Source organism: Amia ocellicauda, chromosome 16 (genome assembly GCF_036373705.1).
Source record: "Amia ocellicauda isolate fAmiCal2 chromosome 16, fAmiCal2.hap1, whole genome shotgun sequence".
In the NCBI taxonomy this organism is placed as follows: domain Eukaryota; kingdom Metazoa; phylum Chordata; class Actinopteri; order Amiiformes; family Amiidae; genus Amia; species Amia ocellicauda.
This window is the reverse complement of record NC_089865.1, coordinates 26,633,111-26,755,006: the sequence shown is the minus strand read 5'-3', so window position 1 is coordinate 26,755,006 and position 121,896 is coordinate 26,633,111. Positions and strand designations below refer to the sequence as shown.

The 121,896-nt window shown below is 42.8% G+C and overlaps 22 protein-coding genes and 1 pseudogene across 22 annotated transcripts; 9 read left to right on the top strand and 14 right to left on the bottom strand.

Annotated features, from left to right (window-relative positions):
- Positions 1-2,677: 2,677 nt before the first annotated feature.
- On the top strand, positions 2,678-3,140 carry LOC136711571 (histone H2A-like). The gene has a single exon (XM_066687905.1). The coding sequence runs from the start codon at positions 2,704-2,706 to the stop codon at positions 3,085-3,087; it is 384 nt and encodes a 127-aa protein (XP_066544002.1). The 5' UTR covers positions 2,678-2,703; the 3' UTR covers positions 3,088-3,140.
- A 713-nt stretch (positions 3,141-3,853) lies between these two features.
- Positions 3,854-4,302, bottom strand: LOC136711572 (histone H2B). Its single transcript, XM_066687906.1, has one exon. It carries the CDS (start codon positions 4,273-4,275, stop codon positions 3,901-3,903), a length of 375 nt encoding a protein of 124 aa, XP_066544003.1. The 5' UTR covers positions 4,276-4,302; the 3' UTR covers positions 3,854-3,900.
- A 969-nt stretch (positions 4,303-5,271) lies between these two features.
- On the bottom strand, positions 5,272-5,661 carry LOC136711676 (histone H4). Its single transcript, XM_066688066.1, has one exon. It carries the CDS (start codon positions 5,634-5,636, stop codon positions 5,325-5,327), a length of 312 nt encoding a protein of 103 aa, XP_066544163.1. The 5' UTR covers positions 5,637-5,661; the 3' UTR covers positions 5,272-5,324.
- A 2,912-nt stretch (positions 5,662-8,573) lies between these two features.
- On the top strand, positions 8,574-8,963 carry LOC136711675 (histone H4). The gene has a single exon (XM_066688065.1). It carries the CDS (start codon positions 8,599-8,601, stop codon positions 8,908-8,910), a length of 312 nt encoding a protein of 103 aa, XP_066544162.1. The 5' UTR covers positions 8,574-8,598; the 3' UTR covers positions 8,911-8,963.
- A 1,604-nt stretch (positions 8,964-10,567) lies between these two features.
- On the bottom strand, positions 10,568-11,081 carry LOC136711311 (histone H3). The gene has a single exon (XM_066687477.1). It carries the CDS (start codon positions 11,021-11,023, stop codon positions 10,613-10,615), a length of 411 nt encoding a protein of 136 aa, XP_066543574.1. The 5' UTR covers positions 11,024-11,081; the 3' UTR covers positions 10,568-10,612.
- A 1,404-nt stretch (positions 11,082-12,485) lies between these two features.
- LOC136711388 (histone H2AX-like) lies at positions 12,486-21,936 on the bottom strand. Its single transcript, XM_066687618.1, has 3 exons — positions 21,531-21,936; positions 14,977-14,984; positions 12,486-12,931 (listed from the first exon to the last, which is right to left on the bottom strand). Exons 1-3 carry the CDS (start codon positions 21,908-21,910, stop codon positions 12,534-12,536), a joined length of 786 nt encoding a protein of 261 aa, XP_066543715.1. The 5' UTR covers positions 21,911-21,936; the 3' UTR covers positions 12,486-12,533.
- On the bottom strand, positions 17,393-18,448 carry LOC136711690 (histone H1-like). Its single transcript, XM_066688108.1, has one exon. It carries the CDS (start codon positions 18,407-18,409, stop codon positions 17,765-17,767), a length of 645 nt encoding a protein of 214 aa, XP_066544205.1. The 5' UTR covers positions 18,410-18,448; the 3' UTR covers positions 17,393-17,764.
- A 209-nt stretch (positions 21,937-22,145) lies between the features above and the next one.
- On the bottom strand, positions 22,146-23,493 carry LOC136711387 (histone H1-like). The gene has a single exon (XM_066687617.1). The coding sequence runs from the start codon at positions 23,452-23,454 to the stop codon at positions 22,810-22,812; it is 645 nt and encodes a 214-aa protein (XP_066543714.1). The 5' UTR covers positions 23,455-23,493; the 3' UTR covers positions 22,146-22,809.
- Positions 23,494-36,807: 13,314 nt separating this feature from the next.
- Positions 36,808-37,211, top strand: LOC136711476 (histone H2A-like). The gene has a single exon (XM_066687774.1). The coding sequence runs from the start codon at positions 36,812-36,814 to the stop codon at positions 37,193-37,195; it is 384 nt and encodes a 127-aa protein (XP_066543871.1). The 5' UTR covers positions 36,808-36,811; the 3' UTR covers positions 37,196-37,211.
- Positions 37,212-38,153: 942 nt separating this feature from the next.
- Positions 38,154-38,602, bottom strand: LOC136711479 (histone H2B). Its single transcript, XM_066687778.1, has one exon. The coding sequence runs from the start codon at positions 38,573-38,575 to the stop codon at positions 38,201-38,203; it is 375 nt and encodes a 124-aa protein (XP_066543875.1). The 5' UTR covers positions 38,576-38,602; the 3' UTR covers positions 38,154-38,200.
- Positions 38,603-40,081: 1,479 nt separating this feature from the next.
- On the bottom strand, positions 40,082-40,446 carry LOC136711693 (histone H4). The gene has a single exon (XM_066688111.1). It carries the CDS (start codon positions 40,444-40,446, stop codon positions 40,135-40,137), a length of 312 nt encoding a protein of 103 aa, XP_066544208.1. The 3' UTR covers positions 40,082-40,134.
- Positions 40,447-43,599: 3,153 nt separating this feature from the next.
- LOC136711692 (histone H4) lies at positions 43,600-43,986 on the top strand. The gene has a single exon (XM_066688110.1). It carries the CDS (start codon positions 43,622-43,624, stop codon positions 43,931-43,933), a length of 312 nt encoding a protein of 103 aa, XP_066544207.1. The 5' UTR covers positions 43,600-43,621; the 3' UTR covers positions 43,934-43,986.
- A 987-nt stretch (positions 43,987-44,973) lies between these two features.
- On the top strand, positions 44,974-45,422 carry LOC136711478 (histone H2B). Its single transcript, XM_066687777.1, has one exon. It carries the CDS (start codon positions 45,001-45,003, stop codon positions 45,373-45,375), a length of 375 nt encoding a protein of 124 aa, XP_066543874.1. The 5' UTR covers positions 44,974-45,000; the 3' UTR covers positions 45,376-45,422.
- Positions 45,423-46,365: 943 nt separating this feature from the next.
- On the bottom strand, positions 46,366-46,768 carry LOC136711477 (histone H2A-like). The gene has a single exon (XM_066687776.1). The coding sequence runs from the start codon at positions 46,762-46,764 to the stop codon at positions 46,381-46,383; it is 384 nt and encodes a 127-aa protein (XP_066543873.1). The 5' UTR covers positions 46,765-46,768; the 3' UTR covers positions 46,366-46,380.
- Positions 46,769-62,093: 15,325 nt separating this feature from the next.
- On the top strand, positions 62,094-63,449 carry LOC136711470 (histone H1). The gene has a single exon (XM_066687768.1). It carries the CDS (start codon positions 62,133-62,135, stop codon positions 62,775-62,777), a length of 645 nt encoding a protein of 214 aa, XP_066543865.1. The 5' UTR covers positions 62,094-62,132; the 3' UTR covers positions 62,778-63,449.
- Positions 63,450-63,650: 201 nt separating this feature from the next.
- On the top strand, positions 63,651-64,106 carry LOC136711475 (histone H2A-like). Its single transcript, XM_066687773.1, has one exon. It carries the CDS (start codon positions 63,675-63,677, stop codon positions 64,056-64,058), a length of 384 nt encoding a protein of 127 aa, XP_066543870.1. The 5' UTR covers positions 63,651-63,674; the 3' UTR covers positions 64,059-64,106.
- An 892-nt stretch (positions 64,107-64,998) lies between these two features.
- Positions 64,999-65,511, top strand: LOC136711472 (histone H3). The gene has a single exon (XM_066687770.1). It carries the CDS (start codon positions 65,054-65,056, stop codon positions 65,462-65,464), a length of 411 nt encoding a protein of 136 aa, XP_066543867.1. The 5' UTR covers positions 64,999-65,053; the 3' UTR covers positions 65,465-65,511.
- A 1,618-nt stretch (positions 65,512-67,129) lies between these two features.
- LOC136711480 (histone H4) lies at positions 67,130-67,516 on the bottom strand. The gene has a single exon (XM_066687779.1). The coding sequence runs from the start codon at positions 67,492-67,494 to the stop codon at positions 67,183-67,185; it is 312 nt and encodes a 103-aa protein (XP_066543876.1). The 5' UTR covers positions 67,495-67,516; the 3' UTR covers positions 67,130-67,182.
- A 3,137-nt stretch (positions 67,517-70,653) lies between these two features.
- LOC136711481 (histone H4) lies at positions 70,654-71,036 on the top strand. Its single transcript, XM_066687780.1, has one exon. The coding sequence runs from the start codon at positions 70,672-70,674 to the stop codon at positions 70,981-70,983; it is 312 nt and encodes a 103-aa protein (XP_066543877.1). The 5' UTR covers positions 70,654-70,671; the 3' UTR covers positions 70,984-71,036.
- Positions 71,037-72,654: 1,618 nt separating this feature from the next.
- Positions 72,655-73,147, bottom strand: LOC136711471 (histone H3). The gene has a single exon (XM_066687769.1). The coding sequence runs from the start codon at positions 73,110-73,112 to the stop codon at positions 72,702-72,704; it is 411 nt and encodes a 136-aa protein (XP_066543866.1). The 5' UTR covers positions 73,113-73,147; the 3' UTR covers positions 72,655-72,701.
- Positions 73,148-74,061: 914 nt separating this feature from the next.
- LOC136711474 (histone H2A-like) lies at positions 74,062-74,525 on the bottom strand. The gene has a single exon (XM_066687772.1). The coding sequence runs from the start codon at positions 74,491-74,493 to the stop codon at positions 74,110-74,112; it is 384 nt and encodes a 127-aa protein (XP_066543869.1). The 5' UTR covers positions 74,494-74,525; the 3' UTR covers positions 74,062-74,109.
- Positions 74,526-75,302: 777 nt separating this feature from the next.
- On the bottom strand, positions 75,303-76,041 carry LOC136711729 (histone H1-like). The gene has a single exon (XM_066688174.1). The coding sequence runs from the start codon at positions 76,000-76,002 to the stop codon at positions 75,358-75,360; it is 645 nt and encodes a 214-aa protein (XP_066544271.1). The 5' UTR covers positions 76,003-76,041; the 3' UTR covers positions 75,303-75,357.
- Positions 76,042-81,128: 5,087 nt separating this feature from the next.
- Positions 81,129-83,350, bottom strand: LOC136711322 (uncharacterized; annotated as a pseudogene).
- Positions 83,351-121,896: the final 38,546 nt, after the last annotated feature.

The following is a 121,896-nucleotide window of genomic DNA, read 5'->3' as shown; positions in this document are numbered from 1 at the left end:
CAGCGGACATTCTCTCCAGGGGAGGTCCGGACAGTGGAGACTGAATCCTCAGGTGGTGGAGCAGATCTGGAGGGAGCTGGGACAAGCTCCACAGCTCTTTGCTTCACAGGCAATGGCCCACTGTCCTTTGTGGTTCTCCCTGGAGATGGGAGGCAGACCCCGGTGTGGATGCTTTTGCTCACCCATGGCCGCAGGAACTGCTATATGCCTTTCCCCCACTGCTACTTCTCCCACTGACACTGGATAGGATTCGCCAGGTAAGAGCTCAAGTTCTCCTGATCGCCCCCAGTGACAATTGTGGTTCGCAATACTGGCACAGATGATCAGCATGGATCCGTGACAGCTTCTGCTTCGACAGGACTTGCTGAATCAAGCATTGTGACTGTTATGGCATCCCAACTCAGCACAGCTGCAGTTATGGGTTTAGCCCCTGAAAGGCATGTCTCTGGGGCTGCGTGTTAATGTTGTGGAAATGCTACAATCGGCCAGGGCCCCCTCCACCAGGGCCCAATACACTTTACAAGTGGTCAGCTTTCTAGAACTGGTGTCTAGAGTGACATGTGGATCCGGTGTCATGCCCTATATCGACAATCCTGTACTTCCTACAACAGCTGCTTGAAGACGGGAAATCTGCATCAACGCTGAAAGTTTATCTGGCTGCAGTCTCAGCCTTTCCATAATAAAATTGATAATGTCTAACCAGGAGCCCATTTCCTGGCAATCCAGTTTTTGAAGGGTGCGAGCCACTTGAGACCACCAATACAGGACACAATTCCAGTCTGGGACTTGGAATTAGTGCTGAAAGGACTGAGCAGTGCTCCCATTTCCACAACGGACTCCGCTTCCTCTAACTCAAGGTAGCTTTCCTGGTAGTAATAACGACAGTAAGGAGAATTGGTGAAATTCATGCCTTGTCTGTGGATAAAGCCTGTCTGATCTTCTCGGGAAACAACAACAGAGTCAACCTATTGTCCTGGAGTCTTTCCATCCCCCTCCACATACATCGAATGAGGATCGCACACTACACACACTTTGCCCTGTCCAGGCTATGAGGTGCTATATGCGGAGGATTGTGCAGAGCCGCAAATCCGACCAGCTGTGTGTCTGCTATGGTTCCACCACCAGAGGGAGAGCGGTTTCAAAACAACGACTGGTGCATTGGGTGGTGGATGTGATCCGGCTCACCTATGAGACTGCTAATGCTTGAACACATCTCAGCACACTCAACGACGGGACAAGCCACGTCATGGGCTCTTTTTCACGGTGCCATACTTGAAGAACAGTGCAATGCTGTGACCTGGTCCGGTCAACAGACCTTCACAAGGTTCTATGGCCTCAATGTGGCGGACCAGCTGCGCCCAAGCTTGGGCTCCCAGATACTTAAAACTGCTATCCCTCAGACGCTGTGAGGCTCTGCTATCCTTGTCATTGTGGGTTAAGGCTGATTCAGGTGTCAGGACTCGTGACAGCTCTGGTATAGTCTTTTGATTTGAAAGGGAATGATATTATCATAACCCTGGTTCCCTGAAAAAGAAAGACAGCCATTACCCAAGAAACCCGCCACTGCCAACAAATCCGCTGCGGCTACAAAGTCTTGAAAGTTCACAGCTAAGAAGCCGGTGGCCGCCAAGAAGTCTCCCAAGAAAGCCAAGAAACCCACAGTGGCTAAGAAGGCGACCAAGAGCCCAAAGAAAGCTGCAAGAAAGTGAAGGAATTGATTTCTGTTTTTGTATCTTCTTTCTGATATATTTTTATTTGTATACTCTTTTAAATCGTGTAAATACTGCCTTTTACCATAAGTTGTTATTTCCCCCTCCTGCAAATTGTATATTTCCTATACACTCGTGTAAATTACAATTTTTAAATTGTATTATGCTTTAAACTGTACAGTATTATTGCACTTTCTATTGCTCTTATATTTTGTAAGTCGCCCTGGATAAGAGCATCTGCTAAGAAATAAATAATAACATTAATAATAATAATAATAATAATAATAATAATAATAATAAAGCAATGATTGGTTGTTTGCATTGTATTGAATATACAACGGCACTTTTAAGAGTTTGTATCAGTTTTAAGGAGGTGAGTAAAATTATACAATTGTATTGGTTTCACTCAGGATGTTAGATCAATAGTGAGATTAAATGTAATATAGTCACACAGACGTTAACACTAAGTCGTCATTCTAAATGTATTGTAACAGTTTTGGTACTGCTAAAACACTTGTGGGTCCAAAACAACGAGTCAGACACCAGATAGAGGTAAACGTGCTCTTTATTTCTTCACAGACGCTTACGCTCCGCCTTAAGAAAGGCAGATCAGCCAGTGGAAAGAACTCAACTTAATGCAACAGAAAGGCTATCCGGAGCCGGATTATCTAAACACAGGGAGGAATAACCAAACATGAAACAGGCATACAGAATAGGGGGGAATAAACAACACAAGTCCATAACGGTACATTGAAGTCAGTTTCACCATACAGCACATAAGACCCGCTCCCGCCTCTCACTTCGTTTCAAAAACAGACACCTCCATTCCGATTGGTGAAAACTGCCCTACAGCGCCAATCACTGCAGTCTTTTGATAGGACAGAGAGCTGAGGAGGTTTCAACCAATCATATGCAGACAGATTTCCTTAAAAAGAATTGACCCAGTTAGTTGAATTTCATTATAGATATTTCAATTCTACAAATTGTTGCAAACATGAGCGGAAGAGGCAAAACCGGCGGAAAGCAGAGAGCGAAGGCCAAGACTCGCTCCTCCAGGGCTGGACTACAGTTCCCAGTCGGCCGTGTCCACAGGCTGCTGCGGAAGGGAAACTATGCCCAGCGCGTCGGTGCTGGAGCCCCGGTCTATCTGGCCGCTGTGCTGGAGTATCTGACCGCCGAGATCCTGGAGCTGGCTGGCAACGCCGCCCGGGACAACAAGAAGACCCGCATCATCCCCCGGCACCTGCAGCTCGCCGTCCGCAACGACGAGGAGCTGAACAAGCTGCTGGGCGGCGTGACCATCGCCCAGGGCGGCGTGCTGCCCAACATCCAGGCCGTGCTGCTGCCCAAGAAGACCGAGAAGCCCGCCAAGAAGTAAAGATCCGACCATATAAACACGGATAGACCACAAAGGCTCTTCTAAGAGCCACCCACCCGTTTCATTAAAGCAAAGATTTCTGTTTTTCCATTCTTATAGCTCAAGTTTGTTTTAATCACTACGTAAATTGTATACAATCATTAAAGCATTTCATAAATTTAATTGTTTTAAGATTAGGGCAAACCACTTTCAAACCCAGTACTGTGAAGCAGATATTTTGAGTATACTTGCCTAGAATGTCTAGTGTTTTACTACAGCATAGATACCAACGATATAAGAAACGCATGTTATATTCAACCAGTTATTCTACAGGCGAGCATCCCTGCAGGAATCTATCCACATTTTACCCTGTATAACGTAAAGGCATATTTACACCATAAACGCATGTTAATAGAAAAAGCAGATAGCTTAATCATAATGTATTTCAAACGTTCACATGCTCTACGTTGTTGTTATATATATATATATGTTTTTTTCTTTATTAAAGTATACAAGTAGGAATTTGAATTCCCTTAAGGAGATGTAAACGGTTTCGTTAAACGTATTTACCCTTTGAGCTTTTGTGAAATATGGCAGTCATTAGCAAATTAATATCAATTAAATCTTCAAGGCTTCTTGAATTCATGGTTGATAAATTGCGATTGACCAAAAGCATTGACCAGTAAGGCTTATCGGTGTAGCCTTTAAACTACTTACACCTGTGTGTATTTTTATATATCAATAACTTATAACTTGAATGAATGGATTCTCTTTCACAGACCGAGTGCGTGGCTCTTAAAAGAGCCTTTGGGTTCGTTCAGCTTCCGATCGGGTTTACTTGGAGCTGGTGTACTTGGTGACGGCCTTAGTGCCCTCAGACACGGCGTGCTTGGCCAGCTCTCCGGGCAGCAGCAGCCGCACGGCGGTCTGGATCTCCCGGGAGGTGATGGTGGAGCGCTTGTTGTAGTGCGCCAGGCGGGAGGCCTCGCCGGCGATGCGCTCGAAGATGTCGTTGACGAAGGAGTTCATGATGCCCATGGCCTTGGAAGAGATGCCGGTGTCCGGGTGCACCTGCTTCAGCACTTTGTACACGTAGATGGCGTAGCTCTCCTTCCTGGACTTTCTGCGCTTCTTGCCGCCCTTCACCGCCGTCTTGGTCACGGCTTTCTTGGAGCCCTTCTTGGGAGCAGACTTCGCTGGTTCAGGCATCGTTTCGGCTTGTTAGAAAATCTAAAAGACGAATGACAGGCTCGTCTCACAACGCCTCTATTTATAGCAGCTCTATGCAAATAAGATAGTTAAACCCAAGAAGACCGTTCATTGGTTCGTATCGCTTATTTTATGACGTTCACTTTTCTCTGCCTCGCTCTATGAGAATTACAGGGTGGACAGAACTAGTTTAGACTGGTTTTCCAAACCCCCTTTCTAGCACATTACGACTGAATTTACGATATGTATATACATTTGCAGAACATCCAACATTTAAATACATGTAAACGTTTGTCTTTATTTTTAATTACATTATACCTACGATATTACGATTCATATCAGATTAAAAGGCGAATAAATAAACCTGCATTAGACACATATTCCCGCCTTGCATTCCAAAAATGTTCGCTTTAAAAATAATACAAGAAAAGTGATTACAAGTTTCGATATGGTCTTGCTAGAACTTTTTTACATTTAAATCATTACGTATAATATGACGAATTATTTGTTAGTACTCTGGTGAAGCCTTTGTATCTGATTATGGGTTTAAAGTAGACACCAATATGCGGACGTAAACACAGCCGAAGAAATTATAATTACGTATAAGTAAATATAAAGAATTAAAATTAGGCACTAAATCTGTGGTGGGTAGCGGGAGTTCTTTACAGGTATCCCCAAACACTAAATGTGTATCTATATATTGAATATTATATATAGCAGCCTATATTGTAACCAAAACAGCTCAACCCAAACAATAATTATTACGTAGTTTTGTGCTAGAACGTCAAAGCACACCCAAAACAAAACACCTCTGAAAAGTAGCACATCATACTGCGTATTACAGCAATGCCAGACAACATGCACAAGACCGTATGGATGATAGATAAAATACCAAGCAGTGGAGTGTCTGTGTTTAGGGGAACAGATAGAAGTACACTTATACATGAGGTTTCTTCAAACAAAAAGTTAAATGCAAGCCCTTCAAGTGAAAGTGTGGGCGGCCCTTAAAAGGACCTTTGGGTTGTGAGCGGGTCGGGTCAGGCAGTGGTTTATCCTCCGAAGCCGTACAGAGTGCGACCCTGGCGCTTCAGCGCGTACACCACATCCATGGCGGTGACGGTCTTCCTCTTGGCGTGCTCGGTGTAGGTGACGGCATCACGGATCACATTCTCCAGGAACACCTTCAGCACTCCACGGGTCTCCTCGTAGATCAGGCCGGAGATGCGCTTGACTCCACCACGCCGAGCCAGGCGGCGAATAGCGGGCTTGGTGATTCCCTGGATGTTATCACGGAGCACTTTACGATGGCGCTTAGCGCCTCCTTTACCGAGTCCCTTTCCACCCTTACCTCTTCCAGACATACTTGCTTCTTCTAATGTCCACTAAACAAGTCCTACATAGTTGAAAATGCTCCCTAGTTATAGTCGTGTAGCGGACCTGATTGAGGCTATGAAGTAGCGGCAGGCAGGAATCGCCCACCTTCTCTCAGTGGAACGTGTGTAACAGCATATGAATTAAGCTTTTCACCACCAAACTCAAATCTATGTCAATTCATCATGTATGTATTCTTGTTTAAGTTTACCATATCTGAACTTCCAAAAAAAGAGCACTCGGAGGGGTGGGTGCTTGGAGAAACAAAACGCGATTATTTGTGAAGAGTCGCAGAAATCCAGAGAGACTTGCAACTGTAATTAAAAGGCTTTTATTACAAGCAGCTGCATGGAAGAGGTTCAAGGGGCAATCTCAAGAACAGTCTTAGCAAAGTTACAAACTACTTGTATGCAAACCAGACAGGAGAGAAAGGTAACAGGGCCCACATGTCTGTCCCGTGATGAGTGGGAACTCAGTTTCTGCCTGACAACTGCCCAGAAAGAACCATATATGGCTAAACCTGGGGAAATTAAGGCATACGTAATGTTTAATATAAGGGCGGTTTGTATGATGTATCGAGCCCAAATTGCTGGTGGAAACTGGTTCTTATCAGACCCTGTTCTTCTAGGCATCAGGGTTGAAGTATAGCACAGTGCCGTACCACAATAAGACCGTGAGAAAGTGACCTTGTTCACAGAGACAGACAGACAGACAGACAGACAGAGAGGGAAACACACGCAGTTCTTCATATGAAAAAATAAAACTACGAAGAAACAGTAACATCAACCAAACACTAGTGATTTGAGAGGGTTTGAGAATATGTTCCGTCTGCTGGTAGTAAACATGGATGCAAGGAATGATGTACAGGAAACACATGGGAACCCCCCCAAACTGGATACGTTTATTATTTATTTTCTGAAGTTATAATTAAGATTAAACTTAAATTATTACATTGTGTGCACCAGTGATTCCTAAGGAGAGGGACAAAGCAAACCAGAACACATCTGCGCTTCCGCCTCTCAGTCCCAACAGGTTTCACTGGATTTCCACATATTGATTCAACATTATGCAACATTTCTGTTTTGGTGCAATATTTTTCAAGTTCGATTGTAATACACGAAAGTGAACGCTAATAGAAAAGTGAACTATTATATTATAAAAGTTTTAACTTCGAGTTAAAGACTTACAAATATGGATATTAGGATTTTGTTTTGCGAAAGTTACTTCATGCTCGGGAATGATTTAATGCAGGATTTACATTGCATTATGGTAATTACAGTATGTATATATTAAGACGATGTTGATGTATGTGTAACAAAGGGGAGACATGATTCAAGAATGTATTTACAAATTGATTGTTATGCTAATGTAGGTCAGGTACTGGTAAATATGTCAAATCAATTTAATAAAAAATATATAACAGTAATTAAGTAATGAACGTAAACAATATTGTGATTTCAAGAACTCTCTAACTCTGAACACTGTAACTATATAACTAACAAGCTGTCAATTCCCCTGCCATGCGCCTGGTCAGGCGAAGTGTGAGCATAGTTCTTTTAATATGTATTTTTTGTAAAGTAGGATGACACTGGATGTGGAGAGGACTTCACAGATTCGAACTGAGCTATGTGGTTTCTTGTTGCTTTGTCAATTTATTGTAGGCTTATCAAATCATATCATCAACAGGTGAATCCCATTGCTGTGAACAGCCAAGTGTCCCTGTGTCTCATATGAAGGCATGTTCAAATAATAAGTGTAATTGTATTTCCATTGCATCTTAAAGAAAAACAGTCTGTTTTTGTTTTTTTAAAGCCATAATCTGTGATTATTAAAGCTCATTTGCTTGTATAAATTTATGATATACCCCTTCATTCTTGAAACATGTAAAGTAGTAGTTTAATTATTTTGACATTATAATTAGAGAATCCTGTGTTAGCTGTTTAATATTTAGTTATGTTTTTGAGAAAATCGTGGGCTGTATTTTGCTGAGACATCATTGCTACTGACTTCTATATATTTTAAAAATATCTATAAAACACATTAGAAACAATCTTAACCAACTATTCTTCAATTGTAACTCCATTCTGATTGTCTTGACTGCCATACATTTTGGTTGCTTTAAAGTGTTTCTTAGGAGTCTCACATTTTCAGAATCAGCAGAAGTCATTGACAATGAAGACACAGTAAAATATAGCTGCCAATTCACACAATAATATAACTACAATAAAGGCTTCATGTGTCAAAACTGAGGCATTTAAAATGGCAGCCAATTTTACACAGCCATTTCATGACTTCTATAGGTATCTGCACATGATGAGATTGTTGTGTAAGATAAATAGCTTTGATACATACAAGAAACACAAAACGTTTGAAGCACTGCAGCCCGAGGCATGGACACAGCCAACCACTGCCCTGTTTGCATACAAATTGCATTTTTCCTTCAAAACATGGAGTGCTCTAAAGTCACATTTCTTCAGAAAACACAACCCACAGACCCTCTAGACTTCAGAACTGGAATTCTACAAAAGTATGAAAAGGCAAAAGCCCCAAATGATGTAGAATGTGTAGCCTTATAGGTCTGAGTCGATTATATGTTGTGCCATTGTTGCAGCTTGTAGAAAATTGAATTCCAATGTGTAAAAATGGACAGGAAAGAGCAGATGTTGTGAGCTGTCCAATTAAGCAAACTCCCGTTCTGGATTGAAATTATTCTAACGCTTCGCAGAAGAAAGTATGTCAGAAAGAGGCAAGGGTGTAAAGAGACTCGGTTCTCCATTTATGAATGTACATAGATCAAGTTTGGTGGTGAAACGTTTCTAGCTCCCCATAGAAATGGCGGGCGATTCTGCCTGCCGCTATTCCATGGCCTCAATCAGGTCCGCTACACGACTATAACTAGGGAGCATTTTCAACTATGTAGGACTTGTTTAGTGGACATTAGAAGAAGCAAGTATGTCTGGAAGAGGTAAGGGTGGAAAGGGACTCGGTAAAGGAGGCGCTAAGCGCCATCGTAAAGTGCTCCGTGATAACATCCAGGGAATCACCAAGCCCGCTATTCGCCGCCTGGCTCGGCGTGGTGGAGTCAAGCGCATCTCCGGCCTGATCTACGAGGAGACCCGTGGAGTGCTGAAGGTGTTCCTGGAGAATGTGATCCGTGATGCCGTCACCTACACCGAGCACGCCAAGAGGAAGACCGTCACCGCCATGGATGTGGTGTACGCGCTGAAGCGCCAGGGTCGCACTCTGTACGGCTTCGGAGGATAAACCACTGCCTGACCCGACCCGCTCACAACCCAAAGGTCCTTTTAAGGGCCGCCCACACTTTCACTTGAAGGGCTTGCATTTAACTTTTTGTTTGAAGAAACCTCATGTATAAGTGTACTTCTATCTGTTCCCCTAAACACAGACACTCCACTGCTTGGTATTTTATCTATCATCCATACGGTCTTGTGCATGTTGTCTGGCATTGCTGTAATACGCAGTATGATGTGCTACTTTTCAGAGGTGTTTTGTTTTGGGTGTGCTTTGACTTTCTAGCCCAAAACTACGTAATAATTATTGTTTGGGTTGAGCTGTTTTGGTTACAATATAGGCTGCTATATATAATATTCAATATATAGATACACATTTAGTGTTTGGGGATACCTGTAAAGCACTCCCGCTACCCACCACAGATTTAGTGCCTAATTTTAATTCTTTATATTTACTTATACGTAATTATAATTTCTTCGGCTGTGTTTACGTCCGCATATTGTTGTCTACTTTAAACCCATAATCAGATACAAAGGCTTCACCAGAGTACTAACAAATAATTCGTCATATTATACGTAATGATTTAAATGTAAAAAAGTTCTAGCAAGACCATATCGAAACTTGTAATCACTTTTCTTGTATTATTTTTAAAGCGAACATTTTTGGAATGCAAGGCGGGAATATGTGTCTAATTCAGGTTTATTTATTCGCCTTTTAACCTGATATTAATCGCAATATCGGAGGTATAATGTAATTATTTGTAATGATTGATGCCTTGTACTTGCCGACCCGCTCAAAACCCAAAGGTCCTTTTAAGGGATATGTATTTTTTTTTTTTTTTAAATGTTGACATTCATAGACGTTCAATTCCCCTTTATACATCTATGAGGATGTATACTGCTGATTCTCTTTTGATTCGTATTTCACCGTAAAATGAGTTGGGTTTGGGATGAAATGAAACAAGGATTCTACTGAAAATTCAGATATGATTCCTAGTTGGAAAGGTCTTCATTAAATGCGCATTGATATATGGTTTTAAGTTATCTGAAAGTTGATTTTGACACACTGCAATATAAATAATTGTATTTTAAAATGAATACACTATTTAATACGGAATATCGCTATACCAAGTGTGAGGGAACACTGGCAAGCCAGGCAGCTCGTCTACAATTTTTTTTATCATCACGGATTTGAACTCTTGTGTCCCATTAAGTACAGATTAAGTCATTAAGTCATCGTCGTTGTTTATTTCTCGGCTGTTTATCTTTCATGTATCCGTGGCTATTTTAACTACTATAATACATGTATTTTGCTTAAGACAATGAACCTTGAAGATTGTGTATATGTATAAAGCATGAATTAAATACATTGGTGTTAATTACGTCTTTGGAAAATGACATTCATCTTAAAGTGATAAAAAATTATATTGAAAGTCTTGGACGAAAACGTACCAATATTCGCATGCGAGAAGTGCAATTGTTCACAATCATAAATTTACGGTCACTGCAGTGAAATACAACTCCAACTTAAAAAAATAAGCAATCTGGATGACCTAGTGCCCCAAGGCATAAGACAACTTTGCAAATACGGGAACCAAACAAGAACAGGACTTCAAAATGGAATTAAAACAAAAGCCAACAAAATGAACTCGCTCTGTTCAGGAGATGTGTGTGGCTCTGAAAAGAGCCGTTGTGTCGTTCTCTGGGGTCAGTGTCTAGGCTCGCTCTCCCCGGATGCGGCGGGCCAGCTGGATGTCTTTGGGCATGATGGTGACTCTCTTGGCGTGGATGGCGCACAGGTTGGTGTCCTCGAACAGGCCGACCAAGTACGCCTCGCTGGCCTCCTGCAGAGCCATGACGGCGGAGCTCTGGAAGCGCAGGTCGGTCTTGAAGTCCTGGGCGATCTCTCGGACCAGGCGCTGGAAGGGCAGCTTGCGGATCAGCAGCTCGGTGGACTTCTGGTAGCGGCGGATCTCCCGGAGAGCCACAGTGCCGGGCCTGTAGCGGTGAGGCTTCTTCACTCCGCCGGTGGCCGGGGCGCTCTTGCGAGCAGCTTTGGTTGCCAGCTGTTTTCTAGGCGCCTTTCCGCCGGTGGATTTGCGAGCAGTCTGCTTTGTCCTGGCCATTCTCACAACCTCAAAATCTAAGCGTAGATTCAGAAATAAAGTGACGACCAGCAGGAACCCTTTTTAAAGCAGACCTTGCCTGAAGCCATTGGCTGAGATTTCATCCGAATGATGATTGGATAACATGTGAATCCTAACCAGTGATTGGCCGTATTTAAATTCGGGCGCCAGTTAGTGCGTTGTATCTGTACCGCCCAGCTTCTAACCGAACGAGCTGCTTCATTGTTCTCCTCGCCCTCTGCCTCCCGCCGTTTTAAACACACGTCCACCTCCGGGGACGGTCATCTCCCCCTGCTGGAGCCCGAGTCCAAGATCTTTTACGAATGATTGCGTTTTAAAATGATTTTTAAAAATAAATTCTAACTGTTTTTAAAGATTTAGTTGTTTTTAAAGCACTAATTGTTTGGGTTCTTTTGGTTTAGTTTTGTGAAATACATTGACCGTTTGGATTTAATTTTAAATGCATTGGACCGTTTTGGTTTGTTTTTTTATTTTTACCATTTTAATTGTTTTTTTATTTGTCCGGTGCATTTTCAGTTCATTACAATGTATTTGACTCTTTTGTTGTAGCATTTTTGCTTTAATCACTAGTTTGTTTTATTGTTTTGTGCACACGTTTATTTGAAGTTCAGTATTTTGTTTACGGTAATCACTAAGATTTTAAAAATTTTAAGTGATTTTAAGAATTGATTTAAAGTATTAAAGTATTAAGTATTAAAATTTGTATTGATTGTTTTTATTATCGATATGTAAAATACTTACACCAACAAAACAGTAGTTTTAAACACACTGCAGTAAATGGACTATTTACACTTTAGATAAGACCTATGGATTGTCATTTGTTTAATACTCGTACTAAGATTAACGAAGAATGGATACAAATCATTGCATTGAGAGAGACACATTAAATGCCCTCTCTCTAAGAGCTTTAAACGAATTTGTTCCTCTCTTTAAGTTCCAGTCTCTACTACAGACTAACAGACTGGATTTTTCTTCACAGTGACATGCACTAGCCCAGTGGTAGCCAACTGTGTTCCTGGAAAGCCGCGATCCTGAAAGTTTTCCAGGTCTCTAAATCACCAATCATTGGATACCTTGAAAACAGGGATATTGTGTCTAATTAAGATCCACAATTGGTTCTTGATAGAGCACAAGCTTGTAGACCCTGCGGTTCTCCTGGACCAGGGTTAGCCACCTTTGTACTTGTCAATGTACAGTACTCGAAGGTTTAGTGGTTGAAATGCATTGTAGGTTTGTATAAATGCACCGGTGAAACGCTTAATGTAATATTAAACATGTTCTGTAGTTATATATTGGGACCTAAATTATAACGTTTTGTTAACTGTATAGGACTGTATCAACGGTTAACGACATTGATCTAAACCCAAATGTAATATCGCAGCTACCAATACAACAGTACTCGTAATAACACTAAATTGAAATCCGTGCTTTTATGAGAAGATTGGGTGGCTCTTAAAAGAGCCGTTTTTGCCAGTCAGTTAATCAGTCTTTACTTCTTGGCGGGCTTCTCGGTCTTCTTGGGCAGCAGCACGGCCTGGATGTTGGGCAGCACGCCGCCCTGGGCGATGGTCACGCCGCCCAGCAGCTTGTTCAGCTCCTCGTCGTTGCGGACGGCGAGCTGCAGGTGCCGGGGGATGATGCGGGTCTTCTTGTTGTCCCGGGCGGCGTTGCCAGCCAGCTCCAGGATCTCGGCGGTCAGATACTCCAGCACAGCGGCCAGATAGACCGGGGCTCCAGCACCGACGCGCTGGGCATAGTTTCCCTTCCGCAGCAGCCTGTGGACACGGCCGACTGGGAACTGTAGTCCAGCCCTGGAGGAGCGAGTCTTGGCCTTCGCTCTCTGCTTTCCGCCGGTTTTGCCTCTTCCGCTCATGTTTGCAACAATTTGTAGAATTGAAATATCTGTAATGAAATTCAACTAACTGGGTCAATTCTTTTTAAGGAAATCTGTCTGCATATGATTGGTTGAAACTTCCTCATCTCTCTGTCTTACCAAGGGACTGCAGTGATTGGCGCTGTAGGGCAGTTTTCACCAATCGAAATGGAGGTGTCAGATGGTCTGTTTTTCAAGTGTAAGGCGGGAGCGGTTCTTCTGCGCTGTATGGTGAAACTGACTTTAATGTAAAGACCACTACAGGACCAACGAGATTTGGTTAAAAACAAGGTATTAGTTTCTATTTTAACTATACACAAACTTGTAATTGTTTATTTTGACGCATTATTTCAATAGTCATTCGCATCGATAGAAAACATGAATAATCAATGTAAAAATACATTTTAGAATGACGACTTACTGTGAACATGTGTGACTGTATTACATTTAATCTCACTATTGATCTAATATCCTGAGTGAAACCAATACACTCTTAGAAGAAATGGTTCTATATAGATCCCCAAAAGGTTCTATGCGATGATACATATATGGCTCCCTAAATGTATCTATATAGAACCCTTTTTAGGGGTTCTTTCAAAAGAACCATAAGGGGTTCTTTCTACTGATCCCAAATCGTTCTGAATGGAACCTTTTAGGGTGCCATTTCTGTATCATGGCATATAACTATTGGGGGATCTATATCCTTATGATCCCTTTGACATTTCTGGGGTAATAAGAAACACTTTACTATACCTCATATTAAACCTTAGTGGAACTTATTTATAGAAGTGTTTATATAAGACATGCATAAGTGTTGCCCTGATGTCCTGCCCAGTCAGCTTATTTTCTCCAGCTCACTGTGATCCTGTATTGGATGAAGGGGTTATTGAAATGGATGGTTCACCAGACTTACATAAACATTCAACATTGTTTATATTTGTTAAATAGTGGGAAACATATATTAAAATAATTACAAATAAGTACATTTACTAATACATTTCATTACATTAAATAATTATATATATATCTACTTATTTGTATTATTTTAATATATATATTAAAATAATACAAATAAGTAGATTTATTAAAACTATGCTTGAAACAATTTAATTACATACAAAAAAACTCTTCATATATTAAAAAACTGTTCTTATATATCAATAAATATTTGGTATTTCATATTGTTAAAAAGTGAACTACTAGCAAACAATGATTTAGTACATAAATATACACACACAAAAAATAAGATTGATAAAACAATGCTGACATTTATATTTAATTACATACAACCAAAAACAAAAAGGTTGTAACAATTAGTTGTTCATATGTAACACTCAACATGCCTTAAAAGTGTATAGAACCTGGATTTTCTTAGGACAACATATTGCACATCCTTAGTACTGGTATTGACATTTTCTTTTGGTCCTAATTTAATTTGAACAACAATGTGTCCATACAATGTAGGGTATGTTGAGCCATCAAACAGCCCATGGCTATGGATTCATCCATGTGTGCTGAGGGCTGAATGATGGTTACTACTTCCATTTTGATGCTAACCATCCCAGCTTGGAGGGGGTTGTTCCTTTTTGACTGAAATGTAATTGTTGGCGTCGCTGCTTCTTGATCTGTTGTTGTATTTCAGGAACATGTATTGCAATATTATGCATGGAAAGTCTCATTTTTAATTATATTATAATTGTTGATTGGGGTGGGGGGGTGATGTATCGTCGGCTAGTATAAACACAGCGGGATCCGGCGAGGGGTGGGGCAAGCTCTTGACCACTGTCCCACCCCCCCTTTCTGCATGTCCCTGTTCATTTCCTATATGCACTGTGTGGAAACAAACTCCTCAATTTGTTACACGGTAAATGCTCACACAAAATTAATTCCAGATACTTAAGTAAAAAAGTATATGGTAAATATATGTTCATATGACTGTCTTTTAATTTATCAATTGAGGAAATGCATGTAATTAATCCACAGACAATGACTTTTGAATATGATAGAATCAGGAATGTATTTATTAACTCAAGTTACTCACCTCATTTACAAAGAATATTTAGTTTTCTCTCTAAATATTGAAGGAGGGAACAACTGCTGCATTGGCTGCATTGGCTTCTAAAATAATTCTAAAAAGACAAAAATAAATCAGATTACTGATTTAACAACAAACACTTCCACAGTGACTGTATCTTCACTGTAAGTGTAGGGGATGAAAATTAAAACCTGCAATCAAACAAAAGGGAACAGTGTTTCTCTTAAAGAAACACAACAGCATAGTGCTTTAAAGCAATCTTGTGGTTCTCTCTGTATAGTTGAACACTAGTCAACATCTCAGGCCATCCAGGGAGTGAGTCGAGTGAGCTCTGTATAAGAACAAGTGTAGTGAAACAACTTGAATACAGAATACAAAATATTGTATGCAAAACTATTGAAATCTAAATACATTTTCCTTTGTTCATTATATTTTACAATTATCATACCTCTCCTTTTGAACTCCTCTACATTTTCATGGATATATCCTTTCAGGAGTTTTTCAAATGCCCAACACTTTGCATTTGTTAGGATTGGGAGCAGTGAAATGGAGTCCAATTTTTATATTGCTGTTCAGATCTTCTCCAAATCTTTCCATCACCTGATACAGCAGCTTAAAAGGAAATGCAAGGGTCATGTTAGATACATATAACATTTTATATAACAATCCTATAAATCAACGGCGTACTCTTCTCATTAAAACTCATTGAAAAGGAAGGATAGAAATTAACTTACCAGTTGAGTAATTTGAAGAAATGGAAACTACTGTGACTTCTGCAGTAGACCTTTGCATCAATTCTGTCCTTCCATGTACAGTGTGGTGCATTCTGTCTTTGACAGATTCCAGATCTGGCCTACATTTCTAGGTGCATTACTTTAATGTGCTCATTGAAGCTATGGGCATCCTCTCCAAAGTCCTCCAACTTTAGCACAGTCTGCAGGAAATTACATATGCAGATGTAAACAAAATTCCTATAAATGCAAATACAACCTTACTTTACTAGAATTGCACACATTTGCTGTAAATTGTGGTTAGAACATAGGTTGAAGTTTACAACATAAAAGTGCTCTCATCAATAATAAGACCTGCTGTTGTGATGTTTCAGAATCTTTTGATGCTATATTTTGCCTTCATCTCATTAATGGGTGTTGAGGTGTAGTAATGGCTCTCATTTTTAAATTAATTTCTGAGGCATGCTAGTAAATGATAACAGAATAAAAAGTAACAATTAAGTGAAACATAGCATTTGGATTTAAGGAAATTGTAACATAACCAGAGTGGCTTCCATCGCCTTGAAATTGAAATTTGGTATGACACTGCCCTGGACATTTAAATACATTTTGTGAATTGGATACCTGAAATAAATATTAATATAATCATTACTAAAATTGAATTATCAATGATGACACGTAGTTCCATTATTTCATAGGTATTAAATAGGTGTGTAGAATAAATAATGTTTGTTAAAGTAATGTAATATGCCTCTGCATTGTTCTGATGTCATATACATTAATATATTGAAATGAATACTGGCCAACCTGTATCACCATGCCTGTTCCAATAGAGAATATTAAATGTAGGTTACTTATACATTGGTGTATGTTACCCTGTGTGGTTTGCAATGTCATCAAAAAGCACTTGAATTAATGTTTAAAGCAAGTGAGACTTCTTTCCTTTTTAAATTATTGATCCTTCCTCTGTAAAGCATCAAGTACTTTTGTTGGGAATACTGGAAGAGTGTACAAAGATTTCGAGAGCGAATTAAACTATTCTTCAAAATAGTCGTCACAAAACTATAACTGAATAGTTTTCAATACCTGCCCAGGATCAACACGATATAAAAAGATTTAATGATAAGCCGGTTTCCAAGAAAAATCTCATTCTGGTAACATCACGTGCCGTATTTTTGCTGGGAAATAGAGTGTATCCATTTTCTGAATAATGGTTGGTTACATAATTACGCATGTAAAATAAATTTCACCAACATCTTGTAACTTTGTATTAACTTAAAGTCAGGCCGTATATGATCACTTTTCATTTTAATACGTTATCCATAGATAGATAAACACGATATTGACGTAATGTGTATTGAAAGGGAGTTTACATAGTCGATATTCTATCTAATTAAGTGACTTAATTTAACCATGTTAATACAAATTATAACATTAAAAATAACGCTGTTCATACTTACCTCTTCACTCGCTGGCAGCCTCGCGCAAATTCTGTTGACAGCTCTTGTCCATCCGCAGCGAAACCCATCTGGACCAATGAGAGCGCGGCACGGTGCGCAATTCTGCACACGGGTTCTATATATCGCCTCTCACAGCCAATGGTTCTATAAATATGGGCAAAACACCCTTCGGTGCCATATAGAAACCAAATAACCATTTTTTATAAGAGTGATACAATTGTATAGTTTTACACACCACCATAAAACTGATACTCTTAAAAGTACCCTTTTGTATTGAATACAATGCAAACAGCCAAGCATTGTATTACTAATATTTATGTCTTAACAGACGCTGTTATCCAGGGCGACTTACTAAATGTAAGAGCCATACAAGTGCAATAATACAGTGCAGTTCAAACCATGCCATTTAAAAATTCAAATTTACACGAGCGTATAGAAAATATACAATTCACAGGAGGGGAAAATAACAGCTTATGGCTACAGGCAATGTGTACACAATTTAAAAAAGTATACAAATAAGTGTATCAGAAAATACAAAAACGGAAATTGCGCATTTAAAAAGATGTGGCGGCTCTTAGAAGAGCCGTTGTGGGTCGAGGCGGGGAGCCGGAGTCAATTCCTTCACTTTTTCTTCGGAGCCGCCTTCTTGGCTTTCGGCTTGACGGTTTTGGGTTTGGCCACTTTGGGCTTGGCCGCCTTGGCTTTCTTGGGGCTCTTGGTGGCCTTCTTGGGCGCCGCCGGCTTCTTAGCAACTTTTTTGGGGCTCTTGGTCGCCTTTTTGGCCGCCGCGGGCTTCTTGGCCTTCTTGGGAGACTTCTTGGCGGCCGCTGGCTTCTTCGCTGCGGGCTTTTTGGACTTTGCAGCCGCAGCGGGTTTCTTGGCGGCGGCGGGTTTCTTGGCCGCTGGCTTCTTGGGCTTAGCAGCGGTCTTCGTGGCGGGCTTCTTCTTGGCCTCCGCCTGCTGCTTGTTCAGCTTGAAGGAGCCCGAAGCGCCGGTGCCCTTAACCTGCACCAGAGCGCCCTTGGTCACCAGGCTCTTGACTGCAACCTTGACGCGGGAGTTGTTCTTCTCCACGTCGTAGCCGCTGGCCGCCAAGGATTTCTTCAGAGCGGCCAGCGAGACGCCGCTCCTCTCCTTGGAAGCGGACACAGCTTTAACGATCAGATCGCTCACGCTGGGTCCTGCCTTCTTGGGCTTGGCGGCGGCTTTCTTCTTGGGCGCCTTGGCCGGAGCGGCGGCGGGAGCTGGAGCGACTTCTTCCGCCATTTCTCTGTCTCTGTGTAAATGCGATTCACACCGTGTGGAGACTGCGGCTCTGAGGGGCGGATCTTATACACTATATGAGAACCGTATAGACTCAACCTCAGGCTCGGCACTTCTCTTGCGCACACCGCCTCTCGGATTTGTGTTTTCTCTCCACAGAAAATCAGAGAGAAGTAGAAGAAAAAGACCACAAAACAAAAAGAAAACACACGAGGTGCAAGCAGAATCCCCCATTCGTCAATATTAATCAGGCCTTTAGTAATGACCGCGGCGTGTTTTTCACCGAGAAGCCGAAAACCTACCAAAACAGCTTCCAAACGCAGCCACCTCGATCTTACGTCCTCATATCTTTCCGAAATAAAGTCACTATAATCCTCTTAAAAGATTGAAAATCCCCCTTCGATCTGAAGCCACGGCCCTTCTGAACCTATGAAATGCAGTATAATGTCTGACAAGAGTATAACCCAGTATCAATCTCTCTTTTGGTGTAGTGCAGATAACACACGCACACTCAGGTTAATGTGATTTGCAAGATGAACACCTTCGTACTATCTTTTGAAGATACTGTACAATTTGTTAATTTATTAAATCTAATATAAAATCAAGATTGAAATAGACTGACGTTATTTTTAAAGTTACTGCCATTCGTATATTATTAATCATTTTAAATGTCATATATAATTTTCTGCACTGCCATTAATTGTGAGTCACCTTACGGTTTAAGTCGCAAAGGAAGAACTCTCTTATTGCAGGTATTAGTGGGAATTACCTAATTCATATTAATATTACTACTACTACTACTACTACTACTACTACTACTACTACTACTACTAATAATAATAATAATGGTGATGATGATGGGAGACGCGCCGTCTTAATGCCATACATTTTATTATTATTATTATTATTATTATTATTATTATTATTATTATTATTATTATTATTATTTATATTATTATTATTATTATTATGTTTAAGTTGGCAAATTGACAGCACTCTCAGTATCTAGAGTAACGTGTGATGACTGTAAATGTCAAATTCTGACCATTCCTTGTTGAAAACATTGAAAAACCATTGTGCTGTTTTGAACCTAATGATTCTCAATTTGCCTGTGTGTCCAAGATGTGCCTGTTTGTGTCTGACTGCAGTGTCAGTTGGGAATAAGGTGTTCTGCCTGTGTGTCACACAGACACAAACACATAAGGAAATGCACACACAAATATACATACATCACTCACACACAGAGACTCAGGAAACACGGTATAATACAGTACCCTTATTATAGTTTATTTACAATGTAATTGCACAGTAACAGGAGTTAATTGACCATGTATTTTACGTCTAAAGATGAAATTCTAGTAACGACAATGTAATTACAGCACAAGCTTACATACACTTAAGACTGTGTATTGCTCTAATATTTTAAGTCGCCCTGGAGAAATGCGTCTGCTAATAAATAAATGAATAAATGAGAAAATGATAATAATAATAATAATAATAATAATAATAATAATAATAATAATAATAACGATTCACCCATTTTCCCGATTTGCCTGGGCCATCCCAGTAAGGGACTAGACAGACCAGACCACAATAAAGGCCCTATAGAAGGCAGCCATTCAACTTTTGGCTGTCCGGAACGTATCCACAGCGATAGAGGGGTGAGCTTAGAGTCGCAGTTAATGTCTGACCTGGTCAGCATGTATGGCATTTTCACAGACGTGACGGAGGCTCATTTATATACATGATTATGAGTTTAAATTATTATCACTAATTTTTTGATTTGTTACTAATTATCTGTTTTATGTTGTTTTGTGTTATCATGGGTGATAATATCATGGGTAGCGCATGGCGCAGGTCGCAGGGCTGTTTTGCCTTTCAATATAGCGACAAACCGTGATGCGGGAGTCATTACTGCAGGAAGTGTGATGGAAATTGAGCCCGTTCACCCGGGGCTGACAGTGATTTCTCCGGTGCGAGCGGCGGGGGGGGGGGGGGGGGAGGCGGGGTGCTGACAGTGATCTCTCCGGTAAAACCGGGGGGGCTGACAGTGTTTTCGTATTATGTTTTCGCACGTCAGTATAATATAATCGACAAGAAATGTCGTTATAGGAAATAATCTGAATTGGATCAAAAGACCCGGAGCTATTAGTAACAGAGACCCGGGGCTTAAGCCCCGAAAGCCCGGGTCTAACGACGCCGATGGTTTGGACTAGTTTTCCTTTCTCTTCTTTTTTCTTTATTGTGTGTCATTAGGTAGGAGCTCTCTGGCATAGGCACAGATAGTTAGTTAATTCTTTTTATTAGTTTTTGGATAGTTTACAGCCCTGGTTATTAAAGGCATTTTATTTAGTTTTTACCTGTATTTTTTAGTAATTTACCGTGCCGCCTGAAGTGCAAACCTGACATTAAAAAAAATAAAAAATAAGAGGACTTGAAAAACAAATCCTAGGACCTAAAAAACAAATTCCATGACATGAAAAAACAAATCTGAGGACACATTAAATGCCCTCTCTCTAAGAGCTTTAAACGAATTTGTTCCTCTCTTTAAGTTCCAGTCTCTACTACAGACTAACAGACTGGATTTTTCTTCACAGTGACATGCACTAGCCCAGTGGTAGCCAACTGTGTTCCTGGAAAGCCGCGATCCTGAAAGTTTTCCAGGTCTCTAAATCACCAATCATTGGATACTTTGAACACAGGGATATTGTGTCTAATTAAGATCCACAATTGGTTCAATTCAACGATCTTGATAGAGCACAAGCTTGTAGACCCTGCGGTTCTCCTGAACCAGGGTTAGACACCTTTGTACTTGTCAATGTACAGTACTCGAAGGTTTAGTGGTTGAAATGCATTGTAGGTTTGTATAAATGCACCGGTGAAACGCTTAATGTAATATTAAACATGTTCTGTAGTTATATATTGGGACCTAAATTATAACGTTTTGTTAACTGTATAGGACTGTATCAACGGTTAACGACATTGATCTAAACCCAAAATGTAATATCGCAGCTACCAATACAACAGTACTCGTAATAACACTAAATTGAAATCCGTGCTTTTATGAGAAGATTGGGTGGCTCTTAAAAGAGCTGTTTTTGCCAGTCAGTTAATCAGTCTTTACTTCTTGGCGGGCTTCTCGGTCTTCTTGGGCAGCAGCACGGCCTGGATGTTGGGCAGCACGCCGCCCTGGGCGATGGTCACGCCGCCCAGCAGCTTGTTCAGCTCCTCGTCGTTGCGGACGGCGAGCTGCAGGTGCCGGGGGATGATGCGGGTCTTCTTGTTGTCCCGGGCGGCGTTGCCAGCCAGCTCCAGGATCTCGGCGGTCAGATACTCCAGCACAGCGGCCAGATAGACCGGGGCTCCAGCACCGACGCGCTGGGCATAGTTTCCCTTCCGCAGCAGCCTGTGGACACGGCCGACTGGGAACTGTAGTCCAGCCCTGGAGGAGCGAGTCTTGGCCTTCGCTCTCTGCTTTCCGCCGGTTTTGCCTCTTCCGCTCATGTTTGCAACAATTTGTAGAATTGAAATATCTATAATGAAATTCAACTAACTGGGTCAATTCTTTTTAAGGAAATCTGTCTGCATATGATTGGTTGAAACTTCCTCATCTCTCTGTCTTACCAAGGGACTGCAGTGATTGGCGCTGTAGGGCAGTTTTCACCAATCGAAATGGAGGTGTCAGATGGTCTGTTTTTCAAGTGTAAGGCGGGAGCGGTTCTTCTGCGCTGTATGGTGAAACTGACTTTAATGTAAAGACCACTACAGGACCAACGAGATTTAGTTAAAAACAAGGTATTAGTTTCTATTTTAACTATACACAAACTTGTTATTGTTTATTTTGACGCATTATTTCAATAGTCATTCGCATCGATAGAAAACATGAATAATCAATGTAAAAATACATTTTAGAATGACGACTTACTGTGAACATGTGTGACTATATTACATTTAATCTCACTATTGATCTAACATCCTGAGTGAAACAAAAACAAATGTATAATTTTACACACCACCATAAAACTGATACAAACTCTTTAAAGTACCTTTGTGTATTGAATACAGTGCAAACAGCCATTGTATTATTATGTATTTCTTAGCAGACCCTGTTATCCACGGCGACTTACAAAATAGAAGAGCAATGCAGTGCCAATAATACAGTACAGTTCAAACCATAATGCAATTTTAAAATTAAAATGTACACGTGTACAGGAAATATACAATTCACAAGAAGGGAAAATAACAGCTTATGTTTAAAGGCAATATTTATACAATTTTATAGAGTATACAAATAAAAATACATCAGAAAAAAGATACAAGAACGGAAATTGCGCATTTAAAAAGATGTGGCGGCTCTTAGAAGAGCCGTTGTGGGTCGAGGCGGGGAGCCGGAGTCAATTCCTTCACTTTTTCTTCGGAGCCGCCTTCTTGGCTTTCGGCTTGACGGTTTTGGGTTTGGCCACTTTGGGCTTGGCCGCCTTGGCTTTCTTGGGGCTCTTGGTGGCCTTCTTGGGCGCCGCCGGCTTCTTAGCAACTTTTTTGGGGCTCTTGGTCGCCTTTTTGGCCGCCGCGGGCTTCTTGGCCTTCTTGGGAGACTTCTTGGCGGCCGCTGGCTTCTTCGCTGCGGGCTTTTTGGACTTTGCAGCCGCAGCGGGTTTCTTGGCGGCGGCGGGTTTCTTGGCCGCTGGCTTCTTGGGCTTAGCAGCGGTCTTCGTGGCGGGCTTCTTCTTGGCCTCCGCCTGCTGCTTGTTCAGCTTGAAGGAGCCCGAAGCGCCGGTGCCCTTAACCTGCACCAGAGCGCCCTTGGTCACCAGGCTCTTGACTGCAACCTTGACGCGGGAGTTGTTCTTCTCCACGTCGTAGCCGCTGGCCGCCAAGGATTTCTTCAGAGCGGCCAGCGAGACGCCGCTCCTCTCCTTGGAAGCGGACACAGCTTTAACGATCAGATCGCTCACGCTGGGTCCTGCCTTCTTGGGCTTGGCGGCGGCTTTCTTCTTGGGCGCCTTGGCCGGAGCGGCGGCGGGAGCTGGAGCGACTTCTTCCGCCATTTCTCTGTCTCTGTGTAAATGCGATTCACACCGTGTGGAGACTGCGGCTCTGAGGGGCGGATCTTATACACTATATGAGAACCGTATAGACTCAACCTCAGGCTCGGCACTTCTCTTGCGCACACCGCCTCTCGGATTTGTGTTTTCTCTCCACAGAAAATCAGAGAGAAGTAGAAGAAAAAGACCACAAAACAAAAAGAAAACACACGAGGTGCAAGCAGAATCCCCCATTCGTCAATATTAATCAGGCCTTTAGTAATGACCGCGGCGTGTTTTTCACCGAGAAGCCGAAAACCTACCAAAACAGTTTCCAAACGCAGCCACCTCGATCTTACGTCCTCATATCTTTCCGAAATAAAGTCACTGAAATCCTCTTAAAAGATTGAAAATCCCCCGTCGATCTGAAGCCACGGCCCTTCTGAACCTATGAAATGCAGTATAATGTCTGACAAGAGTATAACCCAGTATCAATCTCTCTTTTGGTGTAGTGCAGATAACACACAGGTTAATGTGATTTGCAAGATGAACACCTTCGTACTATCTTTTGAAGATACTGTACAATTTGTTAATTTGTTCAATCTAATATAAAATCAAGATTGTAATAGACTTACGTTATTTTTAAAGTTACTGCCATTCGTACATTATTAATCATTTTAAATGTCATATATAATTTTCTGCACTGCCATTAATTGTGAGTCACCTTACGGTTTAAGTCGCAAAGGAAGAATTCTCTTATTGCAGGTATTAGTGGGAATTACCTAATTCATATTAATATTAATACTACTACTACTACTACTACTACTACTACTACTACTACTACTACTAATAATAATAATAATAATAATAATAATAATAATAATAATGGTGATGATGATGGGAGACGAGCCGTCTTAATGCCATACATATTATTATTATTATTATTATTATTATTATTATTATTATTATTATGTTTAAGTTGGCAAATTGACAGCACTCTCAGTATCTAGAGTAACGTGTGATGACTGTAAATGTCAAACTCTGATCATTCCTTGTTGAAAACATTGAAAAACCATCGTCTAAACGTCTAAACGTCTAAAGATGAAATTCTAGTAACGACAATGTAATTACAGCACAAGCTTACATACACTTAAGACTGTGTATTGCTCTAATATTTTAAGTCGCCCTGGACAAATGCGTCTGCTAATAAATAAATGAATAAATGAGTAAATGATAATGATAATAATAATAATAATAATAATAATAATAATAACGATTCACCCATTTTCCCGATTTGCCTGGGCCATCCCAGTAAGGGACTAGACAGACCAGACCACAATAAAGGCCCTATAGAAGGCAGCCATTCAACTTTTGGCTGTCCGGAACGTATCCACAGCGATAGAGGGGTGAGCTTAGAGTCGCAGTTAATGTCTGACCTGGTCAGCATGTATGGCATTGTCACAGACATTTATTCGAGGCTCTTTTATATTCATGATTATGAGTTTAAATTATTATCACTAACTTTTTGATTTGTTACTAATTATCTTTTTTATGATGTTTTGTGTTATCATGGGTGATAATATCATGGGTTGGGCAGGGCGCAGGGCTGTTTTGCCTTTCAACCGTGACCGTGATGCGGGAGTCATTGCTGCAGGAAGTGCGATGGAAATTGAGCCCTTTCACCCGGGGCTGACAGTGATTTCTCCGGTACGAGCGCCGGGGGGGGGGGGGGGGGGGGGGGGGGGGTGTGACAGTGATCTCTCCGGTAAAACCGGGGGGGCTGACGGTGTTTTCCTTTCTCTTCTTTTTTTCTTTATTGAGTGTCATTCGGTAAGAGCTCTCTGGCATAGGCACAGACAGTTAGTTAAATTTTGTTAGTTTTTATTAGTTTTAGGATAGTTTATAGCCCTGGTTATTAAAGGCATTTTAATTAGTTTTTACCTGTATTTTTTAGCAATTTACCGTGCCGCCTGAACCTGACATTAAAAAAATAGAAAAGGACCTGAAAAACAAATCCGAGGACCTAAAAAACAAATTCAAAGTCATGAAAAAACTAATCTGAGGACTTGAAGAAATAAATACTGGGACCTGAGAAACAAATCCGAGGACGTGAACAATTCAGACGCAATTACGGAAAGGGAGGGTACATAGTCAAACAGATTGGACTTCAGCGATTGGACGAAACAGTCTGTCAATTACTGTAACACACCATTCACCGAGTAGTAACTGTAAAGTGCGTTGCTGCTTTTCAAATCTGTTCGTAAAGTATTGACTGAATGAGAAATATGTGTTAATGTAGTCGTTACTTATTCATATTTCTTTTTTCATTATTTAAGCCATTGGAGATACAAGTGAGGGCAAGTACACCAGTTCAGACTACAACATCAAACGAAGCAGAAAATCATAAGTGAAAGGATATCAGAGTGAAAGGATGAGGGCGTCTGCCAAGAAATAATAATAATAATAATAGTAATAATAATAATAATAATAATAATAATAATAATAATAATATAAAATAAAATGATCTAAACTGTGTTGCATTGCTGTATGTACTGTCCCAGCAGACACTCGATATAATTTAAACGTTGTTTTGTATTTCAGATTAAGTTGTGACGTTGAACAACTACACAAAGTCTATTGCATATGCCTCGTACACACACACTGCGGTTAGCTCGACAACTTTACTTTACTCACCGAGATTTTTTGTTACACACACCTTTCGTTACTGAAGTGAGTGGGGTCGGTAGCCATGATTATGATCCCGATTTAACATTGAAGTTTGACTTTCTTATTCTTTATAAGAAAAGCCACGAATGTAACTTAATGGCTACAGGACAGAAGGGAACTTTCACATAACTATTTAAGAAGTGGTCAAAACTGACAAATAAATATACAGTTATAAGAATGAATAAGGGTTATTGAATGCATTGTAGTTTAGCTATTTTGGTTTATCTGTTTATCTCGAATTAAGCCAGACATATCCAGAGGATTCAAGAACTCGATCACTGAGAAGCGAGATCAGACGTTTGTCGTTTATTCTTTTAAATGTTTAATCTACTATTTGTGAATAAAGTTGGTGCTTGTTATTACTTAATGCCTCTGCTGAGTGATTTGAATATACGATCTTACATGTCTTTCTGTTGTGTTTTGATCTGGGTATCTGCAATTCTCCAAGTGGCTACTGCACATTATATTGCATTCATTATTTAATTAGGCTTGGTTATGTTGAGCATGTATAAGACGTCAGCTTTTTAAATAACTGTGTGTATTGGATAATACAATTTTAGAAATACTCAGTCAAGCTTCCCCCATTCGTACTTCAGGGAGAGAGAAAACGAAGTGTGACTGTAGTTCTGCTCTTCTGCAATATATTTCTACAAGATCAAGAACGGGCTCTGAAAACACTGTGGGTTACAGGATGAGGACAGCGAAGCAACGAGCAACACTGGATACAGGATAAGAGTAAAGGATACTTTTGGGAAATTAACATTTGCAGGTCCAAACATGGATGGACAGACCGACGTCCTTATTTTGAACATCAGTCTTTCAACGTCGGTCTGACCACTCATGATCCGTCGGCCCGACGTTGGCCAAACGCTGCTGTGCTATCTGGGTTCAGTTGTGCAGATAACAAGTGCAGATAACAGTCTCATTACCTCTGAGCGTTTAACATTTAACTTATATTTTTGTTTTAATACCTGCCACATTGTGCGATAACCAAAGAGCTGTCCCGGTCCTTGCAACTCACACACAATGGCATTTCTCACATCCCTTAATGAAGAATAGTTACTTCTTCAGGATAACCCTAGGTGCTTTAACCTGTTCTTTAATGTCCGCAAGCTGTACTGAATTCCATGAACAGTGGAAAGTAAATCCAGTATAACATTGTATGGATGGCCTTCAAAAAAATACTGTTTAATTAAATCCACTGGCAAAGATGGAGCACTGTGTGAAGTGTTTTCATCTTGGTGAGGTTGTTGAGCAGTTTCAGCATCTCGTTGATTTCTTCCACAACATGCACAGTATTCTCCATTATCACCTAACTGTTCACCACAAAAGATACAATACATGATATCTGCAATAAAGATACAATTGTTAAGTTAATAGCAATAGTACATTTGCTTGTTTGCTAAGTAAGGTGTGTAAGAGAACAATATAGAAATCTCAGTAGCTCACATTCCTTTCTTGCAACGTATTAACTGCAAAGTACCTTCTAATGCAATTGGCAATGTAGAGATTAATGATTATTATTCATGAGTATTCATTATAATATTGATAAGATGGGAAGGCGTAGTTTAGAATGCTAATGAGATCACTGCTAGTTATTAGAAATGACCATTCAGACACTGTTTGTAAAATGTTAAGGCCCCTTGAGGGTATGTCCCAGAGCGGGTTTAACAGCATTGTTCTGTCTCAAATATTTTGGGGAACAGTGTCATGCTAGCCTAAAATCCGTTGAGTTCTGTGTTGCTCTGTTCCCCCCATGCACGTAATGAATTCTGACTAGAACTCCCGACTCCAAATCTTTCTTCCACCACAGGTGTCTATTTTGTGTATATAGTGAATAACACTGATCATCTCGTTATCATGGCACCTGTCAGTGGGTGGGATATATTAGGCGGCAAGTGAACATTTTGTCTTTTGTCGCCATTGTGTGAGATTGGGAGTGACGCCTCCAAAGGTGCACCAATTTCGTGAAAACCCACACTCTTCGGGTTCTGCCACTGTCAGCCGCTGCAGGTTCATGCATACATATCCAACATTATGACACATTTAATACTTGTCCATATGCTGCAGTGATCTGTTGGAATTCGTTCCATTCGTCCTGTTAACTCTGTCTTTCATGCAGAGCATCTGGGGAAGATGTGCTGTTGAAAAGGAAGTGATTATAGGCTTTGAGGTTTCATACGTCTCTATATAACCCCCCCCCCCCCCTCCTCGGCCGTCCACACAGACAAGGCTGTAGTGCGACAGCGAGAGGGCCTGAATAAGAATAAGAAGAAAGAGAGGATTCTAGTCACAAACACATAGTAGGTCCCGAGAAAGGGAAGAGAGAGAGAACGGGGCGTCGGTAGGGCCCCAAAGATCTGCTGGAAGTCACATCCCATGGCTCGTAATGAGCTCATAAGGAGAGAGCCGAGTCTGACGTGCAAGGAGGCACACAGTGTATAAAGGAAAGCGGGGAGATCGACAGTGCAGCCCTTCCCAGTGGAATGGAGTGGTCAGGACTACACAGGGCAGGCTTTCCGTAAAAGTGAGTGCGCCACCATGCCGCTACACTGAGGATTGTAAGGAATGTGAAAACCCTGCATCCCACCCAGAAGAAGACCGGAGAGTTTCATGATCGTGCCCGTAAAATGCGTGCCCTGGGCGTGTAGACGACATTCCCAGGGCAACCTCAGAAGCCCCAGAAGCAAAGATGCAGGCAGTCGAGGTGGCAGAACATCCTCACTGTCAGGGAAGGCGGGCAAAGGAAGTCAGGCAAGTGGTCAATGATGACCAGACAGCCAGAGATGTATAAGGTGAGGAAGAAGGCCGGTGAACGCGATGTGAAATAGGTCTTTCACACTATTTCCACAGCAATAATACAATATACAATACACCATAGTAGCATGTTTTATGTGCACCCACTCACAGTTACATCGAAACATTACACATAGTTTCACATTTCAGTCATTCAGTCATACAATTATTTAAATCCAGTAGTCAATCTATAAAACTATGGAATGGATAGTTAACACAATTCCCACAGTCCCACCAGACTCTGTATGCGTCAGTTGCGCTTAGATGTAAAAGAAGTTGGAGTTGTTTGAGTATGCATGATTCCTTTCTAATCTATATCCATAATTATTTGTTTGCATACACAGCAAGTCCATTTTCAATGTGTTGTCTTTTCTGGTGAGTTCTTCAGGCCTTTCTTCAATTTTTCTGAAAGATAAAATTATGTTTTTGTTTCATCACCTGTGGAGAAAATTAATCGTTAATGCTCAGTCTGCCTATTCCTGGGCATCGCCACCCTCCTGTTGCAATCAGCAGAGGTGTAGCAACCTGTAGTCAGTGTTGCTGACTCCTGTGAAGACAGATAATAGTAGTCAATTTCCTATCCATCAGTACTGGCATCAATATTTTTAGCATTAGTAATGTAACTATTCCTTATATCCCAGGACACCACAGTGTAAAGACACTGTAGCACCTGTTTGCAGTAGAACACACACAGTGTGTCATAAGGCAGCTCCCTCATCTCAGTGCCTTACTGTTTTATTGTTTGAAGTATTTTACATTACAATAAAAACATTCATTCAAATTTTAATACTTGTGAATAATTTTTTTTTAAATCAATTCTTAAAATCACTTAAAAAAAATTAAAATCTCAAAGTGATTAAATTCAAAATAACTGAACATGTGCATAAAAAGAAAAACAAATGTGCTAAAAGCAAACCTGCTAACCAACAAAAAATGTCAAATACATTGAAAATAACTGAAAATGAATCGGACAAATCAAAAAAATAAAATAAAACAAGAAAATAAAAAACAAACCAAAACAGTCCAATTCATTTAAAATTAAAACCAAACGGCCAATACATTTGACAAAGAAATATAACAAAAACAACCCAAAAAACCAAACAAACTAGTGTTTTTAAAAACAACTAAATCTTTAAAAACAATTAATATTCATTTTTAAAATTCATTTTAAAATATAATCATTCCTAAAATAGTTAAAAGATCTTGGACTCAGGCTCCAGCAGGGGGAGATGATCGTCCCCGGAGGTGGGTCCCATCAAGGGATCCTAAGCTCCCCCATATCTCTTATGTGCCAGATCTTGTAGGCTTCCTCCTTGCCCCTCTGATGGACCTCCAGATTGACATACTCACGAATGAGTACCATGCCCCTCCGCGCGGTGACAATCGGGTCCAGCTCCTGCTTATTAAAAAGAGAGATGTTCCGTCCCTCCCACAGGGCCTGCTTCACTGCGCAGACGACACGCCACCAGCACCTCAGGGAGGGTGATGTTATTCCCTTGGCAGGGCCATAAAGGATCCGCGGGGCGGTCGTCCGCACAGGAACGGCAAACCTGCGGAGGAACGGGAAAAACAGGAGCCAGACCCTGCAGGCGGAGGGGCAATCCCTAAAGATATGAGCCTCCATCTCCTTCCCCAGGCAACCCTTATAGGGGCAGGTGTCATAAGGAGCTATGCCCCTTCTGTGCATGAACACTCGGGTGGGGAGACACCGACTCACAGCCATCCAGGAGACATCTTTCTGTGTTTTCGTGAGGCAAACGTGCGTAGCGTTAGCCCAGATAAACCAGCAGGTTTCAGTAGGGAAATCATCTATCCGGCTGGTCTCCTGGGTAGATCTCATCTGGCTACAGATGGTCTTATAATCCCAGGAGGCCAGCACGACTTTATGGAGGCCTACTTCGAGAGCAATTGCTCGGAGCGACCTGTAGAACGGCGGGGGATCCCACGAGTGCGGCCTGGTGTTATCCATGGCGCAGAGGCCGAATGGTCTCAGGCTGCTGGCAAAATAAAAGCGGTTCATAAAACTCACTTTCTTGCCAGCAGCCTGGATGTTCTTGACCACATAAGCCAGCCCCTGCGCCTTTATCAGCCGCACAACGTCCGGGACGCCCCTGCCTCCATCCAGGGTACCATTCACCATCTGCACTCTTTTCAGCCTCTCCATTTTGCTCCCCCAGACAAACCGAAATATAATTCGGGTCACTAGTTTTGCGATGACCTTGTCTGGGGGGAAGATCATTCCTTCGTAGAGGAGTATCGGGAAGAGGATGGCCTTTACGACCAGCACCTTACCAACCATCATCAAGGTCCTTGTGCTCCAGCCGTGGATCTTCTTTTGGACCTTAGATATGGCCTCCTCCCAGCTCCGGGTGCCCGTGTTGGTCCCGTCGAACGTGATCCCCAGAACCTTGATAAACGGCTTCACAGGGAACACGGTCGGCGGGCCCCGGCCGACAGGCCATGCCCTGGAAAGGTAGACCTCGCTCTTGGCCTTGTTGATAGCGGCCCCCGTCGCCCTGCAGAAGCCGTCCAGCAGTTCCTCGACCCTGGCCACGGACGGAGCGTCCGTGCAAACCACGGCCACGTCGTCCATATAGGCCAGGGCCTTCAGTTGCTCTCCGCCGGAACCCGGGAGATGGAAAAGTGTCACCCGGACGTCCCGGCGGATCGCCTGCATGAACGGCTCCAAGCAGAGGACGTACAGCAGGGCCGACAGGGGACAACCCTGCCGGACCCCCGACCTGACCGGAAATGGTTCGGTCAGGTGGCGGTTCACAAGGACCCTGCTGCTTAAACCGCTGTAAATGATCTTAACCCACTTCCTCAGGCCAAGAGCGAGACCCATCCTCTCCATGACGAGCTGCAGGTATTCGTGGCCCACTATGTCGAAGGCCTTCTCCTGGTCCAAGCTGATTAGGACCAGGGGAAGCCCTCTCTCGTTCGAGTAGGCCACGACATCCCTGAGCACCACAGACCTGGTCGGGACCCACGACTTGAGGGAGTGGCCGCTGCAGCCGGAGCGTCAGTGCTTTGGCCAGTATCTTGTAGTCGGTGCACAGGAGGCTGACCGGCCGCCAGTTCCTCAGATCTTTTTGGTCTCCCTTCTTGTGAAGAAGGGAGAGGATACTCTTCTTCATAGAAGGGGCCAATCTGCCCTCTCTGTACATCGACCCCAAGACCTGGGCCGGATCTTCTTTAAGCACCTCCCAAAAGATCTTATAGAACTCAGCAGGGATCCCGTCGGGACCCGGTGTCCTTCCAGAGTTAAGACTCTTTATCACCTGGGAGAGTTCAGTGGTGGTGATCTCTGGATCCTCCTCCTCCTCCTCGTCCCCCTCATTGCGGGACTCCAACAGGGACAGAAAGTGATGGATCAGATTTTGATCCACCACCTTCTGATCGTACAACTCCCTGTAGAAATCCCGCACCACTGTCTCAACAGCCTCTCTGCCCTCCACCTCTTGCCCCGAGGAGTCGATCATGGAGGACATTGCAGGCCGCCTCTCCTTCGTTTTCTTGAAGAAGAAGCGGCTGCATTTCTCATCGTCCTCCATGATGCGGACCCTGGAAAGGACCTTGATCTTCTCTTGCTCCTCCCGATAGAGGGCGGAGAGACTCAGTTTGACCAGAGCCACCTCCTCAGCTAGGTCGAAGCCTCTGAGCTGTAAAAGACTCAGGCGCTGGAGGCGGGCGTTTAGATGGGAATATCTCGCCCGCCTCTCACGAGCTTTCCGTTTCCCCAGCTGAATGAAGTAGCCCTTGGTTCTTTTCTTCACCATCTCCCACCACTCTATGGGAGAATCAAAAAGGTCCTTCAGGGTCCTCCACTCCTCGAGGCGTCTGCTAAAGGTCTTAATAACACGAGGGTCATCGAGCAGGGAGGTGTTGAGCTTCCAGACCCCAGGCCCCGACTCCCGTGTGCTCGGGATGAGCACCTCTGTCGTCAGGAGCCTGTGGTCTGAAAAGAAGACCGCCTCCGAAGACATGGCGGTCCTCTCCAGTGGCTTACTGAGGAGGACGAGATCTATCCTGGAGAAGGAGGAGCCAGAAGAACTCACCCAGGTGAACAAGGGGACCAGGTCCCGACCTGCGTCGCAGAGTTCAAAGTCCTCCACGAACGCAGCAAGGTCCCTGCTGGATCTATCGTTGCGGGGCTTACTCCGGTCTACATCCCTCAGAGCACAGTTGAAATCACCTGAAATGATAACTGGCAAGGTGCCGATCAGGAGCGGGCGTAGCTGAGGGAGAAAGAGGACTCTCTCTCTCTGGCTGGTGGGGGCATAGACATTGACCAGCCTCAATACAGCCCCCTTGTATTTAAAATCGAGGCTGGCCAGTCTGCCCGCCTCTATAATCTTAAATGTTTTTACTGTTATGAAGGGGTTTTTCAGGAGTACGGCAATCCCGTCCGCTCGGGACACATTGGACCCCGACCAGAAGGATTCTCCTAGGGTCCAAGTGTCCCGGAGATCTTTATATTCTTTTTGGAACGGGATGCCGCACTCCTGCAAACAAATAATGTCCGCCTTCATTCCAGCCAGAGAGTTTAAAACATCGGTCCTCTTTTTCACCTCAGCAATGCTCCTCACATTTATTGAAATAATAATTAATGCCATGATGGCTGTGAGGGCAATTACCCGCTCCGTAACAATCATGTAAAGAAACCTTTCTCTTCCCCACTCCTCTCTTCTCCCTCACCTAGCTTAGCGCTAGCACCCATCATTTCAATCATTTGCCTCACCGCTTGATCCTCTAGGAAGACTATGGGGGGGGCTCGGCTCCCGCCACCCGGTAAGGCTGGCGAAACTCCACTGGGCTCAGGGCCCGTGGTGCTGGAGGTTCTCCCTGGTTCCTTTGTGGCCGAGGCCCGACGAGCAGATGGCAGGGCAGAGGCTTTATGTACAACTGGGGAGAAAACTGTGTAGACCCCGCTAGTTGTTCTTTTGACAAATGGTGGGGGAGGGGGTGGTCTCTCCCTTCCCGGCTGTCTGCCGCCGCAGGCCTCCTCCCCCAGCGCCAGTGACTTTGCCATTACGTCCCTGATGTCTTTATGGGAAAGGACACTGGCGCCGACTCTCGTCTCTTGAGGACCTGCGGCTTTCCCACTACTGCCGGGAGGGCATACCTGACCCCTCCCCTGGGAGAGTCTCAGTTGTGGGGCAGGAGGAATGTTATTTCTAGGGGGCCTCTCATCCACCAGGCTGCCCACTCGGGGCAGTAGAGAAGGCCCACTGCTCTCCTCTCCGGAGTCAGAGTGGGGCGTGTAGAAATTAGAGGGAGAGGTCTCTGCAGCGGGGGAGGAGCTGGCAGCGGGGGGAGAATCTGCAGAGTGGATCCTTTTATTCATCACACCCCCCCTACCCATGCTCCTCTTTTCTGCTCTCCTCCTCTTCCCCGCTACCACTGTCCACTCCCCCTCTGCCTCCACTTCTGACCCAGAGTCAGAGAGGGAACCTATGAGACTCCTGAGGACTGTTTCCTCTCTACCCCCATCTTGGCGTATCACCTTTGGAGGAGCCTCCACCTGATTCTCTCTCTCTCCACCACCCCCGAGGGCCCGCGCCCTATTTGCATAGGAGGAGTGACAATTCCTGAAGAGATGCCCTCCCCCACCGCACAGGTTGCAGGCCGTCTCCAGCTTGCTGGCCCTGGTCAGATGTTCTCCGCCGCAGACCTTGCACTTAACGACAGTGCAGGCTGCGGCTAGATGACCCAGGGCCCCGCAGTTCCTGCATAATTTGGGCATGCCATGGTAGAAGACAAGCCCCCTATTTGCTCCTAATACCACGGTGCTCGGCAGATGGCGTACTCCGCCGATGGCGGCCACTTCCACCTGCAGGCGCACCTGCCACCGCCGAGCACCGGTCCAGACCCCGTCCTCATCATTAACTCTCCTGCTTTCAGACAGGATCTCGCAGTGTCTCCTCAGCCATACCTCTACATCATACTCTGCCACTGCTTCATTATAGAACTGGATAGTTACTATTTTAATCTCTCTATCAGTCAGGGCATCGACCACAAAGTCACTCAGGGGCATACTATCTTTTTTTTCTCTGTATAGATTCCAGAAACTCTCCAGCACTTGAGGGTTCTTAAAACTCACCTCAAACACGTCTCTAGGTCCAGGCAGTTTAACCACCCAGTTCAGCTCAGAAGGGGCAAAGCCCAGGCCCCTCTGCAGCACGGACCTGCTGAACCACATTATGGCGCCTCACACCGGCGGTTCGCTGGGCCATGCTGTGCTTTCCTACCTGGGAGAAGGGTCCAGAGGCTCTCAATCCGGAGGTCGGGGCAAGTCCACTTGGCTGGGGAGCAGCTTCCACCTCCGGGGCTCTTGCAGGGAGCGGGCCTTGCGGGGAGAAGTCCGGGCCCTGGCTGCAGGAGGCCTCCCTCAGGGACGTTGCCGATCGGCCTGGTCGGTCCCTGGGATCCGAGGCCTCTCCTGGATCCTGGCTGGTGACGTCAGCAGGGAGCAGTCCTGGTCAGGCCGGGCTCCGGGTAGATGGTCGGCCGGGCTTCTGGATGGGACCCACTCCGTGAGGAGTCGGCCGACTCCTCTGGCTAGGTCCCCTGTCACTCCCGGTCCGTCCCAATCTCCACTCGCCTCGGCCTCCAGACCGCTCCAAGGACCCAGGACTCTGCAGCTCTGTCAACCGGCACCTCCCCGTCTCGTCTGGTCTGGCCTGATGGATCAGCTCCCTGCAAGGAAAAAAAAGAGACTGTCAAATACAGTTTGATGCCCCCTGATGGACAAAGGTTTCTCTCACTATTGGAGGGAAACCCGAGTCCCATCAGCAGTACGCTACCACTTGCTGCTCTGGATTCACGCCACTCCCGTCTCCGGTCACCCAGGCGTCTACCGCACCATCGCCTTGGTCTGGAGAAAATTCTGGTGGCCCGGTTAAGTGCATGATGTCACCAGGTTCATCGGTGCCTGCTCCACCTACAGTAGGTGGACAATAACTTTGTACCTTTACTTTTCGCCTCGGCTTGCCAGCTGGTAGTGACTGATACCGGAGTTAAGCGGCCAGAGTCACTCTTGTCTGTCGTAGTACACATCGAACCTGGATTGACAAACGACCGCATATGCTTAACTCATGATTGCACACTCACTACTCTAACAAAATATGAATTTGTCTAGGCGGTGTAGATTCAGGAGCAGCGTATCGCAGAATAGAGTTGCAGGAACCACTGGTGTAAATTTGGTAGGGACTCTCAAAAAAGACTCGCAGCTGTCATTGCTTCCATAGGTGTTTCTATCAAATTTTGTGTTGAGGAGTCTGAATAATTATGTAGTCATTATATTTCTCTTTAGGTTTTCCTTATACTTATCGTGCACTTATCTTACCTTCAAACTGCTTCAGATTGAGTATTCAAGATTTTAATAAAATATTGATTATTATTACGTATATAATTACGTATAAGCTCGTCGTTACAAAAATGTGTATAATTTTGTAATTTCACAAAATGGGACAACAGACAACGGTCTGAATACTTTTGAAAGGCACAGTATAATTATATATAATTAACATTTAAATAATTAATTATATGATGATTGCTACCGCACTGTGATTATACAGACCAAATTAATAGCTTCTATAATTCCGCCCGAGACAAAGAGCCAACATTGCCGGTTAAAGAATAATCATAAACCCCGCTCCAGACTTTTCACTGAAAGCAAACTGACACCGATGTTGTGATTAGTTAAAACTGTCTTATAGCGCTTCTGATAAGTGCTATTTTTTGATTGGTTAGCTGTAAGGAAACATTTAAACCAATCATGAGGAGACACGTGTCTTTAAATAGGTGTTCCGGATTTCATTTTATTATTATAGATTTCAACGAAGTTTTAGTAGTAATGAGTGGAAGAGGCAAAACCGGCGGAAAGCAGAGAGCGAAGGCCAAGACTCGCTCCTCCAGGGCTGGACTACAGTTCCCAGTCGGCCGTGTCCACAGGCTGCTGCGGAAGGGAAACTATGCCCAGCGCGTCGGTGCTGGAGCCCCGGTCTATCTGGCCGCTGTGCTGGAGTATCTGACCGCCGAGATCCTGGAGCTGGCTGGCAACGCCGCCCGGGACAACAAGAAGACCCGCATCATCCCCCGGCACCTGCAGCTCGCCGTCCGCAACGACGAGGAGCTGAACAAGCTGCTGGGCGGCGTGACCATCGCCCAGGGCGGCGTGCTGCCCAACATCCAGGCCGTGCTGCTGCCCAAGAAGACCGAGAAGCCCGCCAAGAAATAAAGATCCGACCATATAAACACGGATAGACCACAAAGGCTCTTCTAAGAGCCACCCACCCGTTTCACAGACGTACAAAATTCTGTTTTCCTTTTTTCTAGCTCGATTATTTTAAACATTACGTAAATCATGTACAATCACAGACGCTACATCACTTCATTTTTGTTACTACGATTAGGGAGAAACTATCTTAATCCTAGTACTGTGGATTGGGGATATTGTGTATTTTAACTTACTTGTCTATCTTGTCCAGAATGTTTCAGCACGATATAACAAACCTTTCATATGCAATCAGTAATTCTAGACCTTTTTATTCGAATATATTTCCATAGATTTATTCACATTTTCGCATAACTGGTAAACGTTTGCACACAATTAGGACTGAGACAATGTTAAAGTGTGTTTGTCCTGTGTAAAGTTATCATCTGTATTATTGTCCTCAACATTATCCTATTAATAGTCAACACCAAACTTGTGCGCCATCCACGCCAAGAGTCACCATCATGTCCATACGTGGAGAGCGAGCCTAGATACTGATAAGCGGCCAGAGGCAAGACCGGAGACTCAACTTGTTTTAAGCCACATAAATGCCTCCCCAAAAATGAAGTTGTATTATTGTGATGTTTATTTACAGCTTAAACGCACATTGCAACTGAAAGCACATAACGTAATCGCAATGTGTACAAAACGTTTACCAAATTTAGATTTCTTCATGTACACGTTGACTAATATACTAAAATGTACAAGTTAAAAATTAACTGCCGTGATCATAAAGGAAATGATGTTTTACACGCATTTACCCCTTGAGCTTTACACCTACGGAATTATTTATTACTTGTTCTTCCATTAACCGAAAACATTAAAACGTAATTATCGGTGCAGCTTTAGAACGTATTAAAAACGAATATATGCATCTTGAATTGAAGACTGTATGAATGGATTCTCTTTCACAGACCGAGTGCGTGGCTCTTAAAAGAGCCTTTGGGTTCGTTCAGCTTCCGATCGGGTTTACTTGGAGCTGGTGTACTTGGTGACGGCCTTAGTGCCCTCAGACACGGCGTGCTTGGCCAGCTCTCCGGGCAGCAGCAGCCGCACGGCGGTCTGGATCTCCCGGGAGGTGATGGTGGAGCGCTTGTTGTAGTGCGCCAGGCGGGAGGCCTCGCCGGCGATGCGCTCGAAGATGTCGTTGACGAAGGAGTTCATGATGCCCATGGCCTTGGAAGAGATGCCGGTGTCCGGGTGCACCTGCTTCAGCACTTTGTACACGTAGATGGCGTAGCTCTCCTTCCTGGACTTTCTGCGCTTCTTGCCGCCCTTCACCGCCGTCTTGGTCACGGCTTTCTTGGAGCCCTTCTTGGGAGCAGACTTCGCTGGTTCAGGCATCGTTTCGGCTTGTTAGAAAATCTAAAAGACGAATGACAGGCTCGTCTCACAACGCCTCTATTTATATCAGCTCTATGCAAATAAGATAGTTAAACCCAAGAAGACCGTTCATTGGTTCGTATCGCTTATTTTATGACGTTCACTTTTCTCTGCCTCGCTCTATGAGAATTACAGGGTGGACAGAACTAGTTTAGACTGGTTTTCCAAACCCCCTTTCTAGCACATTACGACTGAATTTACGATATGTGTATACATTTGCAGAACATCCAACATTTAAATACATGTAAACGTTTGTCTTTATTTTTAATTAGATTGTTTTTAAAAGAAGATTTTAAATAATGAATCTTAATTGTTTTTAAAGATTTAGTTGTTTTTAAATCACATTGTTTAGGGTTTTTTAGGTATAGTTTTGTTATATTTTGTTGTCAGATACATTGACCGTTTTGGGTTTAATTTAAAATGCATTGGACTTTTTTTGTTTGTTTTTTATTTTTTCCCTTTTAATTGTTTTTTTAATTTGTTCAATGCATTTTCAGTTATTTTCAATGTATCTGACTCTTTTGTTGGTGTGCAATTTTTTGCTTTTATCACGTTTTGTTTATTTGATTTGAGCACGTTTATTTTAAAGTTAATTGTTTTAGTTTTGTTAAAAATCACAAGATTTTAAAAATTTTAAGTGATTTTAAGGATTGGTATTTTAACGATTTTAATCATAAGTATTAAATATTGAATTGTTTTTATTTCATGCAATGTAAAATACTTCAACCCAATAAACAGTATTTTATTTTATTTTTAATTACATTATACCTACGATATTACGATTCATATCAGATTAAAAGGCGAATAAATAAACCTGCATTAGACACATATTCCCGCCTTGCATTCCAAAAATGTTCGCTTTAAAAATAATACAAGAAAGGTGATTACAAGTTTCGATTTGGTTTTGCTAAAACTTTTTTTTTTTTTTTTTTTACATTTTAATCATTATGACAAATTATTTGTTAATACTCTGATGAAGCCTTTGTATCCGGTTATGGGTTTAAAGTAGACACCAATATGCGGACGTAAACACAGCCGAAGAAATTATAATTTCGTATTAGTAAATATAATGAAAAATAATTCGACACAAAATCTGTGGTGGGTAGCGGGAGTGCTTTACAGGTATCCCAACTTTTGTATCTATATTCATCATTAAATATGTATCTATGTATTGAATATTTAATATAGCAGCCTATATTGTAACCAAAACAGCTCAACCCAAACAATAATTATTACGTAGTTTTGGGCTAGAACGTCAAAGCACACCCAAAACAAAACACCTCTGAAAAGTAGCACATCATACTGCGTATTACAGCAATGCCAGACAACATGCACAAGACCGTATGGATGATAGATAAAATACCAAGCAGTGGAGTGTCTGTGTTTAGGGGAACAGATAGAAGTACACTTATACATGAGGTTTCTTCAAACAAAAAGTTAAATGCAAGCCCTTCAAGTGAAAGTGTGGGCGGCCCTTAAAAGGACCTTTGGGTTGTGAGCGGGTCGGGTCAGGCAGTGGTTTATCCTCCGAAGCCGTACAGAGTGCGACCCTGGCGCTTCAGCGCGTACACCACATCCATGGCGGTGACGGTCTTCCTCTTGGCGTGCTCGGTGTAGGTGACGGCATCACGGATCACATTCTCCAGGAACACCTTCAGCACTCCACGGGTCTCCTCGTAGATCAGGCCGGAGATGCGCTTGACTCCACCACGCCGAGCCAGGCGGCGAATAGCGGGCTTGGTGATTCCCTGGATGTTATCACGGAGCACTTTACGATGACGCTTAGCGCCTCCTTTACCGAGTCCCTTTCCACCCTTACCTCTTCCAGACATGCTTACTTCTTCTGTTTTACGTCTGAATAATTACCGTTTGTTAAGACTCTACTGTTATAGTCATGTAGCGGACCTGATTGAGACCAGGAAATAGCGGAAATCAGGAATCGCCCGCCTACTCTCAGAGGAGCTAGAAACGTCCCCTTGGTGAACCGTTTCACAACCAAACTGTGTTTAATATATGTGCACATTCATAAATGTACCGAGTCCCTTTCCGCCCTTGCCTCTTCCAGACATACTTGCTTCTGCGAAGCGTTGTTAGAATAATTTCAATCCAGGACGGGAGTTTGCTTGATTGGACAGCTCACAACATCTGCTCTTTCCTGTCCATATTTACACATTGGAATTCAATTTACTACAAGCTGCAACAATGGCACAACATATAATCGACTCAGACCTATAAGGCTACACATTCTACATCATTTGGGGCTTTTGCCTTTTCATACTTTTGTAGAATTCCAGTTCTGAAGTCTAGAGAATGTGGGTTGTGTTTTTGGCTTCCATGAGATGCAAAGGTCACAGTAACATTTGAACTTAAGCTGTACTTTTCAAATACACAGATAACACTGGAGTTTCATTTTTTGACAGATGGATTGCAAGATGGTCAAAATAATCATTTTGAGTATGATATTTTCAATTCTGGCAGTCTCTCAACTGGTCAGCTAAAGGTTGTTTGAACAAATGTGATATTCAGAGCACTCCATGCTTTGAAGGAAAAAATGCAATTTGTATGCAAACAGGGCAGTGGTTGGCTGTGTCCATGCCTCAGGCTGCAGTGCTTCAAACGTTTTGTCTTTCTTGTATGTATCAAAGCTATTGATCTTACACAACAATCTCATCATGTGCAGATACCTATAGAAGTCATGAAATGGCTGTGTAAAATTGGCTGCCATTTTAAATGCCTCATTTTTGACACATTGAGCCTTCATTGTAGTTATATTATTGTGTGAATTGGCAGCTATATTTTACTGTGTGTTCATTGTCAATGACTTCTGCTGATTCTGAAAATGTGAGACTCCCAAGAAACACTGTAAACCAACCAAAATGTGTGGCAGTCAAGACAATCAGAATGGAGTTACAATTGAAGAATAGTTGGTTAAGATTGTTTCTAAGGTTTTTAATAGATATTTTCAAATATATACAAGTCAGTAGCAATGATGTCTCAGCAAAATACAGCCCCAAAAACATAACTAAATATTAAACAGATAACACGGGATTCTCTAATTATAATGTCAAAATAATGAAACTACTACTTTACATGTTTCAAGAATGAAGGGGTATATCATAAATGCATATAAGCAAAGGAGCTTCATCAATCAAAGATTGTGGCTTTAAAAAACAAAAACAGACTGCTTTTCTTTCAGATACAATGGAAATACATATACACTTATTATTTGAACATGCCTTCATATGAAACACAGGGACACTTGGCTGTTCACAGCAATGGGATTCACCTGTTGATGATATGATTTGATAAGCCTACAATAAATTGACAAAGCAACAAGAAACCACATAGCTCAGTTCGAATCTGTGAAGTCCTCTCCACAACCAATGTCATCCTACTTTACATCTATTTCATAACATAAAAATGTCATTAAAAAAAAGAAAACATTTTAAAAGAACTATGCTCACACGTCGCCTGGCCAGGTGCATGGCAGGGGAATTGACAGCTTGTTAGTTATATAGTTACAGTGTTCAGAGTTAGAGTTTCTAGAAATCACAATATTGCTTACGTTCATTAATTACTGTTATATATTTCTTTTTAAATTTATTTGACAAATTTACCAGTACCTGACCTACATTAGCATAACAATCTATTTGTAAGTACATTTTTGAATCATGTCTCCCCTTTGATACACATACATCAACATCGTCTTAATATATACATATTGTAATTACCATAATGCAATGTAAATCCTGCATTAAATCATTCCCCAGCGTGAAGTAACTTTCACAAAACAAAATCCTAATATCCATATTTGTAAGCCTTTATCTCAAAGTTAAAACTTTTATAATATAATAGTTCACTTTTCTATTAGCGTTCACTTTCGTGTATTACAATCGAACTTGAAAAATATTGCACCAAAACAGAAATGTTGCATAATGTTGAATCAATATGTGGAAATCCAGTGAAACCTGTTGGGACTGAGAGGCGGAAGCGCAGATGTGTTCTGGTTTGCTTTGTCCCTCTCCTTAGGAATCGCTGGTGCACACAATGTAATAATTTAAGTTTAATCTTAATTATAACTTCAGAAAATAAATAATAAACGTATCCAGTTTGGGGGGGTTCCCATGTGTTTCCTGTACATCATTCCTTGCATCCATGTTTACTACCAGCAGACGGAACATATTCTCAAACCCTCTCAAATCACTAGTGTTTGGTTGATGTTACTGTTTCTTCGTAGTTTTATTTTTTTCATATGAAGAACTGCGTGTGTTTCCCTGTCTGTCTGTCTGTCTGTCTGTCTCTGTGAACAAGGTCACTTTCTCACGGTCTTATTGTGCTACGGCACTGTGCTATACTTCAACCCTGATGCCTAGAAGAACAGGGTCTGATAAGAACCAGTTTCCACCAGCAATTTGGGCTCGATACATCATACAAACCGCCCTTATATTAAACATTACTTATGCCTTAATTTCCCCAGGTTTAGCCATATATGGTTCTTTCTGAGCAGTTGTCAGGCAGAAACTGAGTTCCCACTCATCACGGGACAGACATGTGGGCCCTGTTACCTTTCTCTCCTGTCTGGTTTGCATACAAGTAGTTTGTAACTTTGCTAAGACTGTTCTTGAGATTGCCCCTTGAACCTCTTCCATGCAGCTGCTTGTAATAAAAGCCTTTTAATTACAGTTGCAAGTCTCTCTGGATTTCTGCGACTCTTCACAAATAATCGCGTTTTGTTTCTCCAAGCACCCACCCCTCCGAGTGCTCTTTTTTTGGAAGTTCAGATATGGTAAACTTAAACAAGAATACATACATGATGAATTGACATAGATTTGAGTTTGGTGGTGAAAAGCTTAATTCATATGCTGTTACACACGTTCCACTGAGAGAAGGTGGGCGATTCCTGCCTGCCGCTACTTCATAGCCTCAATCAGGTCCGCTACATGACTATAACTAGGGAGCATTTTCAACTATGTAGGACTTGTTTAGTGAACATTAGAAGAAGCAAGTATGTCTGGAAGAGGTAAGGGTGGGAAGGGACTCGGTAAAGGAGGCGCTAAGCGCCATCGTAAAGTGCTCCGTGATAACATCCAGGGAATCACCAAGCCCGCTATTCGCCGCCTGGCTCGGCGTGGTGGAGTCAAGCGCATCTCCGGCCTGATCTACGAGGAGACCCGTGGAGTGCTGAAGGTGTTCCTGGAGAATGTGATCCGTGATGCCGTCACCTACACCGAGCACGCCAAGAGGAAGACCGTCACCGCCATGGATGTGGTGTACGCGCTGAAGCGCCAGGGTCGCACTCTGTACGGCTTCGGAGGATAAACCACTGCCTGACCCGACCCGCTCACAACCCAAAGGTCCTTTTAAGGGCCGCCCACACTTTCACTTGAAGGGCTTGCATTTAACTTTTTGTTTGAAGAAACCTCATGTATAAGTGTACTTCTATCTGTTCCCCTAAACACAGACACTCCACTGCTTGGTATTTTATCTATCATCCATACGGTCTTGTGCATGTTGTCTGGCATTGCTGTAATACGCAGTATGATGTGCTACTTTTCAGAGGTGTTTTGTTTTGGGTGTGCTTTGACGTTCTAGCCCAAAACTACGTAATAATTATTGTTTGGGTTGAGCTGTTTTGGTTACAATATAGGCTGCTATATTAAATATTCAATACATAGATACATATTTAATGATGAATATAGATACAAAAGTTGGGATACCTGTAAAGCACTCCCGCTACCCACCACAGATTTTGTGTCGAATTATTTTTCATTATATTTACTAATACGAAATTATAATTTCTTCGGCTGTGTTTACGTCCGCATATTGGTGTCTACTTTAAACCCATAACCGGATACAAAGGCTTCATCAGAGTATTAACAAATAATTTGTCATAATGATTAAAATGTAAAAAAAAAAAAAAAAGTTTTAGCAAAACCAAATCGAAACTTGTAATCACCTTTCTTGTATTATTTTTAAAGCGAACATTTTTGGAATGCAAGGCGGGAATATGTGTCTAATGCAGGTTTATTTATTCGCCTTTTAATCTGATATGAATCGTAATATCGTAGGTATAATGTAATTAAAAATAAAGACAAACGTTTACATGTATTTAAATGTTGGATGTTCTGCAAATGTATACACATATCGTAAATTCAGTCGTAATGTGCTAGAAAGGGGGTTTGGAAAACCAGTCTAAACTAGTTCTGTCCACCCTGTAATTCTCATAGAGCGAGGCAGAGAAAAGTGAACGTCATAAAATAAGCGATACGAACCAATGAACGGTCTTCTTGGGTTTAACTATCTTATTTGCATAGAGCTGATATAAATAGAGGCGTTGTGAGACGAGCCTGTCATTCGTCTTTTAGATTTTCTAACAAGCCGAAACGATGCCTGAACCAGCGAAGTCTGCTCCCAAGAAGGGCTCCAAGAAAGCCGTGACCAAGACGGCGGTGAAGGGCGGCAAGAAGCGCAGAAAGTCCAGGAAGGAGAGCTACGCCATCTACGTGTACAAAGTGCTGAAGCAGGTGCACCCGGACACCGGCATCTCTTCCAAGGCCATGGGCATCATGAACTCCTTCGTCAACGACATCTTCGAGCGCATCGCCGGCGAGGCCTCCCGCCTGGCGCACTACAACAAGCGCTCCACCATCACCTCCCGGGAGATCCAGACCGCCGTGCGGCTGCTGCTGCCCGGAGAGCTGGCCAAGCACGCCGTGTCTGAGGGCACTAAGGCCGTCACCAAGTACACCAGCTCCAAGTAAACCCGATCGGAAGCTGAACGAACCCAAAGGCTCTTTTAAGAGCCACGCACTCGGTCTGTGAAAGAGAATCCATTCATACAGTCTTCAATTCAAGATGCATATATTCGTTTTTAATACGTTCTAAAGCTGCACCGATAATTACGTTTTAATGTTTTCGGTTAATGGAAGAACAAGTAATAAATAATTCCGTAGGTGTAAAGCTCAAGGGGTAAATGCGTGTAAAACATCATTTCCTTTATGATCACGGCAGTTAATTTTTAACTTGTACATTTTAGTATATTAGTCAACGTGTACATGAAGAAATCTAAATTTGGTAAACGTTTTGTACACATTGCGATTACGTTATGTGCTTTCAGTTGCAATGTGCGTTTAAGCTGTAAATAAACATCACAATAATACAACTTCATTTTTGGGGAGGCATTTATGTGGCTTAAAACAAGTTGAGTCTCCGGTCTTGCCTCTGGCCGCTTATCAGTATCTAGGCTCGCTCTCCACGTATGGACATGATGGTGACTCTTGGCGTGGATGGCGCACAAGTTTGGTGTTGACTATTAATAGGATAATGTTGAGGACAATAATACAGATGATAACTTTACACAGGACAAACACACTTTAACATTGTCTCAGTCCTAATTGTGTGCAAACGTTTACCAGTTATGCGAAAATGTGAATAAATCTATGGAAATATATTCGAATAAAAAGGTCTAGAATTACTGATTGCATATGAAAGGTTTGTTATATCGTGCTGAAACATTCTGGACAAGATAGACAAGTAAGTTAAAATACACAATATCCCCAATCCACAGTACTAGGATTAAGATAGTTTCTCCCTAATCGTAGTAACAAAAATGAAGTGATGTAGCGTCTGTGATTGTACATGATTTACGTAATGTTTAAAATAATCGAGCTAGAAAAAAGGAAAACAGAATTTTGTACGTCTGTGAAACGGGTGGGTGGCTCTTAGAAGAGCCTTTGTGGTCTATCCGTGTTTATATGGTCGGATCTTTATTTCTTGGCGGGCTTCTCGGTCTTCTTGGGCAGCAGCACGGCCTGGATGTTGGGCAGCACGCCGCCCTGGGCGATGGTCACGCCGCCCAGCAGCTTGTTCAGCTCCTCGTCGTTGCGGACGGCGAGCTGCAGGTGCCGGGGGATGATGCGGGTCTTCTTGTTGTCCCGGGCGGCGTTGCCAGCCAGCTCCAGGATCTCGGCGGTCAGATACTCCAGCACAGCGGCCAGATAGACCGGGGCTCCAGCACCGACGCGCTGGGCATAGTTTCCCTTCCGCAGCAGCCTGTGGACACGGCCGACTGGGAACTGTAGTCCAGCCCTGGAGGAGCGAGTCTTGGCCTTCGCTCTCTGCTTTCCGCCGGTTTTGCCTCTTCCACTCATTACTACTAAAACTTCGTTGAAATCTATAATAATAAAATGAAATCCGGAACACCTATTTAAAGACACGTGTCTCCTCATGATTGGTTTAAATGTTTCCTTACAGCTAACCAATCAAAAAATAGCACTTATCAGAAGCGCTATAAGACAGTTTTAACTAATCACAACATCGGTGTCAGTTTGCTTTCAGTGAAAAGTCTGGAGCGGGGTTTATGATTATTCTTTAACCGGCAATGTTGGCTCTTTGTCTCGGGCGGAATTATAGAAGCTATTAATTTGGTCTGTATAATCACAGTGCGGTAGCAATCATCATATAATTAATTATTTAAATGTTAATTATATATAATTATACTGTGCCTTTCAAAAGTATTCAGACCGTTGTCTGTTGTCCCATTTTGTGAAATTACAAAATTATACACATTTTTGTAACGACGAGCTTATACGTAATTATATACGTAATAATAATCAATATTTTATTAAAATCTTGAATACTCAATCTGAAGCAGTTTGAAGGTAAGATAAGTGCACGATAAGTATAAGGAAAACCTAAAGAGAAATATAATGACTACATAATTATTCAGACTCCTCAACACAAAATTTGATAGAAACACCTATGGAAGCAATTACAGCTGCGAGTCTTTTTTGCGAGTCCCTACCAAATTTACACCAGTGGTTCCTGCAACTCTATTCTGCGATACGCTGCTCCTGAATCTACACCGCCTAGACAAATTCATATTTTGTCAGAGTAGTGAGCGTGCAATCATGAGTTAAACTCTATGTTTTTGATTAAGCATTTTGATTAGGCATATGCGGTCGTTTGTCAATCCAGGTTTGATGTGTACTACGACAGACAAGAATGACTCTTGCCGCTTTACTCTGGTATCAGTCGCTAACATTCTGGCAAGCCGAGGCGAAAAGTAAAGGCACAAGGTAATTGTCCACCTACTGTAGGTGGAGCAGGCACCGATGAACCTGGTGACATCATGCACTTAACCAGGCCACCAGAATTTTCTCCAGACCAAGGCGATGGTGCGGTAGACGCCTGGGTGACCAGAGACGGGAGTGGCGTGAATCCAGAGCAGCAAGTGGGAGCGTACTGCTGACGGGATGTAGGTCCGGTTCACTGGACAGGTTGAAGGAGCCAGATCAGAGGCGTGTCTGTGCTGAATCTGGTCCCAGTTGTCTCATTGAATTGGAGCCAGAATGCAGGAGGGAGACTGGATGGGTTCCGCAGACTGCGGTGCAGGAGAGGAGTCGAACTGTCAAGAGAGAGGGTTCGCCTTGACGTTCTTCGACCCTGGGCGGTAGGTCAGCGTGAAGTGGAACCGGGTGAAGAAGAGCACCCAGCACGCCTGGCAGGTGTTGAGGCGCTTTGCTGACTGGATGTACTCCAGGTTCTGTTGGTCCATCAGAACCAGGAAGGGATGCGCGGCACCCTCCAGCCAGTGTCTCCAGTCCTCGAAAGCCAGCTTCACGGCGAGGAGCTCACAGTTGCTGATGTCGTAAATGTGCTCTGCCGGTGACTGCTTGTGGGAAAAGAAGGCACAGGGGTTGAAGGTTGGGCGGCTGTCCGTGGCGCTGGGTGAGCACAGCCCCCACTCCAGACTCAGAGGCGTCCACCTCCACGACGAACAGCAGAGAGGGGTGTCTGACGATTGGGGGCTGTTGTCTACAGGTTCTTCAGACGGGCGAATGCGGCAGTGGCAGAGTCTGTCCAGGTGAAAGTCCGGGGGGATCCCTTTAACAGAGAGGTTATTGGAGAGGCAACAATGCTGTAATTGCAGATAAACCGGATAACAGTTCGCAAAGCCCAGGAAGCGCTGCAGCTCCTTCACAGTGTGGAGCTGGGGCCAGTCGGTGATGGCGCTCACCTTTTCTACGTCCATGTGCATGCTGTGGGCGTCGATGACATAACCCAGGAACCCAATGCGCTGGCGTTGGAACTCGCACTTCTCTGCCTTGACGTATAGTCCGTTGCACAGCAGACACTGGAGCACCTGGCGCACCTGGGAGACATGCTCGGAGAGGGAGGAGGAGTAGATCAAGATGGCGTCTATGTAGACGATGATGAAGCGAAGGAGGAAAGATCTCAGGGCCTCATTGACGAACGCCTGGAAAACAGAAGGGGCATTGGCGAGACCGAACAGCATGACCAGGTATTCATAATGGCTGGTGTATGTAATGAGTGCCGTCTTCCACTCATCCCCCTCTTTAATGCGGATGAGGTTGTAGGCGCTGCGCAGGTCCAGTTTGGTTAAGTAGCGGGGTCCTCTAATTTGCTCTAGGGCGGTGGGCACTAAGGGTATCACTGCGTTGAGCCCCCTGTAGTCGATGCAGGGTCGAAGACCTCCGTTTGGAGACGAAAAAGAAGCTGGCCGCGGCTGGTGACGTGGATGGATGGATGATTCCCTGGTCCAGAGCCTCCCTGATGTACTCCTCCATTGCCTGAGTCTAAAATAATTTCTCAAATTTTTAATAACTTTTAACGGTAACAGGACTTTCTTTCTCACCACCGGACCGTCGCAGCCGGAGGGAGGGCTGGCTCTTTCCTGCGATACGGTCTTGGCCACACTATCTTTCAACCCGGCTCCCGAGGCTCTGCTCTCCTCTCTCTTACGTCCACCATGGCGGGACCGGATGTTCCGGACTCTGCAACCCCCGTTTTTGCTGGAGGAGGGAGTGGGGCTTCTGCCCTTGCTCAAGGGGGGGGGGGCGGGGGGAGATCGGCTATCTTGGGCTTCCTCCAGAGAGGAGACATTATTCGAGTTCTTGGCAGTATTCTCCTCTCTGTCCACCAGTTTTCTCTTTTTATTGCTCACCTTCACCCAACCCCGCCCCTCCTGATGTTCCCCCTTTCTTTTTGGCGGTTCCTTTGGAGTAGGTGGGGGTTCTGGAGCCAGGGCATATATCTGTTCTTCCTCTGCTTCTCCCTCCTCCTCCCGTGCTGGGCCTCCCTCCTGTTCCAGCTTGGGGTCCGGAATGGAATTGCTAGTTAGTGTGAAGTGAGACCCGGCTCTATTGGCGTATGAGTCGGGGCAATTTTTATAAATATGGCCCCCACAGCCACAGAGGTTGCAGAGTATCTTTTCTCTACAGGCGTGTGTCAGGTGACCTCCCTTACACTTGCCGCAGACCACCGCTGTGCACTGGGCAACAACGTGGTCTCGGCCATGACACCGCCTGCAGAGTTTTGGCATCCCGTCATAGTAGACCAGCCCCCTAGCTTCACCAATCTGTATAGTACTGGGGAGGTGGCAGACCTTCTCTGGGTTCTCCACACTCCGCCTTAACCGGATCCGGCACTGCCATGCTCCCCCCCAAACACCATCCCCATCCAACACCTTTACTATCCTTGTTGAGAGCTCACTGAACCTCGCAAGCCAGATCTCCACATCCTTACCTGAAACCGTCTCGCAGAAGAACTGCACAGTCACTATCCTATAGCGGATGACCGACAGGATTATCATCGTGTAACCTGCCAGATCCCTATACTCCTTCCTATAAACTCTATAGAACTCCTCTAGCAGATCATGATTAGCAAAGCTTACCTCAAAGATGTGTTTGTCTTTGTGCGGCAGCTTCACCAGACAGTTTAGGTCCTTTGGAGCAAAGCCCATACCTTCTTGCATTACTTCCCTGCTAAACTGAAGTCTAGACATGGTCTCCTTCACCTACCCTGGTGAACTGTACCGCATGAACACGGAGGCGGCGACGAGTATGAAACTCCATCGCCGCTTAGCTGTCTCCAGGGGGGCGGGTGAAGTACAGACGGAGTAGCCTCCTCTGCTTCCGACCTCTCCCCTCAAATCCTGAATAGGGAGAGGCGAGATAAAAGCAAAGGACAGGCAAAGAAAGAGAAAATAGTAATTCGAAATATAATATATTTTACAAGTTGCAATTTACAATTTGAAACTAGTATAATGTAACGTACCATGGGGCACAGGAACAGGGGACCCAGTTGCGGTGCGTGGTAGAGGAGGTCAGACAGGTGTGGGTCGGATACCAGCAGGACAGGGTAATCAAGGGCAAGGCAAAGACGTGGTCATGGTCACAGGCAAGGGTTGGGCAATCAGGCAGACAAAGTCAAAGAGGAGGGTCCAAAGTCATGGTTGGGAGGTCAGGCAAGGAATCAAGGAATCAAGGTAAGGGGAGAAATACTCGGAGATGTAAATAAGACCGACAAAACTTCGCAATGGCTGGCAGTTGGTGAGGGGTTTATAAGAGGGGCAGGAGATGGAAGGTAATTGGTGCCGTGGAGTGCTGGGTGAATGAGAGCTGAGTGAGGTGAGAGTGTGTGCACTGGGGATTGAAGAATGTTCTCTCTCTACACTCGCTCCCCTCATCACATCCCATGGTTTCTCCTACCACTTCTATGCTGATGATGCCCAGATCTTCCTATCTTTTCCCTCTTCCAACCCTCTCATCCCCTCACGCATCTCTTCCTGCTTGTCTGCTATTTCCGCCTGGATGCACTCGCACCACCTCAAACTCAACCTCTCCAAATCGGATCTCCTGTTTTTCCCCCACTCTTCCTCTTCCTTCTGCTGACCTCCCCATCTCGATCCCCTTGGAATCCACCACACTCTCTCCTTCTTCTTCTGCTAAAAATCTAGGAGTCACCCTCGATCCTGCGCTCTCCTACACCCAGCACATCACCACGCTGACACGCTCCTGCAGATTCTTCCTGAGCAACATACACCGGATCCGTCCCTTCCTCACCGACTACTTGACTCAGCTGCTCGTCCAGTCACTGGTCCTCTCCCGCATGGACTACTGCAACTCCCTCCTGGCCGGCCTGCCTGCAAACCTCCATGAAGTTGGCACCCCATATAATTAAATAATCACCAAAATTATTCCATTAATTTGTGCTGTGTTTGTGCTGATTGGGCCGCAAAAATGAACATTTGAGCTGGTTTGGTGTTTGCGATATTAAGCATACTTTTTTGGCCTGTGTGACGTCTCTCTCACCCCATCTCTCTCAAATCGCTCCAAACCAGTGTCATTCGTTTGTGTTCGGTTTGTGCCGGTTTGTGCCGTTAAAACAAATGCCGTAACTATTTCCCTTCCTTAGAAATAACAAGTATGATTCGGGGCTGTGACGTCACTCTCCACCCCATGTTGTTCAAATCATTCCAAACCGGTGTCATTCGTTTGTGCTGGATGTGTGCCATTAAAATTAACACTTTATCTATTTCCATTCCTTAGAAATAACAAGTATGATTCGGGGCTGTGACATCACTCTCCACCCCATGTCATCCAAATCGCTCCAAACTGGTGTTATTCGTTTGGTATTCGTTTGTTATTCGGTTTGGACTACTTATTTACTTCACTATTATTTTCTTTTTTATTTGATTGCACGTATTCACGTTTTTAAAAACACGTTATTTTATTTTTATTGTATTTTCTACTTTCATAATTTCTTTTGTTTCTCACGCCGCAACTCAGCCAAGGGCACAGTGAGATGGACGGTAATAGAGATTTCAGGTAGTCCCCTGTGTTCCTTGTGGTGGGAGCCATTGTTTAACCTTTTGTACTTCTTATATTTTTCTGGATCTTCTACATGAAAGCAGCAGAACTTCCAGCCGGGTCTCCAGCACCAGAGGGAGAGCAGAGCAGCAATGGGCTCAGAGGCGCACAGTTGGGAGACTGGAGATCAGTACACCTGTCCCGAGTACCAAGCCACGGAACTGGAGGCTGGTGCTCCGCCGGCTGTGCTGTTGCAATTATTTAGGAGCTCATCTTACTCGACTGGCTGTTTCTTTTTTTCTCTGTTCTCCTTCTTTTGTTCTTGAGGTATTGCAGATGAAGGCAGGATTTCTATCAAGTGGCTAGCCTACCGCTCTAGCGGAAGACGGTCCAGGAGCCCTGGTGGACGAGTCCAGTATTTTATTTGTTGTGTTTTAATTCTTTTTAACCTTTGTATGAAACGTGGGAAGTAATTGAATTACATTATTGAAACCCATCCCTTTGTACTGTTCTGCTGCAACTGGTGTGTGGACCCCTGGATAAAATAATCTTTAGGAAGAGGTATTTCTGTAGTTGGTTGTGGCTGCTCGGGGGTGTTGCAGCCCTAAGAGTCCTGATACTCAACAGCTGAAATTCAGATGGCGTAGTGTGGCTACTTTTATAATTTTGCCTCGTCTTGCGCCCCTCCCCGAGTGACACCTGTTTTAGTTCCTGGCCAAAAGTAATAGTTTGATGAAATAACGCCAACCATATGAAACCAACCTATGCTGGTTTTCTAGACTTGGCTGTTTTAACCTGGTTTCCCAGTCCCTTTAACCCAAACCCCTTTAAAGCCAGCCGAAAGACAAGGCTGGTAGACCAGTTAAGACCAAAAAAACATCTTATGCTGTTGTAAGTTTCTTTTTCTTTTTTTCAGCACAGTATCATCTGAAATAACATTAATGTCAAATAACTTGGTAATTAGTTATGTTTAAATTTCATCATCAATGTTGAAGATTAAGGTATCTCTCTGCCACGATTCGCACACGCTAACCCACTGCTCCGCTCCCTCCACTTGCTCCCGATACCGGCACGCATTCAGTTCAAGATACTGACCCTCACCTACCACTGTCTCGACCAGACTGCACCAAGCTACCTTCAGACACTCGTCTCTCCATACATCCCCTCCAGACCACTGCGTTCCTCCAGTGCCAGAAGACTAACTCTACCTCCTCTCCACTCTCCTTCCTCCAGAGCCTGCTCCTTCTTATCCCTGGCCCCTAAATGGTGGAACGACCTGCTCACCAAAGTCAAAACAGCAGAGTCCTTGACCTCATTCCGGCACTTACTCAAGACGCATCTTTTCCAACAGTACTTCATTCAGTAACAGTGAGTGTCTGGCGCAGATATTTTGTGTTTTGTGCGCTCGGTTTTGGGCAACCCCATGAGCGGGTCTGCGCAGCTTGGATTAGCTGGCGCTGATATTTGTGTTTGGGATAACTGTCTCATACTGGACGATTGATTGACATATTTGTATTGACTTTCCAAATTCAGATAGTGAGAGAAACCTTTGTCCAGCAGGGGGCATCGAACTGTATTTGACAGTCTTTTTCTTTTCCTTGCAGGGAGCTGATCCATCAGGCCAGACCAGACGAGACGGGGAGGTGCCGGTTGACAGAGCTGCAGAGTCCTGGGTCCTTGGAGCGGTCCGGAGGCCGAGGCGAGTGGAGATTGGGACGGACCGGGAGCGACAGGGGACCTAGCCAAAGGAGTCGGCGGACTCCTCACGGAGTGGGTCCCACCCAGAAGCCCGGCCGACCATCTACCCGGAGCCCGGCCTGACCAGGACTGCTCCCTGCTGACGTCACCAGCCAGGATCCAGGAGAGGCCTCGGATTCCAGGGACCGACTAGGCCGATCGGCAACGTCCCTGAGGGAGGCCTCCTGCAGCCAGGGCCCGGACTTCTCCCCGCAAGGCCCGCTCCCTGCAAGAGCCCCGGAGGTGGAAGCTGCTCCCCAGCCAGGTGGACTTGCCCCGACCTCCGGATTGAGAGCCTCTGGACCCTTCTCCCAGGTAGGAAAGCGCAGCATGGCCCAGCGAACTGCCGGTGTGAGGCGCCATAATGCGGTGCGCTTCAGCCGTGAGGCTGGAGCCGAGACCGCGGCCCTCACCCGGCTGGAGTTCAGCAGGTCCGTGCTGCAGAGGGGCCTGGGCTTTGCCCCTTCTGAGCTGAACTGCGTGGTTTTACTGCCTGGACCTAGGGACGTGTTTGAGGTGAATTTAAGAACCCTCAAGTGCTGGAGAGTTTTTGGGATCTGTATAGAGAAAAAAAAGATAGTATGCCTCTGAGTGACTTTGTGGTCGATGCCCTGACAGATAGAGAGATAAAAATAGTAACTATTCAGTTCTATAATGAAGCAGTGGCAGAGTATGATGTAGAGGTATGGCTGAGGAGACACTGCGAGATCCTGTCTGAAAGCAGGAGAGTTAATGATGAGGACGGGGTCTGGACCGGTGCTCGGCGGTGGCAGGTGCGCCTGCAGGTGGAAGTGGCCGCCATCGGCGGAGTACGCCATCTGCCGAGCACCGTAGTATTAGGAGCAAATAGGGGGCTTGTCTTCTACCATGGCATGCCCAAATTATGCAGGAACTGCGGGGCCCTGGGTCATTTAGCCGCAGCCTGCACTGTTGTTAAGTGCAAGGTCTGTGGCGGAGAACATCTGACCAGGGCCTGCAAGCAGGAGAGGGCCTGCAACCTGTGCGGTGGGGGAGGGCATCTCTTCAGGAATTGTCCCTCTTCCTATGCAAATAGGGCGCGGGCCCTCGGGGGTGGTGGAGAGAGAGAGAATCAAGTGGAGGCTCCTCCAAAGGTGATACCCCAAGATGGGGGTAGAGAGGAAACAATCCTCAGGAGCCTCATAGGCTCCCTCTCTGACTCTGGGTCAGAAGTGGAGGCAGAGGGGGAGTGGACAGTGGTAGCGGGGAAGAGGAGGAGAGCAGAGAAGAGGAGCATGGGTAGGGGGGGTATGATGAATAAAAGGATCCACTCTGCAGATTCTCCCCCCCCTGCCAGCTCCTCCCCCGCTGCAGAGACCTCTCCCTCTAATTTCTATACGCCCCACTCTGACTCCGAAGAGGAGAGCAGTGGGCCTTCTCCACTGCCCCAAGTGGGCAGCCTGGTGGATGAGAGCCCCCTAGAAATAACATTCCTCCTGCCCCACAACTGAGACTCTCCCAGGGGAGGGGTCAGGTATGCCCTCCCGGCAGTAGTGGGAGAGCCGCAGGTCCTCAAGAGACGAGAGTCGGCGCCAGTGTCCTTTCCCATAAAGACCTTAGGGACGTAATGGCAAGGCCCTCCCCCACCATTAGTTAAAAGAACAACTAGCGGGGTCTACACAGTTTTCTCCCCAGTTGTACACAAAGCCTCTGCTCTGCCATCTGCTCGTCGGGCCTCGGCCACAAAGGAACCAGGGAGAACCTCCAGCACCACGGGCCCTGAGCCCAGTGGAGTTTCGCCAGCCTTACCGGGTGGCGGGAGCCGAGCCCCCCCCATAGTCTTCCTAGAGGATCAAGCAGTGAGGCAAATGATTGAAATGATGGGTGCTAGCGCTAAGCTAGGTGAGGGAGAAGAGAGGAGTGGGGAAGAGAAAGGTTTCTTTACATGATTGTTACGGAGCGGGTAATTGCCCTCACAGCCATCATGGCATTAATTATTATATCAATAAATGTGAGGAGCATTGCTGAGGTGAAAAAGAGGACCGATGTTTTAAACTCTCTGGCTGGAATGAAGGCGGATGTCATCTGTTTGCAGGAGTGCGGCATCCCGTTCCAAAAGGAATATAAAGATCTCCGGGACACTTGGACCCTAGGAGAATCTTTCTGGTCGGGGTCCAATGTGTCCCGGGCGGACGGGATTGCCGTACTCCTGAAAAACCCCTTCATAGAGGTTAAAACATTTAAGGTTATAGAGGCGGGCAGACTGGCCAGCCTCGATTTTAAATACAAGGGGGCTGTATTGAGGCTGGTCAATGTCTATGCCCCCACCAGCCAGAGAGAGAGAGTCCTCTTTCTCCCTCAGCTACGCCCGCTCCTGATCGGCACCTTACCAGTTATCATTTCAGGTGATTTCAACTGTGCTCTGAGGGATGTAGACCGGAGTAAGCCCCGCAACGATAGATCCAGCAGGGACCTCGCTGCGTTCGTGGAGGACTTTGAACTCTGCGACACAGGTCGGAACCTGGTCCCCTTGTTCACCTGGGTGAGTTCTTCTGGCTCCTCCTTCTCCAGGATAGATCTCGTCCTCCTCAGTAAGCCACTGGAGAGGACCGCCATGTCTTCGGAGGCGGTCTTCTTTTCAGACCACAGGCTCATCCCGAGCACACGGGAGTCGGGGCCTGGGGTCTGGAAGCTCAACACCTCCCTGCTCGATGACCCTCGTGTTATTAAGACCTTTAGCAGACGCCTCGAGGATTGGAGGACCCTGAAGGACCTTTTTGATTCTCCCATAGAGTGGTGGGAGATGGTGAAGAAAAGGACCAAGGGCTACTTCATTCAGCTAGGGAAACGGAAAGCTCATGAGAGGCGGGCGAGATATTCCCATCTAAACGCCCGCCTCCAGCGCCTGAATCTTTTACAGCTCAGAGGCTTCGACCTAGCTGAGGAGGTGGCTCGGGTCAAACTGAGTCTCTCCGCCCTCTATCGGGAGGAGCAAGAGAAGATCAAGGTCCTTTCCAGGGTCCGCATCATGGAGGACGATGAGAAATGCAGCCGCTTCTTCTTCAAGAAAACGAAGGAGAGGCGGCCTGCAATGTCCTCCATGATCGACTCCTCGGGGCAAGAGGTGGAGGGCAGAGAGGCTGTTGAGACAGTGGTGCGGGATTTCTACAGGGAGTTGTATGATCAGAAGGTGGTCCTGGTCTGGTCATCATTGACCACTTGCCTGACTTCCTTTGCCCGCCTTCCCTGACAGTGAGGATGTTCTGCCACCTCGACTGCCTGCATCTTTGCTTCTGGGGCTTCTGAGGTTGCCCTGGGCATGTGGTCTACACGCCCAGGGCACGCATTTTACGGGCACGATCATGAAACTCTCCGGTCTTCTTCTGGGTGGGACGCAGGGTTTTCACATTCCTTACAATCCTCAGTGTAGCGGCATGGTGGCGCACTCACTTTTAAGGAAAGCCTGCCCTGTGTAGTCCTGACCACCCCTTTCCACTGGGAATTGCTGCACTGTCGATCTCCCCGCTTTCCTTTATACACTGTGTGCCTCCTTGCACGTCAGACTCGGCTCTCTCCTTATGAGCTCATTACGAGCCATGCGATGTGACTTCCAGCAGATTTTTGGGGCCCTACCGACGCCCCGTTCTCTCTCTCTTCCCTTTCTCGGGACCTACTTTGTGTTTGTGACTAGAATCCTCTCTTTCTTCTTATTCTTATTCAGGCCCTCTCGCTGTCGCACTACATGACACTGTTCTCCAAAAGATTTGAGACAGAACAATGCTGTTATACCCGCTATGGGACATACCCTCAAGGGGCCTTGACATTTTACAAACAGTGCCTGAATGGTCATTTCTAATAACTAGCAGTGATCTCATTAGCATTCTAAACTACGCCTTCCCATCTTATCAATATTATAATGAATATTCATGAATAATAATCATTAACCTCTACATTGCCAATTGCATTAGAAGGTACTTTGCAGTTAATACGTTGCAAGAAAGGAATGTGAGCTACTGCTAACCAATTGAGGAGTAACAGCACAACAAGGACAAAGGCAGAATTAGATTTCTATATTTTTCTCTTACACACCTTACTTAGCAAACAAGCAAATGTACTATTGCTATTAACTTAACAATTTTATCTTTATTGCAGATATCATGTATTGTATCTTTTGTGGTGAACAGTTAGGTGATAATGGGGAATACTGTGCATCTTGTGGAAGAAATCAACGAGATGCTGAAACTGCTCAACAACCTCACCAAGATGAAAACACTTCACACAGTGCTCCATCTTTGCCAGTGGATTTAATTAAACAGTATTTTTTTGAAGGCCATCCATACAATGTTATACTGGATTTACTTTCCACTGTTCATGGAATTCAGAACAGCTTGCGGACATTAATGAACAGGTTAAAGCACCTAGGGTTATCCTGAAGAAGTAACTATTCTTCATTAAGGGATGTGAGAAATGCCATTGTGTGTGAGTTGCAAGGACCGGGACAGCTCTTTGGTTATCGCACAATGTGGCAGGTATTAAAACAAAAATATAAGTTAAATGTTAAACGCTCAGAGGTAATGAGACTGTTATCTGCACTTGTTATCTGCACAACTGAACCCAGATAGCACAGCAGCGTTTGGCCAACGTCGGGCCGACGGATCATGAGTGGTCAGACCGACATTGAAAGACTGATGTTCAAAATAAGGACGTCGGTCTGTCCATCCATGTTTGGACCTGCAAATGTTAATTTCCCAAAAGTATCCTTTACTCTTATCCTGTATCCAGTGTTGCTCGTTGCTTCGCTGTCCTCATCCTGTAACCCACAGTGTTTTCAGAGCCCGTTCTTGATCTTGTAGAAATATATTGCAGAAGAGCAGAACTACAGTCACACTTCGTTTTCTCTCTCCCTGAAGTACGAATGGGGGAAGCTTGACTGAGTATTTCTAAAATTGTATTATCCAATACACACAGTTATTTAAAAAGCTGACGTCTTATACATGCTCAACATAACCAAGCCTAATTAAATAATGAATGCAATATAATGTGCAGTAGCCACTTGGAGAATTGCAGATACCCAGATCAAAACACAACAGAAAGACATGTAAGATCGTATATTCAAATCACTCAGCAGAGGCATTAAGTAATAACAAGCACCAACTTTATTCACAAATAGTAGATTAAACATTTAAAAGAATAAACGACAAACGTCTGATCTCGCTTCTCAGTGATCGAGTTCTTGAATCCTCTGGATATGTCTGGCTCAATTCGAGATAAACAGATAAACCAAAATAGCTAAACTACAATGCATTCAATAACCCTTATTCATTCTTATATCTGTATTTTTAATTCTCAGTTTTGACCACTTCTTAAATAGTTATGTGAAAGTTCCCTTCTGTCCTGTAGCCATTAAGTTACATTCGTGGCTTTTCTTATAAAGAATAAGAAAGTCAAACTTCAATGTTAAATCGGGATCATAATCATGGCTACCGACCCCACTCACTTCAGTAACGAAAGGTGTGTGTAACAAAAAATCTCGGTGAGTAAAGTAAAGTTGTCGAGCTAACCGCAGTGTGTGTGTACGAGGCATATGCAATAGACTTTGTGTAGTTGTTCAACGTCACAACTTAATCTGAAATACAAAACAACATTTAAATTATATCGAGTGTCTGCTGGGACAGTACATACAGCAATGCAACACAGTTTAGATCATTTTATTTTATATTATTATTATTATTATTATTATTATTACTATTATTATTATTATTATTATTTCTTGGCAGACGCCCTCATCCTTTCACTCTGATATCCTTTCACTTATGATTTTCTGCTTCGTTTGATGTTGTAGTCTGAACTGGTGTACTTGCCCTCACTTGTATCTCCAATGGCTTAAATAATGAAAAAAGAAATATGAATAAGTAACGACTACATTAACACATATTTCTCATTCAGTCAATACTTTACGAACAGATTTGAAAAGCAGCAACGCACTTTACAGTTACTACACGGTGAATGGTGTGTTACAGTAATTGACAGACTGTTTCGTCCAATCGCTGAAGTCCAATCTGTTTGACTATGTACCCTCCCTTTCCGTAATTGCGTCTGAATTGTTCACGTCCTCGGATTTGTTTCTCAGGTCCCAGTATTTATTTCTTCAAGTCCTCAGATTGGTTTTTTCATGACTTTGAATTTGTTTTTTAGGTCCTCGGATTTGTTTTTCAGGTCCTTTTCTATTTTTTTAATGTCAGGTTCAGGCGGCACGGTAAATTGCTAAAAAATACAGGTAAAAACTAATTAAAATGCCTTTAATAACCAGGGCTATAAACTATCCTAAAACTAATAAAAACTAACAAAATTTAACTAACTATCTGTGCCTATGCCAGAGAGCTCTTACCGAATGACACTCAATAAAGAAAAAAAGAAGAGAAAGGAAAACACCGTCAGCCCCCCCGGTTTTACCGGAGAGATCACTGTCACACCCCCCCCCCCCCCGGCGCTCGTACCGGAGAAATCACTGTCAGCCCCGGGTGAAAGGGCTCAATTTCCATCGCACTTCCTGCAGCAATGACTCCCGCATCACGGTCACGGTTGAAAGGCAAAACAGCCCTGCGCCCTGCCCAACCCATGATATTATCACCCATGATAACACAAAACATCATAAAAAAGATAATTAGTAACAAATCAAAAAGTTAGTGATAATAATTTAAACTCATAATCATGAATATAAAAGAGCCTCGAATAAATGTCTGTGACAATGCCATACATGCTGACCAGGTCAGACATTAACTGCGACTCTAAGCTCACCCCTCTATCGCTGTGGATACGTTCCGGACAGCCAAAAGTTGAATGGCTGCCTTCTATAGGGCCTTTACTGTGGTCTGGTCTGTCTAGTCCCTTACTGGGATGGCCCAGGCAAATCGGGAAAATGGGTGAATCGTTATTATTATTATTATTATTATTATTATTAATTTTATTATTATTATTATTATTATTATTATTATTATTATTATCATTATCATTTACTCATTTATTCATTTATTTATTAGAAGACGCATTTGTCCAGGGCGACTTAAAATATTAGAGCAATACACAGTCTTAAGTGTATGTAAGCTTGTGCTGTAATTACATTGTCGTTACTAGAATTTCATCTTTAGACGTTTAGACGTTTAGACGATGGTTTTTCAATGTTTTCAACAAGGAATGATCAGAGTTTGACATTTACAGTCATCACACGTTACTCTAGATACTGAGAGTGCTGTCAATTTGCCAACTTAAACATAATAATAATAATAATAATAATAATAATATGTATGGCATTAAGACGGCTCGTCTCCCATCATCATCACCATTATTATTATTATTATTATTATTATTATTATTATTATTAGTAGTAGTAGTAGTAGTAGTAGTAGTAGTAGTAGTAGTAGTAGTAGTAGTATTAATATTAATATGAATTAGGTAATTCCCACTAATACCTGCAATAAGAGAATTCTTCCTTTGCGACTTAAACCGTAAGGTGACTCACAATTAATGGCAGTGCAGAAAATTATATATGACATTTAAAATGATTAATAATGTACGAATGGCAGTAACTTTAAAAATAACGTAAGTCTATTACAATCTTGATTTTATATTAGATTGAACAAATTAACAAATTGTACAGTATCTTCAAAAGATAGTACGAAGGTGTTCATCTTGCAAATCACATTAACCTGTGTGTTATCTGCACTACACCAAAAGAGAGATTGATACTGGGTTATACTCTTGTCAGACATTATACTGCATTTCATAGGTTCAGAAGGGCCGTGGCTTCAGATCGACGGGGGATTTTCAATCTTTTAAGAGGATTTCAGTGACTTTATTTCGGAAAGATATGAGGACGTAAGATCGAGGTGGCTGCGTTTGGAAACTGTTTTGGTAGGTTTTCGGCTTCTCGGTGAAAAACACGCCGCGGTCATTACTAAAGGCCTGATTAATATTGACGAATGGGGGATTCTGCTTGCACCTCGTGTGTTTTCTTTTTGTTTTGTGGTCTTTTTCTTCTACTTCTCTCTGATTTTCTGTGGAGAGAAAACACAAATCCGAGAGGCGGTGTGCGCAAGAGAAGTGCCGAGCCTGAGGTTGAGTCTATACGGTTCTCATATAGTGTATAAGATCCGCCCCTCAGAGCCGCAGTCTCCACACGGTGTGAATCGCATTTACACAGAGACAGAGAAATGGCGGAAGAAGTCGCTCCAGCTCCCGCCGCCGCTCCGGCCAAGGCGCCCAAGAAGAAAGCCGCCGCCAAGCCCAAGAAGGCAGGACCCAGCGTGAGCGATCTGATCGTTAAAGCTGTGTCCGCTTCCAAGGAGAGGAGCGGCGTCTCGCTGGCCGCTCTGAAGAAATCCTTGGCGGCCAGCGGCTACGACGTGGAGAAGAACAACTCCCGCGTCAAGGTTGCAGTCAAGAGCCTGGTGACCAAGGGCGCTCTGGTGCAGGTTAAGGGCACCGGCGCTTCGGGCTCCTTCAAGCTGAACAAGCAGCAGGCGGAGGCCAAGAAGAAGCCCGCCACGAAGACCGCTGCTAAGCCCAAGAAGCCAGCGGCCAAGAAACCCGCCGCCGCCAAGAAACCCGCTGCGGCTGCAAAGTCCAAAAAGCCCGCAGCGAAGAAGCCAGCGGCCGCCAAGAAGTCTCCCAAGAAGGCCAAGAAGCCCGCGGCGGCCAAAAAGGCGACCAAGAGCCCCAAAAAAGTTGCTAAGAAGCCGGCGGCGCCCAAGAAGGCCACCAAGAGCCCCAAGAAAGCCAAGGCGGCCAAGCCCAAAGTGGCCAAACCCAAAACCGTCAAGCCGAAAGCCAAGAAGGCGGCTCCGAAGAAAAAGTGAAGGAATTGACTCCGGCTCCCCGCCTCGACCCACAACGGCTCTTCTAAGAGCCGCCACATCTTTTTAAATGCGCAATTTCCGTTTTTGTAGCTTTTTTCTGATGTATTTTTATTTGTATACTCTATAAAATTGTATAAATATTGCCTTTAAATGTAAGCTGTTATTTTCCCTTCCTGTGAATTGTATATTTCCTGTACGCGTGTACATTTTAATTTTTAAATTGCATTATGGTTTGAACTGTACTGTATTATAGGCACTGCATTGCTCTTGTATTTTGTAAGTCGCCGTGGATAACGGTCTGCTAAGAAATACATAATAATACAATGGCTGTTTGCACTGTATTCAATACACAAAGGTACTTTTAAGAGTTTGTATCAGTTTTGTGGTGGTGTGTAAAATTATACATTTGTTTTTGTTTCACTCAGGATGTTAGATCAATAGTGAGATTAAATGTAATATAGTCACACATGTTCACAGTAAGTCGTCATTCTAAAATGTATTTTTACATTGATTATTCATGTTTTCTATCGATGCGAATGACTATTGAAATAATGCGTCAAAATAAACAATTACAAGTTTGTGTATAGTTAAAACAGAAACTAATACCTTGTTTTTAACCAAATCTCGTTGGTCCTGTAGTGGTCTTTACATTAAAGTCAGTTTCACCATACAGCGCAGAAGAACCGCTCCCGCCTTACACTTGAAAAACAGACCATCTGACACCTCCATTTCGATTGGTGAAAACTGCCCTACAGCGCCAATCACTGCAGTCCCTTGGTAAGACAGAGAGATGAGGAAGTTTCAACCAATCATATGCAGACAGATTTCCTTAAAAAGAATTGACCCAGTTAGTTGAATTTCATTACAGATATTTCAATTCTACAAATTGTTGCAAACATGAGCGGAAGAGGCAAAACCGGCGGAAAGCAGAGAGCGAAGGCCAAGACTCGCTCCTCCAGGGCTGGACTACAGTTCCCAGTCGGCCGTGTCCACAGGCTGCTGCGGAAGGGAAACTATGCCCAGCGCGTCGGTGCTGGAGCCCCGGTCTATCTGGCCGCTGTGCTGGAGTATCTGACCGCCGAGATCCTGGAGCTGGCTGGCAACGCCGCCCGGGACAACAAGAAGACCCGCATCATCCCCCGGCACCTGCAGCTCGCCGTCCGCAACGACGAGGAGCTGAACAAGCTGCTGGGCGGCGTGACCATCGCCCAGGGCGGCGTGCTGCCCAACATCCAGGCCGTGCTGCTGCCCAAGAAGACCGAGAAGCCCGCCAAGAAGTAAAGACTGATTAACTGACTGGCAAAAACGGCTCTTTTAAGAGCCACCCAATCTTCTCATAAAAGCACGGATTTCAATTTATTGTTATTACGAGTACTGTTGTATTGGTAGTTGCGATATTACATTTTGGGTTTAAATCAATGTCGTTAACCGTTGATTTTCCTGTATGTGTACAGTCCTATACAGTTAACAAAACTAATTTATGTCCCAAAATATAACTACAGAACAGGTTTTATATTAAAGTAAGCATTCCACCGGTGTACTTATACAAGCTTACAATGCATTTCAACCACTAAACCTTCCAGTACTGTACACTGACAAGTACAGAGGTGGCTAACCCTGGTCCAGGAGAACCGCAGGGTCTACATGCTTGTGCTCTATCAAGAACCAATTGTGGATCTTAATTAGACACAATAGCCCTGTGTTCAAGGTATACAATGATTGGTGATTTAGAGAGACCTGGAAAACTTTCAGGATCGCGGCTTTCCAGGAACAGGGTTGGCTACCACTGGGCTAGTGCATGTCACTGTGAAGAAAAATCCAGTCTGTTAGTCTGTAGTAGAGACTGGGAGTTAAAGAGAGGAACAAATTCGTTTAAAGCTCTTAGAGAGAGGGCATTTAATGTGTCTCTGAATACAATGATCTGCATCCATTCTTCATCAATCTTAGTACGAACATTATAACAAATGACAATCCATAGGTCTTATCTATAGTGTAAAAAGTACATTTACTGCAGTGTGTTTAAAACGGCGGGAGGCAGAGGGCGAGGAGAACAATGAAGCAGCTCGTTCGGTTAGAAGCTGGGCGGTACAGATACAACGCACTAACTGGCGCCCGAATTTAAATACGGCCAATCACTGGTTAGGATTCACATGTTATCCAATCATCATTCGGATGAAATCTCAGCCAATGGCTTCAGGCAAGGTCTGCTTTAAAAAGGGTTCCTGCTGGTCGTCACTTTATTTCTGAATCTACGCTTAGATTTTGAGGTTGTGAGAATGGCCAGGACAAAGCAGACTGCTCGCAAATCCACCGGCGGAAAGGCGCCTAGAAAGCAGCTGGCGACCAAAGCTGCTCGCAAGAGCGCCCCGGCCACCGGCGGAGTGAAGAAGCCTCACCGCTACAGGCCCGGCACTGTGGCTCTCCGGGAGATCCGCCGCTACCAGAAATCCACCGAGCTGCTGATCCGCAAGCTGCCCTTCCAGCGCCTGGTCCGAGAGATCGCCCAGGACTTCAAGACCGACCTGCGCTTCCAGAGCTCCGCCGTCATGGCTCTGCAGGAGGCCAGCGAGGCTTACTTGGTCGGCCTGTTCGAGGACACCAACCTGTGCGCCATTCACGCCAAGAGAGTCACCATCATGCCCAAAGACATCCAGCTGGCCCGCCGCATCCGGGGAGAGCGAGCCTAGACACTGACCCCAGAGAACGAGACACAACGGCTCTTTTCAGAGCCACACACATCTCCTGAACAGAGCGAGTTCATTTTGTTGGCTTTTGTTTTAATTCCATTTTGAAGTCATGTTCTTGTTTGGTTCCAGTATTTGCAAAGTTGTCTTATGCCTCGGGGCACAAGGTCATCCAGATTGTTCATTTTTTTTTAAGTTGGAGTTGTATTTCACTGCAGTGACCGTGAATTACAATCGTGACCAATAGCACCTCTCACATACGAAATTAGAACGTTTTTATCCAAAATTTCCAATGTAGTTTAAGATTAATTTAATTTCTCAAATACATAATTAACATCAATGTATTTAATTCATGCTTTATACATATACACAATCTTCAAGGTTCATTGTCCCAAGCAATATACCTGTATTATAGTAGTTAAAATAGCCACGGATACATGAAAGATAAACAGCCGAGAAATAAACAACGACGATGACTTAATGACTTAATCTGCACTTAATGGGACACAAGAGTTCAAATCCGTGATGATAAAAAAAAAGCTGCCTGGCTTGCCAGTGTTCCCTCACACTTGGTATAGCGATATTCCGTATTAAATAGTGTATTCATTTTAAAATACAATTATTTATATTGCAGTGTGTCAAAATCAACTTTCAGATAACTTAAAACCATATATCAATGTGCATTTAATGAAAACCTTTCCAACTAGGAATCATAATATCTAAATTTTCAGTAGAATCCTAGTTTCATTTCATCCCAAACCCAACTCATTTTACGGTGAAATACGAATCAAAAGAGAATCAGCAGTATACATCCTCATAGATGTATAAAGGGGAATTGAACGTCTATGAATGTCAACATTAAAAAAAAAAAAAAAAACTACATATCCGAGCCCTTCAAGGGAAAGTGTGGGCGGCCCTTAAAATGACTTTTGGGTTGTGAGCGGGTCGGCAAGTACAAGGCATCAATCATTACAAATAATTACATTATACCTCCGATATTGCGATTAATATCAGGTTAAAATGCAAATAAATAAACCTGCATTAGACACATATTCCCGCCTTGCATTCCAAAAATGTTCGCTTTAAAAATAATACAAGAAAAGTGATTACAAGTTTCGATTTGGTCTTGCTAAAACTTTTTTTTTTTTTTTGCATTTAAATCATTATGACAAATTATTTGTTAATACTCTGATGAAGCCTTTGTATCCGGTTATGGGTTTAAAGTAGACACCAATATGCGGACGTAAATACAGCCGAAGAAATTATAATTTCGTATTAGTAAATATAATGAAAAATAATTCGACACAAAATCTGTGGTGGGTAACGGGAGTGCTTTACAGGTATCCCCAAACACTAAATGTGTATCTATATATTGAATATTATATATAGCAGCCTATATTGTAACCAAAACAGCTCAACCCAAACAATAATTATTACGTAGTTTTGGGCTAGAACGTCAAAGCACACCCAAAACAAAACACCTCTGAAAAGTAGCACATCATACTGCGTATTACAGCAATGCCAGACAACATGCACAAGACCGTATGGATGATAGATAAAATACCAAGCAGTGGAGTGTCTGTGTTTAGGGGAACAGATAGAAGTACACTTATACATGAGGTTTCTTCAAACAAAAAGTTAAATGCAAGCCCTTCAAGTGAAAGTGTGGGCGGCCCTTAAAAGGACCTTTGGGTTGTGAGCGGGTCGGGTCAGGCAGTGGTTTATCCTCCGAAGCCGTACAGAGTGCGACCCTGGCGCTTCAGCGCGTACACCACATCCATGGCGGTGACGGTCTTCCTCTTGGCGTGCTCGGTGTAGGTGACGGCATCACGGATCACATTCTCCAGGAACACCTTCAGCACTCCACGGGTCTCCTCGTAGATCAGGCCGGAGATGCGCTTGACTCCACCACGCCGAGCCAGGCGGCGAATAGCGGGCTTGGTGATTCCTTGGATGTTATCACGGAGCACTTTACGATGGCGCTTAGCGCCTCCTTTACCGAGTCCCTTCCCACCCTTACCTCTTCCAGACATACTTGCTTCTTCTAATGTTCACTAAACAAGTCCTACATAGTTGAAAATGCTCCCTAGTTATAGTCATGTAGCGGACCTGATTGAGGCTATGAAGTAGCGGCAGGCAGGAATCGCCCACCTTCTCTCAGTGGAACGTGTGTAACAGCATATGAATTAAGCTTTTCACCACCAAACTCAAATCTATGTCAATTCATCATGTATGTATTCTTGTTTAAGTTTACCATATCTGAACTTCCAAAAAAAGAGCACTCGGAGGGGTGGGTGCTTGGAGAAACAAAACGCGATTATTTGTGAAGAGTCGCAGAAATCCAGAGAGACTTGCAACTGTAATTAAAAGGCTTTTATTACAAGCAGCTGCATGGAAGAGGTTCAAGGGGCAATCTCAAGAACAGTCTTAGCAAAGTTACAAACTACTTGTATGCAAACCAGACATGAGAGAAAGGTAACAGGGCCCACATGTCTGTCCCGTGATGAGTGGGAACTCAGTTTCTGCCTGACAACTGCTCAGAAAGAACCATATATGGCTAAACCTGGGGAAATTAAGGCATACGTAATGTTTAATATAAGGGCGGTTTGTATGATGTATCGAGCCCAAATTGCTGGTGGAAACTGGTTCTTATCAGACCCTGTTCTTCTAGGCATCAGGGTTGAAGTATAGCACAGTGCCGTAGCACAATAAGACCGTGAGAAAGTGACCTTGTTCACAGAGACAGACAGACAGACAGACAGACAGAGAGGGAAACACACGCAGTTCTTCATATGAAAAAATAAAACTACGAAGAAACAGTAACATCAACCAAACACTAGTGATTTGAGAGGGTTTGAGAATATGTTCCGTCTGCTGGTAGTAAACATGGATGCAAGGAATGATGTACAGGAAACACATGGGAACCCCCCAAAATGGATACGTTTATTATTTATTTTAAGAAGTTTATAATTAAGATTAAACTTAAATTATTACATTGTGTGCACCAGTGATTCCTAAGGAGAGGGGCAAAGCAAACCAGAACACATCTGCGCTTCCGCCTCTCAGTCCCAACAGGTTTCACTGGATTTCCACATATTGATTCAACATTATGCAACATTTCTGTTTTGGTGCAATATTTTTCAAGTTCGATTGTAATACACGACAGTGAACGCTAATAGAAAAGTGAACTATTATATTATAAAAGTTTTAACTTCGAGTTAAAGACTTACAAATATGGATATTCGGATTTTGTTTTGTGAAAGTTACTTCACGCTGGGGAATGATTTAATGCAGGATTTACATTGCATTATGGTAATTACAATATGTATATATTAAGACGATGTTGATGTATGTGTAACAAAGGGGAGACATGATTCAAAAATGTATTTACATATTGATTGTTATGAGAATGTAGATCAGGTACTGGTAAATTTGTCAAATAAATTTAAAATGAAATATATAACAGTAATTAATGAACGTAAGCAATATTGTGATTTCTAGAAACTCTAACTCTGAACACTGTAACTATATAACTAACAAGCTGTCAATTCCCCTGCCATTCTCCTGGCCAGGCGACGTGTGAGCATAGTTCTTTTAAAATGTTTTTTTTTTTTAATGACATTTTTATGTTATGAAATAGATGTAAAGTAGGATGACATTGGTTGTGGAGAGGACTTCACAGATTCGAACTGAGCTATGTGGTTTTTTGTTGCTTTGTCAATTTATTGTAGGCTTATCAAATCATATCATCAACAGGTGAATCCCGTTGCTGTGAACAGCCAAGTGTCCCTGTGTTTCATATGAAGGCATGTTCAAATAATAAGTGTATATGTATTTCCATTGTATCTGAAAGAAAAGCAGTCTGTTTTTGTTTTTTAAAGCCACAATCTTTGATTGATGAAGCTCCTTTGCTTATATGCATTTATGATATACCCCTTCATTCGTGAAACATGTAAAGTAGTAGTTTCATTATTTTGACATTATAATTAGAGAATCCCGTGTTATCTGTTTAATATTTAGTTATGTTTTTGGGGCTGTATTTTGCTGAGACATCATTCCTACTGACTTGTATATATTTGAAAATATCTATAAAAAACCGTAGAAACAATCTTAACCAACTATTCTTCAATTGTAACACCATTCTGATTGTCTTGACTGCCACACATTTTGGTTGGTTTACAGTGTTTCTTGGGAGTCTCACATTTTCAGAATCAGCAGAAGTCATTGACAATGAACACACAGTAAAATATAGCTGCCAATTCACACAATAATATAACTACAATGAAGGCTCAATGTGTCATAAATGAGGCATTTAAAATGGCAGCCAATTTTAAACAGCCATTTCATGACTTCTATAGGTATCTGCACATGATGAGATTGTTGTGTAAGATCAATAGCTTTGATACATACAAGAAAGACAAAACGTTTGAAGCACTGCAGCCTGAGGCATGGACACAGCCAACCACTGCCCTGTTTGCATACAAATTGCATTTTTTCCTTCAAAGCATGGAGTGCTCTGAATATCACATTTGTTCAAACAACCTTTAGCTGACCAGTTGAGAGACTGCCAGAATTGAAAATATCATACTCAAAATGATTATTTTGACCATCTTGCAATCCATCTGTCAAAAAATGAAACTCCAGTGTTATCTGTGTATTTGAAAAGTACAGCTTAAGTTCAAATGTTACTGTGACCTTTGCATCTCATGGAAGCCAAAAACACAACCCACATTCTCTAGACTTCAGAACTGGAATTCTACAAAAGTATGAAAAGGCAAAAGCCCCAAATGATGTAGAATGTGTAGCCTTATAGGTCTGAGTCGATTATATGTTGTGCCATTGTTGCAGCTTGTAGTAAATTGAATTCCAATGTGTAAATATGGACAGGAAAGAGCAGATGTTGTGAGCTGTCCAATCAAGCAAACTCCCGTTCTGGATTGAAATTATTCTAACAACGCTTCGCAGAAGCAAGTATGTCTGGAAGAGGCAAGGGCGGAAAGGGACTCGGTACATTAATGAATGTGCACATATATTAAACACAGTTTGGTTGTGAAACGGTTCACCAAGGGGACGTTTCTAGCTCCTCTGAGAGTAGGCGGGCGATTCCTGATTTCCGCTATTTCCTGATCTCAATCAGGTCCGCTACATGACTATAACCGTAGAGTCTTAATAAACGGTAATTATTCAGACGTAAAACAGAAGAAATAAGCATGTCTGGAAGAGGTAAGGGTGGAAAGGGACTCGGTAAAGGAGGCGCTAAGCGTCATCGTAAAGTGCTCCGTGATAACATCCAGGGAATCACCAAGCCCGCTATTCGCCGCCTGGCTCGGCGTGGTGGAGTCAAGCGCATCTCCGGCCTGATCTACGAGGAGACCCGTGGAGTGCTGAAGGTGTTCCTGGAGAATGTGATCCGTGATGCCGTCACCTACACCGAGCACGCCAAGAGGAAGACCGTCACCGCCATGGATGTGGTGTACGCGCTGAAGCGCCAGGGTCGCACTCTGTACGGCTTCGGAGGATAAACCACTGCCTGACCCGACCCGCTCACAACCCAAAGGTCCTTTTAAGGGCCGCCCACACTTTCACTTGAAGGGCTTGCATTTAACTTTTTGTTTGAAGAAACCTCATGTATAAGTGTACTTCTATCTGTTCCCCTAAACACAGACACTCCACTGCTTGGTATTTTATCTATCATCCATACGGTCTTGTGCATGTTGTCTGGCATTGCTGTAATACGCAGTATGATGTGCTACTTTTCAGAGGTGTTTTGTTTTGGGTGTGCTTTGACGTTCTAGCACAAAACTACGTAATAATTATTGTTTGGGTTGAGCTGTTTTGGTTACAATATAGGCTGCTATATATAATATTCAATATATAGATACACATTTAGTGTTTGGGGATACCTGTAAAGCACTCCCGTTACCCACCACAGATTTTGTGTCGAATTATTTTTCATTATATTTACTAATACGAAATTACAATTTCTTCGGCTGTATTTACGTCCGCATATTGGTGTCTACTTTAAACCCATAACCGGATACAAAGGCTTCATCAGAGTATTAACAAATAATTTGTCATAATGATTTAAATGCAAAAAAAAAAAAAAAGTTTTAGCAAGACCAAATCGAAACTTGTAATCACTTTTCTTGTATTATTTTTAAAGCGAACATTTTTGGAATGCAAGGCGGGAATATATGTCTAATGCAGGTTTATTTATTTGCATTTTAACCTGATATTAATCGCAATATCGGAGGTATAATGTAATTATTTGTAATGATTGATGCCTTGTACTTGCCGACCCGCTCACAACCCAAAAGTCATTTTAAGGGCCGCCCACACTTTCCCTTGAAGGGCTCGGATATGTAGTTTTTTTTTTTTTTTTTTTAATGTTGACATTCATAGACGTTCAATTCCCCTTTATACATCTATGAGGATGTATACTGCTGATTCTCTTTTGATTCGTATTTCACCGTAAAATGAGTTGGGTTTGGGATGAAATGAAACTAGGATTCTACTGAAAATTTAGATATTATGATTCCTAGTTGGAAAGGTTTTCATTAAATGCACATTGATATATGGTTTTAAGTTATCTGAAAGTTGATTTTGACACACTGCAATATACATAATTGTATTTTAAAATGAATACACTATTTAATACGGAATATCGCTATACCAAGTGTGAGGGAACACTGGCAAGCCAGGCAGCTTTTTTTATCATCACGGATTTGAACTCTTGTGTCCCATTAAGTGCAGATTAAGTCATTAAGTCATCGTCGTTGTTTATTTCTCGGCTGTTTATCTTTCATGTATCCGTAGCTATTTTAACTACTATAATACAGGTATTTTGCTTGGGACAATGAACCTTGAAGATTGTGTATATGTATAAAGCATGAATTAAATACATTGATGTTAATTATGTATTTGAGAAATTAAATTAATCTTAAACTACATTGGAAATTTTGGATAAAAACGTTCTAATTTCGTATGTGAGAGGTGCTATTGGTCACGATTGTAATTCACGGTCACTGCAGTGAAATACAACTCCAACTTAAAAAAAAATGAACAATCTGGATGACCTTGTGCCCCGAGGCATAAGACAACTTTGCAAATACTGGAACCAAACAAGAACATGACTTCAAAATGGAATTAAAACAAAAGCCAACAAAATGAACTCGCTCTGTTCAGGAGATGTGTGTGGCTCTGAAAAGAGCCGTTGTGTCTCGTTCTCTGGGGTCAGTGTCTAGGCTCGCTCTCCCCGGATGCGGCGGGCCAGCTGGATGTCTTTGGGCATGATGGTGACTCTCTTGGCGTGGATGGCGCACAGGTTGGTGTCCTCGAACAGGCCGACCAAGTAAGCCTCGCTGGCCTCCTGCAGAGCCATGACGGCGGAGCTCTGGAAGCGCAGGTCGGTCTTGAAGTCCTGGGCGATCTCTCGGACCAGGCGCTGGAAGGGCAGCTTGCGGATCAGCAGCTCGGTGGATTTCTGGTAGCGGCGGATCTCCCGGAGAGCCACAGTGCCGGGCCTGTAGCGGTGAGGCTTCTTCACTCCGCCGGTGGCCGGGGCGCTCTTGCGAGCAGCTTTGGTCGCCAGCTGCTTTCTAGGCGCCTTTCCGCCGGTGGATTTGCGAGCAGTCTGCTTTGTCCTGGCCATTCTCACAACCTCAAAATCTAAGCGTAGATTCAAAAATAAAGTGACGACCAGCAGGAACCCTTTTTAAAGCAGACCTTGCCTGAAGCCATTGGCTGAGATTTCATCCGAATGATGATTGGTTAGCATGTGAATCCTAACCAGTGATTGGCCGTATTTAAATTCGGGCGCCAGTTAGTGCGTTGTATCTGTACCGCCCAGCTTCTAACCGAACGAGCTGCTTCATTGTTCTCCTCGCCCTCTGCCTCCCGCCGTTTTAAACACACTGCAGTAAATGTACTTTTTACACTATAGATAAGACCTATGGATTGTCATTTGTTATAATGTTCGTACTAAGATTGATGAAGAATGGATGCAGATCATTGTATTGAGAGAGACACATTAAATGCCCTCTCTCTAAGAGCTTTAAACGAATTTGTTCCTCTCTTTAACTCCCAGTCTCTACTACAGACTAACAGACTGGATTTTTCTTCACAGTGACATGCACTAGCCCAGTGGTAGCCAACCCTGTTCCTGGAAAGCCGCGATCCTGAAAGTTTTCCAGGTCTCTCTAAATCACCAATCATTGTATACCTTGAACACAGGGCTATTGTGTCTAATTAAGATCCACAATTGGTTCTTGATAGAGCACAAGCATGTAGACCCTGCGGTTCTCCTGGACCAGGGTTAGCCACCTCTGTACTTGTCAGTGTACAGTACTGGAAGGTTTAGTGGTTGAAATGCATTGTAAGCTTGTATAAGTACACCGGTGGAATGCTTACTTTAATATAAAACCTGTTCTGTAGTTATATTTTGGGACATAAATTAGTTTTGTTAACTGTATAGGACTGTACACATACAGGAAAATCAACGGTTAACGACATTGATTTAAACCCAAAATGTAATATCGCAACTACCAATACAACAGTACTCGTAATAACACTAAATTGAAATCCGTGCTTTTATGAGAAGATTGGGTGGCTCTTAAAAGAGCCGTTTTTGCCAGTCAGTTAATCAGTCTTTACTTCTTGGCGGGCTTCTCGGTCTTCTTGGGCAGCAGCACGGCCTGGATGTTGGGCAGCACGCCGCCCTGGGCGATGGTCACGCCGCCCAGCAGCTTGTTCAGCTCCTCGTCGTTGCGGACGGCGAGCTGCAGGTGCCGGGGGATGATGCGGGTCTTCTTGTTGTCCCGGGCGGCGTTGCCAGCCAGCTCCAGGATCTCGGCGGTCAGATACTCCAGCACAGCGGCCAGATAGACCGGGGCTCCAGCACCGACGCGCTGGGCATAGTTTCCCTTCCGCAGCAGCCTGTGGACACGGCCGACTGGGAACTGTAGTCCAGCCCTGGAGGAGCGAGTCTTGGCCTTCGCTCTCTGCTTTCCGCCGGTTTTGCCTCTTCCGCTCATGTTTGCAACAATTTGTAGAATTGAAATATCTGTAATGAAATTCAACTAACTGGGTCAATTCTTTTTAAGGAAATCTGTCTGCATATGATTGGTTGAAACTTCCTCATCTCTCTGTCTTACCAAGGGACTGCAGTGATTGGCGCTGTAGGGCAGTTTTCACCAATCGAAATGGAGGTGTCAGATGGTCTGTTTTTCAAATGAAGTGAAAGGCGGCACTGACTTTAATCTAAAGACCACTACAAGGAATTTTGTTAAAAACAATCAATGTTTTTAGTTTCTATTTGAACTATACACAAAGTAGTAATTGTTTCTTTAGACGCAGTATTTCAATAGTAATCACATTGATAGAAAAAATGAATATATCAGTGTAAAATACATTTTAGAATGACTACTTACTGTGAACGTCTGTGACTATATTACATTTAATCTCACTATTGATCTAACATCCTGAGTGAAACCAATACAATTGTATAATTTTACACACCACCACACAATTCTTACTCTTAAAAGAACCTTTGTGCGTTGAATGCAATGCAAAAATCCAATCATTGTATTATTATTACTAATTTCTTAGCAGACACTCTTATCCAGGGCACTTACAATAAAAAGTGCAATAATACAGTGCAGTTCAAAGCATAATGCAATTTAAAAATTCAAATTTACACGAGTGTATAGGAAATATACAATTCACAGGAGGGGAAAATAACAGCTTACGGTAAAAGGCAAGATTTACATATTTGTACAGAGTATACAAATACAAACGTATCAAAGTAGTTATAAAACGGAAATTTGCGTTTTTAATATGTTGTGGTGGCTCTTAGAAGAGCCGTTGTGGGTTGAGGCGGGGAGCCGGAGTCAATTCCTTCACTTTTTCTTCGGAGCCGCCTTCTTGGCTTTCGGCTTGACGGTTTTGGGTTTGGCCACTTTGGGCTTGGCCGCCTTGGCTTTCTTGGGGCTCTTGGTGGCCTTCTTGGGCACCGCCGGCTTCTTAGCAACTTTTTTGGGGCTCTTGGTCGCCTTTTTGGCCGCCGCGGGCTTCTTGGCCTTCTTGGGAGACTTCTTGGCGGCCGCTGGCTTCTTCGCTGCGGGCTTTTTGGACTTTGCAGCCGCAGCGGGTTTCTTGGCGGCGGCGGGTTTCTTGGCCGCTGGCTTCTTGGGCTTAGCAGCGGTCTTCGTGGCGGGCTTCTTCTTGGCCTCCGCCTGCTGCTTGTTCAGCTTGAAGGAGCCCGAAGCGCCGGTGCCCTTAACCTGCACCAGAGCGCCCTTGGTCACCAGGCTCTTGACTGCAACCTTGACGCGGGAGTTGTTCTTCTCCACGTCGTAGCCGCTGGCCGCCAAGGATTTCTTCAGAGCGGCCAGCGAGACGCCGCTCCTCTCCTTGGAAGCGGACACAGCTTTAACGATCAGATCGCTCACGCTGGGTCCTGCCTTCTTGGGCTTGGCGGCGGCTTTCTTCTTGGGCGCCTTGGCCGGAGCGGCGGCGGGAGCTGGAGCGACTTCTTCCGCCATTTCTCTGTCTCTGTGTAAATGCGATTCACACCGTGTGGAGACTGCGGCTCTGAGGGGCGGATCTTATACACTATATGAGAACCGTATAGACTCAACCTCAGGCTCGGCACTTCTCTTGCGCACACCGCCTCTCGGATTTGTGTTTTCTCTCCACAGAAAATCAGAGAGAAGTAGAAGAAAAAGACCACAAAACAAAAAGAAAATACACGAGGTGCAAGCAGAATCCCCCATTCGTCAATATTAATCAGGCCTTTAGTAATGACCGCGGCGTGTTTTTCACCGAGAAGCCGAAAACCTACCAAAACAGTTTCCAAACGCAGCCACCTCGATCTTACGCCTTCATATCTTTCCGAAATAAAGTCACAAAAATCCTCTTAAATGATTGAAAATGCCCCTTCGATATGAAGCCAAGGCCCCTCTGAGGCCATAAAATGCAGTATAATGTCTGACAAGAGTATAACCCAGTATCAATCTCTCTTTTGGTGTAGTGCAGATAACACACACACACTCAGGTTAATGTGACTCGCAAGATGAACACCTTCGTACTATCTTTTGAAGATACTGTACAATTTGTTAATTTATTAAATCTAATATAAAATCAAGATTGAAATAGACTGACGTTATTTTTAAAGTTACTGCCATTCGTACATTATTAATCATTTTAAATGTCATATATAATTTTCTGCACTGCCATTAATTGTGAGTCACCTTACAGTTTAAGTCGCAAAGGAAGAACTCTCTTATTGCAGGTATTAGTGGGAATTACCCAATTAATATTTATATTAATACTACTACTACTACTACTACTACTACTACTACTACTAATAATAATAATAATAATAATAATAATAATAATAATAATGGTGATGATGATGGGAGACGCGCCGTACTGCCATACATATTATTATTATTATTATTATTATGTATGGCAGTACGGCGCGGGAGGCGGGGTGCTGACAGTGATTTCTCCGGTAAAACCGGGAGGGCTGACGCTGTTTTCGTATTATGTTTTCGCACGTCAGTATAATATAATCGCGCAAAAATGCCGTTATGGGAAATAATCAGAATTGGATCAAAAGGATCGGAGCTATTAGTAAGAGAGACCCGGGGCTTAAGCCCCGAAAGCCCGGATCTAACGACGCCGATGGTTTGAACTACTTTTCCTTTCTCTTCTTTTTTCTTTATTATGTGTCATTAGGTAGGAGCTCTCTGGCATAGACACAGATAGTTAGTTTTATTAGTTTTAGGATAGTTTATAGCCCTGGTTATTAAAGGAATTTGTATTAGTTTTTACCTGTATTCTTTAGCAATTTACCGTGCCGCCTGAAGTGCAAACCTGGCATTAAAAAAATAAAAAAGGACATGAAAAACAAATCCGAGGACCTAAAAAACAAATTCCAAGACATGAAAAAACTAACCTGAGGACATGAAAGAATAAATACTGGGACCTGAAAAACAAATCCGAGGACGTGAACAATTCAGACGCAATTACGGAAAGGGAGGGTACATAGTCAAACAGATTGGACTTCAGCGATTGGACGAAAAAATCTGTCAATTACAGTAACACACCATTCACCGAGTTGTAACTGTAAAGTGCGTTGCTGCTTTTCAAAATCTGTTCATAAAGTTGATAGCGGCTTACAGGATAGGAAATCCTCATGGAACATGCCCTCAAACTCATATCTAACATGAACGAGCAAATTGGTCAAATCGGTGACATCAGTAGACTCATCTAATTGTAGTGAAAAGCATCTGTTCATCTTAATTCGCTCTATCAGTGTACTTCTGACATCATCTGCCATATCAATAATTCTGCAAAATTCAAAAGGGGCACCAGGTCGAGCTGTTTAGCAACTATTACTACACACATAATATGCGTCAGCTCTTTTGCCAAAACAAATTACTTCACCAATAGTGTGGACTTACCTGCTTAGCAATCCGCAGACTAGCATGGTAAGATGCTTAAGATGCTTCTTGGGCTTTGGAAACTGGAGTAGCACTGTTCCTTATGGTGGACTTGCGCTGCTTCAGATCTTTAAGTTTCCTTTGAAAAAAATCAACAGGCTTATCCTTAAAGATCGCATGTTTCGTGGTGAAGTGCCGCCTCAGATGCGCTGGCTTCATGCTCTCATTGCTGAGAATCTCACAGCAGACGACACTATGTGGTCTTGGCTCTTCCTCCTGTAAATCTATCCCAAATTTAGATAATTTGGATCGTTCCGCCTTGTTACCGTTTTCCGACACTTGCTAACACCAGCAGTGATGTCTGTATTGGGTTCAGCAGCAGAGCTAGTGTTAGCGAACAATTTATTATCCTCCTCGTTCTCAACATGTGTGTCTGATCCATCAGAGCTGCGATCAGTCCTCTTCAAGTCTTGTCCTTTCAGCCATGATATAACAGTTGATTTTTGCGAGGTATTCATTGCAGATTGTTCTATTGGTGGATGTGGCGCTACACTGTCTCTCTGAGAGCTCGAGAGCAGTATAAACACTCACGTATTAGTGCGCGCAGTACCGACGTAGCTGACAGGAATATAACAGAAATCATAAACTAATTGTATTATAATAGTAAATATGAAAACCCGTCTCAAGCTTTGTGAAACGAATTCAATAAATTACAAATAAAGAATTTACATAGATTTAATTTATTTAATTTTTAATTACCAAATTTTCTGTGCACACAATACATTCCAGGGTAGTCTGGCGTACCACCTGGGGGCACTCTGCGTACCACTGATCTAAAACGAGTTATGTCTTGTAATCCCAATGCTTAAAATTGCTCCTCCCCCCCCCTATCAGAAATTAGAAATAGCAATTTGCTTTTTGGAAAGAGATGTTTCTGTCAAATAAACGGACAGACTAAAACGATAGGTTACGTATGCAACCCCGGTTATCTGAAAACGGAAGCACTGCCTAAGGGGGAGGGGTTTCTGTGCACTTCCGCGTGAACCCGATCGTAACGTCACTCTGTCAAAGCTGCCATTCACTCAGAACTCCCACTCCCACTTCCTGTTCTATAAAACGTGACGTCAGCGCAGGTTCATCCTCTTTTGCCGGGAGCCAGGACTTTGCAACCCTTGGGCAGTGCTTCCTTTTTCAGATAACCGGGGTTGCATACGCAACCTATCGTTATCTTTCAAGTCTGTACTGCCCAAGGGTGAGGGGTTACTTAATAACAAAACTGTCGCAAGGGAGGAGGCAGCGAGCTGATAAGGGAGCCTGCCCCAAGATGCACCGCTAGGGGACCTCGGCAACACAACTCCAGACAGTAACCTCAGGGGCCACACCTGAGCCGTCCAGGAGCGAGGACCGTAGTCATGCTCTACCGGGAACTGTCTGCAATCAGCATATACAAAGCGGGGCTACAGAGGTTAACTCTTACGCCCTCCGCTTACAAGAGCAAGGCCGGCTGCTCTACTAGTGCAGCTAGGAGCGAGGCCGTAATCTACTTGCACAATGTCTGGCATGGGCAATCAAGCACTTGTGCGTCTTCCGCGCAATATCATGGCAGTGGACCCCTGATCCAATAGGAGCGGGGCCACAGACCCAATGAGAAAATTACAATATAATACATAGCTGGCTAGTCAACAGAGTAGCCCAGCTGAACATTATACAATACGTACATATCGTGTGACAGCAAGAGCATCCAACTCGACTAAACAGTACAGAGTGGAAGAGCTCCATTGTGCTGACAATTTAGATTTCGTACAAACAAACTATATACACCACAGGGCACAGGAACGAACTCATGCCCAAGGAACACAGGAGCAGTTGATGCCTGCTGGTTAGACCAGCTAACGCAAGGCAACATTAGCTCTACTGTGTTAACAAAGGAACTATATACACTGCGAGGCAGAGAAACTCAAACACCGTCAGCTGGGAACAGCGGCAGTGAACTCCATTCTACAATTTTAGAAAGGAGCCACAATCCTGCTGTTTAACACATAATACATATATACAGATATATACATCACGGGGTGCAGGAGCTGGCTCATACGCCACACGTGGAACACAGGAGCAGTTGACACCTGTCGAATAGCGCAGCTAACGCAGGGCAACTACAGCTCTACCATGTGAATAAATGAACTATGTACACAGCGGGGCACTGGAGAATTCAAGTGCCCTCCGCTGGAGGACAACAGCAGCGGTCCCCTGCTCTATGGTGTAATACAGCCAGAGCGTGCCACAGACCTGCTGACCAATACACAGAGCGGGGTATAGGCCAAACGCATGCACCACCGCAACACAATTATAATGAACGAATTATATACAGGGCAGCCTCGTAAGGCAACATGCCTGTAGGCCGCACGACAAGCCCCGGGAACACATCAACAGGGCTGTCTGTACATCCAGGAGCAGCTCGCATGGGTGCTCGACTGGAAGGCATAGTCCGCTGGAAGGGAAAGACACGGTTCACTAGCTCCCTCAGGATGCACTTACAGGGACAGACTGGGAGAGGAAAGGCAGGAGCCAGAGCCTGCAGGCTACTGGGGCTCGACTGCAGCCAACGCCGAATGTCCTTAGTGCATTCCAAATAGCACCTGAGGGCTCACACAGGGCAGAGCAGGTGAAGCCGACTCTATTGCTCTGAAGCGAAGGGAGGAGGATGAAAAGCCATCAACTCAATAGGCCTGTTGACATGAAATGGAGACAGCACTACCGAGAGGAACACAGGGTGAGGCCATAGCGTGACCCTGGAGCCATCTCCCACAAAACGGACACACGATGGGTGTACGGACAGGGCGTGTAACTCGCTCACGCATTTTTCAGAGGTGATTGCCAGCAAAAAAACGCAGTCTTAAGTGACACCAGCTTCAGCTCAGCTGAGTTCAGTGGCTCAAATGGGGCTTGGGAAAGTGCGTCCAGCAATAAATCAAGGCACCATTTGGGCAGTGAAAGGGTTCGAGGAGGCCATAGCCATCGAGCTCCCTTTAGAAACTGCACTGCCAGAAAATTAGACCCAAGGAGGCTCACCATCAATCCGAACATGACATGTGGAGATGGCCGCCAGATACACTTTGATCGTGGACGGGGACTTGCCCTGGTCCAACACCTCTTGTAGAAATTGCAATATGACCCCGATGGGGCAATTAATTGGGTTTTGACTGCCATCTTGGAACCAGGTGCTAAACGTCCGCCAGCGGTAGGAATACTATGAGGGAGCTCTTGCCGAGTGAAAAGTGGCACCTACCGTGTCCGACAGACCCCAGGCTGTAGCTCCCGCTCAGAGGCCAGGCCCAGAGCTGGAGGAGGCCCAGATTAGGGTGCCAAAGCGTGCCCTGCACCTGGGACAACAAGTCCGCTCTCACTGGGAGCTGCCAAGGCTCTCCGTGGAGGAGGGCGATCAGGTCCGCGAACCAGAATCTGCGAGACCACCGTGGGGCTATCAGCAGAACTGTCGCTCATTCTCTCCTGACCTTCTCCAGGACCACTGGGAGAAGGGGGAACGGTGGGAACACGTAAAGGAGACAGCGCGGCCACATGTGGGCTAGCGCGTCGATCCCTAGGGTTCCTGAGCGGTCTTGGACGGAGAACCAAAGTGGGCAGTGTGTGGACTCTGCCGAGGCAAAGAGATCCATGTCCACCCTGCCGAACTGGCTCCACAGTTGTTGTACAACAAGCGGGTGGAGGCGCCATTCCGAGAGAGGAGGTCCACCTCCGTGTTTATACAGGCCTGGGAGGTGAACTGCTCTGATGGAGCGGAACGGTGGTTGCGCCCACAGAAGCAGACAGCGTGCTAGACAGCACAGTCTGCACGACTGGAGACCTCCTTGCCTGTTGATATAGGCAACCACCGCTGTGTTGTCCGTTCAGCACATGTCTGTCCCGCAGGACTGGCAGGAAATGAGTCCAAGGAGTACTGCTTGTAACTCCAGGATGTTGATATGGAGGGCCCGTGCGGGCTCCGTCCACCTGCCACGTCCATCACAGACTGCTCCCCAACCCTGCTTAGAGGCATCTGTCGTCATGACTGCTCGGTGTAAACTGGCCCATGGGGCACACCGAGGGTCAAATTGTGGGGGCTCCACCACCAACGGAGCGCCTTCCAGCACGCCAGAGTGACTGTGACTCGGCGTGCTCAATCAAGGCGAGGGTGCATCCTGAGAGACCTGAACCACCACTGCAAGGGCCTCAACTGGAGGAGGCCGAGGAGGAGAGTCTGTGATGCAGCCGCTAGGAGGCCCAGCAGCCTCTGGCAAAGGTATTGAGGCAACTCTCTCTGGTGCCAGCGTGGCGAGCATGGCAACGGAATCGAGGCGCAGTCCAAGGAACTGTGCCTGCTGAGTTGGCGTCAGGCAGCTCTTCTCTCGATTGACCCGAAGGCCCTATTCAGAGAGGCGGCCTAAAATCAGGTCCGTGTGAATCCAAACCTGCTCCCTCGAGTGAGAACAAACCAGCCAGTCGTCTAGATAATTGAGGACGTGGACCCCCTGGCAGTGCAAGGGGGCTAGCACGACGTCCATGCACTTGGAAAAAGTGCGTGGCGTTAGCAACAGGCCGAAGGGGAGAACAGCAAACTCGAATGCTCGGCCCTCAAAGACGAAGTGGAGAAACTTCCTGTGCGCCTGCGCAATAGGGATGTGAAAGTAAGCATCTTTCAGATCCACCGTGGTGAACCAGTCGCCGGGCTTGATGGCCTGGGACATGGTGCACAGGTTGAGCATCTTGAAGCGCAGCACCTTGAGGTGGCGGTTCAGGCGCCTCAAATCCAAGATGGGGCGGAAACCGCCATCATTCTTGGGCACAAAGAAGTATGGGGAATAAAATCCCTCGTGCTGCCCCGGCGGGGGCACTTCGTGGATTGTTCGCTTCTCCAGGAGAGCAGCGACTTCGACGCGAAGCGCCGCACACTGCAACGGGTCCCTAACTCGCGTCCACACACGCCCTGGAAGGGGGGTGGACATGTCTGAAATTGCAGCGAGTAGCTAACTGATATAATTTGGAGCACCCAAGAGTCTTGGGTGCAGAGTTGCCAATTGCTGGGGGGTGTAAGGGTGGGCCAGAGGCTGCTGGAACATCTCAGGGGCTGGGCTCGGGTGGTGGAGGCAGGGTCGGGCCGGGTCCCCTCCTACCACGAGCTGCAGTGGGGCGCTGGCAGAGATTGGCAGGTGGGCGGGGCTGTGACCTGGGCTGTGGTCCGGCCTGTGGCCTGGGCTGTGGCCTGGGAGCCGCGATCGGGGGGCCTCCTCGTCGGCGAGCTGCCGCAGACGGCCTGCGTTAAGGAGCCTGAGGTGCCACTGGGTACACTCGGGCCAGGCAGGGACTGCTCCCTCTCCTGAAGAGTGCGCAATAGCATCTCCTCCACAGAGGGGCCAAAAGTAAAGCCCGGCGAGATAGGGGCATCCATGAGGCGAGTCCTGTTCGCCTCAGGGACCCGCCGTGCCTGGGACAGCCAATGCTGTCCGTATATCTCAATGTATATCTCCGAGATAGGGGGTGGGGTAGGTGTTGCTCCGAGGGCTCCGCCAAGTACAAGGCCAGTAGGCTTTCCGTATTTTGGAGGCGAGCCGCTTGGGCTCCAGCCTCATACGCCCTCCGGAGCAGCGTCTCTGTGAAACAACACTGCCTGTTGGGGCAGGCCAGGTCGCATGGCTCCGCGGACAGCGGAGGTAGGGAGACAAGCACGGCTATGGTGGAATTTACGCGGGGAAAATCCACCAAGCCCGCTTCTGCCGTGCCCTGGGTCCTGGCATAAGCCTCCCCTCTCCTGGCTAGGGCGGGGGCTGTTGCCGGATGGTCCCAGGTAGCCCTCAGCTCTTCAAGGAGGTCAGGCAGCAGTGGGAGGGCCCGTGTGGGCCTCTGCGCACGCTGACCCCTCTCGAACCTGGAGCGCGGCGGGGCAGGATCAGAGGGCCAGGGGAGCTGAAGAGACTCCACAGCCCTCTGGATGACTGCCCAGAACTCCCTGTCCTGTCCCGTGGGAGCAGGAGGGGCGTCCACGCTCAACAGAGGAGGAGGGGTGGGAGCGACCAGCTCCTCCTCATGAGCTCCTCCTAGAGCTCTGAGTCCTTCGTGAGTCCACAGCTCTGCACACTGGCCATGATTGAGAAAAACAAAAAACACGAACAGTGTAATATATATATATATATATATATATATATATATATATATATATAATGTTCGTGTTTGCTGGAGATCATGTGACAACACTTTGTTAAAAGTAACTATGTAATTTGTACTCCAAGTACTTTTTAAATGAGCTACTTTTTACTTTTCCTTGAGTAGTTTTTTTATACCAGTTCTTCACTTCTAATTGAGTAAAATTTCATCAAAGTAACAGTATCTCACGGCTACAGACCAGCATGCTTCTCCAAGTCCAAGCACTTCCACTTTTCCCCACTAGATGCCGCCATCGCCCTTCCTTGTCAGTCACTTCTCCCAGCTCCATTTAATCAACATTCCTGAAACCCTTGTGCACTCATGTGATCACTCCCTGCTCCCATTCACCATCCACCTCTCATATTGTTTCTCTGCTCCACATATAAACCCTTCATTCACTCCCATTCACTATGAAGTTTTGTCAGTTTACACTACAATCCCAAGCATTTGCCGTGTGCCTTACAACCTTTTGAATGATCAATCTCTTGCTTTCCCCCTCGACCACGACTTTGGACTTTCCTCATTTCTCTGTTTTCCTGATCGCCCGACCTTTGCCTGTGACTACGACCACGTCTTCATCTTGCCCCTGATTGCCTTGTCCTGCCGGTATCTGGCCCATGCCTGTCTGACCACCTCTACCACGCACCGCAACTGGGTCCCCTGTTCCCGTGCCCTACGGTACGTTACACAGTACTTCTACATGAGTACGATTTTTATTTTCTTTCCACCTCTGTATATATATACACACACACAGTACTGTGCAAAAGTTTTAGGCAGGTGTGAAAAAATGCTGTAAAGTAAGAATGCTTTCAAAAATAGACATGTTAATAGATTATATTGATCAATTAACAAAATGCAAAGTCAGTGAAGAGATATAAAATGTAAATCAAATCAATATTTGGTGTAACCACCCTTTGCCTTCAAAACAGCATCAGTTCTTCTAGGTACACTTGCACACAGATTATGAAGGAACTCGGCAGGTAGGTTGGCTCAAACATCTTGGAGAACTAACCATAGTTCTTCTGTGGATTTAGGCAGCCTCAGTGCTTCTCTCTCTTCATGTAATCCCAGACAGACTCAATGATGTTGAGATCAGGGCTGTGTTGGGGCCATACCATCACTTCCAGGACTCCTTGTTTTTCTTTAAGCTGAAGATATTTGTTAATGACTTTTGCTATATGTTTGGGGTCATTGTCATGCTGCAGAATAAATTGTGGGCCAAACAGATTCCTCCCTGATTGTTACATCTGCCCTCCACACTTCCCCAGTTTGCCTACAGAGGTCGTCATCACCAGAATTCTAACGCTGTCTCTGTCTTTCCCCAGCACAATGATCAATCACCCAATTAATATTCCTCAGCACCATGTGCACATTCACCATCAACACTCAACTCCCATTGGACCAGCACCACACATCCCTGTGCCCTGCTTCACTCTGTTCTGTATTTAAACCCTCTGTTAGTTTCATTCTATGTTAACTCTTGTCTCTTTTTCCCCTGCCCTTCCCTTCTAAGCATTCCTCGTGTTTTCTGATTGCACGTTTTTTCTGACCTTTGTTTATGCCCCGTGTTTTTGACTTCTGGATTGTCCTCTGTATGTTTGTAAGCCTGATTGATCGACCTACTGCCTGTGACCGCTACTACTGCTTTTGACTTGCCCCTATTGCCTTGTTTGCCAGATCTTTGACCACGTTCACACTTATTAGGCCAGCGCTGGGCCACCTCAAATTTAGTCCGTCTTTTTTCAGACACCCTGTTCACACTTGCGGTTTTAGGAGGCCTAAGTGCGTCACATATGCGGGCGAAAAGGCGGCCTAAACTAAATGCATGCCGGGAAGTAAACAAATCTGCTCAAAAAAACCAGTGATGCAGGACATTAGGTCTGCTTACAGGTGTATGCGATGTGTTTATAATCACAACTTATTAATATCGATTGGCTATTGTTCAGTTATTTTATTTTAAAGTAATCTTAACCCTTTGCAGCCGAAGCTTTCTAAAATAATTAAAATGTGCTCGTTCAATGGGGAATCTAATTCGTATATTTCCCTTTTCAAATGTCTATCTTCGGTTCTGCAAGTCTGAAAGTGCTGTTATACAACTCACCCGAAAGCAAAGCACCTTTATTAGGACATCTACATTAAATCACAAAAAATCGTATGCATTAGTATGCAATCGTATGCATCGAAAACAGCCTCTATAGTGATATCCTCCAAGAGCAGCACTCGGTCACTTCCTGAGGTTTCTGTTTTAACTTTATTATCATCCACATTGTAAACAGCACTTTCATTTCTGCATTGTCCCAGTTTTTACCTTTAAAGCTGGCATTTGTGATTGTACTGCTCAGCTCAATATAATTGCATTTCCGATTCCTGCTTCGGTTAAATTTATATCATTTTAATACAAAATTCGGATAATTAATAAAGTTAAGGTCCCATTCACAATTTCACAATGCAATTTCCACGTAAAATGCATACTTAGTACAAGAACAAACAATAGCAAGTTTAGCAGCTACACACATTTTTATTTTAATCGACCGAGTAGTTTGAACTGTTTACATTATAACTCATTACTCAGCCTAGACTTTTAAATATATATAAAGATGTGAGATAGCGAAATGTAACAGTACATTTAAGGCTATAGATCGATATGACATTCAAACAATATAGAGACAATACTGTGTGTCCTGCAGTGGTGTGAGCTGTCTTGGTGCCCGTGTTTATTCTTTGTTTATTCTGTGTTTCTCAGACACGCAGTCTCTGGGGGCGGGGCTTTAGTTGCGTCACACGCTGACGCTTTCCACCCGGCCCAGGGCCCGGCGCGTTCACATTCGCATTTAGGCCGGCATTAGGCTGGGTCGAAAAGCGGGACTAGTTGTGACCCGGCCCAGGGCCAGCCTAAATCTACACTCTTAGAAGAAATGGTTCTGTATAGATCCCCAAAAGGTTCTATGCGATGATACATATATGGCACCCTAAATGGCTCTATATAGAACCCTTTTTAGGTGTTCTTTCAAAAGAACCATTAGGGGTTCTTTCCACTGAACCCAAATGGTTCTGTTTGGAACCTTTTGGGGTGCTATTTCTGTATCATGGCATAGAACCTTTTGGGGATTTATATCTTTATGATCCCTTTCACATTTCTGTGGTAAAATTAAACATTAGTGGAACTTATTTATACAAATGTTATAGAAGTGTGCATATCTTAGTTTTTTACTTGAAATTGACCAAAACAAAATAAGACATGCAAAACCAGAGTTGCCATGATGTCCTGCCCTGTGCGCAAGCTCACTGTGACCCTGTATTGGATGAACCGGTTATTGAAAATGGATTACCAGACTTTTATAAACATTCAACATTGTTTTTATTTGTTAAATAGTAGGAAACATCTATATATATACATTATATATATAGATATAGATATTGTAACAATCTCCTAGTACGTAGTGAGTATTGCCAGACTTAAAGAAAATAAGGCCAAATGAAGCAGATAAAGTGTAAATCTCACCGTATATTATGCTCCCCAAGTACTTTAACACAAACATACATATTTACTAGCCACAGCCCATTTGATACATTAATCATACACTAATCACTGTATAGGATTTGTCAAGAACATAAAATAAAATAAAAAACAAAAACAAAGAACAGTAACCAGTGGCTTAGGATCAAGTCTCTTCACTCCTAGTCCATCTTTCCATGCCTTTTTAAAACAAACAACAAAGATACAAAAGGTGAAGAAAATCCTTCAGTCTTGGACTGATCTCACCCCTGCACCAGGAACAGTCTCTTGTAGATAGTCCTCTGGAGTCCAGAAGGAAATCCGAACAAAAATAGTCCCATAAATTGAAGTGAAGAATCCATACAAAAAAAAGAAATACTATGAAAACTAAGTCCTTGCAAAAACAAGAAATCAGCATCAAACAGGTCAAATCCCAAAACAAAAGAAAACAAAGTTCAAATTAAAGAATCTCAGACAGAAATAAAGACTTATCCATCCAAGAAGGAGTCCATAGTTAAAGTAGTGTAGTCAAAACAGGCAATCTCCCAAAAAAAAAACCACTTCACTCACACCCTACATATTTTGAAAAAACACAAAAAGGGAGCCTGCCTAAAACAGTGTGCTACCTAGTCATCCTGGAGTCACACCCTGCAGGCTCTAGAGAACCCCTCCTAGAGCACCTGTGTTGCTCTCTAGAAAAAAAGAAAAAAAGAAAAACTGGAAAAACAAGTATACCAATCATGACTAAGCACAACCAGAGAGACAGCTTGACCAAGCCATTTGTGAACTGACAAGTTACTCTTTAAGCCTAGATTATTTTCATTTGTTCGTTTTGTATGGTATTACAATATATATAATAATTACAAATAAGTACATTTACTAAAACTAAAAACTATATTTAATTACATTAACAAAAATGCTAATAAAAACCATCTGGCTCTTCATATATACATAAACAAAGCTTTTATTTAATATTGTAAAACGTTAACTACTAGCAAACAATTATACATATATTTATTAAAATTATACAAATTAGTAGATGTACTAAACCAATGCTTGGAAGTATTTACATGCATACAAAAAACCCATAAAAAAACACCTGACTGTTTAAATATATTAATACATATATGTGTTAAATTATATTGTTAAAAAGTTAACTACTAGTGAACAATTATGCATATATATTAAAATACAAGTAAGTAGATTTATTAAAACTGCTTGAAACTATTTAATTACATGCATACAATAACTCTTATAAAAAACACCTGAGGCATCCATGTCTGCTGAGGACCTTATGATGGTTACTCCTTCCATTTTTCCATCCGTCTTAGCTTGGAGGGGATTGTTACTCTGTGACTCAAATATACTTGTTGGCATTGCTACTTCTGGTTCCTGAAATACATCAACAAATTATGTATTGCAATGTTATGCATGGATAGTCTACCAGGATTATATTTTGAGGGCAATAATATATTATATGGGAGGGGGGAACTGTTGATCTGAAGGTTGCTGAATTGTGGAGCGGTGGGGTGGGCTAGTATAATCATCACAGTGGGCTCCGGCAAGGGGTGGGGGAGGCTCATGACCAAAGTGCGCCACACCTGTCCTCCCCCTTCTGCATGTCCTTGTTTGTTTTCTGTGTACACTGTGTGAAAACAAACTCCTCAATTTGCACAACAGGCATTGCATGCTACACAGTAAATGCTCACACAAAATAAAATCAAGATACTTAAGTTAAAGTTTGTTTTTTACTTTATCAATTGAGGAAATGCATATAATTAATCCACAGACAATGACTTTTGAATATGATAGAAACAGAAATGTATTTATTAACTTAAAAAACTCAAGTTACTCACTTTGTTTACACAGAATATTAGTTTTCTATTCTCTCTAAATAATGAAGGAAGGAACAACACGGCTTCTAATTCTAAAAAGACAAAAATGAATCAGATTACCGATTTTACAAAAAACACCATTTCACCGTGACTATCTTCACTATAAGTGTAGGGGATGGATGTTAAAACCTACAATCAAACAAAGGGTAACATTTTTCTCTTTAAGAAACACCACAAAATAGCTTTATAGCACTATTCTGTGGCTGTGTCTGTATAGTTGAACACTAGTTGTTCATCTTGTAAAGCAAATGCCTGTAAGTGCTGATTGTACAGATGTGGTGTGTACAGCTTTGAAACCAAGATCCATTCACCTCTAAAATTGATTATTTTGATCATTTTACAAAAAATAGGAATGTCCTCTCCAACAACATCGAGAATGAGGTGGTCATTGATTTTGTACTTAACACTATCAATTTCCAGTACATTTACAAGACAGACATTCTCCTCCAGCTGTATGTCTTCTATCCCATACTTCTGTCCAATCCCCCTTTGTACTTCAGAGGTCAGTGACCTCACTAGAACAGAGCGTTCACCTTCTGTGCAGGTATTTTGATGCAGGACATCCACTGCCATGTATTCCCAGCACTCCCTGAGTTGATGTCGCTTTGCAAGGGTGTAAAAAATATTTTTTAAATTGCAAATATTGTGTGCCAGGCTCTTGAAATATTGATGTTTTCCTTCAAAGCGCATACACCAAAGTACTCTAAGTGGTCCGAATTCAGAAATTAGCCTGGGATAGTGAATTAAGTAGTGCAATTTGGGCATAAAGGTCTGAGGGAAAAGTGCTTTGAATAAAGAGAGGAATTCTGCAATTAGAAGACTAAGGTAGGGTAGAACACTTTTTTTGATGCTGGGGGAAAGAATGATATCTCCAATGTCTCTGCATAACAAATATACTTCCCAGTGCTTGCCTCCTTGAGGAATGTAGTGGGCAATGAGGAAAGGTAATAAACGAAAAAGTCACCACTTCTCTGTTGCGGACCCCTGCAACCGACTATCCTGCTTCATAATATTTGCAGACATTTTCTGTGGTTGGTTATGTCCGTCATTTTGTCTGAATTGAAACAGTTCCAGTTTTGAATTTATCTTGGCAAGAGAAACAACAACTCGCTCATGCAGTGACTTTAACACTTTGCTGATAACAAGAGGTACTATTCCCTCCAAAAAATCATGCATAATATCAGGTGGGAAAGCCTTGGTGGCATAAAAATATTCCAATGTATAAAATGGGCACTCACTGACAACTCCATATGTACTCTTTGTAATTTCAGTATTTTCTTTAGAGCTTCTAGATGGTATATATGTACATCGGTTGACCAAATTATGACATCACTTTCAGAGATCTTTTCATTAATTTCACTATATGGAGTCATGCAAAAGCAACATATTGGCCCACTGCTGAAACAGCAGCTAAATCCTGCAAGACTATGTGCAGACAAATTTTCAGCTGAAATTGTTGCCAATACAGCTTGGATATGAAAGTTGCTTCCATTTAGAGTTAATGTCAAACCATCGGTATACAGTCTTCTTAAGTCTTCGATAAGAGGTTTTAAAACTTCAGAGTAAGAATATCTCTCTTTAAAAAGCTGATGTCTGACAAGAATGCATACATGGATATGTCTTAGCTGGGATCTGTGTTTTGGGTCTAGATTCCCAATGCTAAAATAAAAAGCACAGATTTTATTAATTGATTTCTTCGATCCAAGGGGGTTTACTATCTCAAATTCATCTGTGTATAGATGTATACGAATTAACTGTTTATCTCCAGAAAAGGGAGGTTGCTTGAAATACCCTCCATCAGTATAGTCATTTAGAAAATCCACAGAAGAGTTTTCTAGATTTCTAATCACACATTCAAAAATGTCCTCTTTTTGCAAAACAATCTTTAAGGTCTCTTGTATTGGTACATACTGGAATGTGTCCTGATTTCCTTTAGGGCTAATTCCCAAAATGTAAGGCACTGGTTTAACAAGATGCAAGTGACTTTCTGCATATTGCAGAAAATTATATTCAGATTGGACGTACTCAAATATGAAGTCAAACACTCTTCAATCAGATAATAATTGATTTAATTCCTCATTGTCTTCTAGTTTGAATCCTGACTTATCAAGATTAAATTTGATTATATCAGAATAGTTCTTCTGAATAAATTGTAAAATGAATTTCAAATCTGATACAACAGTATCTTGAGTCACTTTTTGTATTAAATGTTTCTCTTGTAGTTTTAAAATGAATAGTGCTACATGTTGCTTCAAACCAGACAAAAGACCATCTAAATTTATAATGGAACACCTATTTTCTTCTTCACTCCCTCCTGCAAAAACCTCATCAGATTCTAAACAATCGTCATCTTCACTTTGTTCTGTTTCTTCAGTGTGAAGGTGATTGCTTGCTTTAGATATTACAGAATGATGTTTTCTGTAAATATGGACCCTTAAACTAGAAACACTTCTGTAGCTTTTCCCACATTTGCCTATGTTACAAACAGCTAAAAAATCGGGTTGGTGTTGGTGTGAAAGTTGCAGCTGTGAGAGATACTTTGATATTTGGAACTTGATAACACTGCAATAAGGGCACTTGTAAAAAATATATTCCATTAAATACCATGAAAAGCTTCTTTCCCATCTATTAGATCAATATCTTGAAGCCATTGGCACGTTTCTTCCGTGGTCCATTTTTCAACCATGGTTATCTGAATTGGAGATACACACTGGGGTTAAAATGTCATTTTAAATCTAATGTGGTTTTTGTTTGTTTGTTTAGTTTTTCTGTTAGGACTATGTGCAACATTATACGAAACATTACGATGGAGACAGGTAGAACAAATCACAAAATATATCGAGAAGGAAACAAATTTCGAGAGCGAATACAACTTTTCTTAAATATAGTCGTCACAAAACTATAACTGGATAGTGCTGAACCTGGGCATTAAAAAATTGTTAATAATAAGCCGTTTTCCAAGAAAACTCTCATTCTGGTAACATCACTTACTTTTTATATGCTAGGAAATAGATTGTATCAATTTTCTAAATAATGATTGGTTAAATAATTACGCCTGTAAAATAAATCTCACCAACATCTTGTAACTTAGTATTAACTTAAAGTCAGGCCGTATATGATCACTTTATATCATCAGATATTCACATACGTACTATTACAATGTCGATATTCTACAGTAAGGGAAAAAAGTATTTGATCCCCTGCTGATTTTGTACGTTTGCCCACTGACAAAGAAATGATTTTAATGGTAAGTGTATTTTAACAGTGAGAGACAGAATAACAACAAAAAAATCCAGAAAAACGCATTTCAAAAAAGTAATACATTGATTTGCATGTTAATGAGGGAAATAAGTATTTGATCCCCTATCAATCAGCAAGATTTCTGGCTCCCAGGTGTCTTTTATACAGGTAACGAGCTGAGATTAGGAGCACTCTCTTAAAGGGAGTCCTCCTAATCTCAGCTCTTTACCTGTATAAAAGACACCTGTCCACAGAAGCAATCAATCAATCAGATTCCAAACTCTCCACCATGGCCAAGACCAAAGAGCTGTCCAAGGATGTCAGGGACAAGATTGTAGACCTACACAAGGCTGGAATGGGCTACAAGACCATCACTAAGCAGCTTGGTGAGAAGGTGATAACAGTTGGTGCGATTATTCGCAAATGGAAGAAACACAAAATAACTGTCAGTCTCCCTCGGTCTGGGGCTCCATGCAAGATCTCACCTCGTGGAGTTTCAATGATCATGAGAACGGTGAGGAATCAGCCCAGAACTACACGGGAGGATTTTGTTAATGATCTCAAGGCAGCTGGGACCATAGTCACCAAGAAAACAATTGGTAATACACTATGCCGTGAAGGACTGAAATCCTGCAGCGCCAGCCCACCGGCTCAAGAAAGCACATGTACAGGACCGTCTGAAGTTTGCCAATGAACATCTGAATGATTCAGAGGAGAACTGGGTGAAAGTGTTGTGGTCAGATGAGACCAAAATCGAGCTCTTTGGCATCAACTCAACTTGCCGTGTTTGGAGGAGGAGGAATGACCCCAAGAACACCATCCCCACCGTCAAACAGGGAGGTGGAAACATTATGCTTTGGGGGTGTTTTTTTGCTAAGGGGACAGGACAACTGCACTGCATCAAAGGGACGATGGACGGGGCCATGTACCGTCAAATCTTGGGTGAGAACCTCCTTCCCTCAGCCAGGGCATTGAAAATGGGTCGTGGATGGGTATTCCAGCATGACAATGACCCAAAACACACAGCCAAGGCAACAAAGGAGTGGCTCAAGAAGAAGCACAATAAGGTCCTGGAGTGGCCTAGCCAGTCTCCAGACCTTAATCCCATAGAAAATCTGTGGAGGGAGCTGAAGGTTCGAGTTGCCAAATGTCAGCCTCGAAACCTTAATGACTTGGAGAGGATCTGCAAAGAGGAGTGGGACAAAATCCTTCCTGAGATGTGTGCAAACCTGGTTGCCAACTACAAGAAACGTCTGACTTCTGTGATTGCCAACAAGGGTTTTGCCACCAAGTCGAAGGGGTCAAATACGTATTTCCCTCATTAACATGCAAATCAATTTATAACTTTTTTGAAATGCATTTTTCTGGATTTTTTTGTTGTTATTCTGTCTCTCACTGTTAATATACACCTACTACCATTAAAATTATAGACTGATCATTTCTTTGTCAGTGGGCAAACATACAAAATCAGCAGGGGATCAAATACTTTTTCCCCCCACTGTAGCTAATTACATTACTTAATTTAACCAGGTAAATATAAATTATAAATAGATAAATAAATAAATAAATATAACGCTGTTCATACTTACCTCAGAAATTAGAAAATCTTCCCTCACTGGCAGCCTCGCACAAATTCCATTGACAGCTCTTGTCCATCCGCAGCGAAACCCCAAAGAACCATTTTTTCGACCGTTGGCCTAAAACTCAAGTTTGAACGGGGTCTTTGACTTGGACTGTTTAACACCTGCTTCTTCCCGCACTTGAGTCCACTACTTCTACGGCTGACAGACATGACAGAAGACTTAGCCAAATCATGCACTCCACGGAACAACCCAAGCTCCACGCCGCCCTGAACCACCAGAGCTCATTACTTGAAAAACATGAAGTCTAGCTCTTTCAGTTGCACAGAGCCCTTGATGAACTACTACGGAGACTCCCTCCCAGCGCTCCACCAGCAGTGCCTCCATGTACACCAACCCCCTTGGCAGCAGTATCTGCAGCAGTGTGTCCTGTTCGTCTTGCCACCCCAGATAAATTTGATGGCTCACCGGACCGCTGTGAGGGATTCCTGCTGCAATGTTCTTTGTATTTCGCTCACCAGCCTGCTTCATTTCCCATTGAGGAGGCCAAGATAGCCTTAGTCATCACCCTCCTCATGGGCAGGGCGTTGCAATGGGCAGCTGCTGTGTGGAACCAGAAAGGAAAAATCATCAGGTACCTGAAGGCTTTTCTTACACAGTTCAGGGAAGTGTTCAACCACCCTGCTGAGGGTAAGGACTCTGGGGAGCAACTGCTTACTCTTCGCCATGGCACGACATCAGCGGCGGATTATGCCCTCAAGTTCCACATCCTCGCAGCCAGCAGTGGATGGGGTGAGCGGGCTCTCCTTACAAGTGTTTCGCCAAGGTCTCCACTCTTACTTACAGTCCAAACTCGCCAGCAGGGACGAAGCTCTCAGACTGGAGTCTCTGCAGGCTGCGCTTACCCAGAAACCCCTGCTCTGCGTCGCTATGCAGAGACGCATATGCATACCTATGCAGAAGTATAAATCGACCTTGAGAAGGATGCGATTCTTATTAATTTTATTAAACTGTTAAAGTCGGAGAGACGTGAACCAAATTAGGGAGAGTGTAGCTAATCTCTTCCCAGGTCCGGCGGCAGGATTAACTCACAAGGGGGAATCAGAAATTATTGAGGGGGCACAACTATTTTCGGTCGATGATAACACAGGATGTACAATAATCGATAGTACAATTACAATGTTGTTGCATAGCTCTCAATTTTTCAAAATGACAATGCATGAGATTTGTCACATAAAAAAATGCGGTGACAGATACCGTTGCCGCAGGCAAAAGCAGGAGCCAGATGGGGGGTGGACACAAATGTTTGGGGCAAATGCTTAAGAGTTTAGGGGCAATGCGTGAGATTTGAGAGCTATGCCTGTCACAAGAATACAGGTTACTGCACCGCTTTACAACATGGATAATTCATAACCGGCTCGAACAAAAACGTTATGACAATGCTACACAGCTACATGCACAATACCCATCAATCTAATGCAACATAAAACAGCTGCTAATTACCAAAATAACACCTCCCCATGCCAATACAATGCATTTCCAATCGCACTACCACCACTTATCGGTGCACAGCAGGTCAGTCGCTGGTACACATGCTCTTTCAGATCAATACTCACTTCTCTGTGCCGTGTGCTTGGAGCGGGTGTCCATGTCCTTCAGTTTCTCCCATAACTCGTTCGTACAGCTGCATGCCATCGTTACCATTGACAATGTGTACAAAACAATCCTGAGAATAAATCCCTGTATGGTGTGGCTGGACATTGTCCCTTCAGTGATTTACCAGATTTTGATGTGACTAAAGCATTTCCCCCTGAAGTGATGCTTGACTATTTTGAAGGGGTTATTCCCCATGTGCTGAAGCTTATTTTCCAGAATCTTCATACAGAAAGGACTGTCACACTTCAGCAATTAAGCAGCCACTTATGAACTTTTTAATTTGGCCAAAATGACAAAACAAACAAGCCTGTATTGATGTCATCAAGAGTGCTACAGGAAGCAGGTATTGCTGGAAAAGTGGACTCTTCATGCACTTACTTCCATTTCTCATTCATAGCTTTGTCGTTGACGAAGGAATTCATGATGCCCATGGCCTTGGAAGAGATGCCAGTGTCCGGGTGCACCTGCTTCAGCACTTTGTACACGTAGATGGTGTAGCTCTCCTTCCTGGACTTTCTGCGCTTCTTACCGCCCTTCACTACCGTCTTGGTCACTCCCTTCTTGGGAGCAGACTTCACTGGTTCAGGAATTGTTTCGTATTATTAGAAAATCTAAAAGAAAATGCAAATACGATTGTTAAACCCAAGAAGACTGTTCATTGGTTCACATCCCTTATTTTATGACATTTACTTTTGTCTGCCTCGCTCTGTGAGATGTACAGGGTGAACAGAACTAGTTTAGACTGGTTTGCCAAAAACCCTTTCCAACACATTACGACTGAATTTATGAGATGTATATACATTTGCAGAAAATCCAATATTTAAATACATGTAAACGTTTGTCTTTATTTTTATTTAAATTTTACCCCTGATATTACAATTAATATCAGGTTAAAAGTAGAATAAATAAACCTGCATTACAAATAGATTCCTGCCTTGCATTCCAAAAATGTTCACATTAAAAATTATATAAGAACAGTGATTACAAGTTTCGATTTGGTCTCGCTAAAACTTTTTACGTTTGAATTATTACATATATGACAAATTCTTTGTTAAATTCTGGTAAAGCCTTTGTATTGGATTATGTGTTTAAAATAGACACCAAAATGGGGACGTAAACACAGCCGCAAAAATTATAATTACGTATAAGTAAATATAAAGAAATATAATTAGGCACTAAATCTGTGGTGGGTAACAGGCGTGCTTTACCGATATCCTGTCAAGTCTCACGGCGTACGCCAAAGGTCTTACGTTAAACAAAAAAAGTAAATTAAAAATAAATACATCGCAAAGGTTAATTTGAGAACAAACTGGCAGAAAATGAATCTTGCGGTAACTGATTGGGCGGAAGTAGAGGGCTGCACGCATGCGCATATCCTCAGCGTGGATCAACCTTTTCATTTTACAGATTCAGTAGAGAAAACTAGACGTGAAAATGGCATCGAAACTTCCAGCAAAAAATCCCAAAATATACTTTGGTCATTACCAACCTGAATGGGAGACTGACCAGGAGTTCCAGAAGATGATCACTAGTTCAGAAGAAGGAAGAGAATTCGCTTATTGTAAAGCATGTAGGAAGTTTGTGAAAGTTTCAGCATCTGGCCGATTCTACGTTGTGAGACATTTTCAAACGGAAACACACAAGCGTGCAGTTCAAAAATCGAAGCAGCATATACCCATCGATCAGCAATTTCGACAGCAAAACAAGAATACGAATTTTGACCGATGTGTGACAGAGGCCGAGTTACTTTTTTGCAAGTCTTTGGTGGATCATAATTTGCCATCGACCACCGCTGACCATTTCACTGATTTAGTCAGGGAAATGTTTCCTGACTCGAAATCTGCCACTGCCTTCGCTTGCAAATGAACCAAGGCCACCCAGATTGTCAAAAGGTGCCTCTTGACGGAGCTAACAACTCCTATTCTTGAAAGCTGTAGAAATGGACCATTTTCGTTACTCATCGATTCAACTAACGACAAGAATTATGATAAACACCTGGAGTCAGGAACAAACACCAAGATCCTTGACCTTCCAGTGCTTTCTGGAGGGACAGCAGAGGATGTGTTTGCTGCAGTTGCCACAGTGATTGAGTAAGTGATTTTTAATGTAACATTTTTTTTCCCTTTTTTTAAAGGCCGATGTCGTATTTAAAGACTACAGGCTAGAGGAACGTAGTTTTTCCAGCCAAAATGATACAGAAGCGATCACGTTTTTTTTTTTTTATATATATATTTTTGTTTTGTTTACTGTGTAATGTGTTTTTGTGAATTGAAATACTTTCAATAATATTATAAGATCTTTTTTTTTTAATTTAACTCTAGTCATTTTTTACTGTTTAAACAGTGGGCAGAATATTCCCTGGAAGAACATGGTCGGATTTACTAGTGACAACTGAAACGTGATGATGGGACAGCACAACTCCGTCCTGTCACGTCTGCGAGAGAAGAACCCGGATATTTTCACCCTTGGCTGCAACCTCTGCGCTAAAGCTGCCATCAAGGTGATGTCTGTTCCAGTGGATGACATCTTGATTGACATCTACTGCTTCTTTGAGCACAGGTATGAAGTGTTCTTATTGCTAGTTTTATTTGAGTAATTTTATTTTAATAATTGCATTTTGTCAGTACATTTTTATATGTCAGTACAGTGTCACATTTTATAATTGTTGTTCTATGGTGTGATTCCAGTTCCAAAAGGAGGGCTGAGTTTAAAGAGTTCCAGCTGTTTGCAAGAGGAGAGGACGATCCTCAAGCACTGCCCTACCAGATGGCTGAGTTTGGAGAGGGTGGTCAATAGGATGCTGCAGCAGTACCCTGCCCTCCTCAGTTACTTCAGGAGCCACCCTGAGTGTGAAAAGCCAGGCAAGGTGAAGAGGATTTTAACACACCTGGAGGACCCTCTGACAAAGCTGACCTTCTCCTTCCTCAAGTTCATCTTTCCACTGCTGAACAATTTCAACAAAGTCTTTCAGGCTGACGAGTCCCAGGTGGGCAGGCTTATTCCAGAGATGACAAGGCTGCTCAAAAAGTTCATGTGCAAGTTTGTGAAGATGCATCTGATCAAGAGCACTGAACTGACTGAAGTAGACTATTCAGACAGACAAAACCAGCTGCCTGATGATGTGCTAGCTGTTGGCATGGACTGTCAGTGCATCTTGGCTGACTGTGAGGAGATTTCACCATCCACACAACACAAGTTCCTGGCTGATGTGCGCTCTTTCTATGTTGCCTGTGTTCAGAAGATGCTCGACAAGTTCCCCTTTTCCAGTGAGATCCTGGCACAGCTACAAGTCCTGGACATCAGCAAGAGAGAAGAACATGATTATACTGCCATTGTGAGCCTGGCTTCCAAGTTTGCTCCTGATGTTGATCAAGAGGAACTGAAAGTGGAGCGGGAGGACTTTCAGTTGATGGGGGAAGATGGGGTTACGCTCCTGGATCGAGAAGGGGAGAGGAAGAAACTAGACATTGTGTGGAGGAAAATTCTGACGGCAAAGACAAGTTTTGGTGACATAAGGTTCCCTTTGTTGGGAAAAGTGTTGCCTGCTCTGCTCTGTCTTCCCCACAGCAATGCTGACAGTGAGAGGGTCTTTTCCATGGTCAGGAAGATCCACACAGAAGCTAGGAGCAGCATGACCCCAGACACCCTGACTGCTTTCTTGCAGATCAAACTGAATTCCGATTCATGATGTCATGACTTTATTGTGACTGACAGCATGATGAAGAAAGACGGGTCTTGTACTGATGAGTATAACCAAGGGCATCGGCACAATTTCTCTTGTTGAGATAATAAAGTTCTTCATATTCTTATGGTTTTTTGTTCAAACTTATGGTATGGGATGCAAAATCTTATGGTAAAAGGCAGCAGGAACTTGACAGGTATGCAAACACTGTATCTATATTCATCATTAAATATGTACTGTAACGAGGTGCGGGATTGGGCTACTGCAGCCAATGAATGTTAGGCGGGAACAATGTCAAAATACAGGAAGACAAACCAAGGAAAAGGGTAAATACAGCCCCAGGCTGTTGGTTTGTTTTAGTTCCACCTTGGATATTGGGAAACAAAAAGAGAAAACAAAAAACCTAGCTCTTTGTAAAGAGCTCTATCTCTAGCAGGGATGGTTTGCTACCCAAAACAAAATCCCTAACTAGCCTAGGACAGCTAAGCGGTTTCCCAGGGTTAACAAAAGCAGACAAAACAAACAAAAGTCTTGAGGGGTTAGTCAGTCTCGTGGTCAAAAGGGTTCCTGGGGTCTTCACCAGGGTCGTAGTCTTCCAGATCAATCCAAACGCTGCTCGAGGTCCTCAGCCAGTCCAAGTTGTCATCCAGTTTTCAATTCCGTTAGTTTGTCTGTTCTTTGCTACTCACACCACCCTCCTTGTCTTTCCGTCCACTCCCCACCTTCCAAGACAAAGAAGGAACCACAGGGTGAGTTTTATATATCCTGCACTGATCAGCCGCACCTGCTTGCAGTCTGGGTGTTCGGTAATCACAGGCAGGTGTGGCTGTTCTGCTGCCTTGCCAGTGTTTTTCCACTGGCTGTCCATGGTCCTGATCCATGGAGGGTCTGGCTCTGTTGTCCATGGTCCTGTCTATGGCAAAAGAGAGCATTAGGGCAGGCACATAGCAGTGATCGAAGACCCGGCCCCTCACCTCGTTACATACCTCCCCCCCCAGCTCCGGCCCCACGGGCAAAGCGGAAGAATAAAAAGAGTGCAGGCAGGAGAGGGCATCCGCGTTCCCATGCTGGGAACCGGAGTGGTACACCACCTGGAAGTGGAATGCCTGGAGACTTAAGAAGCATCGCGTAATTTGAGGGTTAACATCTTTGTTTCGTTTCATCCAAGTCAGAGGGGCAGGCACATAGCGGTGATCGAAGACCCGGCCCCTCACCTCGTTACAGTACCTATATATTGAATATTACATATAGCAGCCTATATTGCAATTAAAACAGGAATTACGTAGTTCTATGCTGGAACTTCAAAGCAGCCAAAAAATAAAACAATAAAATAACACCTCTCAAAAGTAACACATCATACTGTATATTACAGCAAAGCTAGACAACATGCACAAGACCATATGGATGATAGATAAATGACCAAACAGTTTGTGTTTAGGGAAACAAATATAAATACACTTATAAAAGATCGTTCTACATACAAGATATAAATCCAAGCCCTTCAGCTGAAAGTGTGGGTGAGATATGAGATATTATACAAAAAAATGAAAATGTGTTAAATGGCTTTCAATTCAAAACACAGTTTCACAGTAACCCGTAGGCTACAAAAACGTAGCAATAATTGGGCGAAGAAATATATAATCTAATTTATGTAATTAATTAAATTAAATTATAACCTTTATTTAATGCAGGTAAGGGCATTGAGAACAAGTTCTCATTCAAACGGATATTTTTTTCACCAATTGTAAGTTGTTTAATTTAATTTTGTATTATAATGCAATTTTAAAACTTAATTTGTTTCACATTAATATTATTCCTTCACAATCACATGTACAAAGTTTTTTAATTATCTGAGTTATGGAAATCCTTCGTTTTTGGTAATAAAGTGATATTATTAAGACAATTATGGTATATGTGAGTACGTTTTGCGAAATTCAACGTTTAATACACATCTCTTTTTGGCGCGCATAACTGTCCTTTTTATATCAAGGTGAAATACATACATTTAACACCCGATGGAGACATAGACAGTGCTATTCAAAGCATTGCTCATTTCAGAGAGAGAGAAAAAATCTTTCCAATTATCCAGACGTGGTATTGATGAGACGGGTGTACATTATCCTATTACAATGAACACTGTGTACGATGTAGTAAAAACAAACAAACAAAAATTAATTAATATAATAATATTGACTACTTATACAAATGACACATTTACACATAAAGGCTGAAATATATCCATCTTTTTTTGCTTTGTATATATATTTATTTTGTTTGTGAAGTTGTTTGTGAAGTTTTCATAAATCTGGTCCCTTCCGCCTCACAAACATGGTGCAATAGATCGTGTATTTGTTGTGTACCTTCGTTAGACAGTGATCTCTAATAAATACTTGCTTTGATAGACATTCCCTATTTCAGGCATAATACAGGCTTGGTTCTCGGGCCTTAACCACATAGAAAATCCAATATGGCTTCCTTACTTCGTACGACTCCGGAAAGCTTCGTCCATTTCCAAAGCTGTAAATCAATTCTGATTGATTCAGAGGCAAACGTAAACATTTCCTGTGACAGGGCTTGGTTGTGAAGCCTGATTTTTTAGATGTCCGTGTAATTTATTGTGCTTCAATCTTTTCAACAATGCGGCTGTACTCACATTTAACTAGGTACTAATACGTTTTTGTGTTTTTTTTTGTGTGTTTTGTTTGAGTGCTGTTTTAAGGGACAGTTATTCGCTTTATTTACAGTTAGGTACATACATATTTGGACAGTGACACAATTGTCATCATTTTGACTGTGTACGCCATTACAATGGATTTGAAAGGAAACAATCAAGATGTTCTCTTAGTATAGACTTTCATCTTTGAGGTAGTTACATCTACATTGGGTTGTAACATAAGGTACACTTATCAATTTAAATTAAAGAAGTGAATTTATAGTATCACCTTATCACGAATCCTGGAATCTTGTAGAACTCAATTTCCATAATAATTGGACGCAGACACCAATTCCAAAGATATAAATTGTCAAATTTATTAAAAACAAAGACTAAATGTAGCACTACACTAATTATACAAAAGGGAAAAACTAATTAAAATTCAACTCTAGATCAACAAATCAAAGACAAATCACTTCCGTGACCAAATCAAAGACCATGGGATTGCATATGGTAACACACAAATCGTTAAACAAAAAAGGTTATAAACACATCGACTACAATACCGGTTAGTAAGACGAAGGTGAGTCTCTCATCAGTATTGTTAGTCAGACATCAAATAACTACACAGGTTAGTATTTATGTCAGGTAACTTCTCGTTATATATATATCAGTCTCATTTACGTTTAGGTGCCGAGAAAGATCCTATCATTACTTGTCACCTCAATTTTCCTTAACTGATTATTATTAAATGATTAAGGATAGGCAGGGCCACCTATAATCTAGTGTCTATTAACGTGTGTCAATTTCAGACTAAACGGTTAAACAGGAATGAGAAGATATTTCTCGGCGTTGACAGGCTTTATTTCGAAAATTGTCAACAAAACAGTTTAATTCAACACACATTTATATTTAAGCAAAACTAAATGATATTACACATTCTAGAGTTATGAATCACAGAATAACATTTCTAATTGATTTCTCCAATGTCATGAATGATAAACTCCAAACTGTTAAACTTATCTGAACTTCATCGCAGAGAGGCCTCTCTGTCTTCGGGCTCAGATAACAGCACACGGCACGAGGTCCGTGTGGTTTGGAACAAAGGCAGTCCGGTTCAGCTTTGTCCAAGAACTTCCACTCAGTCGATGCACCTGGAAGTTGTGGTTTCGCGAAACAGAGTCTTTTCTAAACAGATTTTCCACTACATTGAAGGCTCCAAGGTTGTGCACAAAATCTTCTTTGTAAGCAGGGTCTCTCACTGTACTTATTTGAAGACAAAGTCTTTGAGGAAAGCAGGGCCCTGTTCGGTTCCAAGGGTCGAGTTCTTAAGACTCAAAAAGCTATTTAAATGACTGACACTTTCGTATTCAGTCGACTTAGTCAATTTTCTAGCTGTAAAACTCCACTGATCAGATGTGTACAGCTGGGCAGGCGCAGTCTGTAAAGTTCCTTATTTAATAAAGTCCTTTAAAAGAATTCTTCGTACGGCTCAATCTCCTTCTCCCAGTTTAACACTTCTGTTGCCGGCAAAGACTTGGTTGGTTTCTAGTTCTGGTTCTGGCAACAGAACTACAGGTTGAGCTGTGAGAGCGAGTTACTGGTTCAGGTGAGAGAGAGAGAGAGAGATGTCGTGCGCTACCCTTTATATGCCTGTCAGATCAATAGGTGATTGGTTCTTGAGTTTTTGAGATTGGATTTCGGTTTCAGCCCCCAGTGTCCTATTGGAGGGGGGCTTGATTTATGACTGATGTCAATCCATGTCATCTTTTGGAAATGCCGGTTGGCCCGGGTTCGTAGCTCTGTGTCGGGATTTCGGCTCTCGTCCATTTCAAAGAGTTTTTATTACCTACAGGCCCCCTTCCCCAGACATCTCACAGCAGGGATTCCAAACTATTTGGCCTATTCTCGGTGCCATCCTCCCAAGACTGTCACTTTGATGTAAACCAGTTCACAGCTGCTGAGTTAAGGAAATCTGATAACTTTGGGGGGGAGAGGTCTTCTTTAGATCAGTGCTAAAATGCTCTTATCAAAATACACCCAACATAACACTACAGGGTGAACGGTGTAGGAATTCCCCCCAGTTTTATATGTGGTCAGACCAATTTTAGGAACTCAAAACAAATATTGTTATTTGAAGTATTTTAATATGTACTTATGAAAATCAAAATCAAATACTCAAAATAATGTAACTTTATTTTCGTCTATGTGCTCGACTCTCATTGGCGGCTGCCGGTCTCTGTTCTTATAATGATCTCTGACCCGAGTCGAATCTTTAATATCAATCATGTTTGAGATGCTCTTAGCCCCTACCCTGCTTGTTTCTGTCCCAGTCAAACTCTCAATTACTTAATTAAACCTTAATTTAATTAACAATCTGCTTAGATTTTACTTTTCAAATTGTGTAAAAAAAATAGTTGGTTCTTTAATAAATTCTTTACACAATTCTATACATAACTTAAAACCCCTACTGTTTAAAATAATTAAAATGGTCTGATTAAGAAATTATTGATGGTTACTTCAATTAAGTTTCAATTTAGCAACCAAGAGCTTATGATTTGGCTACTTTACACTATGGCTACAGCATTTCAGGGAGTAATGACTTTTAGCTCACATTAGTTACTGTGTCGTTCGCTGCCAGACACCAGGACAGGCTGACCACAGGGAGGTTCCGGTCTCCTAAGAAGAAGGCCATGTTCACCCCTGGAGTGGAGAGCCTGAAGCGGTGTGGGCTGGCGTCGACTGCTGCGCTTGCCCAGTGGCCAGACTGCTGCCGTCTTGTGGAGGCCATCTTCGTCAGGCTGTGTTGGAACCACAAAGCTCCCAGAAGGAAGGGGAAGGGCTAATTGACGAGATGGTCTTTGATCTTGCAAGATTACCGCAAGATCCGGCAGCTGATCCTGGCCAACGGGGCCATCATGAAAAGCACCACCCTGCAGCTGGTATAGGTGAACCACACTTGTCAGAGGCAGGACCTGGCTCTCATGCACCAGGGGATCAACCTACCTGACCCTCACCCTGTCACTGCCGAGCATTTCGCACAGGCCAATGTCCGCCCTGTTGTTGCTCCACCCCGGCCCCAGGGACAACCTGCCACCGAGCACCGCAGGGCAGGCCAAACTGAAGAGTGGTGCCACCTCTGCAGTGGTTCCACCACCACCACCACCACCAGCAGCAGCGGCAGTCAGACCCAGGCCCAGAGGCAGCTGCTCCCTCAGCCTCCTGCCTTCATCCTGCCAGCAGCCTCTGTCCTCCCTTGTGCTCCCAGCCGCTATAGTGTATGTAGTCTATTGTATAGAGTTGTTGTAGTGTATAGTTTTGTGTATAGTTTTTGTCCTGTATATATAATATTTTGTATATAGTGTGTATAGTTTTTCTAGTGTATTTATAGTCTTATAGTCTTATAGGGTGTCTGGTTTTTCTACTGTATGTATTTAAATATAGTAGTTTGTATATAGTGTGTATATAGTATATGTAGTGTGTATATACCATATATATATATATATATATATATATATATATATATAGTATTTTGTTTATAGTGTGTATATAGTTTTTGTAGTGTATAGGCTTGTGTGTGTGTGTGTATATACACTCACCTAAAGGATTATTAGGAACACCTGTTCAATTTCTCATTAATGTAATTATCTAACCAACCAATCACATGGCAGTTGCTTCAATGCATTTATGGGTGTGGTCCTGGTCAAGACAATCTCCTGAACTCCAAACTGAATGTCTGAATGGGAAAGAAAGGTGATTTAAGCAATTTTGAGTGTGGCATGGTTGTTGGTGCCAGACGGGCCGTCTGAGTATTTCAGAATCTGCTCAGTTACTGGGATTTTCACGCACAACCATTTCTAGGGTTTACAAAGAATGGTGTGAAAAGGGAAAAACATCCAGTATGCGCCAGTCCTGTGGGCGAAAATGCCTTGTTGATGCTAGAGGTCAGAGGAGAATGGGCCGACTGATTCAAGCTGATAGAAGAGCAACTTTGACTGAAATAACCACTCGTTACAACCGAGGTATGCAGCAAAGCATTTGTGAAGCCACAACACGTACAACCTTGAGGCGGATGGGCTACAACAGCAGAAGACCCCACCGGGTACCACTCATCTCCACTACAAATAGGAAAAAGAGGCTACAATTTGCACAAGCTCACCAAAATTGGACAGTTGAAGACTGGAAAAATGTTGCCTGGTCTGATGAGTCTCGATTTGTGTTGAGACATTCAGATGGTAGACTCAGAATTTGGCGTAAACAGAATGAGAACATGGATCCATCATGACTTGTTACCACTGTGCAGGCTGGTGGTGGTGGTGTAATGCTGTGGGGGATGTTTTCTTGGCACACTTTAGGCCCCTTAGTGCCAATTGGGCATCGTTTAAATGCCACGGCCTACCTGAGCATTGTTTCTGACCATGTCCATCCCTTTATGACCACCATGTACCCATCCTCTGATGGCTACTTCCAGCAGGATAATGCACCATGTCACAAAGGTCGAATCATTTCAAATTGGTTTCTTGAACATGACAATGAGTTCACTGTACTAAACTGGCCCCCACAGTCACCAGATCTCAACCCAATAGAGCATCTTTGGGATGTGGTGGAATGGGAGCTTCGTGCCCTGGATGTGCATCCCACAAATCTCCATCAACTGCAAGATGCTATCCTATCAATATGGGCCAACATTTCTAAAGAATGCTTTCAGCACCTTGTTGAATCAATGCCACGTAGAATTAAGGCAGTTCTGAAGGTGAAAGGGGGTCAAACACAGTATTAGTATGGTGTTCCTAATAATCCTTTAGGTGAGTGTATATATATATTATTAGGAACACCATAACACCATGGGTACATGGTGGTCATAAAGGGATGGACATGGTGTTCCTAATAATCCTTTAGGTGAGTGTATATATATATATATATATATATATATATATATATATATATATGCCCGCCCAACTTCCCCCACCATCTCAGCTGTAATCAGTAAAATAAACTTAAAATAGCTGTGTAATACTACATTAAAAACGGAAATAAATGAACAAATAAATAAATACTAAAAACAAATGAATAAATAAAAAAAACAATAAATACATAGAGAGAAATGTATTTTATTTTGTATGTATGTATTCATTTATTTCTATACTTATGTATTTCATATTTTGTTTAGGTTTTAATTTTGTCACACATTATCCATAGGAGGTGGCACACCAACCCGGACTTTCGGATCTGGGCAAGACAAAATAAACAAAATTGACATTTTCTGCAATTTCCCGAAAATTGTCTCTATCAAATCAATATAAACACTTTATGTGTGAGGCCCCTCAATTTCTCTCTTTCCTTTCCTTTGTCTCTGTTTTCCTCCTTTTTTCCTCTCTTTTTCTTTCTTCCTTCTTCTTCCCCCTTCATTTTCGTACCCCCAAAATGGAAAGTGCATCCACATTGGAGTGTTTGAGACCCTTCTGATGTTGAATCGCCCAGTCATACAAGTCAAGCTCTAGGGCCCAATATGCATGTCATCCACTGGGATAATTTTCTACAGGATTTTTCCTAAGTAAATGTAAATAAACACAATAGAAAACCACCACATATCAACCAATAACGTCAAATAATAAATAAAAACAAGTGAATTAAGTGAAATAAGAAAGAAATAAAATATATTAAATCAATTAGTGATAATCAACCAAGAATCAAGTGATTACAGCTGTCATGCACGGCTCGTGACACTCCCCCCACACTGGATTGATGGTCATCCCCAAACATCCTTCAACCTTTAGACAGAGCCACATCTTTCCCTATATCTTTGAGGCCTAACCCCAAAGTTGGACCTCTGTGACCTGCGAACCCCTTCAATTATCTGGGCCACAGGTGGTTCAACCGGTTATAGTCCCTCGACCCCTGGTTCTCCCTACCCAGGAGGAGCAAGTCCAGGCATGGGCACAGGCTGTGTGAAGTGGACCCTCAGGGGAAATTGTCACCATGCCAGGTCTGGACTCATTGGTTCCCTTTGAACTGGTTCAGGAATCGCTAAGTGCGGGAACATTCCCTCTCCCACTCGTGCTTGAAAAACACATGCATTGTACACCATTACAGGTGTTTTCTTACAACTGTAGTAAGATTGAGCTGATACAGTGATTACCCACAAATAAACATGGATTGGAAACGGAGATTGAAGAGAGCTCGTTTTGGACATGCCGTGTATATGAACATGACTGATTCAGGGGCATCAGTGATACTGGCAATGACAGATCATTTGTGGGTTTGTGCCAGTCTTGTGAAAACATTGCGAGTGAAACGCCAGGTCCAAATGGCACCGAGTGCTTTTACTCTATTGATCAATACGAGATTGCTACTGCACATAAGAATGCAATCGCACAGGCACATCGCATGCAAAATAATGATTCACGGACATTATCGGCAGAGGAGCATTTATTGCGATGCTATATATTCGTGGAGTAAAAGTGTTCACCTGAAAAGGGCTGTCAAAATGCAGTGTGAGGTACAAACTCATCCATGGAAAGTGCAGAAACGTGTCCTGTGTGGACTGTCCGGAGCTGTCAGGTATGCAGGCTAAATATATAGTAAATGGTTTATTGAAATACACTGATTTTATTCACTGTAGCTTTGTACATTGAAAACAAAGTTTACAGTGTTGAAAATGTTTACTTTAGTGTACAATTATGTTTTGATAAATGCAATAGTTATTTTTGAACTATAAAACATTGCTTTTGAGCATTATTCCAATATTTATGTTTACACTTGTTTCATTATCTTATTGTATGCCGTTTTTGAGCTTTTTGCTTATTGTTGGCTATATAGTGACTTATGTTTTGACTGCAGTGTGTGCGTTTAGAAATTGATTTGTTCTTGCATTAGAATCTAAGTTTCATCTTTATTAATGTTTTGATGTAGGTGTATTAATGTGGCCCGTGAATACATTTGTGAACACTCGAATGGCCCTTGATAGGAAAAAGGTTCCCCACCCACTAAAAGGAAACTGTTTTAGAGTTAAACAAAAGTTTCTTGTTGTGTGTGTACATACACTAACCAGCAATGATATAAAGTTCTAGCTAGGTGGTTTATATAATGTTAGCAGTGTGGAAGAAAAACAATCTTCAATCAGGTTGGAACATTAGTTGCAATGCCTTTAATACACGCAGCGTGGAGAGGAACAGTCAATCAAGAAGATCCCAAAGTCGCTCTGCCTTCATTTAAAAGTCAGAGACTTTTATACACAAAAAACAAAGATCTGGTTACAATCACAGTCATTACTATATTATCTTAGAGAGTTAGCTAAGCAGAATATATCATTATAAGACAGAGTTCATAGGTCAACACATGGATTAGGGAGCAGGCACTTCAATCATACTGTTTGACATTGTCTCCAAGATTCTCATCGTAAATAACAAACAGAAAACAAGCTACCTTCTGGCTTGACCTTATCTTTCTTAAGTATACAAGAGAGTAGAATAGATATGAGGGAAAGAATTTTAACTTTCCTTCCACAGTAGGTTCGTGTTCTCCCGAAGAAATGCTTACTTAACCGTTGTTATGCTGAGGTTAGCTAGCAAACACAAACCCTGTCTCTGCTGCCACACTTTGAGTTTCTGGCATCCTCTCAATCATCCACTGCTACCGATTCCTCTTCTAAATGCTTTCCTTGCTTCTTTCTAAAGAAGTTACGAATGTCCATTTTTTCCTGCTTCGTCTTATGCTGCTACTCTTGACAGTCGTTATGCTGAGCGATAACGGGGCATTCACAACTCTATCTGGACTGGCATGGAGGAGTCGTGCGAAGTAAGCAGTGCATTCGTATGATTGCAAGACACGCAAGTAGACGTTTGTATATAATGGCGAAGCAATGCCGTTATGGTAAATAATTGGAGTACAAATATATTATTGGAATTGGATAAAAAGACCCGGGGCTTAGGCCTTACACCTGTAGCTGTAGACACTGAAGTTTCCAGACACTGCTGCTACCATTTAGTGTAAGGTCCTCAGGGTTCAATGTAAACTTGTACACTTCAGAGATATACTTACAGACTAATATTTATTATTTGTATCCAACAATACTGAACTCTGTATCATTGACTCAAAATGATCGCTGCAGCAGGGGTGAACACACACTACACAACACTGAGAGCAGAGTGCTGGTTCACAGTTTACATTTCACTTTGTTAGACTAAGATAGTTATTAGTATTAGCATTTTTAAAAATAACAAATGTTACATGATTCATTCCTTTACATTTCATCCATTCTGTAGTGCACAGTTGCTTTTTTTCTCTCATTCTCTAGAACTTGTTGACCATCTGGGTTGGTCCTTGTTTCCACCCACAGCAAGGAAATTGAGTTTCTTCTTTTTACTGATGTCTTACACGTTGTGCCTTTGGCACTAGTGCAGCGAGTGGCATGTACTTACAGAACATAGGATATACACATGAATTGTACAATCACTAAACTGGGCCAATTAACTAGATTTGAAGGAGGAGGTAGTAGTAGAATGAGATAATTGTAACTTAACAGATTGTCACAGTATTCACAATCAACATTGTAGTGCATTTAGTAAATCCCAGGATACACCAATGAAGAAGTAACAAGTTTATTATAGAAAACATAAATACAGGTTAACCTGGAGCTCTCCTCTCACATGAAGTGAAGAAAATAACTGAAGATGAGAGTTGGAGAAGCCTTTTTGTATCTTCAGATAGACAATGGGTTACAGTCTTCTCTATTACAAGTGATTACATCTCATTAAAATACAGTTGTAAAAAATAGTTTACCACAAACATAATAATTAACACAGATCTAAGTTTGTTACTGTTGTTGAAGTGTTTGATGAGTTGATTGGTGATGGTCAGCATTCGTAGGCAGCAGATGTTTATCAAAGACATTGTTGTAAGTCTTTAACCAAATACCTGTGCCCCAAAACACACAATCTCTGTACTGTTTGACTGTTTCAGCTGATTGAATACCCTAGAAGACTGTGGCTGAATGATATCATGAAAAGACAATGCTTGATTGAAGTAATCCCTCAGGCAGAAATGCATTAAGAACTAATAATTAAAATAGCCCCCAGAGCAGAGTAAATACAAACTAATGACTGCTTTATAGACCAGACTGAATTAGCAAAATGAAACCATTAATATATAGAGAATATAAAGGAAATAATAAAAGTACATTTTCCCACTACACCATTTAGTTTTCAAAGAAAATAGAATTTAAATTCCTCCCCAGATGCACCTTTTGTTAATAAAAAAAAAGTAAATGTCTCAGTACACAAATAAAACAAATTAATACAATAAAGTAATGGGCCCTTGGTTTTATCCTACCACACTTTGTGGAATTGAAATTAAGAGAAAAACAAGGTGTCCTGTGATCCGATTGTCAGCATGCTCTCTAGGTTCTTTTGTTGGGTTGATAACTTGATGTTTTCCAGCGGCGTCACACACTTTCAATAAATCAAAAAACCTGACCTGTTTGATAAAACAGGCTAATTGACTCATATGCTCTTACAATGACATCCTTTAATTTACATTGAAACATTTAATGTTAGTACATATTGAACATTCTCATGTTTTCCTTTTGTGCTTTTGTTGTACAACAGGTAAGAATACATGTCAATAAACAATTTCTATTCAGTACCATAATGCATTTTCCTTTGCAGGTATTATTCCATTAATTAAACTCAAAGTGATTGGTCATCAAATTAAACATATTAATCACTAACAGCGATTTCACTTCAAATTACATGTCTCTAACAAGATACACTGTATTGGAGCAGAGAGGAATCCATTTGCCAAGCAACAGCTTGCCCCATCATACGTTCTCCACAGCATTTGTATCCATGAATGCATTAACGTATTGCTTCATTTTCCTGGGAAGAATGAGATATTGATGTTTGGTTCATATAGGAAGCAGTATTGTTACATACTAAAAAAACCTTAATCAGAATTGTATAGGGTGTGCTAAGAATAGACAATTATTTGCAAATCACTTTAGATGCATATGTTTGCAATATTGCTTTAATTAACTTGTTGCTTTTATTGAACTGCACATTTAATACATGATTGCTGAATGTTTTAATTCCCTACAATTGCATGAGCATCTTAATGGAAAAACATAAAAATGTAATTGCTTGTTACGTTGATACGTTGCAGATGGAAGACTTGATTTTCTAAACACCAGACTGCTGAATTAATGTTAGAACTACCAGTTAACATTTAATTTCCTTTACGTTCCGATTGCATAATATTCAATAATAGCCATTCTGGCATTGTTTATTTATTTTTTTGTTTAAAAGTTTATCTACAGAACAGATTATCATATAGAATATTACTCCATTGGCATCATGACATCAGTGCGGTTGCTAAGGTACATCAAACTATCACAGACTCTTTCTTTGACTTCTGGTTCCCTATATGGTCTTGGATTTTTTTTTTTTTCCATTGGATTTCTCCAGAGCAATACACAAAGCTGAAATTCATACATGTGTTAAACAACCTTGCTGCAACAAAATTAGAATACAATATATTTTGCAGCTAGACAGGGCACTGTCTAGCAAAAAAGCCAAGTAAATAAACATCAAATTTAATTCTACACTGGTCATTTTTCAAAGTCACAGTTAGTATATAGGGCACCAAAACCCATGGGCCAGTTCTATTTCTTATCATACGTAGAAATCACGAATTAGATGTGCAAGTAAACAATCCCACAAAAGACACTGGAAAAAAGGAAAAAATTACAATCTGTTTTGGCAAGCATCACTTTTACAGTTTTAATGTTGTTTGATGCCAGCAAAGTTTGCCCCTATTTCTTCTTGTAACTTGACTACTGCCTTGATCTAGATGTTGGCCAGTTTACCCCAATAGTGTCTTATAAATTGGCCTATTGGTTTGATATCTCATCTATAGATGGGCTGGGTCCTGTTTCTAACTTGGGAATCGGAACTTATGCTCCTCTCGATCAGACAAATTAATGAGAATATGGTCCTTATCCTATGTGAATAAAACAAGTAATGATTTTGGTGGTGTTAGGACACCCTGTCCACACTGATAATAGCTGTGAGGTCTTTCTTCTGTGTGAATTCCCTCTTAAAACTAAAGACTTGCTGACTGACAAACTCTTCCCACACTGACTAGTTCGATGGTCTCTCTCCTGTGTGAATGTAGTCCTTTCTTGTCAGCTGTCCTGACACAATACATTTCCTCCGACACTGGTATGGTGTTTTCTTCATATTATTTATTATTATTTGTGACATGACTAAAGTACCACAACACCACAGAACATGACTGATCATACCTGCAGTCTTTTCCTGGTGAATTATCTGGTGTGACAGAATGTATTCCCACACTGATCGCAGCTATATGGACTCTCCAGTGTAGATAAGCAGTTGTGATTTAAGCTGATGTGATGTAATAAAAGTACTCTCACATTGACTACACCACTATGGCCTTTCTCCTGTGTGAATTCGGTAATGTACTTTTAGTTTACTTGATCTAATTCAACTCTTCCCACACTGATCACAGTTGTGTGGTCTTTCTCCTGAGTGACTTTTTTCATGTGACTTAAGATAACCAGACTGACTGAAACACTTTCCACACTGAGAACACCTGTATGGTTTATCGCCTGTGTGGATTCGCAAGTGTCTATTATGCTTTGATAAAGTAGCAGAACTCTTCCCACACTGACTACATTTAAATAGTCTCTCTCCTGTATGAATGGGATAATGCTCTTTCAGTTGTCTCGATGTAATAAAACCCTTCCCACACTGATCACATTTGTAAGCTCTATCTCCTGTGTGGATTTTCTGGTGTAACCTCAGAATCTTAGTTGTGGTGAAACTCTTCCTGCACTCTGCACAGCTGTACGGTCTCTGTCCTGTGTGGAGCTGCAAATGTTCTTTAAGGCTTGATGAAGCAGCAAAAGTCTTCTCACAGAGACTACAGTTAAATGGTCTCTCTCTGGTGTTAATTTGATAATGATCTTTAAGGTGTTCTGATCTAATGAAACTCTTCCCACACTGATCACAGCTGTAAGGTCTTTCTCCTGTGTGAATTCTCTGGAGTCTTTTAAGAGTTGAAGCTCTTCTGAAGCGCTTTCCACACTGTGCACAGTAATTACAGGCCTCAGGGTTTCCAGTGAACTCTGTTGCATCTTTGTTCAATTCTAGTGGGCTGTAAGTGCTGGAGGTCTGATTTATGGGTTGTAATGATAGTCTCCCCACTCTCAGTAAGCAAGGCCTCATTTCCTCCTGAAGAGGAATCCTTAGTTCTGGCTGTTGTCCTCTGCTTCCATTGTCCTCTGTGTATTGTTCCAGCTGGGAGGTATCTAGCTCAGTCCCTGTGTTCTCATGTTTAACAGACTCTGTCTTATAAGTGACACAATTCAAAAGGGTGTCATGTGTATCAGTGTAGTTAGTTCCATGCGATTCATTTCGGAAACATTGGGGTTTCATATGAAGACCAGTGTGTGGTTTTGCAACAAAGGTATCCTGTTCATTCAGCACTACTTCTGTTTCTTCCTGTTTAATAACAGATGGAATTTCATTTAAATTTTCAATGTTCCCTGGAGAAACATTATTGAGCACCCCTCTTCTGTGCTCAGATCCTGCTGAATTGTGTCTTTGTGTTACATACATAGGTTCTGGCCATGTGGACAGGCTGCAATCGATTGAGCTCCTCTCACTCTGTTCACTCCTATGCTGCTTACTGATCTTCTCATTGTCTTCAGTAGCCGTTAGCTCTGCATCCTGCCTCCGACTGCAACCCCAGTCCTCCTCACAGTGCCGATGCTCAATGTAATTCGTTACACCACCATCACAGCGATCACAGGTTCCTCATCCACCCCCCAACCTCTCCTCACAGGTGTACCCCAAGGCTCTGTCCTGGGCCCCCTCCCGTTCTCTCTCTACACTCGCTCCCTGGGCCCCGTCATCGCATCCGATGGTTTCTCCTACCACTTCTACGCAGATGATGCCCAGATCTTCCTGTCTTTTCCCACATCTAACCCTCTCATCCCCTCTCACATCTCTTCCTGTTTGTCTGCTATCACCACCTGGATGCACTCGCACTACCTCAAGCTCAACCTCTCCAAATCGGATCTCCTCTTTTTCCCCCCACTCTTCCTCACCTTCTGCTGATCTCTCCATCTTAATCCCCTTGGAACACACCACACTCTCTCCTTCTTCTTCAGCTAAAAATCTAGGAGTCACCCTCAATCCTGCACTCTCCTACACCCAGCACATCACTACACTGACACGCACCTGTAGTTTCTTCGTGAGTAACATACTTTGAATCCTGGCCGGCCTGCCTGCAACTACTACCCACCCGCTCCAGCTCATCCAGAACTCTGCGGCTCGTTTGGTATTTTCTCTGCCCCAAAACGCACACGCTACTCCACTGCTCCGCTCCTTCCACTGGCTGCCGATACCAGCACGCATTCAGTTCAAGACATTGACCTTCACCTACTGCTGTCTCAACCACACTGCACCAAGCTACCTTCAATCCCTTGTCTCAGAGGCACATTGCTGTCCATTACTTTCCTACAGATACAGCTCAAACACGTCATCTTGACACACAAATGGGGAATGTCTATTATTACATCCAAACAGTAGCAGTAAGACTATCTAATGTGATCTGAAAATGCAGAAGTATAATCATAAAAAAGCAGACTTGACATCTCATATAATCTGTAAAGTAACATTTGTTAATTAAAGACAGAAGAATAAATATTGTCTACTGAACAAAACTGTATTAATGGCTCTCTCATTTTTAAAATCATTTCTGAGGCATGCTAGTTAAGTTTACTTAAATAATAAAAAAGGATCATAGGATAAAAAGTAACAATTAAGTGAAACATAGCATTTGGATTTAAGGAAACTGTAACATGTAACACTTACATAACCAGAGTGGCTTCCATTGCCTAGAAATTGAAATTTGGTAATGACACTGCCCTGGACATCTGAATACATTTTGTAAATTGGATACCTGAAATAAATATTAATATAATCATTACTAAAATTGAATTATCAATGATGACTCGTAGTGCCATCATGTCATATTAAATAGGTGTGTAGAATAAATAATGTTTGTTAAAGTAATGTAATAAGGCTAATAAGGCTCTGTATTGTTCTGATGTCATATACATTAATATATTGAAATTAATACTGGTAAACCTGCATTTTAATATAACCATGCCTGATCCAATAGAGAATATTAAATGTAGGTTATTTATGCATTGGTGTATCTTACCATGTGTGCTTTGCAATGTCATCAAAAAGCACTTGAATTAATGTTGCACGCAAGCGAGATTTCTTTCCTTTTAAACTATTGATCCTTCCTCTGTAAAGCATCAAGTACTTCTTGTGGGAATACTGGAAGAGTGTACAAACATAATAATAAATAAAACGATTCTTTAAAATAGTCGTCACAAACCTATAGCTGATAGTTTTTGGTACCTGCCCAGGTTCAGCACGATCTAAAAAGATTTCAAAGGTTTCCAAGAAAAGTCTCATTCTGGTAACATCACGTACCGTTTTTATGGTAGGAAATAGATTTTATCCATTTTCTGAATAATGGTTGGTTACATAATTACGCCTGTAAAATAAATCTCACGAACATCTTGTAACTTAGTATTAACTTATGCCTCGGCTCCACTGGCTTAAGCGTCGTGTCGTGTCGTGCCATGCCGTGCCGGACGCGTCCCAGAGCTTTTTTTGCAAAACCAGGCCGCTGTAAATCCGTCCCTCTGATGGAGGAGCAGCGACTGTGGGTTTGGTTTGTTTCGTTTTAAAAACAGAGACAGAGATCAACACTACGAGCGATACAGCCTGACGTGGAGAGGACTTTTGTGTCTGTTTTATTCTTTCTGTTTTACATGATTGTTTCTGTTAAGAGATATCAGGAAGAGCTAAACGTGTATAGAGAACATTATATTCAGACAAGCATGTTCGCATAAGAATACGTTTCCATGTGCAACAATAAAACTAAATGGCAAATATATATTGTTATTATTATCGTCATCATTTGTGCTAGTATATTTGTATTTTAAACGGAACAGCGTGACTCGCTTAATGTATTACCCTTACTACAGATTTGTAACTGAAACGATATTTATTTATTATTTATAATTTACTTATCAGACGTCCTTTTAACCAGGGCAAGTTACAGTTGGAACAAAATACACACGTTTCACGATTAATCATCCAGATACAATATAGCAGGTTATAATGTAACTAAAGTGTGCACGTCTCAGTCATGGCGTTTATGGACGCATTTATTATACAAATTCTTAATGTTTTAGAGGGAAACCCAGATCTGCTGTATTTATTTATTTATTTATTTATTTATTAATTTAACTTGTAAATGGGCACACGTTAACTGAATCGTGTTCGCCTTCATACTGATTGTCTGTGGATTGTCCTGCACACCATTCACAAAACGACAGCCTGAAACACCGTCCAGTTATTCATAAAATATTAATAAAATCGGCTGCTACCGTTCCGATTATTATCCTTCAGTTTATTTTAACTAGTCAGGGCAATGCACCGGTCCTGTGAAATACAAGTTTTTAATACACTCGGATATTAAGTGTAAGCAGTCATTGTTTCTGTAAGTGGATTTCACTTCATGCTGCTAATAAATCTGCAATTTCTTCGTGATCGCACACGGCACTTGAGATTATATCTTCCGACACAATGTATCTGATCTCCTCCCTGTGTCTCAAGTCAAGCACACACCTGCAATTCTGAAAGCGAATCATGTCCTCAGTGGGCGGGACGGACACTTACGGACACGTCTAGAGTCAGGCCGAAAATGATCATTTTTCATTTTAATACTTTATCCATAGATAGATAAACAATATATTGACGTAATGTGTATTGAAAGGGAGTTTACATAGTCGATATTCTAGCTAATTAAGTGACTTAATTTAACCATGTTAATACAAATTATAACATTAAAAATAACGCTGTTCATACTTACCTCTTCACTCGCTGGCAGCCTCGCGCAAATTCTGTTGACAGCTCTTGTCCATCCGCAGCGAAACCCATCTGGACCAATGAGGGCGCGGCACGGTGCGCAATTCTGCACACGGGTTCTATACACTCACCTAAAGGATTATTAGGAACACCATACTAATACTGTGTTTGACCCCCTTTCGCCTTCAGAACTGCCTTAATTCTACGTGGCATTGATTCAACAAGGTGCTGAAAGCATTCTTTAGAAATGTTGGCCCATATTGATAGGATAGCATCTTGCAGTTGATGGAGATTTGTGGGATGCACATCCAGGGCACGAAGCTCCCGTTCCACCACATCCCAAAGATGCTCTATTGGGTTGAGATCTGGTGACTGTGGGGGCCAGTTTAGTACAGTGAACTCATTGTCATGTTCAAGAAACCAATTTGAAATGATTCGACCTTTGTGACATGGTGCATTATCCTGCTGGAAGTAGCCATCAGAGGATGGGTACATGGTGGTCATAAAGGGATGGACATGGTCAGAAACAATGCTCAGGTAGGCCGTGGCATTTAAACGATGCCCAATTGGCACTAAGGGGCCTAAAGTGTGCCAAGAAAACATCCCCCACAGCATTACACCACCACCACCAGCCTGCACAGCTTGTGCAAATTGTAGCCTCTTTTTCCTATTTGTAGTGGAGATGAGTGGTACCCGGTGGGGTCTTCTGCTGTTGTAGCCCATCCACCTCAAGGTTGTACGTGTTGTGGCTTCACAAATGCTTTGCTGCATACCTCGGTTGTAACGAGTGGTTATTTCAGTCAAAGTTGCTCTTCTATCAGCTTGAATCAGTCGGCCCATTCTCCTCTGACCTCTAGCATCAACAAGGCATTTTCGCCCACAGGACTGGCGCATACTGGATGTTTTTCCCTTTTCACACCATTCTTTGTAAACCCTAGAAATGGTTGTGCGTGAAAATCCCAGTAACTGAGCAGATTGTGAAATACTCAGACCGGCCTGTCTGGCACCAACAACCATGCCACGCTCAAAATTGCTTAAATCACCTTTCTTTCCCATTCAGACATTCAGTTTGGAGTTCAGGAGATTGTCTTGACCAGGATCACACCCCTAAATGCATTGAAGCAACTGCCATGTGATTGGTTGATTAGATAATTGCATTAATGAGAAATTAAACAGGTGTTCCTAATAATCCTTTAGGTGAGTGTTGTAGCGTTATGTTGGGTGTATTTTGATAAGAGCATTTTGGGCTCTGAGCTGAAGCACTGATCTAAAGAAGACCTCTCCCCCCCCCAAAGTTATCAGATTTCCTTAGCTCATCAGCTTGGAACTGGTTTGCATCAAAGTGACAGTTTTGGGGAGGATGGCACCGAGAAGAGGCCAAATAGGTTGGAATCCTGCTATGAGATGTCTGGAGAAAGGGGCCTGTAGGTGATAAAAACTCTTTAAAGTGGACGAGAGCCGAAATCCCGACATAGAGCTACGAATCCGGGCCAACCGGCATTTCCAAAAGATGGCATGGATTGACATCTGTCATAAATCAAGCCCCCCTCCAATAGGACACTGGGGGCTGAAACCGAAATCCAATCTCAAAAATTCAAGAACCAATCAGCTATTGATCTGACAGACTATAAGGAACAGCGCACGGCCTTTTTCTTTCTCTCTCTCTCTCACCTGAACCAGTAACTCGCTGCCACAGCTCAACCTGTAGCTCTGTTGCCAGAACCGGAACCAGAAACCAACCAAGTCTTTGCAACAGAAGAGTTAACCTGGGAGAAGGAGATTGAGCCGTACGAAGAATTCTTTTAAAGGACTTTATTAAATAAAGAACTTTACAGACTGCGCTGCCCGCTTGTGCCCACCTGATCAGTGGAGTTTTACAGCTGGACAATTGACTAAGTTGACTGTATATGAAAGTGTCAGTCATTTAAATAGCTATTTGAGTCTTAAGAAACTTGACCCTTGGAACAAACAGGGCCCTGCTTTCCTCAAAGACTTTGTCTTCAAGTAACTACGGTGGAAACCCTGCTTACAAAGAAGATTTTGTGCACAACCTTGGAGCCTTCAAACCAGTGGAAAATCTGTTTGGAAAAGACTCTACATTCGCGAAACCCCAACTTCCAGGTGCATCGACTGAGTGGAAGTTCTTGGACGAAGCCGAACCGGACTGCCTTTGTTCCAAACCACACGGACCTCGTGCCGTGTGCTGTTATCTGAGCCCGAAGACAGAGGACTCTCTGCGACGAAGTTCAGATAAGTTTAACAGTTTGGAGTTCATCATTCATGACATTTGAGTAATCAATTAGAAATGTTAATCTGTGATTCATAACTCTAGAATGTGTAATATCATTTAGTTTTCTTAAATATAAATGTGTGTTGCATTAAACTGTTTTGTTGATAATTTTAGAAATAAAATCTGTCAACGCCGAGAAATATCTTCTCATTCCTGTTTAACTGTTTAGTCTGAAATTGACACAAGTTAATAGACATTAGATTATTGGTGGCCCTGCCTATCCTTAATCATTGAATAATAATCAGTTAAGGGAAATTGTGGTAACAAGTAATGATAGGATCTTTCTTGGCACCTAAACGTAAATGAGACTGATATATATATATAACGAGAAGTTACCTGACATTAAATACTAACCTGCGTAGTTATTTAATGTCTGACTAACAATACTAATGAGAGACTCACCTTCGTCTTACTAACCGGTATTGTAGTCAATGTGTTTATAACCTTTTTTGTTTAACGATTTGTGTGTTATCATATGCGATCCCATGGTCTTTGATTTGGTCACGGAAGTGATTTGTCTTTGATTTGTTGATCTAGAGTTGAATTTTAATTAGTTTTTCCCTTTTGTATAATTAGTGTAGTGCTACATTTAGTCTTTGTTTTGAATAAATTTGACAATTTATATCTTTGGAATTGGTGTCTGCGTCCAATTATTACAGAAATTGAGTTCTACAAGATTCCAGGATTCGTGATAAGGTGATACTATAAATTCACTTCCTTAATTGAAATGTATAAGTGTACCTTACGCTACAACATATTATTTAATTTTATTTTCTGATTATATATTTTCTGATATATTTATAAAGGTTGAATTTGAAATTAAAACATTGCTTTTTACCAAACAGTAATTAAAGCATAAGAAAATATGAAACTGCAATAGCCTAGCCTAGATAAGGCTGCAATCTGTAATTTAATCTGACAATCTGCTGACAACACATTATCAGGCTGTATTCAAAGTCAGTAATTTCAACACATTTTAACACAGCCCCACACTGATATACATACAGTCCTGGGGAGTAACCAGTTGTATCCACTGTCTTGCTACAGTATAATGTGTTTACATTTTTAATCAAATTAATTTACTCCTTTTGGGGGGCATTTAATGCTTTAGTGGGTTACATTTCCATGTAAAGAAGTTTGAAATTGTTAGGGTCTGAAAACTCTTTAGCGCTGACAAGTCACAAGTTTGCAGCAGTGTGGAACTCCTACCCTCATGACTGGAAAGCTTCCAATCCTTTGGGGGAGCCTCTGCTCTGCCATATGCTGGTCAGGCCTCTGCAGTAAAGGAAGCTGGGAGGACTTCCAGCTACACTGGCTCTCAGGGC

Bases quoted from the DNA above. Each gene is read 5' to 3' on its own strand.
- LOC136711571 (XM_066687905.1), top strand. From the start codon at position 2,704: ATGAGCGGAAGAGGCAAAACCGGCGGAAAGCAGAGAGCGAAGGCCAAG.
- LOC136711572 (XM_066687906.1), bottom strand. From the start codon at position 4,275: ATGCCTGAACCAGCGAAGTCTGCTCCCAAGAAGGGCTCCAAGAAAGCC.
- LOC136711676 (XM_066688066.1), bottom strand. From the start codon at position 5,636: ATGTCTGGAAGAGGTAAGGGTGGAAAGGGACTCGGTAAAGGAGGCGCT.
- LOC136711675 (XM_066688065.1), top strand. From the start codon at position 8,599: ATGTCTGGAAGAGGTAAGGGTGGAAAGGGACTCGGTAAAGGAGGCGCT.
- LOC136711311 (XM_066687477.1), bottom strand. From the start codon at position 11,023: ATGGCCAGGACAAAGCAGACTGCTCGCAAATCCACCGGCGGAAAGGCG.
- LOC136711690 (XM_066688108.1), bottom strand. From the start codon at position 18,409: ATGGCGGAAGAAGTCGCTCCAGCTCCCGCCGCCGCTCCGGCCAAGGCG.
- LOC136711388 (XM_066687618.1), bottom strand. From the start codon at position 21,910: ATGAGCGGAAGAGGCAAAACCGGCGGAAAGCAGAGAGCGAAGGCCAAG.
- LOC136711387 (XM_066687617.1), bottom strand. From the start codon at position 23,454: ATGGCGGAAGAAGTCGCTCCAGCTCCCGCCGCCGCTCCGGCCAAGGCG.
- LOC136711476 (XM_066687774.1), top strand. From the start codon at position 36,812: ATGAGTGGAAGAGGCAAAACCGGCGGAAAGCAGAGAGCGAAGGCCAAG.
- LOC136711479 (XM_066687778.1), bottom strand. From the start codon at position 38,575: ATGCCTGAACCAGCGAAGTCTGCTCCCAAGAAGGGCTCCAAGAAAGCC.
- LOC136711693 (XM_066688111.1), bottom strand. From the start codon at position 40,446: ATGTCTGGAAGAGGTAAGGGTGGAAAGGGACTCGGTAAAGGAGGCGCT.
- LOC136711692 (XM_066688110.1), top strand. From the start codon at position 43,622: ATGTCTGGAAGAGGTAAGGGTGGGAAGGGACTCGGTAAAGGAGGCGCT.
- LOC136711478 (XM_066687777.1), top strand. From the start codon at position 45,001: ATGCCTGAACCAGCGAAGTCTGCTCCCAAGAAGGGCTCCAAGAAAGCC.
- LOC136711477 (XM_066687776.1), bottom strand. From the start codon at position 46,764: ATGAGTGGAAGAGGCAAAACCGGCGGAAAGCAGAGAGCGAAGGCCAAG.
- LOC136711470 (XM_066687768.1), top strand. From the start codon at position 62,133: ATGGCGGAAGAAGTCGCTCCAGCTCCCGCCGCCGCTCCGGCCAAGGCG.
- LOC136711475 (XM_066687773.1), top strand. From the start codon at position 63,675: ATGAGCGGAAGAGGCAAAACCGGCGGAAAGCAGAGAGCGAAGGCCAAG.
- LOC136711472 (XM_066687770.1), top strand. From the start codon at position 65,054: ATGGCCAGGACAAAGCAGACTGCTCGCAAATCCACCGGCGGAAAGGCG.
- LOC136711480 (XM_066687779.1), bottom strand. From the start codon at position 67,494: ATGTCTGGAAGAGGTAAGGGTGGGAAGGGACTCGGTAAAGGAGGCGCT.
- LOC136711481 (XM_066687780.1), top strand. From the start codon at position 70,672: ATGTCTGGAAGAGGTAAGGGTGGAAAGGGACTCGGTAAAGGAGGCGCT.
- LOC136711471 (XM_066687769.1), bottom strand. From the start codon at position 73,112: ATGGCCAGGACAAAGCAGACTGCTCGCAAATCCACCGGCGGAAAGGCG.
- LOC136711474 (XM_066687772.1), bottom strand. From the start codon at position 74,493: ATGAGCGGAAGAGGCAAAACCGGCGGAAAGCAGAGAGCGAAGGCCAAG.
- LOC136711729 (XM_066688174.1), bottom strand. From the start codon at position 76,002: ATGGCGGAAGAAGTCGCTCCAGCTCCCGCCGCCGCTCCGGCCAAGGCG.